General features: G+C 35.4%; 2 protein-coding genes and 1 long non-coding RNA gene across 8 annotated transcripts in view; 1 reads left to right on the forward strand and 2 right to left on the reverse strand.

Annotated features, from left to right (window-relative positions):
* The first annotated feature begins 7517 nt into the window (after positions 1-7517).
* On the forward strand, positions 7518-106575 carry LOC128223955 (centrosome-associated protein 350-like). 4 transcript variants are annotated; one of them, XM_052933475.1, is made up of 39 exons: positions 7518-7600; positions 11894-11937; positions 14971-15129; positions 28341-28443; positions 38833-39441; positions 56611-56670; positions 61757-61930; positions 62730-62861; positions 63438-63560; positions 63934-64038; positions 71275-71535; positions 72435-72673; positions 73597-73674; positions 73993-74102; positions 77522-77913; positions 83473-83619; positions 84002-84180; positions 84773-84959; positions 85510-85735; positions 85999-86085; positions 87187-87358; positions 87758-87976; positions 88342-88485; positions 89145-89334; positions 89857-89997; positions 90410-90531; positions 91104-91262; positions 91764-91946; positions 93143-93276; positions 93523-93650; positions 93999-94118; positions 94728-94968; positions 96173-96285; positions 96609-96737; positions 97586-97746; positions 98184-98379; positions 98667-100690; positions 101067-101163; positions 101995-106575. In XM_052933475.1, the coding sequence occupies exons 1-39, from the start codon at positions 7534-7536 to the stop codon at positions 102654-102656; spliced, it is 8817 nt and encodes a 2938-aa protein (XP_052789435.1). In that variant the 5' UTR covers positions 7518-7533; the 3' UTR covers positions 102657-106575. The 4 variants fall into 4 exon arrangements, with proteins under 4 accessions (XP_052789435.1, XP_052789437.1, XP_052789439.1 ...); XM_052933477.1 differs by having other exon boundaries at positions 91764-91937; XM_052933479.1 differs by lacking the exons at positions 7518-7600; positions 11894-11937; positions 14971-15129; positions 28341-28443; positions 38833-39441 and adding an exon at positions 51991-52033.
* Positions 106576-108896: 2321 nt separating this feature from the next.
* LOC128223126 (uncharacterized) lies at positions 108897-117973 on the reverse strand. Its single transcript, XR_008259299.1, has 3 exons — positions 117875-117973; positions 110622-110738; positions 108897-109025 (listed from the first exon to the last, which is right to left on the reverse strand). It is a non-coding gene; the product is annotated as an uncharacterized LOC128223126 (long non-coding RNA).
* Positions 117974-129727: 11754 nt separating this feature from the next.
* Positions 129728-144179, reverse strand: part of LOC128223758 (uncharacterized) — a 115201-nt gene continuing 100749 nt past the window's right edge. For all 3 annotated transcript variants that reach the window (XM_052933124.1, XM_052933126.1, XM_052933127.1), the window contains 7 exons: positions 141509-141532; positions 140744-140767; positions 139752-139778; positions 138775-138801; positions 136015-136227; positions 133607-133894; positions 129728-133124 (listed from right to left, as the gene is read on the reverse strand). In XM_052933124.1, coding sequence (XP_052789084.1) covers positions 132922-133124; positions 133607-133894; positions 136015-136227; positions 138775-138801; positions 139752-139778; positions 140744-140767; positions 141509-141532 — 806 coding nt within the window. In that variant the 3' untranslated portion in view covers positions 129728-132921. The remainder of the gene's footprint in view (positions 133125-133606; positions 133895-136014; positions 136228-138774; positions 138802-139751; positions 139779-140743; positions 140768-141508; positions 141533-144179) is intronic.

The raw sequence follows: 144179 nt of genomic DNA on the forward strand, positions 1-144179 counted from the left end.
AACTATTTTAGCTTAACCTCACACCTTATAAGTACTACATACTGTCATATTCATACTATATTGTAACTTTATGTTACTAAATTATGTAAAGTGACTGTGATACAACTAAGGCAATATTTATTTTAATGCATAAAGACTAACTTTTAATATATTTGTGCAATTTCGATTATGTACAGCTATATTATTACTTAAATATGCAATGCCTCCCTATGCCAAGCCACCAAAACAAAGGACCACAATGGAGTTTTCTCTTTTTTGTGTCATCCTTGGTTCGGTGTGCCTGTCATAGCTATTGAAAATATCATGTATGTATAATGTGATTTACTATACATGTTGTTTATTTTAAATGTCCATGTATGTGCATTCCTTACTGAAATAAATTTATCTATCTATATATAACCCACTCTAAGGGAGATAACTAAAAAATGGAATCAAATAATAATTATTGCAGTTCTTTCCCTTTGATTTTGGTCCCATCATGCATCGCACAGTTTCAAAATGGCGGAGACCATGGAATGTTTATGTGAGTATTTTGTTTTTAGTAAACATTGGCCGTATCATTTCATTTCGATTGGTAAAAGATAATCGATTAATGTAAATAGTATATGCTTTCACATGCTTTCTGGTAAAAATGCAACTAGTGTAGAGAATATTGCGTTTATGTCAAGATAATTATTTTGACAAGTGTTTGCATGTCATTTCCCGCCGATTAATTTCGCGATCGTCCCTGGTACTAAGGTGATATTTACGACGCTAAAACTATTGATCTCAAGGTTACGATAAAATGCACAAGTCTTAAAAGTTTATTTGTACTTTTGGAATTTAGTATGCAAGAAAACTTTCTTGTGAGCGTTTGTTTACATTTTAGTGCCAAACATGTACAATCCTGCATTTTCGGGTTATGGACTTCATTTTCAATAAATATACATCAGTAGCTTATTTGATGAAGAAAAGTTCCAAGATGTTAGGGGTATTTTGAACAGTTAACTTAAAAAGCTGTCATTTCAATTAACTTCCAAATTCTTTTGCAAATCAAGTCAGAGTTGGCCGTGGACATGTCTCGCCAAAGGGAGCGATCAAACTTCTTTTTACCATTGAACCTAATCTGTACCGCCTATTTTAAACGTTGCTTTTATATTTTCTGTTGCTTTCACAACCTTAACTAACATTCTTTCAGTTTGACTTGCAATTGTCTAGAACTCAAGTAGGGGTTTGACATTAATGGAAGATAGATAGGTAGATAGAGTGGAATAGCCAACAGGGCAAGCAAATCAGAACGGTGCTGAGCATATCCCACATAGAGTGTCATTCTTTCTGGAACAGGTTTACCATATCAAGTAATTGAAGCGTCCCCTCCCCAGACTTGGTATACTTCAAGTAGGGTTTGTCCAATATTTCTATTTAAGGTGGCGGATCTGTGGTCTAGAACATGCTTGACTGTTAATCCAAAGGTCACAAGTTCGATTCCCTGCCACACCACGAATAAATACTAATCATTTTCCCGAAGGGAACGTTAAATGGGGGTCTAGTGTGACAGTGCTTTACACTGGTGCACGTTAAAGAATCAGGGTACAGTACACTCAACGAGTTAGACCCACTTTCCGTTTCCCTCCGCGGATTTTTGCTATCGCGGCCAACACAATGATTTTATCGACTGTCCGCGTTCCTAGGAGTTTGAATTTAAGGCCCTCGGAGGGTGATCAGTCGACCGAAGAATAACAAACTCGGCGTTCCTCGGCGGGGTTAACTCCGCGAAACTCTGCGGACACTAGATAAGAATCTACACTCAAGTTATATTTATTTTATTAAACTTTTCAACCGATAACGACGGCTCCAGTAAATTGCTATTATTCTTTTTCCTCTGCCCATTTGCATGAAGTTAGCTTACCACATGAATGCAGTCGTATTTCACTAGTTGCACATGCATCTTATAAACGTGTTTTTGCTAATGACTGATAAACACATTTCTTCCGAGAAATTCTAGGTTACACATTTTCGGAAAATCAGGAGGTCAAGCACGCATTCAAAGTTCACAGCGCATGGTTTTGAAGGCCTTCTTGCCTCGTTTTCTGTGGAAATTTCCATGAAACGTCATAGCTATTTTTAACCACCAATAATAAATAGTATATTCTGCATTGTATTGATCACGCGCTTGACGTCAGAGGTCATGGTTCAGAATCGTGTAAATAGTCGGCTGCTTTATGATGCAATAACTTAGTGGATATACTTTAATGATTCAATGTTTATAATTCAAGACAATATTCAATTGGCGTTTACGGACATTTATACAAATTAAACGTTGGTACATGTAAGAATCTTTTACGCTTAACAATGTGCATAAGCATAAAAATAAATAACTTCTAAACAAGAATGATTTCTTGCTTATCTGATTAGACTCGGAGTTCCGCCGCCGGATCATAAAATCGGATGATTCTCAACGCTATCGTTCATATTAAACTCGGCGGTAAGCCAGCCACTCGGAGGAACTCAGGGGGTTCTTAGCGAGGGCAACAGTTTTACCCTTGGAGGAAACCCGCGATCATCGACTTTATCCCTCGGAGTGAGCGAGGAAAGTGGGTCTAACTCGTTGAGTGTACTGTAGCTCTAACCACAGTTACATTTTGTCTACATGTGCACTTTGCTCCAAAAACCTTATATAACTAACGATCTTATCGGAGCACTCGCTGAATGGGCCTTGAGAGCTGAGATTATAAATATTATTATAAAAAAAGCTTACACACCGTCATCTTTCCATTTAAGGTTATAGGTCCAGCTATAAGTAGCTTCTTATGATTCTTAAGACTGTGAAAGCTGTGGCCATGATAACCAGAGGATGGTAGAACAAAAAGCTCACTCACACTTTTCCGTTTCCTCCTTTCACTTAATCTCACAATTTCTAACTTTCCTACCATATATACTTTTCTTCTTGACCTGTTGCATAAGTGTGACTTGGTTTTTGGAGCTGACGTTTGCTGTAGATAGGATTAATAGTTTCTTTAACAGTCATGGTTACAAACTGAAGTCATCATTTCGGCCCATCATGAACAAGTCAGATTTTTACGCTAGTGACATATAAAAATTCAACAAGCCCTTCTATATCAAATATTGAATTTGAGCAAGGCCAAAGGGCATTTTACCAGTGCAAAGGTTGTGCTAATTAAAATTGGTACAGTGGAATTGGGACTTGGCTTCAAGTGTACATGTATGTATGAGGTGTTTACTATTAACACTACACATTTTATATTCAGTGTTATTAGATTGTCTGTTTTCTTAATCCTAGTGCAAAAACATTAATGCTTGGGTCATAATTGGAATAAAGAAACTTGGTCGACATCATACCATATATTTACACTCATATTGCATATTTTATACATAATAAGATCCATACCATCCCTCTTTGATCTGCAGCTGACAAATACCTGGTCAAAACAGTGTCAGCGCATGTGATTATTTGTTTAGGATTATATTGATGTATTTTCATTGTAGTAAGAGAGTAATTGTGGATCAATTAAATAACAAAAGTAATGAGGCACTTACCCATTTGGGTGTTCAATTGGTATTGACTCTGTACTGTAGGGATAATAATAACTTTTTATTTTTTTTAACAAATGTCCGAATTTTAAGGAAAATACTATCAATTGCACTGAATAATTAGAAAAAGTGCATTCATTTCTTTTTTGAGACAGACGAATCGAGTAATGAACGGAACTGCAAAAACCATCAAATGTTCATCAGGGGTATGACTGGATAGGGCCATCCCCAAATCTTTGCGTACTCTTGCAGATATAAAGGTCATTTTAGGGCCCACCTTTGTGCCCCTAGCAGCAGAGTTCAAAATATGCGAGCATGTTCTGCCATCACGCAATATTGCTGATGCAGGGCTTTTTCTGCCGATTTTGGGAAAAAGACCGTAGACATTTTGGGAAAGTTTGCGTCGTGAAAATGCCAAAATTAAGAAATTTTACAGTTAAAAGAAAAAGCTGTCTTGCCTCCTGCGAATTAGGAAATGATTTAATATTAGTTTATTTTCCCTTTAAAAGACCCACAATGGCTGAAATACCAATCCTTGGGGTGTAAATATCTATTGCAATAAATCATGACAGATAATATTTCATATTTCAGATCTCTGAATGTGATGAAAACCAATGATTTCTGAGTTCAATTACCAACAAAAATTCACATCACATAATTCTTTAGGATGTTGAAAATGAACAGAATTTCTAAAAAAAAAATGGATTGGTTTAGGATTTTTTTCTGAAGATTGGGAAAAAAATCTTATATTTTGCTTTGGGAATGGGTCCGATAGTCGGACCAGTTGGTACTATAGAAAAAGCCCTGTGATGTCATTTCATATATATTTTAAACACCTTATCATTGGTGTCACTTAGCTATCACTGACTAGTGTTGAGAACTGGGCATAAAAATAATTATCGATAATCAGTTTATGAAACTGATCAATGATCGATTATAAATCGATTTAATCATTATTTAATTATCTTTGGTCATCATATTTAAGGCATGCAGACACAGTACATGCACCAGTTTTAAGCACCAAGGTTCACTTACAATATTGTGTGTACATTTCTTTGTATAAATTACATTATTTATTCAGAACGCAAAGTTCTATCCTTTTGTGTTTACAAGTTACTATAACAGAACATGAGACCACAGACTCAAACTTTCGTCTTACATTTCATATTGTATACATGTGTAAAATAAAAGTAAAGAAAGATATCAATTTCTTTTTAATAATTGGTCAGTAAGCTGTAGAATATTCTATATGTTTTACAAGAATAATTTCTTTCAGAAGACTGACAAAACTAAATTCTTACATGGTAAGAAGTTAACCGTCACATGTTAAAGTTGAAAAACAATCCTTTAGCTGTTAAATTATAAAGAAAATCTGGTACTGTAGTGACTTACTGACTTGATAGGAATATGACTAGATAACTTAGCATGGTAACACCTAAACATTTCAACAAAACTAGCATTGACCAGAAAAAGAAAAATAAGTCGATAGCGGTTACGTCCCTTGGTTCTATAATCGATTGTTCAATATTTCACTATCGATTGTCGCCGACGTAGGCCTTTCCGATCAATCGCGGTTATAATCGATCATCTGCACAACACTATCACTGCCTAATGAATAACCTCGTACCAACATTGGTCTTATTCATATTCAATTTCTTTGTTTCTTTAATATTTGAGTCCCTGTTATCAGAAAGGTCAGGAACAAAATTAAAAAAAAAAACACGAAAAAAAGGTTTTATTTTTCTCTCCGTTTTATCAAAAATTAAAGTCTCCAGTTTTCTTAATATCCAAAAAATATAAAAGTAGTTGCCTAAACAAAATAATATGACACACAAAATATGTTACCTAAATCAATTAAAACTTATTGTTTACTGTGCAATAATAGGCAATTATAAGAGTGAATGTCCCCTACAACAGTGATATTTTCACAACTCCCTGTTGTGAAAAAGTACTGGAGGAGTTAGTTGATCCTCACTGGCACGTCTTCCGGCTGTTGTCGATCCTGATATGCTGATACGAGTACTGTAATATTTTGAGCACACCTTCATTACTGGCTGTCAGTTAACTGTTGCAACTTTTGTGTATTGTCAAAATAAATGATTGTTTTGATAAGGCTTGTAACTGCGCAGATGAAAGCATGTCGGCACAATTAACGCATGTCAGGAATAAGTCAGCGAAAAGCACACCAGGTCCGGCATGCCATAAAGGCCTGGGGGAAATCAGTGCATATTTTTAGCTCACCTGAGCACAAAGTGCTCAAGGTGAGCTATTGTGATCGCCCTGTGTCTGTCGTCCGTCGTCATTCGCGTCAACAATTAGACTGTTAACACACTAGAGGTCACAATTTGGGCACTATCTTAATGAAACTTGGTCAGAATGTTACCCTCAATAAAATCTTGGATGAGTTCGATATTGGGTCATCTGGGGTTAAAAACTAGGTCACCAGGGCAAATTAAATGAAAAGCTTGTTAACACTATAAAGGTCACATTTATGACTGTATCTTCATGAAAGTTGGTCAAAATGTTTATTTTAATAATCTTTAAGTCAAGTTTAAATCTGGGTCATGTGCGGTCAAAAACTAGGTCACCAGGTCAAATCATAGGAAAAGCTTGATAGCACTCTAGAGGTCACATTTATGACTGTATGTTTATGGAACTTAGTCAGATTGTTTATATTAATTAGCTCTAGGCCAAGTTCGAATATGGGTCGTTTGCGGTCAAAAACTAGGTCACCAGCTCAAATGAAAAGAAAAGCTTGTTAACACTCTAGAGGTCACATTTATAAAGGTTTCATCATGAAAGTTGGTCAGAATGTTAACATTAATTATCTCTAAGTCAAGTTTAAAACTGGGTCATGTGCGGTCAAAAACTAGGTCATAAGGTGAAAAAATGGGAAAAGCTTGTTTACACTCTAGAGGTCACATTAATGACTGTATCATCAGAAATCTTGATCAGAATGTTTATATTGATTACCTCTAGGCCAAGTTCGAATCTGGGTCATGTGCAGTCAAAAACTAGGTCACCATGTCAAATTTAAGAAAAAGCTTGTTAACACTCTAAAGGTCACATTTATAATGTATCTTAATGACAGTTGGTCAGAATGTTTATATGAGTAATCTCTAAGTGAAGTTGAAATCTAGGTCAATTGTGGTCAAAAACTAGGTCATTAGGTCAACTCATAGGAAAAGCTTGTTAGCACTCTAGAGGTGACATTTATGACTGTATGTTCATGAAACTTGGTCAGAGTGTTTATATTGATTAGCTCTAGGCCAAGTTCAAATCTGGATCAAATGCGGTCAAAAACTAGGTCACCAGGTCAAATTGAAGGAAAATCTTGTTAACACTGTAGAGGTCACATTTATAAAAAAATTTTATGAAAGTTGGTCAGAATGTTTATATTAATAATCTCTAAGTCAAGTTTAAATCTGGGTCATGTGCGGACAAAATCTAGGTCATTAGGTCAAATCATAGGAAAAGCTTGTTAGTACTCTAGAGGTGACATTTATGGCTGTATGTCAATGAAACTTAGTCAGAATGTTTATATTGATTAGCTCTAGGCCAAGTTTGAATCTGGGTCATGTGTGGTCAAAAACTAGGTCACCAGGTCAGATAATACGATAAGTATTTTAACACTCTAGAGGCCACATATATGACCATATGTTCATGGAACTTAATCAGAATGTTATTGTTGTTGATCTTTATTGGATCAGGTGAGCGATTCAGGGCCCTCTTGTTTTTCTTCAGCATTGCATGTAGTTGATTTTACCAAGATCAATCGGATAAATGACCAAGAAAAATGCATGAGCTTTCATTGAGTATCTACTTGGGCTGCTGTTGTTTCTAAATGATGATATCTGTTAATGTAGCTAGAGGCAAACTACCCATTTTATCACTACCTAAAAGTATTAAGCATATAATGATTGTCAATTTCATCGATAAATTAAGATTGTAATTTCTGGTTTTCGCTTTCAGATGTAGATCGTCCCACCACCTGTTTTTAGGATGTTCAAGGGCAGGAAAGTGACAGACCCCGTGGTGCAGGGCAGTGGACCATCCCAGTACAATACAGGTAAGAAATTGGGGGTTTAAATTAGAAAATCAATTCCTGATCTGGTCACTGGGATTTGTTTGGTTGATTGTCACCAAGCCGGAACAATGGGCTGGTTGATTGTCACCAAGCCGGAACAGTGGGCTGGTTGACTGTCACCAAGCTGGAACAGTGGGCTGGTTGACTGTCACCAAGGCGGAACAGTGGACTGGTTGACTGTCACCAAGCCGCAACAGTGGGCTGGTTAACTGTCACCAAGCCGTAACAGTGGGCTGGTTGATTGTCACCAAGCCAGAACAGTGGGCTGGTTGATTGTCACCAAGCCGGATCAGTGGCTGGCTGATTGTCACCAAGCCAGAACAGTGGGCTTGTTGATTGTCACCAAGCAGGAACAGTGGGCTGGTTGGTTGATTATCACCAAGCAGGAAAAGTGGGCTTGTTGATTGTCACCAAGCAGGAACAGTGGGCTGGTTGATTGTCACCAAGCAGGAACAGTGGGCTGGTTGATTGTCAACAAGCCGGAACAGTGGGCTGGTTGATGTCACCAAGCCGGAACAGTGGGCTGGTTGACTGTCACCAAGCTGGAACAGTGGACTGGTTGATGTCACCAAGCCAGAACAGTGGGCTGGTTGACTGTCACCAAGCCGGAACAGTGGGCTGGTTGACTGTCACCAAGCTGGAACAGTGGACTGGTTGATGTCACCAAGCCAGAACAGTGGGCTGGTTGACTGTCACCAAGCCGGAACAGTGGGCTGGTTGACTGTCACCAAGCCGGAACAGTGGGCTGGTTGATATCACCAAGCCGGAACAGTGGACTGGTTGACTGTCACCAAGCTGGAACAGTGGGCTGGTTGATATCACCAAGCCGGAACAGTGGGCTGGTTGACTGTCACCAAGCCGGAACAGTGGGCTGGTTGATATCACCAAGCCGGAACAGTGGACTGGTTGATGTCACCAAGCCAGAACAGTGGGCTGGTTGACTGTCACCAAGCTGGACTTTCTCCCATTTTCCCTACAAAACAAGACTACACTCTCATGCAACACTGTGCCTTGACGAAGGCCTTAAAAAAAAAAGGTAGGGTCAGTGCCTGCTTCAGAGGTTTTCCAACCAAATGTATTTTTTTAGGCCTAATATCATCTTCAGAAAGTTCTACAAAATGTTTACTCATTTAAATGTAACATTTGTTCTGTACATTTTACAGTTCTCATTTCTAAATTGATGAAATAAAATGAATATGTCACAGTTTATATTGAATCATTTTATTATTGAAGACTTATACTATTTTTGCCAACAATTTATTTTGACAGACAACTCATTTATGAGGTAATTAAATAAAACAACAACAGTAGTTTAAGGTTCCCTCCCTTTGTGGGTATAGTAGATTTAAAATGTTCCATTCAAAACTTGAGGTGATATGATAAATGGATGTCTTTAAAACCTAGGCGCTGAATTCTAAATGAGGCCCATTTGTTTGATTCAATTTATATCCAACTTATCAGCTATGAGTTTCAATGCAATCTTTTATGTGAGCCTGATTATTTGATGATCGTTTGATATCAAAGAGAAGCTTGGAAAATCTCCAACTTATACAATCAGAGGCATCCAGATTTGGCTTAAATCGAACTTTGTTGGCATTTGTGCAATTATTATAATGAGCACTATTTATGAAATTAATAGATGTTTTTTATCATCATTGACGTGGATTGCTTGTCACAACCGTTAAACAAATATGTTTGTTTATCGAAATTTCTACTCATTTATTTGTCCCTATTTGGAAAGTACACTTGTATTTTGTCCTGGTTAACTGTCACGCTGAATTGGTATGATTTAGGAATTGATAACAGGATTAACATTTAGCTCACTGAACTCATGAATTTGTTATTAATATAAGAATTTTGAGATAGCTGTTTTTTTTTTTTCAAAGTTCAATACCCAATACTCAGCTTATAATGTTCCCTTCAAATTAAGATTATGAATGAGGCCTAAAAATAATTAAGTTACCAAACCTACCCTTTTAAATAAGTCTAGACGCTAATTATTATTAATTAGGGAAAAATTGTTAATAAAATACATGTATACGTATGAATAATTTTCCAAATTTAAATGTTTTCCCTATGTAGCCTGTTTTATGTTTGCATGTAATCGAAATTTTGTGTGGCCCTGTATTGAAAAAAAATTCAATAGTGTTTTGTTTTTAAAAAATGTTTGGTTACAATTTCGTTAGAGCATAAGGAGTGCACTCGCTTCATCTAGGTGGCACGGGTTCGATTCCCACCCTGTGTGCATGTGATTTTGGTTTGTGGTAATGAAGCCAGTGGGTTTCCACCAAGTACTCCGGTTCCCCCACACAGCACAAGACCACACTCTTGCATGACATTGTGCCAATGAGAGTGATTAACATTAGGTTGAAATAACTTCAAAAATAAATATGTTTAAACTATATTAAATAAATCTTCGACAGTAAAGATAGATGTCAAAAGTGTCAACATGTATAATTAAATGCTGGCATTTAAGATCTATGTAAAGATGCATTTCAAAAAATGTCTTCTCAGACTTTCTCAAGTAAATTCATATAAGTATTTTTATAATAAACGTGATTTATGTTGTATAAATATATTCAATGCATCCTTTCGATGAATCAGCTTCTAATGCTCAATGAAAACCATATATTAATGCTTTATAAATGAATTGCCTTTTAAAACTGAAAATTAAAATTTGTACGGTATGTTAAAGTTTAAAAAGAAAGTATTTTTGGATTGCACCCCGTGAAAAGAAAGGTTTGTTTACCGTCCCCCGGCAAGGTTTTATATTTCTGTGTATAAAAAACCTTTTTAGGATATTGTTCACCTTTTATTTATGTTTTGTTGAACTTTATTTGCATATTAATGTTTGGCTGGCATCTATACAAATTATATAATGCCAACACAGATTTATATTACAGTCTATGGCAGATTCAATAGATTCCAAAAGAGTTAAAATAAAGCTTGAAGGCGAAGCGAAAGTGGTTCACTGAACTGGAAGTTTTCAAAATTTACCATTATGCATTGGTTTATACAACTATTTTATTTATTATCGATTGAAATTGATGGAAAGAAAATATAAACTTCTGATCTTATTCTTTATAAAGAAAATAAATGACTGCAGTTATTTCATTTTTAATGGATAAATAATATAAGTTTGATGATGATTTTATTTGTATCTCTTGTTTGTTAACCTGGAGCGTCTGAAAATTATTTATCAAAGTGGCTTCCAAAAGAGTCAAAAAATATTTTTAATGCATCTTCCCAAGCTTATCAAATTGATTTATAACTATTCTACTATAAAGCAGAAACAACATTTCACTTATTATATATACATGTTTTATATATGTTGTTGTTTTTTTTAAAATGACTTTTATCTCTACCCAATTGGCATCCAAATCACTCCAAGTAAAGAGTTTTGCCGAATGCACAAGGCTAAATACTGATATTTCAAGAAAATAAAAAAAAGGCTGGAAATTCCCTCAAAATAAAATGAGTGGGTAATATATACACAATTCATTGAAAAATCTTATCTGGAGCTTTTTCTTATGGACATAATTTTTTTTATTATGTACATATGTATTATGTATTTAAGTTTGTGCTTATTCATTTAGAGCTCAATTTAAAAAAAAGCGGTTATCAGCTAATATTAAACATCCTTGATGTACTGACTTTGCTGTGGAGTTATTGTGAACGACAAGTCTACAAAGACGCCCCCCTGTTTTGGATTCAGGACCCTCACCCTTTCTGGGTGAAAAGTGTCTGTCCCTTAATGAGTTGATTTAGGGCCCAGACATCTTAGACCCTGTAAAGCATATAAATACAAAGCCAAGTTAGACCACTTTCTGTGGTGTGTACACTTATTGTATATCAGTAGATCTATTTACTTGATTTCTACTTAAAGATCTATGCACTTTTACTCCCAAATAAGGAGTGCCACAATTTAAAGTGTTGTTTTAATTCACCGAAAAGGATGAATAAGTATCGAAAAACAGTGGTTCTTATGAAGGATACTGAGTTTAATTTGAAAGAAAGGTACATAAAAAAAGTATTTCTATCTTATGTGACGATCATAAACCTTTTAGGACCCACCAATCATTTAATATTTGTGTGTTTTCAGGTATTAAATACACGTTTACAATCTCGTTATCAGTAATTCATACTTTTCATGAATTCATTATTTAGTAAGTAGTTTAATAAAGGTTTATCACTCAAAATTTATTTCTTATATTGAAAAAAAACAGAGCATCACTATAAATGTTTTAACCAAGTCATACATTTGATGTTTTCCAGGGCTAAACAAGGCTTGGGATACAGTTGGCAAGGCAAAATCTGAGGTAAGAAAAACATGAATTTATATATATATGAAGAAATGAAAACTGATTTTGCCATAAACTTGAAGGGAACATGTTAATGATTGAAAAAGAGGAAGACACATTTTATTTCTTATAAATTTTATACGAATTTATTTTAACTGTTTTTCAAAGAGATGGTCAATGTATTAATTGTCAAAACTGGGGGTTTTCAGGTTCTTTGTGCTAATTTTTTCATTGAAAACCTGGTTATTAGAATGAGGTTGTCGTTGGGCGGGAGGGCGGGCGGACGGGCGGGCGTCAAACATTGGTTTCTGTTCAATAACTTTAGTTAGCATTGATAGATATTGATGAAACTTGGTGTGTAGGTAGCTTATGGGAAGAGCTAGCTTGGGATTGCTTTTGAGGGGGGTGGGGCTAAGGTCAAGGTCACTGTTACTAAAAATAGAAAAATGGTTTCTGCCCAATAACTTTAGTTAGCATTGATAGATATTGACGAAACTTGGTGTGTAAGTTGCTGATGTGAAGAGCTAGCTTGGGATTGCTTTTGAGTGGGGAGGGGCTAAGGTCAAGGTCACTATTACTTAAAATAGAAAAATGGTCAAGGTCACTGTTACTTAAAATAGAAAAATGATTTCTGCCCAATAACTTTAGTTAGCATTGACAGATATTGATGAAACTTGGTGTGTAGGTAGCTTATGTGAAGAGCTAGCTTGGGATTGCTTTTGAGGGAGGTGGGGCTAAGGTCAAGGTCGCCTGTTACTAAAAATAGAAAAATGTTTCTGCCCAATAACTTTAGACAGGATTGATAGATATTGACGAAAGTTGGTGTGTAGGTAGCTTATGTGAAGAGCTAGCTTGGGATTGCTTTTGAGGGGGGAGGGGCTAAGGTCAAGGTCACTGTTACTTAAAATAGAAAAATGGTTTCTGCCCAATAATTTTAGTTAGCATTGACCGAACAAATTAATTGGCTATAATTTCTGATTGCACATAACAAAAACCTGGTTTCGTCGCATTGCGGCGCTTCTAGTAAATCCTTTACCATGGTCAAATGTCAGAATGTATGAAACTTGGCACACATTTTATCAGCAGCTGTAGGCATATGTGCAACAAGATCCAGCACTGTGGCTTAAATCATTTTTGAGTTATGCCCCCTTAAAAACCGCACATCTGCTTGCCCTGCTTTTAATTGATTTTCCCTTCGCAGCATTTTTTTTAGAACTACTAAAATGGGGCTATTTAAAAAAATAAATGAATAAACACCAAACAGTGACTTTAAGAGATTGTAACCATTGAACAGAATTATGTAAGTCCAAGTGATGCAATTTTCAAAATAATAACATATGCTTTTTGGCAAAACTAGAGCATTTTCTGTAAAATGTTACAATACATATATGATTTTTTTTAAGCTTTCGTTTAATCCAGTAATCGCACAAAATTATTTTTTTCAATGTCTGGTGCTACAAAACATTAACAAGTCCCTTTTGGGAATTATTTTACTTGCATACACTTACTTAATAAGTTTTCTATAAGGATTTAATCACTTGTTTGATGAAAGGGAAAAAAGGCACTTGATATGGAATAACCTCCATATTAATGGCATTAAATGGCCTAAAAAATATATAGTTTGTTGTCTGAAAATTTCTAGGTATGGTAGGTAGTGATATTTTTCCCTGCAAAATTCTTTATGACAAGATCATTTTCTTGAAAACAGCACTTTTTTGTTAATGTCTCTTATATATTGCTGTGCTTATGGAGGTTTATTCTGTCAAATATTAATTTAATGACAGTTTGTTTAAAAAAGTTGTGTTTATGGAGGGAAGACTCTCTCAGTGGTCGAAATTAGCACAAGCCCGCAAGCCCTGCACTGGTAAAATGTCCAAAAGTCTAATTTCGATGACTGCTCTCTTTAAAAAAAAAAAAATATATATATATATATATATAAAAAGGGCTGGAGGCTTTTATTAGGTCGGGACAGTAAACCAGAAACAAACAATTGTTTTTTTTGGCCTTACAGCTATCATCATTAATATATATAGAAAGAAAACTTAGTGCGTGTAGGAATTTTAACAATACAAGACGCATCTGTTTATATAGATCATTAAACATAATATCTAGCAATACCTTTTGAAAAGATCAAGTAATGTTGGCAAAAATACACCTTTTTACAATGCAAATTCTTCAGGTGCCCAAAATAAAAGGTTTGTAAGGGCAGAAGGTCATGTGACTTTTCTAAAATTTGGATTCAACTTTGCTCACATTATCTTAAATTGAATGAAATACGATACAGATAAATGCAGATATCAAAGTTTAATAGATTTTGGCAGTTAACTTTGCATGCAGATCGATTGTTATGAAAATTATCAAGTACTGAAAATATTCTTCTGAATGAATTTATCCTTAAAAATAACCCCCCCACTTAATATTGTATTGCTTGCGTCTATTTCATATTAAAAATATGCATCCTGATCATCATGCTTTTAACATTATTTTTAAAAAACCTTCAATAAATAATTGGTGGTAAATTTTCTTGGTGCAATAACTGCCTTCTTATGGCTGTTTCCCCTTGCAAAAGTGACCATTCCCCCCCCCCCCCCCCCCATAGAAAAATAAATAATATTTTTCCAATTTGTAAGACACAGTTTCCATGAATAAATAAAAAAAACCTGATGTATATAATCCTTGAAAACAAGATCTTTACAAGAAAATAATCCTTGAAAACAAGATCTTTACAAGAACAGTTCTACATACACATATATAGTGCATGCATTAGAATGTAAAATTATGTATATTTGCTATTGTATTTTCTGAATGTCAGAAATATTTCCAAATTAGGAAGGCACAGGCAGTGGAAAAAATAAATAAAATACTGCTTGGAAACTGAGACTGATTAAATTAATAAGAAAAGTTATAGGACACATGTTGGCAGGGCTTACAAGCTAAATAAATATGTGAAATCCATATTTCAAACTAATTTTATTTTCTTACTTAAGCACAATTGCATGGTTCAGCATTTGTTTTAGTACCAGTGGTATTAACATATTTCATTTCCAACAGCTACGTAAAATAGAGGCACGTTTAGATGATGTGGATCGACAACCGATTCCGGGCGTTCTAAATCTGACCGAGGAGACGACTATAACCGATTACACATCGTTAGGGGCAGCACAGAATAATAACGAGACTTACAAAGTGGGGAATGAATACGCCTCAGGGGTAGGTATTATGTGTGACTTATTGGGTTAATTGTTCAGAACTTGGTAAAAGTTAACAACATGAATAACAACTTTGTTGTTAACTTTACAAACTTTGTTGTTAACTTTAAAAGTTGAAATGTTTTGAGATGTGCTGATATATTTAAATAAAACATGTAAGAGTTAAATCAGTTGTTTGGGAAACTACAGATCATAACTATTGAAGAAACAGTAAAGATATGAAAGTTAACAACGATGAGGTTAACAATTTCTGAACAATCGGCCCATTGTTTCTAGTTCACTATTGAAGGTACTATGATATTTTTATTGCATTTTATGTGACGGGGTTCTGATTTGCACAGGTCAGAACTATTTTGTATGCTGCCAGTCTATGGATTGAACCCGGAACCCCTGGCTAGCAAATCAGTTGCTCAACCAACTGAGCTAACCAGCCTAAGTTAACATCATCAGTCCTCAATGAATACGCTGGCCTGAGTTCTTTTACTACTTGTTGGCTTCAGACATTATAGTGTACATGCAAAGTTTGATATGTATATAGTTTAAAATTTGAGCAAAGCCAGTTAACATATCTTAGACTTAGTGCACCTAGCCGTCATTTAATTTCAACTTTTGGATAAATTTTTGCACTGTAATTTTGACATTGAAATTTTAACAAGCTGAGTTATATAAAATCCAGAATTTGAAGTCATGTGAGCTTGTACTAATTGCTACACTGGAATCATTGTAAAATAATTTGAGAAACTCAGCACATGCTTTACTAGTGCACTGACGAAGTGTTCTCATAAAAGCAATGATAATGTCTGCAGAAACTGGTAAATTCTTGACAGCTTGCATATTTATCTGCCATTTACAGAGTTACTGCCCCTAGCATAGTGAAAATTAAAAACCCTTTCAAATGAGGAACTCTTCATAGCAATAAATGGAGAACTTACTTAAGTAAGCAAAAGTACATCATTATGTGACATTTTGAATGCATTTGATTATTCATGGGTATTTAAATGTGACTTTATTGATTTACTGTAGTATTTGCCTTGCAAACCAAATTGATATTATAATGAATGAAACTGTAAATAAATCATTAAAGTTGCTTTCTAAAACGTTACATACATGTATCCTTTTATTAATGGCTTTAACTGTTTACTTTCCGAACTCGATCACTTAACTACTTTCAAAATATTAATAATACTACTGAAAATGTTTATCAAAAGTAAACTAGTCAGTTTTAATTAAGCTGCTTATATTTACCCACATTGTGGTCATTGTGAAGTGTGTGGGTTCAGAGTTTATTGTTAAGATATTTATATTTTTATGATCTGAATGAATGAAAATTTGGTGCCAGGAAAGTTTACTGACTCTGCACAGTGTACACAATTTTTTAGCGCTTTTTGTCTGACATCTATGTGGCTACCACATGACAAATCTTAGTCAGGCCAGAATTGTGTACAGAAGAAATCAGATGGTTATCGAAAAAAGACATTTCATAGCGCACTGTCATGCGGAAGCTTGATTCAGGGATGTGATTTATCAGGGGATTCGCTGATCTAATGGCCCCAGCTCCCCTCCCCCCCCCAAAAATAAAAAAAATAGCTTCAAATTTTTTTTGTTGCTTTTGGTTGTTAGAGTCGATATTCCTGTTTGCTTCAAGTTTGAAGTCAGGTTAGCGCTCTTAAGAGCTTCTAAAAGGCCATTTTTTCTTCTACGGCAGTGTGCTTTTGACCCCAAGAACGCCCCATGAACCCATGGCCGAAATGGTTTCAGCCCTCCAACAGCCAAATCTGAATCACATCCCTGTTGATTGTTGGTTATAACTTACAAATCATAGATATTAATATGAAACTTTATCACTTTTGTCTCGTTTATATTACTAAATTTACCCTAAGGGGAAATTGCCGCCAGAGGCAAATATATGCATGTAAATGAAAATACCCTCTTTTGAAAATTTGCCCCCATGTGTATTTCATGTTATATTGCTCCTGTGTACGATTGCATATTGTCGCTGGCAGAGTTATTTATGGCCAGGGTATATTTTTAAGTATAAACTTTAATTTCAAACCTGTTTCAACATGTAAATGAACCTTGGATTTAGCTGGATACAAATTTAAACATTCCCAAACAAACATTGAACATTCTTCTATGGAGGGTAGCAGGTATTGGCAGATTGATTTAACTTATTGATCTAGCGAAAATTGTGCCAAGTTTTGATCCAGAATGGTAAATTAGGCACAAAAATTAATTACACATTTATCAGCATGGAATGTTAATGTGATTATATAAATGTCTATTTAATGCCAATGTAAAATCAGCCAAAGCCCAACGAAAACTGTTTGAAAATTTATATAATTGAAAATATTTAATTTTGATTTTCCAATTACCAATTTGTCAGTGTTTTATGTTTTAATGTATATGTTCATAGTCACATTTTTACTTGTTTTAATATGTAATTATAATTTCTTAGTTTTTTGTATCACGCACTGCAATGCATAGTACAATTTCTAGTCTTTAAGATAATTTGGAAACATTTCAGTGAGATGGACAAAAGATCTATGAGTTTTATTTAAAGAGATTGTGGATTATGCTATATATGTCAATTTTGCAATTTTGAAAACTGCAATAATTTATATTAAAGCGTTTTGTAACATAAAACACTGGGTCCACTTTTCATTCCAATTGATAAATGAATATTTTTCAATGTCGAGATGTATGAGCCTTCGAGAAAAGCAAAAGAAAATAATTGTTCATACATTGGGCGGATTGTTTAGAGCTTTGTTGAAGGTAACAACGTTGTTAACATCATCATTGTTAACTTTCAAATCTGTATTTCTTTGAAATTAAAATGTGCACATTTGTGTACTGCAGCATTTCCAAAAAAGTTGTGAGTACCTGTTTTATCTTAATATACGATGAGCTGTGATGTTACAAAATCGTGCACCTTTTATAGTAAACAATGTTGTTTACAATTTTGTTAACTTTTACAAAGTTCTGTACAATCGACATCCCAAGGTCAAGTTTTATCAAATCAGTTTTAGCTGTTTTATATACATAAATCGGAATGTTAGAAAATTATATATAAGTCCACATTTTATAGTAAACAATGATGCTGTTAACAATGTTGTTAACATTATTAACAAAGTTGTGAACAATTGACCCAAACTCAAGTTTCATCAAATCAGTAAAAGATCGAAGGATATATTGAACTGTGGGTAATTATAGCATTACTTTTTTGTATCATTTACTATTTGTTTGCACTAGTTTCTTTCTTTCAGAAGAATAAAAAGATAAGCGAATGTGTCAATTTCAAACGTTAAAACTAAACATATATCGTGCCCCTAGCTCTTGTATTTCGGTTTCGGACAAAAGCCAAAATTGCAGACTTTTGTGTATTTATCTACATTCTTGTTACAGTGCAATACAAACCTATGTGCATTGAGTTGATCAAGGTTCTTAGCTCATTATTGCGTAAATTACTTTGTTTGTTTTAAACTACGAAAGATAATCATTCTCGAATAGAATTTCCAATACTAGAGATTATGAATACACTGTCTTTTTGATCTACGAGTCAGTTCCATTATTATTGTAATTGAATATGTATTGGGTAATAAAAGACACAAAAAGTCCCGTTATTTATCTGTTAATTTAAGAAGGAAGATTTTTTTTGATATTCCTGCAACAAAAATTTTAAAACTGGATGAAAAAAAGTGCTCAGAGTAGGTAGGTATTCATTTGTAGGCATTTCTTTTGATGGATATGAAATGTTTTTGTTCATATAAGTGCCATCTACACAGATAAAGGATTTATAAGCTATAAAGCTGTAAGTAGTTTTTTTTTCTTTTTTTCATTTGTAACAGAAAGTGCATGATAATCATATTTGGGAAACATGAATTGTGTAATATTTAGTGTTTATTTTGGTCTTTTAAAAGATTAAGCTGACAGAACAGGCTGTATGCTGTATGCAGCCCAGTGCTGACTAATTGTTTAGAGTACAGAAATTTGATGCTAAATTTCTTTAGTGTTCAGCGCAAAAAGCCTATTCAATGCATCTATACCAGCCAGAACTCATTGTGCTACTAAATAACTCCCATAATAAAAATTTGGTGGTTGTTTTTGTACTTAATGGGAATTTGGCTGATGTAACCTGCTAAATGTTAATTGGGTTTTCAGAGCTCTTCTAAATGAATAAATAAGACTCTGTCTGGTTCCCTGGTTGCGGGAGGCATAAGTCTGAATACTACTGTTTGATTGACAGTGTAAGCATCATGGTGTGCATTAATTAGTTTAAGAAATGCTTTGATTTTCCAAATGGGCTCATGCCAATAGACCTCGAACTTGGTAGGCAGGTTGGACGTGACCAGCTCATGAACCCTATTGATTTGGAGGTCAGTGGATTAAAGGTCAAGGGCGTGGAGACATTGGGCTGAAAATCTATTTCCGATTAATAACTGAAGAATGTTGGGACCAAGGGAGCTCAAACCTGACAATTTGTTCATGACAAAAAGATGAGTCCTATTGATTTTGAGGTCATGCAGTGAGTCAAAGGTCAGTTCAAGAGCAATAAATGATGAATGCTTATGCCCAATGAACCTCAAACTTGGTAGGCAGGTTGAGCTTGAACAGTAGATGAAGCCTAATGCTTTTGAGGTCAGTGGGTCAAAAGTTAATGTCAATGACACAATGAACACTATGGCCTAGGAACCACATACTTGTTAGGCAGTTTGAACACTACCAGCAAATGACCCCGCCGTTTGATAATGGCATATACCAGGATCCAATTCGGTAAACATGATAAAGCCTTTCGGGGGGTATTTATCACATTCCTGTACTTTTGGTGTTTTTTTATGTTTTTAAATATAAAAAGTAGCATGAAAAGCCCGGCTTTGAAGTTTATCAGTTGTTTTTAATGTACTAAATTATAAGCTTTTGAAATCTCTGACTCATCTGTTGCAATTTTTATTAAATAATCAAACTTGTTTCTGGTCTGTAGTGTAATTTTCAATATTAAGCATTGAATTTATAAATGTCTTGCCTTCTTTTCAATTTTAGGTTCTAACCATTTAATGATCAGTGCACTTCAATTAATTTATAACTTTGCCATTTAATATAAACTTTTGAGACATTCTTTCCTACTCTTTTTCGTATCTGAGGAAACTCAATGGTGTTAAACTCTTTCACATAAATATTTGCTTTGCATCTTATCCATTTTTCTTTCAGAGCAAAATAACCTTTTCGTAAAAGTTTAAATGACCTTTTGTAATGGTTATAAGTATATTGACCGGCAAATTTGGATTACATAATGACAGTGAACAAAAACACAACACAAATTGTTCTGATATAGATATATTCTGTATTGTAATGTAGCTTTTTTATTTGGTCTATATGAAGAATATATCTAGCACATTACTAGTGAACTTTTTGTGTTTTGTACACCAGAATGTCAAAGACTACTTGTCAGCTGCAAATTATAGAAATCAGCAGTGCGTTCAGTAAACATGTTTGCAGCGAATGTTTGCTGTTTGGTTTCCCGTTTGCAGTGTATGCGCTGCAGGGATACAAAACAAAATGTTACTGTTATTTGTAAATCTGCATGAAGATAGTATTATAAAGTCTATTATACACATCGCTGATTCATAATCATTCAAAATGAAGGTTTATTTTTTTTGACTGGTCAGTCGTAAATGTAAATGCACTAGCCATGCAAGTTTAAAGAAGAGATATTGAATTGTTCAATAACTTATTATAAGCTTAGTGAAAATTTTAAGATTTACCATGTGATAACATGTCAATGGAAGTATTCCTATGCTTTTTTAACTAGGTCAGTGAAGGTTTTACGTTCGTGAAGTATTCATACGTTCATGAACTGAAGTTTTTGAAGTATTCATATATTCGTGAATGAAAGTTCTTGAAATATTCATATGTTCATGAACTTTGATTCTTGAACTATTCATACATTCATGAACTTAAGTTCTTGAAGCATTCATAATAATATTATGTTCTTGAATTTAGGTTCTTGAAGTATTCAGATGTTCTATTTAAGGTTCATGAAATATTCATATGTTTATGACACTTGGACCCAGGAACTTCATACTTTGTATGCAGGGTGGTCATGACTAGAAAATGACCCCTGTTGATTTTTAAGTCGGTAAGTCAAGGGTCAAGGTAAAAGTAACCATGAGGTAAAAAAACAGTTTCTGCTCAAAAACTGAAGATCATTTGGGTCCAGGAACTCTATACTTGGTATGCAGTTGGTCAAAGGTAGTAGATGACCCCTATTGATTTTGAGGTCAAAGGTCAAGGCCACAGTGACCTTCAGGTGTAAAACCATACATTGGCAGTGACCTAAAGCTGAAAATGGTTTCTGCTCAATAACTAAAGAACTTTTGCACCCAGGAACTTCATACTTGTATGTCAGTTGCTCGTGATTAGTAGATGACCCCTAGTAGATTGATTTTGAGATCAGTAGGTTAAAGGTCAACTGGTGACATTGAAATGAAAAAAAGTTTTATGCTCAATAACTGAAAAACACTTGATTCCAGAACTTCATACTCAGTACCCAATTTTGTCATGATTAGTCCATGAATGTAGGTTACCTTTGGTTCGTCTCCAGTCCAAAAGTACAAAGTTTATAACCATCATTGATTATTCCTCGGCTAAGACCACACAATAGGGGAATCAAGTGCTTTTTTAAAAAAGCAATCTCTAGTTGAACCTAGTAATCATTTTTTCAACTATGGTTATAAGTATTCATAATTTTATGTTTTTGAATATTATAGGTATTATCTTGAACAATATATGAATTGAAAAAGGCACTTCTTTTTTTGAACACACCCATTTTGAATCATTTTATCAATAGACAGGTAATGCATTTTCTATTATTTGGAAAGCTGTTTTACCACACCTTGATTATACTTGTACAGATAAGTAATTCATTCCTGACCAAATAATGGTTGGCTTGTGTAATAATCTTATATTCGATACCCGGGATTATGCTGTACCTGCGATTATGCTCAATGGGTACCTGCATTGTGACCTGGCTTGAACTTAATGCCATTAAGCCTGCATTTTATCTATGAGATGCGGGCATCTATGTTATCTTAATTGGATAAAATATTTTAAAGAAATGGGCTATGAAATATGATCAGAATATGGCAAAAAGTTTTGATTGAATTTTAACTTTTTGAAATGCATAAGGCGCAGTGGTTTTAACAAAGTTCAAAATTGTTCGTAGATCATCAATAGTTATATATATATATACTTATGACGGCTTTTTCAGCAAAGATTGGGAAGAGGCCTGTCACCTTTTCATTTTGAGAAATTTTAATGTGTAAACACTTAAAATTTGGAAGATTAAACAGTGTTTAGTGTAAATTCTTCAAGCTCTCTTATTTAAAATGTATGAAAGATTTACATACAGTAAGAAACAATAACATCAGCACAACAACGATTCCATGATTTAAAAATTTAAAAATAAATAAAAAAATGTGTAACATTTAAGTGTCCATAAATTGGGGAAAATTAAGAACCTTTTTGACAATACAAGAACAGTCAATTTTTAAGCTTTGGAAATATGACTTGGGAAGGCATAGCACAAAATTAAGTTTCTACTACTGGTAAGAACAATTAGAATATATCAGATATCACAACACACACCTCAAATGACCGGCTATAATTACCAAAAGATAAAACAATAGCAATTTAATATGTTATTTATGTATAACCTGAATTAAGGGAATCCATTGGGGGCGAAATACCAAACCAAATTCCTTTCTGAACTTGCGACACAGTGACAGTTCTAGATGTGTCATTGATTATGACTTATCACGTGCAGCGATACAGGAAACGAGAGTAATTGGCAATTGGTTTCCGTTGGATTAATCAATCTATCGCCCTCCACAGTCAAATGATGATTTTTCTTTATCTTTATACGGTATTCGATGGTCAATGAATATTTTCCTTCTATCGTTCATTTGGCCAAATGTAAAATTTTGATGCATTGACACCTCATATAATTTCGACATCTCAAAAAAATACACTTTTAAATACCCTTTTACCAAAATGCACTAAAATACTGAAAAAAAAGTGCTTAAAATGCAGAGAAAATGTGCTGAAGTTCAACGCAGAAAATGTGTGCTCTTTTGCTGAAAAAGTATGCTTAAAAGCATTAATGCACATTTAACCCTGATAAAAGCTTTTTGTTGAAGCTTATATGTGCATTTAAAAAATTCTCTTTTAGTCCAAAATAGATATGCTTTTAATGCAGAATAAATGCTCTTCTGTCAAAAAACTGCACTTTTTTTTAGTTTTTTTATTCACTCTGTAAGAAAAATACTTTAAAATATGCTGCTAATTACAGCTGATTTAAATGCAGATTCTGGTCAAATTATGATAGGTTTGAAATAGAAGTTCTAGTAGGAGTTTAGGAGGTTTAATAAGCACCCAGTGATCCCCACAAAAAAGGACACGCCAAGGGGCCTAACAATCTCCAGGACCCCTGGCATATAGGTCAGGGCCCATTCAAATAAATTTCGTGAGGCTTATGATTGTTACTCTCTAGGTTTTAAACTCCATTTTTGGCGTTACCTGCGTTTCAATAAAAATATTGTAAGGACATTTATTGCATAGATTCAGCCCATAAATTTATGGTTAAAAACCAGCACTCTTATGAAGTTTCAGGTTTACAACTATAAAATATTATTGAAATGGGTCCAAGAAGTTTTTGCTGTCAGCCATTTGCAACCCTCATGGACTCAAAGCCATAACTTTTTATGGCCAAAAATAACAAAACCACATGTCATATTGGTCACAGTCATGGCATTTCCTGTTACACTGTAGCTTTTAACATGCAATGCAGTCTCATATTGATCTGCCATCAAGTGATAATAGCCGGGCTCATCCCCATATCTGCCAGCTCCATCATGTACACTCCTTGAGAAAGTCATTCATAGATTGCCAAGTACACAGGTTTCTTTAAGAAAAAGTCCATAAACTAGATGTCCACTGACAATATGCAGGATGCAAGCCATTCAGAGAAAGTCTGGTTCTGCAGTTGTGAAGAGCTGCGATGAAAATTGATGACTCTATCTTCTGACTGGATACATGTACCAAAACGTCTTTGACTGCTTTATGTATTTAATGATTCTGACTGGATGTACGAAATTGTTTTACGTCTTAATGTGATTTTTAACCAGGTTTTCACATAGTGAAATCTGGTTATTTTTTATTTCTTGGACTGCCAGTTTTGATAAAAAGTTGAGAACAAATTGTGTTTTGATGATGTTAAAGATACTGGGAGATATTCGATAGAACATAATGGATGTTTAAAAAAAGATATCACAGAGGTTGGAGGATCATGATTGGATGATTTATAGCTCTAAGAAAGACGTCATGCATGATATAAGAAATCATAATGTTTCTTTCAGTAATTCTGAAATCAATTGTCTTACAACCTTGGCCTTATGTTTTACTTATCTTGATCATCAGGACTTTTCATTGATATCGTTTTTAACTGGATTTTGCACGACGCTGATTTCTGGATAGTTGGAATTGCTATTTCATCGGTTTGAAACGGATGATGAACTGGCCAGGTGAAACTGCGCACTATCAAATGTCATCCCAAGCCATAATGTGAGAAGTGGCCACACTGGGTCTGTTGTAAGTTCATGGTTTGGGCCTTAATTTACACCATCTAAATATCTCATACATCCAATAACAGATAGCAATGAAACTTGGATAACATGTTTTCACCTGTTGATAATGCAGAACCCATGTTAGATCTAAATCAAGGTCAAGGTCATACACACTTCAAGACCAGGGTTTTGACTCTGCATTAAGAGGTCCAGGATTTAGACTGTGCACTAAGTTGTCCATGGTTTTGGCCCTAAGATGCTCAGGGTTTAGGCCTTGTACTTTGAAGTCCAGGGTTTTTGCCTTGCATTTGGGGGTCCAGGTTTTTGGCCTAGACTTCAGAGGTCAAGTGTTTGGCCCTGCATATTTAGGTCCAGGGTTTTGACCTTGCATTAAGAGGTCCAGGTTTTTGGCCTTGAAAGAGGTCAAGTGTTTTGGTCCTGCATTTAAAAAAGTCCATGGTTTTGGCCTTGCATTAAGAGGTTCAGGTTTTTGGCCTAGAATTATGAGGTCAAGTGTTTTGGCACTGCATTTAAAGGTCCATGGTTTTGGCCTTGCATTAAGTGGTTCCGGTCTTTGACCTAGAATTAAGAGGTCAAGTGTTTTGGCCCTGCAATTAAAGGTCAAGTGTTTTGGCCTTGCATTTAGAGGTCCAGGGTTTTAGCCTTGCATTAATAGGGGCAGGTGTTTGGCCTATAATTAAGAGGTCAAGTGTGTAGGCCTTGCATTTAAAGGTCCAGGGTTGTGGCCTTGCATTAAGAGGTCAAGTGTTTTGGCCCTGCATTTAAAGGTCCAGGGTTTTGGCCTTGCATTAAGAGGGGCAGGTGTTTGGCCTATAATTAAGAGGTCAAGTGTGTAGGCCTTGCATTTAAAGGTCCAGGGTTGTGGCCTTGCATTAAGAGGTCAAGTGTTTTGGCCCTGCATTTAAAGGTCCAGGGTTTTGGCCTTGCATTTAGATGGCCATGTTTTTGGCCTTGAAATAGGTCAAGTGTTTTGGCCCTGCATTTAAAGGTGGAGGGTTTTGGTCTTGCATTAATAGAGGCAGGTTTTTACCTATAATTAAGAGGTCAAGTGTTTTGGCCTTGCATTTAAAGGTCAAGGGTTTTGGCCTTGCATTAAGAGGGGCAGGTTTTTGGTCTAGAAAGAGGTCAAGCGTTTTGGCCCTGCATTCAAAGGTCAATGGTTTTTGCATCGCATTAAGAGGTCAAGTGTTTTGGCCCTGCATGTTTAGGTCAATGGGTTTGTCCTTGCATTAAGAGGTCAAGTGTTTTGGCCCTGCATTGACATGTTAAGGGTTTTGGCCTAGCATTAGGAGGTCAAGTGTTGGCCTTGCATTTAGAGGTCTAGGGTTTGGACTTTGAATTAAGAGGTCCAGGGTTTGGACCTTGCATTAAGAGGTCAAGTGTTTTGGCCCTGCATTTAAAGGTCCAGGGTTTTGGCCTTGCATTTAGAGGTCCAGGTTTTTGGCCTTGAAAGAGGTCAAGTGTTTTGGCCCTGCTTTTAAAGGTCAATGGTTTTGGCCTTGCATTAAGAGGTCAAGTGTTTTGGCCCTGCATTGACATGTTAAGGGTTTTGGCCTAGCATTATGAGGTCAAGTGTTTTCCTTGCATTTAGAGGTCCAGGGTTTGGACATTGAATTAAGAGGTCCAGGGTTTGGGATTCGCATTGAGAGGTCCTTCACAAAGTGTCTTGATCCTCCTTTTATATCTCCAAAGACACTCCTGTTATAAAGTAGCTATGAAACTTGCATCACAAATTGTTCTGTTCATCATCCAATGTTGGAAATGTATTTGGTTAACTGTCACTAGACAGCTGACCTGTATGTGACACAGCAATCGTGTTCACCAGTCCTACTGCCAGAATTACTTATCAAATCTATACTAGTGTTAAATGAATTTAACTATATTACCTGTAGATTTGTTTGAAAGATTTGGACAAAAATTGATGAATTAGAGTATGTTAGACTTTTGCTGTTGACTGAGGTAATATTTCTATGCCAAATATAATCTATTCCTTTTTATAGCTTGGAAAAGGGTTAATAATTCACAGCATCGCATAGATTTCTAGCGACTATAATAAACGATGAGCATTTAATTTCCAATCATACGGCAATTACGGTCTGATTTTTTATTTATGGTTTTTCCAATTTATCGTCCCATTCATCTAATCAGATTTTTATCGTCAATAATAAGTATCGCACAACTGATACCAAAAAAAGATTTTCAAATCATCAGACAGAATAATTATTAACAGCAAAAAAAAAAAAAAAGTTTTTTAAATGCTTGAAACATTCTTTGAAATGTCCTTCAATGTCTTATAGTTAAAATGTTGACTTTAGAAATATATTGATCTGTCAAGATCAAGCGAATAAAAGCTATGAAAAAATCTTCTTTCTGACTTTGTTTCTGACATCTTTCCTAGCATAACAAATCCACAAGTATGCATAAAATAATTCATTAATTTTAAACTTCAGGGGACTTATAAAGACATGTTTCTTTCAAAACTAGAACAGCTAAACAAATATCTTGATTAATTATATTCATATTTTTTTTTGCATATCAAAACTAGATCACAATTTTACATACCATATGCTGATTATGGTTGCTGATTTGTGAGTCCAAAATTGAAGATTTGCTGTTTTTTTGAAAGTGTCAAGTGGGCAGGCTTAACTGACAAAGGTGCTTTGGTGTCGAACTACTGACATATGACAGTTTTTGTTAGAAGTGCCAGAGAAATGTTGGTCGACATTGACTTACATTCCACGACGCAGTGACTTGACGAAATGTTATGTAATCTAGAAGGCCCTGTGACAGCTCGGTACAAAGCTTCTGCTCTGTGGCCTACCCTTGATTATGGCCTACCCTTGATTAAACACAACGGACAGACATTCTGTTGTAACTTCTTTTAAAAAACAGAAATTCAGGGGTGTTATTTGTCTGTGAACTCAACAAAAATTACCAAAAAAAATACCAAAAATATAAGAATTTTTAGTGCTCAAAAGGGCTTCTAAAAAAACCAGTTTTCCTTTTTTGCCGCAAGGTGCTTCACCCGCTTTAGGGGCCTAGAGCACCATGTAAACCCATCACCAATCATATTTCAGCCCAGCTGCCAGGTCAATCACAGCTGTGACTGCTGTCTTAGTAGCATTGAGCACTCCTGAAGCTTCCTAAGCAAGAAGCTTACAATGTTGACTTCGAAGTCTTACCAATCAGTATTTTATTTTTTGGAAGAAAAAATGTTGAGTTAGTGTCATATAAGTCTAAGCAGCTTTATTGTCTGCATTTTGGCTTCATCATTGAGCAAAATCTTTAACCTTGGCCATATATCAGACACTGTTCAAGACATTCAAATGAAACTTGGTATACATGTTGCCAGAGTGGATAAGCACAGTTGCAGAAAGGCCCATAACTCTGGCTAACGTATTATAATTGAGTCCCTTGTTTTTGATTGAAAAACAACAGACCAGTGTCCATAGTGTTTGTTTCTTGGCGACCTAGTTTTAGTTTTTCAGGTCAAGTTTATTGGCAACATCATAGGCTACTAATAAAGAATTTGTCTTTTGATACTTTTATAACACAATATATTTTATATTTTCAGGTGACAGTAGACAACTACGGAAGGTCCGCATACCTGAAATCACAGGCTCACACACAGTCAAGTCATAAAGAGGCACAGTCAAGTCGCAAAATCTCCAGGCTAGGTATAAAAATGAGTGTGTTTTTATTCATTCCTTTAGAATGTAAGGATATATGTATAGGGTTTATAATAGGGAAAGGACAATGCAGAGTCCTGTTTTGATAGAAAAGCTACAGAATGTCTGTGTACCCACGCCCACATACTCAGCCAAGTAAAAATGTCTCAAAACTGAGGCATGGTTTATTGACTTGTTCAGGAATGTGGTAAATCGAAGTCTTGTAATGTCTGTAATATATGTCTACAGAGAAGAATACTAGGGAATGTTGGCATACCTGTTGAAGACAGACACGGTCGAGTCAGAAAGTTCCTAGACAGTGGCACATACATTATTAAATCACTTGCTTAGGTTAGGCATAATATGAACAATGAGCATTATGTGTTTAATAGGGTCTTTATCAGCTAAACTGGAAACAATAACAATTTTTCAAATCTATGAGACAAATTTGAACATGCTGTACATTTTAACTTAGCTCATTTGACAAAGAGATAGCCATAATAAAATTTAGTTCAAGGTGTTGATAAATGTGATACAATATCTTTTTTGGTACGAAATATATTTTTTTTTGCCTCTCTTATAACGATGACATGTTGGATGTGGTCTGTCAAAAAAGGTGAGATAACAACTAGACCAAATGCTAGGGAATGTTGGCATACCTGATGAAGACAGTCAAGTTCCTAGACAGGTGCACATTGTTAAATCACTTGTTCAGGAACTTTTAAAGTCAGAAGTATTGTTCAGCCTAGGCCCTTGCTCTTTTGTATAAATTATATTCATGGGCAATACTAAACAATGTTTGTGTACCTGATAATAACACAGCTGGACACAAGCAAGTCCAGTCAGAAAGTCTATAAACTAGTTGTACAGTCAGGCTGTTAGTGCATTGTTCATGAGTTTGAGAATTGTCAAGAGAGATTCTCAGGAGAGGTCGGAGCCATCTATTAATGTTGTTTCTATTTAAGATCTTCTTTATACTTGAGGTTTAAAACAAGTGTTGCTTTAATTAAAAAAATGGCATTTCTTTATAGTAGCAAAGAAGTGCTCACAATTGAAAATTTAAGATTTATTTGTATATATTAATCACTAAGTTCAATGATTAGGGGTGAGCGTTGTCTATTGCATATGGTGTCTGCCTTTCCCCCCAAGAGGTCCTGGGTACAAACCCCACAAGGGGTACTTCTCATGGCCTGTAAAAAAAGACACTTAAACTGGTTTATACCGAGGTAGGGGAATTGAGAGTTTTTCAAATAAGCTCTCAGCTGTCCTCAGAATCAAACTAAAATGAACTATAAACTATGGGCTTAAAAAACCCTTAAGTACATGATCAAATAAACTGTATGGATCTACTATCATTGATGTTCACATAATAGACAAGCCAAACATGTGGATGTTATATCTAAATTACAACCATTCTGAATGAAGAAAAACATAAAATTTCAATCAAATTAACGGAACAATGGTTTGTAATTATTAAGATATCATCGGATGGTGGCCTGTCTTTCTATGCAGAAAAGACAAAAGGCGCTGTACAATAAACTACAATAAAACTCCGACACATACAGGGTGAAGTCAGCTGTGGTTAAAATCCAATGTTTGGAGTGATTGATTTCAGCGTAGGACAATATTGAACGATAACAAGGTATATATATACCTATGTGGCTGTTTACCTTACTGCTTGTCAAATCTAGTGACCTTAAAATATTAACTCGGGTAAGTGTTCGATAATTTCTCACATTTTATGGACATGTGCAGAAATTCCAATACTTCAGACCGTACAGTGAGGAAAGTTCTTTTCGTTTCACGTTGTGGGGATAAATTATAAGTTTTCAATGTCAGTGTGAAACAGTCAATAGGGATTATTTATTTATTTATTGTGTTAATAAATTGAGGAATAGTTGCAGGGACACCTATAAGGTAATTTTAGAGCGAGTATTAATTTTGGTAAGGTTTTGTTGGTATTAACAATACTCTTGAAATACAAGTATTAGTTATTGAGTTCAAACTTAATATCCTGATTATAGCTGAAGACTTTATATAAAAGATATGCAAATGCTTGCAGAAAGTTGTGTTAGATAAAGTTTATAAGATTTTCACAAGTTATGAAATAGATTGTTTAGGAAAGCATATTTTATAAGCTATTTTATAAACTATTGTTCACTTGTTCTGTGGAATATGAAACGCCAGATAATTTTAGTGATCAATTTTAAGGGTATGCATTCTTAATAACTGAAAACAGAACTTCATTTGAATTATTCAAGTGATATATTGATTGAAAATATTATATTGCGGTTATGCCAATGTGCAATTTAATTGTTATTTCATATTCATTTTAAGTATGATAAATGGTAATGGTTTTTAATTTGCAAAAGAATCATTAATTTTGCTTTAGACAATTTACGTTTAAAATGCTCGAAGGTGACCAAATTAATTTTTGAATATTGTGCATAAAATTTGTACTAAACATACAGGGTCATGCAGGGCTCTTACTAAGCTGAAATTAGGGAGAAATGACTTCTCCCTCCAGTCAAATTAGGGAGAAGTGGGGAGATTTTTAGGAGAAGTAATACTTATGGTAACACCTGATAAAGGTTTGTGCTTTACCACAAACCTCATTTTATGTTTACATTGTCACATTCACTTTGATTGCTTTTACTATATGGAATGGGGAATGCTCATAAAAAGAATGTATCCTTTTTGGCTCAGCACTATTGTGTACTTGCTAACCTGTTATAGTTTATCTCCAAATAGCATCTACAATGAATCAAAAACAAAGACAGCTAAGCATTTGAAACAATCCGAATGGCATTATAAATGACCAGTACTTCACCCAACCTTGCTAGAGCCCTGAGAGTTACTTAACTGCTTTAAAGTCAAAATGCAGCGTAACTCTACAGTTATTAACCCATTTCATTCTGAGACCCAGTTAGATATGATACCTTGAATATCTGGGCATTTTCCAATGACTGATAAGCCAGCTGCCCTTTTATGACCATTGTGTTGTATAAACACTAATAACTTCTTTATTATTGGTACAAGACCCAATAAAGATTACATATTTGGAAAGGAAATAAAAATCTGCACATGTTTATGTAAGTTTTATTAGCAAATGATTTTAAATAAATTATTATTTGCAAGTTAACCAGGTGATGATGAAAAAAAAAAACACCAAAAAATAAATATGCACCAATTGAAAGCAAAAAAATCACACATAATTTTTTTCTAATGTCACATAATCCAATGTATGAAAGTTTCTAAATTAATCTGTCTTTAAAATGCAGAAAGAATTATGCATATATTTTAAATCTATAAAGAGTTATAACAGTTTATATCATCCCATGTCCACTTCGGAGCAAATCGGGCGGGTGGATGTTCATCGCGATGTTGGTTGGCATAGCAGTTTGAATCCTCAACCAGTAAGGTCCAGAAGTCTTGCCCCCATAACAGTTTTATTGATAAATGACAGTAGTGCAATATCCTGGCTTTCTTGGGTCATATTGTTCTTTAGGACCACCATTCTTTGTATTCCCACTTGGAAACCTTGGGGTGATCCTCTTTGTCATTCAATCATTCTAGAACTCCTTAAGATCGTCATAAAAACTCCACCAAATAATGCAAATGTCATAGTTTGTGATTTCTATCGATGTTTTAATATGTCTTCTGTTTGTATCAAACAAATTCACATAAACTTCGTCATTATAACCATCCCAATATCACTATCGTCACTGTGGTCGAAAGTCCTATCCATTTCAACAAAAATTTGCATCAAAATCGCAATAAAAAGCTTAAATTTAACTCGATTTTTGAGTTTTAAAATTATTTCATTAAAATTTTCTGCGCATCTATCTGCGCATAACATCCGGTCATTCCGGAAAACGTATAAACCGGAAACAATACAGCCAAAACGAAAGTAAATAAAGTGAAAGTTCAGTACGTCAAAAACTACACCTTTTGGTGTATCCCGCATGTAAAGGGTAACTACACCAAAAGGTGTATCCCGAATGAAATGGGTTAAGTCAAAATACAGGGTTACTCTACTGCTATTAAGTCAAAACACAGGGTTACTCCACTGCTATTAAGTCAAAAGACAGGGTCACGCCACTGCTATAAGGTCAAAATATAGGGTTACTCCACTGCTATTAAGTAAAAATACAAGGGTTACTCCACTGCTATTAAGTCAAATTACAGGGTAATTCCACTGCTATTAAGTCAAAATACAGGGTTACTCTACTACTATTAAGTCAAAATACGAGGGTTACTCCAGTGCTATTAAGTCCAAATACAGTGTTACTCCACTGCTATTAAGTCAAAATACAGGGTTGCTCTGCTACTATTAAGTCAAAATACAGGGTAACTCTACTGCTATTCAGTCAAACCACAGGGTTACAGCACTGCTATTAAGTCAAAATACAGGGTTACTCCACTGCTATTAAGTCAAATTACAGGGTTACTCCACTGCTATTAAGTCAAAATACAGATTTACTCCACTGCTATTAAGTCAAAACACAAGGGTTACTCCACTGCTATTAAGTCAAAATACAGGGTCACTCCACTGCTATTAAGTCAAAATACAGGGTTACTTCACTGCTATTAAGTCAAAATACAGGGTCACTCCACTGCTAATAAGTCAAAATACAGGGTCACTCCACTGCTATTAAGTCAAAATACAAGGGTTACTCCACTGCTATTAAGTCAAAATACAAGGTTACTCCACTGCTTTTAAGTCAAAATACAGGGTTACTCCACTGCTATTAGGTTAAAATACAGGGTTACTCCACTGCTTTTAAGTCAAAATACAGGGTTTCTCCACTGTTATTAGGTTAAAATACAGGGTTACTCCACTGCTATTAAGTCAAAATACAGGGTAACTCTACTGCTATTAAGTCCAAATACAGTGTTACTCCACTGCTATTAAGTCAAAATACAGGGTTACTCCACTGCTATTAAGTCAAATTACAGGGTTACTCCACTGCTATTAAGTCAAAATACAGGGTAACTCTACTGCTATTCAGTCAAAATACAGGGTTACTCCACTGCTATTAAGTCAAAATACAGGGTTACTCCACTGCTATTAAGTCAAAATACAGGGTTACTCCACTGCTATTAAGTCAAATTACAGGGTTACTCCACTGCTATTAAGTCAAAATACAAGGGTTACTCCACTGCTATTAAATCAAAATACAGGGTCACTCCACTGCTATTAAGTCAAAATACAGGGTTACTCCACTGCTATTAAGTCAAAATACAAGGTTACTTCTCTGCTATTAAGTCAAAATACAGGGTTACTCCACTGCTATTAAGTCAAAATACAGGGTAACTCTACTGCTATTAAGTCCAAATACAGTGTTACTCCACTGCTATTAAGTCAAAATACAGGGTTACTCCACTGCTATTAAGTCAAATTACAGGGTTACTCCACTGCTATTAAGTCAAAATACAGGGTAACTCTACTGCTATTCAGTCAAAATACAGGGTTACTCCACTGCTATTAAGTCAAATTACAGGGTTACTCCACTGCTATTAAGTCAAAATACAGGGTTACTCCACTGCTATTAAGTCAAATTACAGGGTTACTCCACTGCTATTAAGTCAAAATACAAGGGTTACTCCACTGCTATTAAATCAAAATACAGGGTCACTCCACTGCTATTAAGTCAAAATACAGGGTTACTCCACTGCTATTAAGTCAAAATACAAGGTTACTTCTCTGCTATTAAGTCAAAATACAGGGTTTCTCCTCTGCTATTAAGTCAAAATACAGGGTTACTCCTCTGCTATTAAGTCAAAATACAGGGTAACTTCTCTGCTATTAAGTCAAAATACAGGGTTACTCCTCTGCTATTAAGTCAAAATACAGGGTAACTTCTCTGCTATTTAGTCAAAATACAGGGTTACTCCTCTGCTATTAAGTCAAAATACAGGGTAACTTCTCTGCTATTTAGTCAAAATACAGGGTTACTCCTCTGCTATTAAGTCAAAATACAAGGTTACTTCTCTGCTATTAAGTCAAAATACAGGGTTTCTCCTCTGCTATTAAGTCAAAATACAGGGTAACTTCTCTGCTTTTAAGTCAAAATACAGGGTTACTCCTCTGCTATTAAGTCAAAATACAGGGTAACTTCATTGCTATTAAGTCAAAATACAGGGTTACTCCTCTGCTATTAAGTCAAAATACAGGGTAACTTCTCTGCTATTAAGTCAAAATACAGGGTTACTCCTCTGCTATTAAGTCAAAATACAGGGTAACTTCTCTGCTATTAAGTCAAAATACAGGGTTACTCCTCTGCTATTAAGTCAAAATACAGGGTAACTTCTCTGCTATTAAGTCAAAATACAAGGGTTAAATCACTACTCTATATAACTGCTTTACGCCCCCTTACACTGTATGTGTAACACTGTCAACATCCCTCTCCTAGCAACCTACGATTAGGTAGGTAAATCTATGTTTATTTTGTTCATATAATGTGAACTTCACAATTAAATAAGATTTGTTAGTTTTGCATAATCAAATTCTGAAATGCAAAATCATTCATCTGCTTGCATAATATTTTCTTTACCGATGAAAGGTAAATTCTCATATTAATTGAAAAAAAATAACAAGATAATAATCTTATCACATAAGAACTTAAATGAACTGGTTGAAATTACCTGCAGATTGGTTTGATTAAAAAAAAAAAATTGATTATTTTTCATCTAGCAATAGTCTAAGAGAAATTATGGCATAAATTTGAATTTTGATGGGTTTGTGGAATTGAATACTTTTTAGACTGTCAAATATTTTTTTTGTTTTGATTAAATCTGATGATTAGAAATACATACAAACTGGACATATTTTGCAGTTAAAACCTAATATGACTTCAATTAAACACAATTGGTATTACATTTTTATTCACATTCATATAAAATATATAAAGTTCTTAGCCCTGGCATTAGTTACAATGCGTCCTTTTCACACTTATTTTAAAAGCACCCTGACCATCTACTGCAGCACCAAGCCATTTTTTAAAGCAGGCTTAAACCATAGTAAGAAGGACATTTTTGCTGTCCTCCCAAATAGGGTTCCAGCTCTGCACCTGGCTAGGGAACTTTTGCTGTCCTCCCAAATAGGGTTCCAGCTCTGCACCTGGCTAGGACACTTTTGTTGTCCTCCTAAATGGGGTTCCAGCTCTGCCCCTGGCTAGGACACTTTTGTTGTCCTCCTAAATGGGGTTCCAGCTCTGCACCTGGCTAGGGAACTTTTGCTGTCCTCCCAAATAGGGTTCCAGCTCTGCACCTGGCTAGGACACTTTTGTTGTCCTCCCAAATAGGGTTCCAGCTCTGCACCTGGCTAAGGAACTTTTGCTGTATACCTAAATAGGGTTCCAGCTCTGCACCTGGCAAGGACACTTTTGTTGTCCTCCCAAATAGGGTTCAAGCTCTACACCTGGCTAGGACACTTTTGTTGTCCTCCCAAATAGGGTTCCAGGGTTCCAGCTCTGCACCTGGCTAAGGAACTTTTGCTGTCCTCCCAAATAGGGTTCCAGGTTTCCAGCTCTGCACCTGGCTAGGACACTTTTGTTGTCCTCCCAAATAGGGTTCCAGGTTTCCAGCTCTGCACCTGGCTAGGACACTATTGCTGTCCTCCCAAATAGGGTTCCGGCTCTGCACCTGGCTAGGGCACTTTTGTTGTCCTCCCAAATAGGGTTCCAGCTCTGCACCTGGCAAGGACACTTTTGTTGTCCTCCCAAATAGGGTTCCAGCTCTGCACCTGGCTAGGACACTTTTGTTGTCCTCCCAAATAGGGTTCCAGGGTTCCAGCTCTGCACCTGGCTAAGGAACTTTTGCTGTCCACCTAAATAGGGTTCCAGGTCTGCACCTGGCTAAGGAACTTTTGCTGTCCTCCCAAATAGGGTTCCAGCTCTGCACCTGGCTAAGGAACTTTTGCTCTCCTCCCAAATAGGGTTCCAGCTCTGCACCTGGCTAGGACACTATTGCTGTCCTCCCAAATAGGGTTCCGGCTCTGCACCTGGCTAGGGCACTTTTGTTGTCCTCCCAAATAGGGTTCCAGCTCTGCACCTGGCAAGGACACTTTTGTTGTCCTCCCAAATAGGGTTCCAGCTCTGCACCTGGCTAGGACACTTTTGTTGTCCTCCCAAATAGGGTTCCAGCTCTGCACCTGGCTAGGACACTTTTGTTGTCCTCCCAAATAGGGTTCCAGGGTTCCAGCTCTGCACCTGGCTAAGGAACTTTTGCTGTCCACCTAAATAGGGTTCCAGCTCTGCACCTGGCTAGGACACTTTTGTTGTCCTCCCAAATAGGGTTCCAGCTCTGCACCTGGCTAGGACACTTTTGTTGTCCTCCCAAATAGGGTTCCAGGGTTCCAGGTCTGCACCTGGCTAAGGAACTTTTGCTGTCCTCCCAAATAGGGTTCCAGCTCTGCACCTGGCTAAGGAACTTTTGCTCTCCTCCCAAATAGGGTTCCAGCTCTGCACCTGGCTAGGACACTATTGCTGTCCTCCCAAATAGGGTTCCGGCTCTGCACCTGGCTAGGACACTTTTGTTGTCCTCCCAAATAGGGTTCCAGCTCTGCACCTGGCCAGGACACTTTTGCTGTCCACCCAAATAGGGTTCCAGGGTTCCAGCTCTGCACCTGGCTAGGACACTTTTGTTGTCCTCCCAAATAGGGTTCCGGCTCTGCACCTGGCTAGGACACTTTTGCTGTCCACCCAAAAGGGTTCTGGCTCTGCACCTGGCTACCGGAGATTAACAAGATGAGAGGGGCATAAGTATCCGCCAGTAAAGCAAAAGGTTGTGGGTTATATCCTCAACAGAGAGGAAAGTTCTCTTTGCCTAATGACACCAGTGCTGGTTTCTTTATCTGGGTAACAGGTTCTCGAAATTTATGGAGAAAAAGGGTGGCTTTTCAGTGCTGGGACTATTATACAGGTCTATATAAAATGAATTTCCCATGGCCTCAAAAACATCACCTGATTACTGGGCCCATAATATCTTGGGTCTGAGTTTTAGACTCGGGCTCGGAAAATTGAATTCTTCGATGTTTCAAAATACAGTCAAACCCCGTTGGCCGGAACTGCCAGGGACTGCGAAAATACCTCATGCCTCGAAAAAATTGAGCCAAGCAGGAATGCTTACCTTAAGTATGTAGAAATCTGTCCTTTATATCCAGTTCGAGCAAACGAGAAATTTAAGCCAAGCGAGTTCGAGCCAATGCCTGTTTGACTGTATATAGTATATAACTTATTTTGACAAAAGTTGTGTGCCAGATTGTAGATTATTTGTATCATTTTTACCATAGAACTTTGCTCCTGTAATAGCATTTTTACAACAAAACAAATTTTTACTTGTCTGAGTCTAAGACTCCGAGAGGTAAGTGAATACGGGTCCAGTTTTTTTTTTTTATAGGAAACTGGCACGGAAAAAACTAAAATAAATTAGTATAAACTAGCATGGCAGATGACATAGGGATATTATGTTGTCTGGTGTGTTGTCAGTCATGTTGTCATAATTTGCCATATTCTCCATTTTCATGTCCTAAGAAAAAATCCATTTTTCGTTGGACTGAATGGCATTATTTGAAACATTGAGAAAGTCATTGATTAATTATAATGTAACACTAGATGACAAAGTCCATTTATTAGGTAACAAAGCGTTTTCAGGAAGGCATTCAAAAGCGGTAGAGATGCCGTCAATCACTATAATCTGCTAACAAGATTATGATATTTTGCAAATTCAGTGATTTGAAATTGGCAATGTTTGTTATGTAAATGAAAATAAATCCAGTTTGTGTGCAAATGAATTGGTCATTGTTCACTTAAAATCTCGTTGACAGCTAGTGAAAATTGGTGCATGGTAGATTACCCCACCCACTTATTCATTAAGGATGATAATATCTTGAGTTTTTCAATGGGTTTGTCAAATATATAAAAAAATAAAAATATAAAAACATGCACAGAAGATAATTTTAGCATTAAGCTTATTTTATTTATGTAAACTGTAATGGTTAATGTGATACCGAAACATATTCTATTTCACTTTTTTTTTTTCTTAATTTAAATTTAATTAATAAAATTAATAAGGAAATTTAATCCATTTGAAGACAGACATTCCCCCCCCCCCCCAAATAGTTTGGTTAGGGTTACATCCCTTTCAAAAGGTTACTAAGGGTAGATAGGCTTTTTAAAAAAATCAAAAAAATCTTATTAGTCTGCATTTATGTATATATATATATAGGAACAATGGGCCTGACCCCCTTTCAAAAATTTTTGGGGAAAAAACATTTAACACCAAAATGTAGTCATAATTTCAGAGTGACACCCTGGCATGTAAGCATGCTTGTCTGTACATGCAAGCCTTCTTAGTAACATTATTCTGACAATTTGTTTTCTTGTTTTTTTTCAGGGGACAAGTATGTAGAAGAAAATGACGTAGCTGTGGATCGTAAGAAGAAACCATCGTCATCGAAAGAGGCAGGGAGCAATGGTCTTGCCTCGCTTAAGAAAAAGTCTGCACCACCAATCCAACTCCAAGAGAAAAAGTATGGTACCCATGATGGTCAATCCCATAAAACGCGCGGTGTAAACAGTCGGCATGTTGAATTTTCAGATCACGTAAGGGTGCGTGAAACTCGAGACAAAAATGGTCGACTTAACAATGGATATTCAGATCCAAGAATAGGAGGAAGTTTGCTTGAAGAACAATCAACACTGACAAATTCAAGGGATATTCGGGAAACTGAGATCAATTTCCTGAATAATAATTTAACACGTGATTTTGAGCCAACGAGACGAACAGGTGTTGAGAGTGGTTTAACTCATGTAAGTGTTACTGTACCAGGATCTTCTAGGCATAGCACGAAATCAGTAAACAGTGCTGGTTCGCGAAAATCTCGATTTCTTGACCTTGTTCCAGAATCGGCCGACATGGATGGAAGAATATCGGACACATCGCACTCGGATAGTGAGTCCGGGCGTGGGCGGAAATTTAAAGGGATAAAGAGTCTTGATCCAGGTGAGTTATAAATGTTTAATATAATATCAAGAACTTATCATCGTTGTTGTTGTCATTGTCATTATCATCATCATCACGTTCATCATGATCATCATGTTCATCATGATCATCACGACCATCCTGATAGCCTATAATTTAAATTATTGCATGTCATGCAGGCGTTTTGTTTGCTTTAAGCTCTGACATAATTAAGACTCTTGATCCAGGTGAGTTATAAATGTTTAATATAATATCAAAAACTTATCATCGTTGTAGTTGTCATTGTCATTATCATTATCATTATCATCATCATCACGTTCATCACGGCCATCATGTTCATCATGATCATCACGACCATCCTGATAGCCTATAATTTAAATTATTGCATGTCATGCAGGCGTTTTGTTTGCTTTAAGCTCTGACATATGGTGACACCCTGATTTTATTTGTTGAAAAGGAGATAATAGTTCTTGTTATTTTTTACACTGCTTGATAATATGTAAAGATAGCAATTATGATATGTTTTCAGATATATTCAATTTGGAGAAAGAGCATTTATATTCAACAAAACCCTTAGACTTATGAAGAGTCTTAAGTGGTTTAGAAATTTGCACTTTATGTGTCTCCAATGTGGTCTGAATTTTTAGGTAATGATAATGTTTTAGTTAAAGCTGTTTTGAAGGGTGCTTCACACTGTCCTTTTTTGGTTGTACTCCTCTGCCTTCATGGGGACCAGCATGGGCAGCCTTCTCCCATTTTAGAATTGAAATGTTCAAGATAATCAAATATATATTTCCTTTTTTTTTTTTTTAAAGCTTATTATTTATTTAAAGTTTAAATATTTAAAACATGAGCTTGCGCCTCAATTTCTTTATAAATACACAAAGCTTGCACCATTCTGAAACCTTAAAACTTCTTCAATAAACATTTCTGACATTTGGCACTTGTTGTCAATTTTATATATTTTTTTTTTTTTTTATAATTTCACAGTCGGATACAATGTGCCCTTTTACCCCCCCCCCCCCATTGTTGTTTGGTTAGGGTTACATCCTTTTAATAAACAGGTAGGGTAGGTTGTAAATGTATAGGATGGATCACCAGTAGCCGTTTAATATGGAATTATATATAATTCCATATCAAACGGCTACTCGTGATCTATCCGACTTAGACAACAGAAAGTGTATTGCTTGTTTCTCAGTCCGATACCATACATTTGTATGAGAAAAATGTAAGGAAAGCACAGGAAACAAACATTTCTGTAGTATTAAGAATGTCCTTGTAACATTTAAGTAGGTGCACGATTTGCACGAGATTTACCAGTTGAAATATCCGACAGAAAAACAGTTGTGTGTTAGATTTATCAAACACTTTTGCAGGCCTATGATTGGCTGGCTGGAGGTAGCTGTTAAATAAAATAAAAAAAAGGCTTTCTGTCAGAACATTATTGTTATCATAGAGGGAAATTATTATTATTATTTTATTTTTTTTGACGAACAGACATCTTTTTTGTAGGTAGGGTCGTGTTACCCGAACCAAAGTATTTTTTAAGGCCTTATATATATAGCACCTTGGCCTGTTCATTTTCTGCAGCAACCAACTTTTTTTAAAACCTGGCTGAACCCCTAGTATTTATGATAAAAGAAATTGGTAACGGCAGTTTGTTAATGAATCTTTATTATGCCCCCTTTTGAAAAAAGTGGGGTATATTGTTTTGCACATGTCGGTCGGTCGGTCGGTCGGTCGGTCGGTCTGTCTGTCTGTCGGTCGGTCGGTCGGTCGGTCGGAATACCAAATGGTTTCCGATCAATAACTTGAGAACGCTTTGACCGAGGGACCTCATACTTGGTATGTGTATTGGTCATCACCAGCAGATGAACCCTATTGATTTTGAGGTCAGTGGGTCAAAGGTCAAGGTCAGTGTGACCTTTACATGAAAAACGGTTTCCGATCAATAACTTGAGAACGCTTTGACCCAGGAACCTCATACTTGGTAGGTGTATTGGTCATGACCAGCAGATGAACCCTATTGATTTTGAGGTCAGTGGGTCAAAGGTCAAGGTCAGTGTGACCTTAACATGAAAAACGGTTTCCGATCAATAACTTGAGAACGCTTTGACCCAGGGACCTCATACTAGGTAGGCTTATTGGTCATGACCAGCAGATGAACCCTATTGATTTTGAGGTCAGTGGGTCAAAGGTCAAGGTCAGTGTGACCTTTACATGAAAAACGGTTTCCGATCAATAACTTGAGAACGCTTTGACCCAGGGACCTCATACTTGGTAGGTGTATTGGTCATGACCAGCAGATGAACCCTATTGATTTTGAGGTCAGTGGGTCAAAGGTCAAGGTCAGTGTGACCGTTACATGAAAAACGGTTTCCGATCAATAACTTGAGAACGCTTTGACCCAGGGACCTCATACTAGGTAGGCTTATTGGTCATGACCAGCAGATGAACCCTATTGATTTTGAGGTCAGTGGGTCAAAGGTCAAGGTCAGTGTGACTGTAAGCTGAAAAAAGGTTTTCTGATTGTCCATATTTTTTTAATGCATGCACAGATGATTGGGATTGATGTATAAATGTTTGTATAGAAATGATTTTCTTTTATGTTACTATTTTAGTTGGGCATTTATTTGCCTTCTTAAGTTATCATAAGTAGATGACCTGCCTCATATGCATCCAATGACAAATCAGCTGTCATTTCAGTCCATGCATATTTCATTCAATTGTCCAAATATTTCTGGCAACTTGGCGCTCAGGGGGCATAATGTTTGACAAACATCTCTTGTTTGTAAAGGACTTAAGGAGTTCTTACAAAAATAGTGGTATTTTTCATGTGTAAATTATATGCATTCAGGTGACGAACTTGTGAAAAAAGTAATAAAAAATGAAATAATTTATGGATGAATTTTGAATGAGACCTTATTTCATTATTATTTTCATTTACTTAATGAAGTAGGGTCGTATATTTTGTGAACAGGTGTTAAAGAGGAATTTATTTGCAGCCTTGCGATTTACAAGGAGCAGATTTAAAAAAGACAAAAGTGCATAAGTTTCTTTTGTAACATAAAAGATACCACATCATGTTTCAATTTTTAAAGTACAGGTCTTTCTTCTTTTGTAAAAAAAAAGAAAAGATTTATTTCGTTGAAGCTTTCTAAAATAACAAAAAAAGCACCAAAATAGCTAAACGGCAATTCTATTCAGAATATAGAACAATAAGAAAATCTAACATGACTATTGGATCATGCATGGAAATAATGTCAGATCACGTTTCAACCTTGTAAATTTGCCTGTTATTTTATTTAAACTTGAACTCATTGTACAAATTTAAAACATGAGTTTGTGCCTCAATTTCATGAGAACTTGGTTATAAACTAGTATTATAAAGATAATAACTTAATGGTTTTCAACAGTTTAGGCTACATGCATGAGTAGCTAGTTTACTGGACAAAAATTCTTTTGAGCAAAGAGTACTCCATACCACTTTTTATATTGCAAACACTTCTTTAGTAGATAAATCAAAAATAATTGAAGTAGACACCATGCCACAAGTTTAAACAAATGTGATACAAGTCATTTGTTTTTGGTTAATGACCATGATATTCTGTGTACTGAATTTCACAAGTTTTCTACTATAAAGTTACTCAAGGGACATTGGTTTATAATTACAAAACAATCATTCCGTAATTTGATACAGTCATATCTACTTTTCTATGTTACTCAAAAAAATAACAACTTTTTGATAAAAGTGCTATTGCCCCACCAGGTCTGGGTGAAAAACAGATGGGGTGGGAGGGAGGCACTAATCAGAGAGTGGAGTAGGCAAGGAAGAATGGGGCCTCAGTGAGCTGGATTGGCGAGGAATACTGTTAAAGGACTTTAGAGAGCCAGATTGGCTTGGAAAACAGAAGGGGTGTGAGGGTACTTTAGAGAGCTGGCCTGAATTGGAAGACAGATACTGGATTGGAAGACAGATACAGGGGGTGATTTTAGAGAGTCGGGTTGGCTTGGAAAACAGAAGGGGTGTGAGGGTTCTTTAGAGAGCTGGCCTGGATTGGAAGACAGATACTGGATTGGAAGACAGATACAGGGGGTGATTTTAGAGAGTCGGGTTGGCTTGGAAAACAGAAGGGGTATGAGGGTACTTTAGAGAGCTGGCCTGGATTGGAAGACAGATACAGGGGGTGATTTTAGAGTCGGGTTGGCTTGGAAAACAGAAGGGGTGTGAGGGTACTTTAGAGAGCTGGCCTGGATTGGAAGACAGATACTGGATTGGAAGACAGATACAGGGGGTGATATTAGAGAGTCGGGTTGGCTTGGAAAACAGAAGGGGTGTGGGGGACAGGGGGTGATTTTAGAGAGTCGGGTTGGCTTGGAAAACAGATGAGGGACTTCAGAGAGCAGAGTTGGCTTGACAAAAAGACTTGGTGACTTCAGAGAGCAGGGTTGGCTTGGAAGACAGATTGGATAACTTCAGAGAGAAAGGTTAGCAGGGTTGGCATGGAAGAAAGGTGGGGTGACTTCAGAGAGCAGGGTTGGCTTGGAAGACAGGTGGGGGATTTCAAAGAGCCTGGTCAGGGTGGAAGACAGATGGGAGGGACTTCAGTGAGCAGGGTTGGCGTGAAAAAAAAGCAGATGAGGGAACTTCAGAGAGCCTGGTTAGAGTGGAAGACAGATAGGGGAACTTCAGAAAGCCTGGTTAGTGTGGAAGACAGATGGGGGGATTTCAGAGGGCAGGGTCGGGGTGGAAGACAGAAGGAGGGACTTCAGAGAGCAGGGTTGGTGGGAGACGGATGGGGGGACTTCAGAGAGCAGGGTTGGCGGGAGACAGATTGGGGGACTTCAGAGAGCAGGGTTGGTGTGGAAGACAGATGGGGGACTTCAGAGAGCAGGGTTGGCGGGAGTCAGATGTGGGAACTTCAGAGAGCAGGGTTGGTGTGGAAGACAGATGGGGGACTTCAGAGAGCAGAGTTGATGTGGAAGACAGATGGGGGACTTCAGAGAGCAGGGTTGGCTTGGAAGACAGGGGTGGGGGACTTCAGAGAGCCTGGTTGGGGTGGAAGACAGATGGGATTACTTCAGAGAGCCGGGTTGGCTTGGAAGACAGGTGGGGGATTTCAAAGAGCCTGGTCAGGGTGGAAGACAGATGGGAGGGACTTCAGTGAGCAGGGTTGGCGTGAAAAAAAAACAGATGAGGGAACTTCAGAGAGCCTGGTTAGAGTGGAAGACAGATAGGGGAACTTCAGAAAGCCTGGTTAGTGTGGAAGACAGATGGGGGGGGGGAACTTCAGAAAGCCTGGTTAGTGTGGAAGACAGATGGGGGGATTTCAGAGGGCAGGGTCGGGGTGGAAGACAGATGGAGGGACTTCAGAGAGCAGGGTTGGTGGGAGACGGATGGGGGGACTTCAGAGAGCAGGGTTGGCGGGAGACAGATTGGGGGACTTCAGAGAGCAAGGTTGGCAGGAGACAGATTGGGGGACTTCAGAGAGCAGGGTTGGCTTGGATTAAGACAGATAGGGGACTTCAGAGAGCAGGGTTGGCAGGAGACAGATTGGGGGACTTCAAAGAGCAGGGTTGGTGTGGAAGACAGATGGGGGACTTCAGAGAGCAGGGTTGGCGGGAGTCAGATGTGGGAACTTCAGAGAGCAGGGTTGGTGTGGAAGACAGATGGGGGACTTCAGAGAGCAGAGTTGATGTGGAAGACAGATGGGGGACTTCAGAGAGCAGGGTTGGCTTGGAAGACAGGGGTGGGGGACTTCAGAGAGCCTGGTTGGGGTGGAAGACAGATGGGATTACTTCAGAGAGCCGGGTTGGCTTGGAAGACAGGTGGGGACTTCAGAGAGCCTGGTCAGGGTGGAAGACAGATAGGCGGGACTTCACAGAGCAGGGTTGGCATGGAAAAACAGATGGGGGAACTTCAGAGAGCCTGGTTAGTGTGGAAGACAGATGGGGGAACTTCAGAGAGCCTGGTTAGTGTGGAAGACAGATTGGGGGATTTCAGTGGGCAGGGTTGAGGTGGAACACAGATGGGGGGACATCAGAGAGCAGGGTTGGTGTGGAAGACAGATGGGAAGACTTCAGAGAGCAGGCTTGCGGTGGAAACAGATAGGGATACTTCAGAGAGCAGGGTCCGCATGGAAGACAGATGAGGAGACTTCAAAGAGCAGGGTTGGTGTGGAAGACATATTTGGGGGACTTCAGAGAGCAGGCTTGGGGTGGAAGACAGATTGGGGGACTTCAGAGAGCCTGGTTAGTGTTGAAGACAGATGCCGGGACTTTAGAGAGCAGGGTTGGCGTGGGAGACAGGTGGGGTGATTTTAGAGAGCAGGCTTGGGGTTGAAGACAGGTAGGGCTTCAGAGAGCAGGGTTGGCTTGGAAGACAGGTATGGCTTCAGAGAGCAGGGTTGTCTTGGAAGACAGATGTGGGGACTTCAGAGAACAGGGTTGGTGTGGAAGACAGATGTGGGGGACTTCAGAGAGCCTGGTCAGGGTGGAAGACAGATGTGGGGACTTCAGAGAGCAGGGTTGGTGTGGAAGACATATTTGTAGACTTCAGAGAGCAGGGTTGGGGTGGAAGACAGATGGGGGACTTCAGAGAACAGGGTTGGCGTGGAAGACAGATAGGGGGATCAGAGAGCTGGGTGAGATGAAAGGTAAAAGGTGCATAATTAGGCATACACTCACTTGGCGTACATATCAATTTAAGTTTCCCTTAATAAAACTAAAGGCTGCTGTGAAGTGTATACATGGAACATTTTACTGGTGTTTTTTTGTAATTTCACTAAACGTGAGCATTGAAAAGGTTCAATTATAGATGTATTCTGTGGAGAAAACAATCTGACACCTAGAAACTACTTGCAGACTTACTATGCAGCCATACAATTTTGAATGCTCCAGGTATGCCCTTAGGAGTAATCAATTTATACATTGAAAGTTAACTCAATGGTCTTATGACATCTCTTTTGGCACTTGTTCTCTGACATTGTCTGCCATTGTCATGGTAAATATTAAATATTAACAAAAAATGTATTTAAGGATAGTTTTTAAGGTGATGAGTTGGTTTATTTGTTACATATATATATTATGCTTGAATAGTGATATAAGTTAATGAAGTAGGCAAGATAATTGTTTTCGAGTTTCAATTTTTTGTTTTTTTTGAAAATGGAACAACTGTGAAATGTAGAACTTTGTTAAATTCCCACACCATATACTAAATATTGGTCCCTTTCTCACCAAAACGATTGTTTTTTCAAATAAAAAAGTTAAAAATGTGTTGGGTTTTTGACTTATAGCCATCGAGATGAAAATGTTAAAAAAATGTGTTGGCCTTTTATTAGGAAGCGTGAATATTTAAACCCAAGGGTTTAATAAAGTCATTTTTAAGTTTGTCTAAGGGCTCATTAAATTTTATATGTTTTATTTAGAATAAAAAGAGATGTCAAGGTTTTATTGTTTTAATTAGTGATCAAAAGGTTCGGTAACGCACTCAATGCTTACATGTTGAATTGAAATACTTGACTGGTGTTTGCTCATTAACAGTAAAGAACATAAAAAAAGACAAAATAATCTCACAGATCAAATGAACGTCTCATATACATATTTGAGAATTAAGAACCACCTTAAAGATTTAAACATCAAAGTGATCGCCAACAAAACAAAAAACACAACCAATTTACATTAAGTCGAATAGTGTGTGTCATTCTTAATCCCGCACTTGAAATTTTTTTGTCGCTCTGAGATGTATGCTGCAACTGCTAAGCACACGAACGCAAGGCTGAGCAGAAGATTCAAACAAACTCTTCAAAGAGAGTCAACGGAATGTGCTAGTTCATTAATTCGCGGCCGTTTTTTGTTATCAAGCACTTGAGTCTGAAAAAACTTCTAAAACATAGGACATGGTACGATCCATTCAGAGCTGAATACGATATTTAACATGGTATCATTTAGTAAATATTTTAAGATATATTGTGTTGATTTATCCCTTTCTCTAGATGGAAAGATATGGAGGTTTTTCCGTCTTGTTTAAATATAATTTGTAAGGATATTATGCTATTAATCAGCTACATATTATATATACTTGAAACTTTTTACGAAATTGACCACACATGGCTTGAAGTGACATTAACGATATAATGAGATATAATTGGTTTTATGACTTTGAAGAAAAAATAAAATGTGCATACACTTGGCCGTTTCTAAGTATCTTTTTTTCCCATTTTGATTAATTGATTAATCATTTATGCATGTTTAAGATTAAAAGCTGCATGTAGATTTATTTCGTTAAGTTTTATGCATAGATTGCTAAGCAATTCAACATAGCTGTCTAGGTATTTCAATTTATTTTTGAACAAGTCACCAAAATAAGACCAGTCACTGGTATTATTGTTTAATAACTTTTTATTATTTATTTCCTGCAGTGAAGCAAAATTTATTATGATATATTAAAAAACTGTACATCACAGCTTTTTCAAAATATGTATTGTTTATTTTCAGTCTGATAAACAATAAAGTAAAATTGGCATGCCAGCCGCAGCCTTGGAGTGCTGACTTCGTGTTTCCACAACCCTAAGATATTTTATGCGGATCTGTAATATACCTCCATGTTTCAATTGATATAAAAAGTTAACGGGTTCCCCTTAAGTTTTTATTTGTTCTGACACTCCAGTTTGCTTCAAAGGGGTTTCTTTAAAGCTTTGCCTCAAAGTTTTGCTTCTGTGGCAGGGTGATTCATGCCCTTTTGTTTAAACATTATATAGTTTACAATGATTGTGAACAAAGTTATGATAACTTACACTAAGTAACACTCGTTGGCACGATGTTGTGCTCGATAGTATGGTCTTGTCCAGTTGGGTAAACTGGAGTGGCCAGAGAAACCCCACTAAATTTGTACGGCTTGGTGACCACTAACCAAACTCACATGCGCCAAAATAATCGAACCTGGGTCGCTTTGGTGAGAAAAGTGTGCGCCAACCACTGCGCACTCGCTTCTCACCAAGGTGACCCGGGTTCTTGCCTTTTGACCCCCTTAAGCACCCTCAAAACCCATTGCCGAATCAGTTTCAGCCACAACATTAAAATTTGAATCAGGCGATCTCATTGGCTGCGAGAGACATGTATGAGTAAAAGAAAGTTGGTATAATGTGTAGTCTGTAGACAAGTCATAAGTACGTTTACTATTGTACGGTAATAATATTATAAGTGAAGGAGATTAATATTTGCTTAAACCATCTGTTTGGTAAAGGAAATAATAACTACCAATGCATTACAATGCCATTGTAAAATAATGATTAAAAGTCAATGACTGCCAGGTTTATACCTATAACATGTACAAAAGATCAAAGTCACGTAATAACACTCAGCAAATATTATATTGTACCCTTTACTATTATTATTTTATGAAAAATAAACAGTTTTTGTATTAGAAATATCATTTCATTTACTGTCTGTAAAATATTTAAATCAGATGAAAGTACAGTCAATAAATTCAAAATTTATGCTGAGGCCTAAAAAAAATGCTTCTGGTTTGGGTTAGCTTACGAAATAGACCCGGACCCTTCAATTTGTATAGTCTTTTGGTTATAAAAAAGCTTTTGGTATATATATATATATATTTATTTGATTCTGTGTTTAAATATGTATTTTTAAAAGCTTCATACTGCAGAATACGCAGAATATAAGCCTTTCCCCTTGTTTTTGGAAGATGTGACCCTATTACCACATATTTTTTTGTTTTTCGCTTGATATTATAAATAAGCAGAAATGTAAAATAAGGTCAAATAAATACACTTTCTGTTTCTTGCATGATAAATATTTTAGCCTTATAAAAGTACATTCAATTTGAATAATTAATTACGCAGAGTTCAATATTTTCTGCTAAAAGTAAAAACTCAGCCATCCTTAGTGACTATAGAATGAGCAAATAATTTCATTTTTATCCAGGGGGCTATTAATTAAAAAGCATCAATAACGTGTCGATATTCAGGAAAAATTCTCTCATGCTCAGATGTCTAAAATGTATATATATGTGCCCTTTGTTTATATTATGAAGAGTGTAAATTTTTCCTATCAGTTATGGAATTATTGAGGAATTTTAGGATTACATTCAGTTACGTTGCATCAAAGAAAACATGATATTGTTTAGGGTTTATCATGTTGTATGACGTTTAGTGTTCTTGTGATGTACTTTACAGGGATGATAAAATTCCGGATTAATCCGGAATTCCGGATTTAAGGCCTCACGGATCGATTTTGAGATTAATGTAAATCCGTTGAGTTTTTTTCTAGGGGGTAGGGGTACAGGGAGCGATTCGAGCTCAGTTCGAACAATATACATTTTCTGGCATAGAGAAAGAAATAGTGTTGAGACGTTTGGCCTCCTTAAAAATCACAAGGGCTGATTCTGAATCAATTTTCATAGAATTTGATAGCCTGTTTGAGAGACTTGAACTGCTGTGGGACAATCTAGTTTGTGTGCTACTGGACTCATGTAACACCATGAGGGGAAAAAATCTGGCATGGGGACCAGAATACGTCAAAGTCCACCATGTCCACAACGGCTACGCTGCCAAAGCATTTAAGTCCCGTTTGGATATTACTTGTAATAATATATATAATAATTAATAACATTATATTCTCATCAAATGTGCAGAAAATGGACACTTTTACAATAAACATTTGCAAGCATGATAATTGATATGTTGTTCATTATTATAAATCAAACATCCCACAGTGTAGACTGTTCATACACAGGCATTTGATCATAGCCAGTTGAGTTTTATGGGAAGTGGACAACTGAACCAAAATGTCAGGTACATGTCTTATGCCTGTGACATCAGGTAAAAAAAGAGTAAATTTAACTTTGTTTAAAGACAACTGTGTTAAACTTCACTGCTAAGATTTCTGATAATTGTTCTGATTGTGGATGTCTCGTGTTGAACATAATTTTACCTACCAAACCGAAAGATGTACTCCTTGAACACTATTCTAAGGCAAAAGAGGGTATTAAAATCCCTGAAATACGGAAAGCTTCGGGGGCTTCGCCCCCCTTGTCCCCCCACAAGGGCTTTGCCCTGGACCCATCGGGGACCTTGAGCGGCCCCCTGAACCCCACGCAGACATTTTCAGGATTGGCAACTTGGCTCTGTTATCATCCCTGAATTGACAATTTTAGAGTAAAACCCCATTTTTGAGTGGTATTGATCAGTAAAATAATAAATAAGAAACAATCCTATATTTACTTTAACCCCTTTTCAATACTTTATTTTTGTGGTGATAATGATTTTGATTGTAATAAGTTTTGCATGTTTGAAGGTGATTATTGAGGCTTTTTATTTTGTGTTTTTCATATGCATTTCCAAGGTCACGAAAGGTCAACCAATTCATGCAAAATGAACACAATTTTTATCATACAGAAAATCAAGTACCAATGTATATGTAACTGAAGAACGTTCTGGACAGTCACATGACACTTTGCGTACATGTTACTACATCATTGGTTACCGGTACCTAATTCTCTTATACTTCATAAATACTGTGGGACAATTGACTGACAAAATCTTGTTTTAATGAATATGCATGAGGCAGGGGAGAGAACTCTTCTTCCAATGAATTATCATGCAACGAATAAATATTCTTGAATAACTTGTAGTATCCGTAGCCTCCATGGCCGCGTGGTCTACTCAGTCTGCTGTCAAAATATCATTGTTCTAAATAGGCGGAGCGTTTTCAATTCCAGCTTTAACCAGAATATTTTTTACAGGAAATTATCTGGTACTTTGTGGAACCAATATAACCTATTGCCTCATTAATTACTCATGATTACGAGATTTTCTTAGCCATATTGTCCACAGCACACAAGGAAGCATCTATGGCAGTAGTGTATGGGGGGGGGGGGGGGATATCTGACGATGTCATTATGTTACTAGTGACAATTCTCACCATGACCAAAACTCTGGCTTAAATAAACTGATGGGAATTTGTGTTCTAAAGTTGGCTGCGACATTTCAGTTCGCCTTATAGCCCTGGATCTTGCTGAATCGCGCGGTGAGATGGTGTTTTGAATTTGTCGTGTAAATTTTGGGTCTTTATGACCGACATTTTCTAGATAGCAAGTTTTTTTCTTATCTGTTTTGCTAGAAGTAACTGTTAGACAGAAGCTTTCTATAGTTTTAAATCCGAAACTATATCCTGCAATTCTGTTGATGGAGACTGTGAACAGTAAACACCTAGATTTACTAATTAATACTTGTCAGGATCTGTGTTTTTCTCGGCAAAATGTATTCATGACTATCCCAAATGCACTCGATTTAATGTATTACTGAACTGTTGCAAATGAACTTGAGTAAGCATTTCATTAGGTTTCACTTCAACCAGCAAAATAAATCATAGCTTTGAATTATGAGTGCAAAAACAATGAATGAAACACTTGAAAGAAAACACTTGAAAGAGTATAAACTGACTGTTTGAAGCCACCGTTGAGACAGCACAAATTAAGTGTCTGTTTGGTGCTTAATTGCATTGTGATCATGCTTTGTTTAACTGGTTGACAATACCAGGGATGTGATTTGTCCATGGATTTTTGCAGATCAAATGGTTTCAGGGATAAAAAAAGGTTAATTTTTGTTTTTACTTTAATTGTTGTTAGGATTAACACTCCAGTTTGCCTCAAATTTGTAGTCAGAATAGGCCCCAAATGGGTTTTTTCAAAAGCCAGTTTTGCTTCTGCGGCACCCACTTCAGCCTCCATTTAGGGCCTTAAGTGCGCCCAAACCCATTGCCAAAATGGTTTCAGTTATTGATGGGTTGATAAATCAGACCGTCAGTAAATTGTTGATGATATCCGCATAGTTAGTTATTGACGAAAAATGGATTTTTTTTTGTCAAATGAATTGTGTAAGAATGACTTCCCCTTAATTTAAAATAACTTTTGTTAGGTGATATCTGATTGGACAACTGTAATCTTCACAAATCTTGTTTGGTCCACTGTAGAAAATGAGGAAGGTTAAATGTGTTAATTAACATGCTGTAAGAGGCCCTGAAAGAAGACACAACATATCTTTATACATTGAGGAAGGTTCAATGTGTTCATGCTATAAGAGGCCCTGATAGAGGACACAAGTTTTCATTATGTGCAAAAGGTTAAATGTGTCCTTGCAAAAAAGGCCCTTGTAGAGGATACAAGATTTGTTTATTCAGGAATGTTAAGTGTGTTTATGCTATAAGAGGCCCTGCTAGAGGACACAACATTACGTTATACGAGGAAGGTTCAAAGTCACCTTCAAAATAAACAAAATCATATTCACATTAAACAAGTACAGCTTAAACACTTGCTCCTATTTTGTAAGGAAAGAGGCCCTGATAGAGGACACAGTTATACTTTATGCGAGGTAGGTTCAATGTGTTTATGCTATAAGAGACCCTGATAGAGGACACACAATTACTTTATGGGAGGAAGATTTAATGTGTTTATGCTATATGAGGCCCTGATAGAGGACACACAATTACTTTATGGGAGGAAGATTTAATGTGTTTATGCTATAAGAGGCCCTGATAGAGGACACACAATTACTTTATGGGAGGAAGATTTAATGTGTTTATGCTATATGAGGCCCTGATAGAGGACACAATATTACTATATGCAAGGTAGATTCAATTTGTTTATGTTAAAAGAGGCCCTGAAAGAGGACACACCATTACTTTATGCGAGGAAGATTCAATGTGTTATGCTATCAGAGGCTGGAACATTTGTTTTGGAATAGAAAGTGAATTAATAAATGTGTTCTCAACTCAATTGGTTGCAAACATTGTGTCATGATTGAGCATTATATTTTATTGCATACGTCCCATTATAGGACTTCAAATCCATCTCCATCTGTTCCAAAATGTATAAATTACTCTTCAGTTATCTCATTGAGTTGCATATTGGAATGTTAAGGGCAAAAGGCTTAGGTTATTATTCACTTTATGTGCCCAATTTTGTAGGTCATAAAACTGATAGAAGACTACAAAATAACAGAAATTGTATGTAACCATCCTTAGCTAATATTCACGAGTCTCCTCTATTTGCATTTGTAAGCTTTTCTAATTTTGAAGCATTGAACGGTCACTTTTTAATAAAGAACAGATCTCAATTGTTTATATAGAAGACTGCCGTAAAACTCATTTATTTTAAAGCATAAGTAACTATAAAACGTCAATTTTCGAATTTTAATTTGAAAAACTCAAAGTGATCTGCTATTGTCTGAAGTCTTATTTATAATGTACTGGTTTAACGCGAAAATTGGTTCTTTCGGAAACAAAAAAAAAAAGTGGACAAATCTGTGAGAGTTACAACTTTAAACTAATTGATGAACATGTTTCACTTCATTAATACAAACAATTATGTAAAGTTTAAATTTGTTCTTTTTTATCTGAAAATATTATTCAGTAATGATTTATAGCTTGTATATATATCATTGACATATTTCAATTTTATAGACTTAATCATAATGCATTTTAAATATTCTTGCACAACTTAGTTAAAGGCAGAATCCAGTTTAAATATTTATTAATAAGATGTAAGTAAACATCGTGGAAATAGCGCTGCCAAGTTTATTTTGTTTGACTTCTCTATTGGATCAAGTGGTGACGATTAGTTATCAATAGATTAAACATTGACTAGCGGGATAATCATGTGTTGGATTATTGAAAAAATTTCGCTGAGTACAGATAAGCATTTTATAGAAATGGAAACCGTGCAGATTGGGCGAATTGGTTGTTGAAATTGGAGTTGAAAAGGAATCCGGATCTTTCGTAGTTTATAGATATATATATATATACGAGCATTTGGATTTTAAATGGCTTCTTTAAAGGCATGGTTAGTTGGATCATTTCAGGATTAGAAGTAATGGCAGTTAAATTATCAAAATGTTCGATTTCTACTCTGATCATAGCTAGACTAAGTGATATAGTGCTAATGAAAAAGTGATTTATTGAATATAGAATATCGTGTGTTCTGTAAATATTTGCTTTAAGCTAGTGCTTACGATATTTGTGGCTATGTTTGGATTTTGATAGCTGAGTTTGAATAAAAAAAAGAAGTTATTTTCGAAGTTTTTCGGAGTTTAAATAAAAATTATGTGATCTTTATGAACTATAAATGTAAGAGTTTTCGGAGAAATTCAAACATCAGAAAGGATAATTCAAACAAGAAAATGTCTGTTTCGTTTTCTGAAGGTATGTTTTTAAAAATTTATTTTTGTCCACTTTAAGTTAGGGAAGAAATACGTTAGAGCATTTTAACGTATTCTTGTAAATATTTGAAGCTATAAGACGCTTAATGTTATATTTATAACTAGATTACAATTAAAACATGTGAAATAAATGCAAAATTTGGAAATACAGTTTAAAATAATTAAAAAACGCTTTTCTAATGTTTTGAAAGTTTCTTAATCAAAAAAGCTGTTTTAAAATATTTTTTTGGAAGATGCATGATTATAATTGAAAATGAAATCGTGTCAAAACAAGACAACGTTTTATTGCGATATGGGTTTCAACTGCCCCTGAGACGGAATAATATAAGTGAACATATTTAAAATACAGTTAATGTGCGTGTGCTCAAAACATATAACAGTGTCAATATTTGCTTGATTTTTCACTAAACACGAATTTCCATTTCTACTGAAAGGAAATGTTCGAACTTTCTCCATAATGTAAAGAGGAGTCGTTAAGGTCATGCAAGATTCAGAAATATTTATCTAGCATTGATGAGGAATGAAAATTTTCTGAATACCCATAAGAATCTTTTAAAGAAAAGTTTTTATGCAGTGAGTACATAATAGCGGACTTTAATGCTGCCCGTAAGACCTTTTATTGAAAATCAAGTGTACAGTTTTTGTACCCAAATTCTTTGCCGAAATTCACCATATATTGTTCGTTGATTACATAAATTGTGCTTCCATTCACACTTGTTTAAATATTAAGAGTTTTTCAACTCAAATATAAGAGCGATGCTTTCATCTTAAAATGAATAGTATAGTACATTTCAATATTTGTGAAAAGATCGCTTGAAGATGACATTGTCTGCCCTTTATACCCCTGATGAATGTATTTCTAATCATAACTCTCCTTAGCATATTCATTTTATTTATACCAATTGAACTAATATTAAGTATTATGTCACTTGAGGGTATGAAAAAGGATTCTTCAATAATTTTCGAGTGTTTTCTAGACAAGTTCGTCTTCAATAATTTTTAAGTGGTTTTTAGGCAAAGTTCAGTACCTGTAATTTTCAAACCTTTAAATAGCACTCAATAAAACCACTGAATTGAACTTTCTGTTTCAAGGCCTTTTCAGAGAACTTTTAATGAAACAAAATTAAAAAAAGTAATGCCATTCTTTAGTAAGTACATTGCTAGTATAACGAATTATAATATTTGTTATAATATATGCACTACTGTAATTTTATAATATTATTACTTTTTCTTGTAATGCCAGTATAGTCATTATGAATCCTAAAAAATGCTTACACTAAGTTGTCTGTTTTTCAAAGGAAATTAAAAGTCAAATTAAATCTTGTCATTATTTTTTATAAACTAAATTGTCATTGGTATATATATTATAGCTATTGTCATGGTGCAAAAAATGTAATGATTTTTTTTTCATCACTGTTTACCATTTCAAGATATTAAAATGATGAAACTTGGTACACATGTTCACAATAGCTATTAATGTGCTTGTGTGTGTGTGTCCTGTCCCATGGTGCATCTCTGGCTAAAATACTTGTTACAAGAGTTATGTCCCTTGATCAACAGCATTAATACTGAACATTATGCTTGAGAAGCTAAGACTTGTTGTGAACTATGTAATAGTAAGATGACATGAAGTAACCTTTTTATGATTAAGAATTGACAGGTGAGCATAGCGTAGTGAAATGTTACTTCAGGTCATATCATTGTCTTAGAATACAACCTCATTGGTTGACTCACTGTCTGTGCAAAATCTGAAGCAGAGAGTGTGTATAGGATGAGTTGCAGTAGGTGGACGTTTAAAGGCCTACAAAAGATGAAATTATTAATGATTCAACCTAGTACTGCATTTTCACTGGCTGAAAATGTAGGTTGTATCTGAAAATTCTTCTTTATTTATTCAGAATATTCTTCAGTATATTTATTATTATAATTTGTATCATAATGTACTCCTTTATTTCAGATGGTCTTGCTAAAATCAAGGAAACCATTCGCAAGCAGCAAAGCAAGTCTTCAGCTAAAGGTAAATTTATATATAGGATTGATAGTTTAAACTGTACAAGAAGAATTAAAAAGAAGTGCCAGGTGAATGCTTTTAAAATAGCGGGAATGGGCCTTCCCTGGGGTGCGGGGGCATTTGGCAGGTATTTTATCAGCGGTAAGCTCCCGCAGGACGGGGATTTTACACCTGCTTGGGCCACCCTTAAAAATATATCTGTTTGCTATTGCCGACCTAGGGTTGCAAGGAGTGGGTCGGTAGGTAGGCTTTTTTTTTTTTTTTTTACTTTGACATATAAAGTTTGATACTTATAAAACAAAGAAATATCGTAAATTAATAACAACAACCTTTATTTTGACTAGAATTTTAAACTTTCAACATAAAATAATCATCTTTGACTAGACTTTATAACATAATCTTGTGACTAGTAATCTAAAACTTTCAACACAAAATAAACATCTTTGACTAGACTTTATAACATAATCTTGTGACTAGTAATCTAAAACTTTCAACACAAAATAAACATCTTTGACTAGACTTTATAACATAATCTTGTGACTAGTAATCTAAAACTTTCAACACAAAATAGACATCTTTGACTAGACTTTATAACATTATCTTGTGACTAGTAATCTAAAACTTTCAACACAAAATAAACATCTTTGACTAGACTTTATAACATAATCTTGTGACTAGTAATCTAAAACTTTCAACACAAAATAAACATCTGAGACTAGACTTTATAACATAATCTTGTGACTAGTAATCTAAAACTTTCAACATAAAATAAACATCTTTGACTAGACTTTATAACATAATCTTGTGACTAGTAATCTAAAACTTTCAACATAAAATAAACATCTGAGACTAGACTTAATAACATAATCTTGTGACTAGTAATCTAAAACTTTCAACACAAAATAAACATCTGAGACTAGACTTTATAACATAATCTTGTGACTAGTAATCTAAAACTTTCAACATAAAATAAACATCTGAGACTAGACTTTATAACATAATCTTGTGACTAGTAATCTAAAACTTTCAACACAAAATAAACATCTGAGACTAGACTTTTATAACATAATCTTGTGACTTAGTAGTAGGAACATATATTTGTAACTAGGAACATGTATTTGTAACTGTTTGTACTGAGTTGTTAGGATAGCTCCCTATCAATGTCACATGACAGTATCAAACTTTAATAGTACTCGCAAACATTTGTTAAATGTTTCAATTTGCACATTATTTTGTCACTATAAGCTCTCTATTTGATTGGCATCCTTTTTAACGGTTCTTTTCCATCATTTCTGCAGGCATTACAGATTGGAAGAACAACACGAAATTTGGTTAGTAAGTCTGCATCTCTTTCAGAATTATCGGCAGCACAATGACAGCATATGTCTTTCTTTGTTGTACTAGAAGAGGCATAGTATGCGAACTCTATTGGACTGACGCAGGATAGCTGCAGGCGTACAAACACTGTACCATGAAGTGCATCGCCTGAAAAACAACATTGTCAGACATATTAAACATTTTAAGCTTTTATAAATATGAAATATGCATATTTAAAAGCAAAACCTGCCTAAAAGTGCCTTTAACAAGTTAGCCTTATGTGTCTTTATTTAGTTCAATGATTTATTTAGATGTTTAATACATATTACAATTTTAATACATATATACATATATGAAATTGTTCTTTTCTTAAATATTGTATTCCACACTTATTAATATGAAAGAAATATTGTCGCATAAAACCAAGTATCACCTTTTTGGGAAGTCCTCGTCAGCACCAGTAAACCTATTTTGTAGTTTTCCAAGGGACCCATCCACATACCACAGGGCATTAACGACAACCATTACGTGTTTGGTAACATCTTGGTCTGACATGATGTTTGGAAAGAAGGCCTTCTTCACCCTCATCTCGGTCACCAAATCATTGTACCACGGTCCTTTGCTGAAAATATTTATTTCATAAAATCATTAAAAAACTGATTTAAAAAGTGAATTTATAGCTTAATCATAAACTTAATTGTCAGAGCTGAGAAAATAAATTTCTAATTTATACCTCCCTTTAACATGTAATGTAACATGAAATATAAATTTGGTAAATAAATATCTTTACAAATAATGATTTTTGGAACATACAATATTGATATATCTTCATTTGAGCATTATAATTATGATATTAAACCATAAAAAATTGAGTTTAATACAGATCTTTAACTATCATGTTTATATAGATTCAAATGAATTTACTATCAGGTTTAATTTTAGGCATTCCAATTTCACAAACCTGTAAATCTTGGGCCTTGTGCCCTCATTTTTGGAGATTTCTCAATTTTTCTAGGCACTTCCATCATTAAACTGAATGCATTTGTGGAACTGGAAGTCTTTGTATCTTCCGGTGAAATTTCTGGTGGATGTTCTTTGGTGATGCAGAAGTTAACATATTTTAAAGTTTTGTCAAACTTATGCAACACACTGATTTCTTCATCGCAATCTGGGTGAAAAAGCTCAGCCCCGGCTAATGATTTGGCAACTGACAATTCAATCATATAAGTTTTTTCAACATGTATAATAGTTTCGCTTAATAAATCTGCTAGCAGATCGTTCCAAGAATCAGAACAGTTAAATGAATAGATTCTATTCTTCAATATGTTTCTTTTCTCTGGTTGGTTTACATAATTTACACTTATATTGCAGCAGAATGTTATTTCTCCCGAAGACTCATGCTTCCATTTTCCGACAGCCCTGGATGCCGCCATGTTTGAGGTTGCTATGCATGTGGTGAAGTAGACGCTTGCATTCAGTCATTATATACATATGCAATCGTCTAGACGATACGGATCGATAAATAACGAAAAGACCGCTAATTTGTGAAAAGACTGTTTTAAGCAAAAATAAAAAATAAATCGATTTTTTTTTAGCAAAAAAAACTTTTGAGTCGGGGCATTTTCGGCGGGTCGGCCGGCAATAGCAAACAGATAATTTTTTAAGAGTGGCCTTGGCTGGACCGAAAGTCAAAGTCCCTGCTATTCCCCGGACCTGGGGGGTGGCGTGGTTACTATTGACTGGTGCATTACACTGTGTCATTCTCATTAGCACGGTGTTGCGCCTGAGAGTATGGTCATGTGTTGTGGAGGAAAACGGAGAACCCGGAGAAAAACCCACTTGTCCAATTTGGTGATCACTCACCAAACTCACAGGCGCCCAGGCCAGGAATCGAACCGGGCTCCCCTGTTAATAAATCTTCAAGAAATATTTTTTCTATTTAAAAACTAAAATAAACTTGCAAATTAAATAATAGGTTTTAGATCGAAATATTGATGGCGTATAATAGAACAAATATGTCGAACAGAACTAATTAGTTTTTTTGTCAAAATGAGTTGTATTATTTTGAAAACAAATCTGAGTGCTTTTTTATTTCAAAACAGGTCAGCTATTGTATATATAGCCTTGTAACTTAATTGTTTATAGAAAATATTTGAACTATTGTATATAAGTATTGACATTCTTCAATAAAATTCAATTTGTGCCATAATTAATAATGTCAAACAAAATTAAGGTTGAAGCAAATGTGATAAAGCAATATGTATTGTACTTTCAAATGAATTGTTAACTTTATATAACTTGATAGTATCTGGAATTTTTATTATGGTCTGTAGGATTTAAACAATCATTAAGCAAATAGAAATTAATCTAATGATCTTGAAGTCCAAAACGTTAAGCTGGTCCTTAATGGGTAACAATAAATGTATTTTAGTGTTCATGCTTAAAAAGTGCTTCCACTTGCAACGGGATCACCAGACAGATTCACTTTTAATCATTTAGAATAACTCTGATAACCAAAAAATCCCAGATGCAGATTACATTTTGCTCCAGATTTCCATTTGAATTGAAAACCAAAACAACTGGCAATTTTCTGTTTTGTCATAAATTTATTATGGTTATTAAAAGCTTGTACTTGCAGCTGCCTATAATAGAGACATTCGATACTCATTTCTTGCTGAACACTAAGAAAGTGGAATTGTTTATTTATCTTTAAAAAAAATTGCCTTTCAATTTAATCATTTTATTTACCAAATATAAACAATAATTATTGCATAATGAATGAACATTTTTCTTGTATTCCAACAAATCTTTATCCATTACAAAAGTTATGTTCATCATTTTATTACTTGTAAATTATTACTTTCGTGTTTACCAATATTTCTTTGTGTATTTGAATCAGTAAGAAAATAGTGCAAATTCCGACATAAATGGCTTTCGTTTTAACATTAGTCATTATTGTAATGATTTTTAGATTATAATACGTTGTCAGTATTGTGAACGTTTTTGGCGTGGTACCAAAGCCATTTGTATTTATGCTCATTTTGAAGCATGACATAGTAAAGAATTCAAACAATAATTATTCAGGTCAATTGCTTAACGCGAGTCCCTGATAAATCAAGGAAGAAATATCTCTTTTTTACGAATGGTAGTGCAGAAACACTAAATGCATTGAAAACTCTTATGTTTATTTAATTTGGCAAATATTAAATTTAAGTACGAATAAGTGCTCTAGCTAGCTTCTAGCTGCCTTCTTTATGAATATATGTAAAAACAAATCCACATGACCGCTTAAATTGACCCAAAGTCAATTTTTTCAGTAAAGCAAATTTTAGTTTTAATGGGGAGTTATTCTTTTGTTGGCCAATATTAAAGTTAGAAATGTATAGGTGCTCTTATTGTTTTCTTTATGTATATAATTATGTTAAACAAATCCACTTGACCGATGTCAATGTTTACCAATGTCTCTTAGACATGATGCTAATTTAGAAGGCATTTTGTTCATACTTAGAGGGTCTTCAATGGTTTAAATCTAGTGTTTATTTTTAGAAATATTTTTCATTTTTTTTACTTACCCACGTTAAAACATACCCTTATTTTTTCGTGTTTTTTTTAGGCACATTGACCTCTTTAACATTTATCAAATGTAGCAATTGAGTGCCATTCATGAATTTGTAGATAGGTTTGTTCAATAAGAGTTTTGGCAACAAGTTGACAATAGTTTGAATCACATTAGTATTTTCCTTTGTATTCTAATATAAATGTTATGATTTTTCAGACCACAACAATGAAGACATAGATGATTCCCCTGGGTCATTGGGCGCCAACCCAAGGCCCCTGCACGACCCCTGCGAACCCATTATGCCTCGTTCACAGGAATTAATCGAAGGAGCTGAGAAAACTGCCAAGGTGCGGAAAGTCGCAGCAGGTCCAGCTGCTCCCTCGTATAAAGGTACTATTTCGCGAATTGGTTTTGAATGCATGTGATCCTTGTTGAATCCATTTACTGTACATTTTGTACTAAATGTACTAAAGCAGTTATTGAAATGAGACTGTTGAATGAACTAGTCCAAAATTTCCAGAAATGTTGGCAAAACTTTTTTGTTTTGTCCTGCTATATAAAATGCAGAATTTGTGCAAGCCAGGAAAGAACTTAACAAGTATAGAGCTTGCAGGCTTGTGCTAACCTGTATAACTGCTAAAATGAAAATCTAATTTTCACTTTTTTTGTTTGCCTTACAAGGACATATGCGGTAACATATGAACTGCAACATGAACCTTCCTTTGTATATTTCATTGTTGAAATGATCATTTTTTTGCATCATGTGTAGCTGAAGTGCTGGCTTCAATTGTAATAGCCTTCTCATGCTAGCATGCTAGCTTCTATGGTGTTAGCTTTAATGCTTAACCTTTTATGATGTCAACTTTTTTCATGTTAGCTTCTTTGGTGTCAGCTTCTCTCATGCTAGCTTCTATGACACTGGCTTCTTTAATGATGTTAGCTTCTTTCATGTTATCCTCAATAGTGCTAGCTTTTCTAATGCTAGTTTCTTTCATGCTAGCGTTTGATGCTAGCTTTTTCATGCTAGCTAATATGATGCTAGCTCTTCTCAGGCTAGTTCATATGAGATAAGCTTTTCACATGCAAGCTTCTCTCATGCTAGCTTCTATGCAATGGTATATACAGCCCATGATAAATCGAACAAATCCAGACAATATCTATGACTAATGCTATGCCTATGATATTGCAGGCTTCAGTGAAACAGAGGTCAAATACCGTATTGTGGAGTCGAAGCCAGGCCGGGGTCCGGATAGTGGGAAGAAGGATAAGAAACGACAAGTCAGCCTCAAAGTCCAGGATAAACGCATAGACCCTATCGGCAGTAAGGGTTTTTGTTTAACGTGTATTTGATCATCTTAATTAAAAAAAGTAATAGCAAATAATGATATGATATTAAATCAGCCTCAAGGTCTGGGATAAATGCATTGAATCTTTAGACAGCAATGATGTTCATTGTAATTAATTTGAACAATTGCCATCAATTTCACATTCGTGACACTGACAAATGATGTCAACAAGTCGCTATAGCAGTGTAGGACAAATACATCAAGCCTCTATGAGGAACAGCTTAAGGTGTCCAATACACAAACACATGCATTTTGGATACCTGGTGACCGCTATAATTTTGGTATGATTTGAAAGGGTTTTATTTACATATAAAGAAAATGTAAAAATAAGACAAAAATATTAAGTCAAACAAACTTTTTTGGCCTTGAAAGATTGTGAAATTGCTCATTACACGTCCAATTTTGGAATAAAGAGCAAAAATACAAATTACAATACCTTATTGTTTAATGTTGTTTTGGTCGTTTATTTTTCATATTATCAATACAAAACGATCTAAATCCGATTATTTCTTCTGATACCCTTGTCAGTCATCTGAATCTCTTTATTCCAGCTTGGTTAACAGTTGAGGAAGGGGAAGGAAAAAGTAAGAAGGTGACGAGAGTTATTGCCCCTTCACGTAAGCCACAAAAACAGCACCAGCAGCAGCAGCAACAACAGCAGCCAAAGAACAAAGGTTTGGCCATGAAATAAAAATGAATATTTAATGATCTATATAAAATAATATAAAAATACATCAAATAAAAAATAAAAATACATCAAATAAAAAATAGTGATTTATTGAAAATTTGAATTTGAAATTCTGCAGCATTGTATATATATAGATGACTTGCAATGCTAAATAAATTAGCACCACATTTTCATTACTGCTCTCTACCCACATCACAGTATTATCTCCAGAGTTATGCCCTTGTATTTTCTAAAATTTACGTTCCCAAAAATGGGCGCTCCCAACAGGGAACATATTTCAATTGCAGAATTCTCGTTTTGACTGCGGTCTTGTCCCTGTAGTTTCCTCTGTTTATGTAATATGTATGCTCTACTTCCAGAAATCATCACAACGTCTTCATGGCGAGCAGGTCAGGAACTCGTGTTGCGGGAGCTCGGCCCGGCAAAGAAATCTTCCAGCGGGAAATCAAAACATAGGGACACAGGTGTGTTGGGAAATATATATAGATGGTGGGGGTGGATCGGCTTATATTGTCAATGTATCTTAGGTTAAAACCCTTAACCTTTTCTTATTTCTATGGGCAATTATCACAAATCCCATTGCTTTCCAAGTCACTGTATTTTAAATAAGTTGGTAAAGTAGATATAAGATCAAAACTTGATCACTTGAATCAGAGCTAGCAATTAGGGTCCAATTTGGCATAAATATGCATTAATTGCGCTGAGCTTTTAAATGCGTCATATTGGTACAAATTGTTAAAAATGTGTACCATTACTAAGACAATTATACCCAAAAAGGTTTGTAGCAACATTGTCTTACAAATAAATTAATAGAAATACAATCTGTAGCATTTGAATAAACTTGTTTGTAGTTTTAAATGGCAGGTTTATATGTTTTTAGTTTAAATGGCGTTTAATGATTTCTCATCAAATTTATATGAAATCTGATACAATTTTGCAAATTCCATACAATTCTTTATACGATGTGATATTTTCTCATATGACATAAGGTAAAATTCTTTCCAAACCACCACCCTTTTATTTAGTGGATTATTAAATCTTTTTTTTCAGATTTATTCCTATTTTTACGACACGTCTAAATTTCATTACAATGCAGCATACAGATTGTATTGAAGAACATTTTGCTCGTCAGAATAGGAATTGGACTTTTAAGATTTTATTTTCATGCAGCGTCATGGCTTGATACCAAAATCTTGTTTGTAATATTGATTTCGCCCCCTCATTAATTTAATGAAAATTATAAAGAGTTGGAAATATCAATAAGATTATATGATCATATGGTTAATAATTATGTAAATGAATAGATGATCAGAAATTATCTGATTTTATAATTATGTGAAAAGAAATCATGATCATAAATACATTAAATGAAAACAATTTTAAACTATTTTAAATGTGAACATGACTGTGAATTTCCATTGAAATCTTAAAAAAAAGTTAAGTACAGGAGAGAAAAAAAATGTCAAAAATATTTTTGACCTTCAATTTTGTTTTTTATTAATCATTGCTGTAGAGCAAAACACTTATGTTTAAGCCAATGTACTAGCTGTATTTACCTTCTAAATAATGATTGAAGATTAAAGATCCCATACATATTTAAGAGCAAAATATACAAAAGCAATATTTGAGATGATAAGCATTATTTGATGGTCTATTTTTCGGATCATTATGCTGCTTTAATATTAGAGAAAAACAAACATCTGATGGTGTTTGATTATGCAGTATTAATAACAGTCATGACTTCAAATACTCGACGAAATGGAAATATCCCCATATTACTGACAGAAACTAATTTTGACTTTTATTGGTTTTGAAATTTAATACCTCTTCAGGGGTAAATCTGATAACCAAATTTTCTTTGATATTTCGACAATTTCAACTTCATTTTAAATGGCAGTTTTTTGTACAGAATGGCCTTGAAGTGTGTTTACAAACAATTATATTTTTATTATGATGACCTTGACCTTTTAGAGTGAACCTAGTTTCAAGGTCAAACTCTTACTGATAAGTAGATTTGTTTTTTTCATCTATTTGCAATAGCTATCCTGGGGATATCAGATTTACCATTAAAAAGCATGAGTTTGTATAAAAAAACATGACAGGCCTTCTTACAATTGTGGTTTAATACCAGATTTCCTTGAGTCTACACAATTAATGGAATCGAATAGGTCTATGGAGGATATTCATATTTGAGCTGTTGATAGAAATCTAGTCACTGTTTCAGAAAAGTAATGTCAAGGCCTAATTCAATAATAATAGGGTCAGTCAAGCTGAGATTATTGAAATATTTTGATTGTAATAAAAAAAAAATGTCTGCACAAAGTTTTGAAATTAACACATCTTGTCACATTTTAAGTGGACTTGAATTAGATTTAATCCTACTGGCATCCCACATTATAGGAAGAAAATAAACGTATTGGTCTAGAAATGTTATCAATCGTCGAATTAATTTCATTCAAAAAATGAATGCCATTGTATTTAAAAAAAAAAAAAAAATGAGACTTAAAGATTGAAAAGTCAGAGGTGCAGAATTTATGCAATCATTTTCTGTCAAAGTTACTGCATAAGTTAAATATTGTTTATTTACATATTGGTAAACAAATATTTAAACTCCATTTAGGCCTTATTATAAGTGGGCGGTGGGGTGTATATTTATAGGAAATGTCATTAAATTTTATGAAATTTCGTATGCAGGATGAGTAAAAGTTTTATAACGGGATATCTTTACTTCAAAGCATCGTAAATGACACGCACAAGTCAAGTGGGGCGAAAATTCAGCCCTAATTTGTTTACGGAGGGCTTTCATGAATGCATAAGTAACGGGTTGTCACAGTGTGAAACATATGATTAAAGATGCAATTTTTTGTAATATCTTTTTTTTATACGCCTGTTTGGACCATTATTTACTCTAACATATCCTGTGACACCAAAAAATGTTCATAATAAAATAAATCAGCTATTTGACATTTTTTCACCTTCATTATTGTCATTACATCATGCAGTTTGTTTATGTGTAATATTACAGTGTGTTTGTCCCACTGATAACTTACGTCATAAATGCTATATTGGAAGGCAACATTTTGCTTTGAATGTCAAGACTTTAACCCAAGAAAACTTTACTCTTTCTTCACCATTTTAAATGAAACCTGCACCATTTTAAATAAAACCTAGCGCAGTCTACACCACTTACGGAGCCCCGCCTTCGGTCAGAGTCCCATTTAGAGCTTAGTTTTTGGAAACAGGTTTGTCATATTGAGGAAACTAATCACCTAATAAAATGGCAGGGCTCTTTTAGCGGCAATATGAGTCTGCCCTATGTTTCATTTAAAATGGTGGAGAAAGGTGTTTAAAGTCTTCAGTTGAAGCAAAATGTTGCCTTCCGATGTAGCATTTTTGACGTAATTTATCACTTGTTAATATACACACAATATATTTCAAATTCATGCTTTACTTAAAAATCCATCTTCAAGTGAAACCAGCATAATATAATAATCTTTTGCAAAATTAATATAAACCTAATGGGTGTTTGGCCTTTGGGGGTTGTTTTCTCGCTGAGACCTTGATGTTTAAGAACTAATTGGTCAAGAGAACCTTAAATGATTTAATTGTCAATATTTTGAGTGAAATACAATCATTTAATTTTTGCAGTTATACCTTAGTTGTGACTGTAAAATCTTCAAAGGCTCTTTTCAAAATATTTACCACAATAATTGATTGAAGAAACCAAATATTGAACTATTTTAAAATGTTCTTTGACATTTTCAAATAAAAAAAATAAATAAAGCTGATGATATTTAATATATATGCTAATCGTGAATGAACAAAACTGAATTTGAAAAACATAAAATTAACTAAAAAATTAATATCACATCTACAGATAATTGAAAATATGCTGATTTTGTGAATATTAATGTGTATTTGAAAATCACACTTAACAAATTATAAAAAGGATATATTTACAGGAAGTTGGTAATCTGGCAAATGAAAGATATACTGTCATTTTCCAATTGAATTATGGTAGAAGTAAAATAATTGGACATTATTGGTCTTTTTATACCTACAAGGAAAATCATTGATATTTTTTGTATCTTAAAAAATGAAGGATAAAAGTTTTTGTAGCTTCATTTCTGAGTCTGTTTAAAGTAGAAGTCTTGCAATTAACAGTATCATGTTAAATGTTGAATTTAATCTCATATCTTACATACACATTACATAAGGTTATCCTGGTTCTATATGGATGTTCGATTATAACTAAGGAAAATGTCTTTTTTAATGTAACTCCCTTTCATTGATTTGTTTGCCTAATTTGCACTTTCAAAAAAGTGCAGTCTGCGTACAACAAGGTATCTATTGATATAAGAGATCATTATTTAAATAATTAAATAATAAAGAGTGCAGTTATTTAATATTTTCGATGCAGGGGAAATTCCTTATTGAATTTATCCTTTAACAATTTGTGCAGTTTATATATTCACCATTTACTGTTTTTCATGTTTTAACGAAATTGACAGATATCTGTCTCCATATTTAATAAAAATATAATAATTTGATAGTCTTGTCTAATTACTTGTATTCATCTAGAGATTCCTCAATATATGGAATTAAAGCTGTGCTCGCACCGATTGACAGTTTTGAAGTTTTTGTTCAATTTTTGTCTCAGAATCAGCTAATTTTGGTATGAATGCTTTCAATTCAGTTGTAAAGATAACTCAGAATTAAACAGATCTCAATTGTTTGAAAAATACCGAAAAATTCATTTTTTTATTAAAGCGTAAGTAACGCTTTTTGCCATAAACATCAATATTCAAACTTACATATGAAAATCTGTGATCTGATCTTTTGTCAGCAGTCTTATATCACTGCATGGTTTCCAGATAGTTGCTCAATTCGCTCATTGAAAGACAATTTAAGAATATGAAAGTCCTCAAAACAATCAATCTGTGAGAGTACAGCTTTAATATATTACAATATATTTACACAATATATTTGTCAAATTTGAAGCATTTTTGCTGTCTGAAAATTATTAATATGAAATCCTTAAACAAGCCCAACAATGCATGCTGTTGACATATTGTGTCAGATTTAAAAATGATTAATTTATTAGTTTTTTAAACAGATTCCACAAGTGCAAATATTTCCCAGTGGGTATTAATTTAATATTTGTTATTCAAAAAGAAATATTTACAGAATTTGTACTATTTTGTAAATTTTCTCAATTTATTGTTTTGAAATGGAAAGTAAAAAATGCACCTGGTGTGGGGGTCGAACTTATGATCATCATTAGGCTTTATTATTTTGCTCATTTCAGATTTATGATAATTAACATTTTAGATTGATTGAATTTTTTAAAACGATCTTGAAAATACTTGTTCCATGAAATGCATTGTGAAGGTTGTTTTAATATATATATATATATATATATTTATATATATATATATATATATATATATAAGGGAAAAGCTTTTAATGTACCTCCTAGCAATACTTTCCAAAGATTTTTTTTAAAATGTTTACTATTTATAATCCTTAATTATTTTATACTTAAAAGGAATAATCATTTTACTGTAGTAATTGTCAACCAGCGAACTGTGGGCGTATGGATTGACTATACAGCTGGGAATACTAAATGATGTTATAATGTTGTATCCAGTGCTCTAATCCATCTTACTTTTGTAATTGTCTGCATTAAAAAATTGGATATGGCTTTTGTGAAAAAATAAATAATATGTAACCTATTTAATAGAATCTAGATGCTTTTATTTCCAGGTCACCAGTTCATTGTTATGTTTTCTTATGTTATGTATATTTGTTATTCATGTCGGAAAATAATCTCATTGAGCTAATGTTTTTTGTTATCATATATCCCGCTTTAAATAAAGATTCTTGTATCTTGTATCTTTAATGTAAATTTCAGTGTAAATAGAGAAATAGGAGATTCAAAATTTTAAAAATAAAAATGCATTGCCTTGATTAATTAACTCATGGTGGACTAGTGGGTTTGTTTTTGTAGCTTTCCTCTCAGCACTCTAAGACCACTTTCTTGCATTAGGGTTTTAACCAGGTTTTAAAAAGGACAGGGTGTTGCAGAAGGGGACAGGGTGTTGCAGAAGGGGACAGGGTGTTGCAGAAGGGGACAGGGTGTTGCAGAAGGGGACAGGGTGTTGCAGAAGGGGATAGGGTGCTGCAGAAGGGGACAGGGTGTTGCAGAAGGGGATAGGGTGTTGCAGAAGGGGACAGGGTGTTGCAGAAGGGGATAGGGTGTTGCAGAAGGGGATAGGGTGTTGCAGAAGGGGACAGGGTGTTGCAGAAGGGGACAGGGTGTTGCAGAAGGGGACAGGGTGTTGCAGAAGGGGATAGGGTGTTGCAGAAGGGGACAGGGTGTTGCAGAAGGGGACAGGGTGTTGCAGAAGGGGACATGGTGTTGCAGAAGGGGACAGGGTGCTGCAGAATGGGACAGGGTGTTGCAGAAGGGGACAGGGTGCTGCAGAAGGGGATAGGGTGCTGCAGAAGGGGATAGGGTGTTGCAGAAGGGGATAGGGTGTTGCAGAAGGGGACAGGGTGTTGCAGAAGGGGATAGGGTGTTGCAGAAGGGGACAGGGTGCTGCAGAATTGGACAGGGTGTAGCAGAAGGGGACAGGGTGCTGCAGAAGGGGACAGGGTGCTGCAGAAGGGGACAGGGTGTTGCAGAAGGGGATAGGGTGTTGCAGAAGGGGACAGGGTGTTGCAGAAGGGGACAGGGTGTTGCAGAAGGGGATAGGGTGCTGCAGAAGGGGACAGGTTGTTGCAGAAGGGGATAGGGTGCTGCAGAAGGGCACAGGGTGTTGCAGAAGGGGATAGGGTGTTGCAGAAGGGGACAGGTTGTTGCAGAAGGGGATAGGGTGCTGCAGAAGGGCACAGGGTGTTGCAGAAGGGGATTGGGTGTTGCAGAAGGGGACAGGGTGTTGCAGAAGGGGATAGGTTGTTGCAGAAGGGGATAGGGTGCTGCAGAAGGGCACAGGGTGTTGCAGAAGGGGATAGGGTGCTGCAGAAGGGCACAGGGTGTTGCAGAAGGGGATAGGGTGCTGCAGAATGGGACAGGGTGTTGCAGAAGGGGAAAGGGTGCTGCAGAAGGGGATAGGGTGTTGCAGAAGGGGATAGGGTGTTGCAGAAGGGGACAGGGTGTTTCAGAAGGGGACAGGGTGTTGCAGAAGGGGACAGGGTGTTGCAGAAGGGGACAGGATGTTGCAGAAGGGGACAGGGTGCTGCAGAAGGGGACAGGGTGTTGAGGGACAAAAGGGCACATTGTATCGGGCAGTGCATATTTAAAGCATTAAGAATTTTATTGAAAATATTAAAAATTGTGCTTGTTTAAAGTGGCATTAGGTTTCAACTACTAAATTTGAAAAGTGTGTTTGAGTTTATAATTACATTTTAAGTTTTAATCAAGACGTTATCTTAAACATTTAATTCATTAAAGGCAGGAGGGTTAACATGCTGGTCTCCATGTGGCAGAAGGGTGCTTCCTAAAAAGGGTTGGGTGCAACATCCTCCCATAACCCTCTCCAGCTGAAACCCTATGCATAACAAGATTAATTGGTATATAATGCCATAATACAATTCATTGTGTCCCTATCATTGCTTAATAGAAGATGTTCAATCATTCTCTTGATTATAATAGAACTAACTGAATCAAAGATCAAACAAATAAGTTATTATTTCAGAAGACATCCACTCTGACGATGATGTTCCATTTGAACGCCCTGAGACGCAGGGTGGTGATGATTTCATGACTGGAGCGACAGCAACAGAACTTCAGCAGCATCGAGTGCTCTCCGAGGAGGCAAAACGTGTCTACAGCGATCTACAGATGGAAGATGATCATCCACAGAGTTATGGGGGTGGGTCGTTGGGCGTGACGTCGATGGGCGAGAGAGAAAAGCGCTGGAAAGCTCCAGTGAAAAGAAAGGCCCCAAAGACTACAGGTTTGTTATAGCGTGGACAAACTGTGAGAAACTGAGATCTGATATTTTTTAATCATATATATATTACTCAATACTGGTTTCCAGACATGTACACAAAAATTTGCCCAAAAACAAGAACTAAATATGTTGTCAAAACGATAAATCTGTGAGAGCAGCTTTGAGTTCAAATGTATTTTATATAATGCCTTCAAACTAAGATGTATCAAGGGTTATAGCGCGGACTTGAATCATGGTTATGTACTCTACTTAATAAAAAGAAGACGGAATTAAGGATCCACTTGCCGTGTTGCTTTTTGAATTCAGACCTATTTTATATAATTCATTTGAACTTTGATTTTTTAAATAAATGGATAACAGGATCATTATTGATGCAAAATAAGTCCTGTTTAAATGTTTTTATCGTTTCAAAGGAATTAAATGTCAGCGTAAATTGCACTTCAGACTGTGTTAAATCGCATTTAGTATTGAAATAGATATGATAGATATAAAAAAGGAGTTAAAGGATGTATTATGGATGAGAGGCAATCTTTAAAAGGATTACACCTTTAGATGATAATTAAATTATGTCCTTTAATGGTTCTAAAAATGTCTGTAAGGCTTTAAGAGAAACTTATGGATGCAAGATTTTGCAATTATTTAAGCCATATCTCATTTACGATTTTGTAAAAGTTTTGATCCATGAATTGGAATTAGACCATCATTTTCAGAGATGATATTGTTACATTTGACATTTTGACATATATTGGGTGGGTGGGGGGTCGGAGTATCATGTCTACATTCAGTTTAAGGGAAATCGGTCCTTTCATCGAGCCAACAAGGATTTCAAGCCAGGCGAGTTTGATTGCAGTATATATATTTTTCCTGACAAGAACAATTGTAATGTATTTTGTCTTTTACAGAAACAGAAAAACAACAACAGTCTAGTGCAAAGCAGCGACACTATGACGCCGAACAGATACGAAAATACATGCAGCGTCAAAAAGCGGATCGGGTTCGCCAGCAGAAAGAGGAAGAACATCGCAGGAAGGAAGAGGAAGAAGCGAGGAGAAAACACCTTGAGGAGCTGTATAACAAGCAGAAACACGCGTCCTCACACTCTGCAGCGCAGGGAAAGAAGGAAAGAGCTCGGCAGAAACAGGTAAAATAAATCATGACTTAAACATGGGAGATGTTTGTACAAAATACTCAGGAATGAGGAGTGTTATATTAATTAAAGCCATCCATCATTAGGATGCAAAGAAATGTTTGTGCAATTTACATATAAACATAAAGAATATTTCTGTGTTTGATTTATTTTGATTAACTACTATATTGTTTTTGCATGGATGACATTTTGAATAACACCATAATGATGCATCTATTATTGTATGATTTATTTAAGGGATGTAATAAAACAGAAATATTCTATGATTATACAGCAATTTTGTTAATTTGTTTCTTAAATAAATTAATGTATATATACATGTAAAAAAAAAGAGCTTCCGTGAAAACTTTGAAAAAAAATAAAACTTAACATTTTGACACTTAACAAGTAGCAATTTTTTGTATTAATTGAGATGGTAGAGCTTTTGCTTCGGATGAGGAAGTTTTTGGGTTCAAATCCCGGCCGCTGTCACTTCTATCTCATATCAGTTATGGCATTTAAACACAATTTGTGATGGCGTCAAGGCGGGATGAAGCCATAATGCAGCCAATAGGTGCAGGTAGGTCTTAATAATCTCAAATAAACATTTACTAATGATGGATGGATTACCTTAAACAGTAACAAGCGTCAGCTACCTCTGTGGCACAGGAGAAGAAAGAATTGGTAATGTGTTTGATAGGGCACAGGAGAAGAAAGAATTGGTAATGTGTTTGATAGGGCACAGGAGAAGAAAGAATTGGTAATGTGTTTGATAGGGCACAGGAGAAGAAAGAATTGGTAATGTGTTTGATAGGGCACAGGAGAAGAAAGAATTGGTAATGTGTTTGATAGGGGCACCTATAAAGGGGTGGCATAAACAAGCACGGGAGAACATTAGATGGAGCACTTCACATCAAAACCCTTTCCTCCTGTTGCAGGTACTGGAAGCCATGCATGCTGCTGGACTAGTTGGAGAGGTACCCAGGAACAAGCTGTCTGAACATGCCCGTGCTCTGGTAGGTTTTAGATCATTAAAACAATACCCAGCCTATCTAACCTCAGTGATAGAAATTAACAAAAGCCCGCAATTCCTGCAATGGTAAAATGTCTTTTGGGCTTGCTTGAATTCTGAATTTAGCAGGGCTTGTTCAGTAAGTTGATGCCAGGGCTTATAAGTATAATTTCAATGAATGTTACCTAATTTTCAACTCTTCATGATTGTGTGATATTATAAATATATGATCAGGTACAATTATTACCTGAGAATGTTTCAGCTAACAACTGAAGTTAGAGTTTGGTTCTTGAATTAAATGCAATGAGTTATCTTTTTCTAGTTGAGTGTGGAAAACCACCTGGACAATGATGAAATGGACATCAGTGATAGCAGCTCCACATTGACCGGAGATGGGTCGGACAATGACACACCCAACGCCACCCCCAGGAGGTATGTGTATGTTTGGACCCTGAGATATGTCCAATTTGAGAAGCTTTTTTTGTTGTTGATTGTTTGAAAACCTGAGTTTAGCTTAATCTTATTTATTTTTACAACGAGTGTGAAACAAGTTATTGTAACTTATATTATTCACTGTTGTTGGCAAGATGGGTGGTCTTGTGTTGTGGGGGAAACAGCAGTACCCAGAGAAAACCCACTTGTCCAACTTGGTGACCACAAACCAAAGTCAATATGCCATGGCTGGGAATCAAACCCAGGTCACTTAGGTGAGAAGCCAGTGCACTAACTGCTGCACCAACCGGACATGTGTCTCACCCCGAAATAGGGGATGGATAATGACGCACATACTCTCAGGCAACGCCCAGATGGTAATATAATGATTTGACATATTTGTCGATATTCTATAATTTCACCACCCACAAAGAACCAAAGTCCTCATTGCCAACAAAGGGCATTGATCTGAGATGCTTTGTTGAGAAGGGAGTGCGCTTACCTGATTCAGGACTATACAGTATAACTTTATTTTAGTTGGAGAATTAATGAGTTAAATTGATATGCATATCTAGGCGAAAGAAGTTTCATCCAGGCAGTGTCAAATAAACAGACATCCCATAAGATATTATTGAACTTTTTGTAACTTCCTCGAGCATGAGGGTTTGATAGATCTAAAGTAAACAATCGTACATGTATATATCCATCATCTGTGTCATAAAACTGCGTAGGAGACATATGACACCTTACACACACACACTATGAAGTATCTGTTAGCCACTTGAACATACTTGAACCTGTTTAGTCTATGATCATCTTAATACATTGACCTTGTCAAAACTGTTGACTGCTGCCCTATGCAAAATTCAGGTTGTCAGCTCTTTGTAATCATTCCTCAGGTATTTGGTTCTATGGGAGGTTTTATTTTCAGATTGTTTGTTGTTGTTTTTGTTGTTGTCGCTGCTGCTGCTGCTGGTGCTGTTGTTGTGTGTTTTTTTGGACATAATCATTGTAATTCAAAAACTGTAAACCTTGAGTCTTTACTAAAAGAAATGCCCATGGTATTAGCATGAATACATGCTACCAGATTAACACAATGCATACATAATATAGTTTTGCATGAGTGAAATTTTGAATATAAATACTGAATTCAGTTTGTTTGAAAATAGTTCTTCATTGTAATGTATTGTAAAAATGGTATTTCAGTAATGAAAAAAACACTCTCTTTTTTCTTAAAAATAAATAGTTTAAACTTAAGTTAGTAAAGCTATGAATCTTATGTTGGAGGTATATGAACTTATGCTAGGTTACTCTCATTGCCTTGATGTTGCCCGAGAGTGTGGTCTTTCGTTGTGGGGAAACCCAGAGAAAACCCAGTTGTTCGGCTTAATGACCATCTAAGTAACTGTCATGTTATGCCCTTGAAAATCTGAGAGGCTCGGTACAATTCCATGCAACTCTCCGGTTTCCTTTACATGATAAAAGTATTATCAAACAACAGTTAAATTAAAATGACACTGGTATTAAGAAATAATTTATGATCAATATAACAAACTTAAATTTTGAGTGATGAACCTTTAAATACTTTCTTAATTATGCATTTATGGAAAATATCAACTGATAACAAGATTGTAACAGTGTATTTAATAGCTGAAAACGCACAAATATTTAATGGTAGGCGCGTCTTAAAAGATTTATGGAGATCAATGATCGACTCGTAAGGTTTTCTGCACCTTTCTTTTAAATTTAACAAGTATCCTTTATAGAACCATTTTCAATATTTATTCATCCTTTTCGTTAAATTAAAACAATTGTATTTACTGTGGTACATCTTATTTGGGAGTAAGAGTGCATCTTTAAGACAAAATGATAATAAATGAATGACTTGACCGACCACGGGTACTAGTACAATCCATATTATTGCTCTGACTCAACTGTATACTCGCTATAAAGTTTGGATTTTATGTCAGTTGAAGGGCTGACTTAAACCTGTCAAAGCTATAAACATTTGCACTTTTAAGAAGAAATATTTTGTATGTTTTATGACAGGTAAAGACAGATGTTTATGTTTTGTTAGAAAACATTTTGATTTCTTAAAAGATTTTCAATAAGAATCAAATTTTATAAATGTAAACCGATTATTTTCGTGTATTTTTTGCTGATAATTGAATTTGAATTGAACATCGATAATCAAAACTTTTTTTAATGAAGTTGGCCAAGTCTGTGCGATGTGGAAATTAGTTTTTAATTTCTTGCTGTTTGTTTGGTAAAACTATTATAACATTTTCAGCTTTATAAAAATGTAACGGAAATAATTCACACCATGTTGCAAATTTTTTGCTATTAAGCAATTACCTGTTGTGACTGGTACTTATTGTAACAGATATTTGATTAAACTGTGAATTATTGCGGTATTTTTTAAGCATAGTCTGCAAAACATTATTTCCAATTTAGATCAAGATATACTCTATCAACCTGAACATTATATATTTGCAAAATGCTTCCCCCCCCTATCTTCTGTAAAGTGGTTTGCAGAATGCTTCCCCCCATCTTCTGTAGAGTGGTCTAAATTTTATTGTGTAAACTACCTTCTAAATGGGCCAGCCACTATTTGTATCTATCGCTTCACTTGATTTAAATAAGTAATGGGTTACTGCTGATAACTTTCTCATTGGACAAAAGAAAATGTTGACCACTAATCATTGTTAGAACCATTTTGTTTACACACAATTTTTTTTTTAAAAATCTGAATAAGAAATCAGGAAGCAGTCCCTTTAAGTGGGAACATATTTCATAGGTATTTTGTTCATTAGATGTCTCTTTACCAATAGTACAAATATTTAAGTTTACTGAACCAAAACTTGTAGTATAATTTATCATATCGCTGTATTATCATGACTATCTGTTTGGTTTTAAAAGCTGAAAAACAGTCTTGTTAACATACAATAAGACTGAACAAGATTCAAGGTTGAGCCTGCAAGACACATAAGTGATTTATATCGACTATCCATTTAACTTTCTAGACATTTAACCAAGGCCGCTATCATATCTTATTTTATGAGACTCATCAAAATTTGCATGATTTATTATAAATGTTTTTGTAATATGGATTGGATTATGTTTATAGTAAACAACTGTATGTCCTTTGTGAAATTTTAGCCGATAGTTTTTATGGAATGTTTTATTTAAAGTTTTTCCTCTTGGAAATAGAAATAGATATATTAAAACATTAATTGCTTATTTTTTTAGACTTCCATGTCTCATTATAATAATAAGGTATTTATATTTTCTTTTCAAAAACTACAAGCCTTTTACCTATTATCAAAAGATAGGAGTATTTAACAGTGAAATAAAAGATTTGCCTAACTTTCTTTTTATATCAATGAATTGTATAATATGAATCCTAATTTGCATTACAGATCGAAGATGGATATTGACGGGTCAGGAAATACAAGATCTGCAGCGAATAACAGAGACATTTTAAAGCCGACTCGGCAAAAAAATGTGGAAAAACCCAACCAAATGAATGTTCGGACTATCGGTGATTTTTCGTTCGATGTTGGAAATGTGACTTCGAAATTTACTCAGGCTCTTCAGGAAAAGTTAAACCAAGAACCGAATTCCTTGGCTAGTGGATATAACGGTGTGAATGGTGATAATTATTTAAGTGATGCTAATCGATTAAACGATGGATTACCTCGGAGTCGGGCGGATCGAATTCAAGCAATAAAGGATACGGCAGCTACGCTTCAGAATCGGTTAAAGGAAGAGGCGAGAAAAATACAGGCTCAAACTAACAGTAATACTGAAAGTAAGTTCTGAAATATTTTGCTGTCAAAACCTGAGGTTTTTAAGAAATCACAGATATGATATGTTTGTGGATTTCTGCGGATCTAATGGCTCCAGGGAAACCCATCCCCACCAACCACGCCCACCCACCCATCCCCCAACCCCCCCTGCCAAATTTCAAAGCTTATCTTGCTACTTTTGGTTATAACTTTATTGGTTGTTAGAATGAACACTCCAGTTTATACAAAATTTAAAGTTAGGAAAGCCCTCTTAAGAGCTTCTTAAAGCCTTTTTGGCTTTAGTGTCAGGGTGCTTCAACCCCTTTGAGCCCCAAGAATTCATCGCCAAAATGGTATTGATCAGCCCTTCAGCAGCCAGGTCACACACATCCCTTAAAATGAATTATTTCCCATTGTTTACAAATTACAGAAAATGACTTAATGAATGAAACTTTGGCAGGTGTAGTAAATGACTTACATGGAACTTTGGCAGTTGTTTTTTTTCTACAGGTTTTTTTCAAATCAGAGTTCATCCAGCGAAGGCCGTATGTTGAGAAATTGGCATAATAACACTATAAAATGAGCAAGGGTGTCAAAGATAAAGACCTCCTTGTAGACTGAGTACGCACTATTAAGATTGCATAAATAAATAAAACCAATCAATGTTGAAAAATAAAAACAATCTTATCAATGTTGAAAAAAAAAGATATTTCACAATACTTGGCCGAGTTACGTTTTATGTTTACAATTGGATTAGAATGAAAAACCTCAAATTCACAACAATAAATTGGTTAGTAAGTTAAATAATTGTGTTAAAAGCATTTGAAATTCCTTAATCAGGCAATTAAATACATATAAAGAGAACTACCTTACTTTTAAGATAAGTAGAATAATTATAAAAAGGTGGCACATCAATTTCCACATGAGAATTACAAATGATCAAATTAGGCTACATTTTGAAATTCTCAAGTTGAAAGAGGTCAAGTTGAGTTACATTTATACAATTTTTGAGTGTTTCGGCAAACACGAAGTAATAAAATATTCAGATCATGTTTGCTTAATAAACGGTAACTCTTACTTAGGCATGAAGCTGTAAACATTTATAAAAGTTTGGAGGCGGACAGTAAAATCCGTGCTAGGGAATAACTTGGTGACGTTATTTGAATATAAACCATTATTTTTCGTGAAAGAAAATAATGGTTTCTGTTGAATATTTCGTTTTTTGAATTGATTATAATGTGAATATAAAATCGGTTAAGACTAAATTTTACTTGATAAAAAGAGGAAAAGGCCTTGAATTTAACATTGAAACAGAAATGTTTTCAAATTAAAGGGACTCGCTCATGAATGTTTTTGTAAGATGCACTTTTTTTATGACAAATTAAATTGCGGCAAATCATTAGGTTTGTTTAAACTAAGATACTAAAAGCTGGAACCCTTCAGCAAATGTTGATAATTGCTCAAATATTGTCTTTGAAGACCACAAGTTTCATTAACGTTGATCATAACCAATATAATTAGCATTATGTATGGCTTTGTTGATGCATGATTGGTTGATTGACATTATCCCATGATGTTACTAATGTATTGTTTAAATGTCAAAATAGCCATCACTTTTGTATAAGGCCTAGTGGTGAAGCGGTGGGTTTTCTAATTTTTTCTTGACTCAACTGGTGTAGGTTCACACCCAACTACAGCCATACTACTTTTTTTATACCATGATTGTATTTTTTCTGCAATTTCAATATCTACAGAGTTAAATAATGATGAAATCGGTGTTTTGTATGCATTACCAGGAAAATTAATTTTTGGTCCGAAACATGAGCTAGTACCCTCAAATCATATTTTTAAAAATCAAAACTTTGTATACAGGTATAAACTATTTGCCTAATAAATGGGGTTTTCAATAAATAACTAAGGGGTCACAAATTTCCCTGTAAAACACACCAATATTTCACTAGTATTCTTTTATCTGTATATATACAAACAGGGTGCTCAATAAGTTTTGGTTGAATTATCTCAGATAGTAAAGTAACCAACAAGCTACTACTCATTATACTTAAAATTAATGGCTGCCTTAATTGCCATTTGAAAAATCTATTTTAGCCGGCAGCTTGTTCTTTTAAGAGAACACTGCACAAATTATGTGGTTTTATGTTTTGATCATCAAATTCAAATGAGTTAAACACAATAATGCATTCAAATTAATGTTTCTTTTGTGCATCTTTACATCGTAAACCTATATATAGATATTACGCCCATTTAGACATTTGCATTTTTTATCGTAATATTTTATGGGAGCCATACACAATTTTCCCTTAATCTAAAAGATAAACTTAAGAATTTCCAAGTCTATCTGTCCCAGATGGGTTGTTTTTTTTGGCAAATGCATGGTCATTTGAATATTTTGAATGGTTCCTAAAGATCTATTGATGGTATAAATAACATGAGGTGGTCTTTTGCCTAATGTTTGAATGGATTAATTTCCTAATTTAAATACTGCCTGCAATTAATTTAGAATTAAAATTTAGGTCTGGTTTTATATGAGCCATCAGTTTCAATTTTCAATGCCGAAAATGTCCTTTCAGCTGTGATCTATAGACTCGAGGATATGTGCTCACTTGCAAATCTAATAAATATAAATCGCAAGCATTTTTTTAGCTGTGGGTGCAGTGACTCAAAATGCTTGAATTCGGGTTGCCTGGTAATTATATGGTGTTCCAGTATTAAATGGTTTCCACTTAATGAAAGGTTATTGTGGGGGTCCCCGGGATGAAAAGTAAGGTCAAAATATGAGTCCCTGGCTTGAAAATTTAGTCACAGGCACTCCAATTTCTTTCTCAAAGAAATCCCTGGAGTTTGTATCCAAACATGATACTAGTACACCATACAACAGTTAAGAATTAACTAGGTTTTAGTTAACATTAAAGATGCACTCTTCCTCCCAAATAAGATTTAACACAATTAATAATATTGTTTTAATATTCGAAAAAGGATGAATAAATGTCAAAAACAATAGTTCTTATGAAGGATATCAAGTTTAATTTGAAAGAAATGAGCATAAAACATGGTATATCTACCTTATGAGACTATAGTAGACCACAGTAAATCTTTATAAGCATTCACCAATCATTTAATTTTTTTGCGCTTTCTGCTATTAAATTCAAGGTTACAATCTTGTTATCAGTAGTTACTATTTTCCATAAATTCATTATTTATTAAGTAGTTAAAGGTTTATCAGTCAAAATTTATGTTTGTTATATACATGTGTATGTATTGATTTTGAATAAGAGTGTCACTTTAATTAAGACAGGGTGCTGCAGAAAAGGGACAGGGTGATAAGGGTGAACAAATCTCATTTTTTAAGGCTGTGGTGAACCTGAACATAATGAATTTGTCCTAAAATGATATGGATTGTGTTTTATTGAAGTTATGTTAGGTGTTAAGTGCCAAGAATAAAAGTTTGGTGGTACCAAAAGACAAATTTGACGGAAGAGTGTCCATGCTGGTTGCAATGAGGGCAGAAGGGTGCTTCCAAAAAGTACAGGGTGCATGAGCCTTCTTCAATACTTTTGTGAAAAACTAAGTATGAAACTCTTTTAAGCTAACCCTACAATTGCAGTGCAGAGTAGAATAAGTGTTTTTACATATTAAAATTAATGTGCTGCAATTGACACGTGTCTGTAAGGACGATATACAATAAATGTACTTATCAAGAGAATAGGCATTGAAATCGCAGAAATTTATGGACCTGGTTAATTGGCATTTTAAAAATCAGTGTATTTTATCAATAGAAAGTGAAGGTTTATACGTTTATACTGATGACATGTTCTGATATTATCCTTAACTCCAAAACGTCCTTCCATGGTTTGAAAAGATAATTATAAAAAATCTATTACATAAATCAAATAACCCAACCTAATTGCAAAGCTATTCTTAACTTATGCTTTCATGAGCTTAAAATTTGGTTTCCAAAAAATGTTTGTTATCTGAAAGAGATCTGCACTAAAAGAAATAGATTTTTGCAAGGCGTATTTGTCTGAAATGTTTGTCTTGCAATCACGCAAGATTTAATTTGGAAGTGGAAATGTTCACACAAATGTATTACGTAAAGTGTTAGACTTGCACATTTACTCTTTTATAAGCCACAAAATTACCCTCTGGTATGTAGGCCAACAGTTTGTGAATTTTGTTTTGAAGTATTTTACAAGAGCTCCATGTTTGCACTAGATGGCAGGATTTATCCATTTTAATCTTTTGATTTTGACATAAAAATACTTCTGTTAAACAAAACAAATAGAACATCATTCCAATGCAAATTCTCCAAATCAAATCTTTTTTTTTTTTCGAAAACATGATCATGAAGGTGTTTTTTTATTGAAATTGATCAACATATCAATTATCTTACAGACTTTGTGCCATTTTAAGCGTGTATATTTTTTTGAAGTTCTTAAGTAAATTGAGGTATTGTCTATTTGTCAAAGGGTCTAAACAAAAAATAAATTTGGTTCGGGTTACCCGACCCTACCTACGGAATTAAGGAGCCGACCCTACTGATTTTATAGTCAGTTTGAAAAAAAAAAAAATGAAAAACTAAAAAAAAATAATCTTTATTATTTAAAGACTTAGTGTCGTTAAAGGCAAGGTCCCTGTTACTAAAAATAGAAAAACGGTTAAAACTGAATAACTTTAGTTAGGGTCCACATATCTCAACCAAACTTGGTCTATAGGAAGATTTTATGGATACCTTTCATGGGATTGCGTTTGGGGTCCCTAGGGTCAAGGTCAAGGTCACTGTTACTAAAAATAGAAAAACAGTTGAATCTGAATAACTTTAGTCAGGGTCCACATATTTTGACTAAACTTGGTACAAAGGAAGAGTTTATGGGGACATTTTATGGGATTGTGTTTGGGGTCCCGAGGGTCAAGGTCACTGTTGTTAAAAATATAAAAACAGACACTGGCTGAAGTTTTTCTGTCAATCATTGAAAACCTGGTTTCGTCGCATTGCAGCGTTTCTTGTATTCCTAATAGCAGATAATTTTGAATTGACAAGAATTATTCTATAATAAAAAAAATAAAACTGGTCATACATAATCAGAAAATAAGCAAGCCAATTATCCTTCAGTCCGACATTGTTTTCCTTAAATAAACATTTTACCATTGTAGGGACACTTTTAGCCTGGTAAAAAGGGCAGGGTGCTATAGGGGAAAAGGGCACATTGTATCAGGTTATGGAGAACTTGAATATTACGAATTTGACAGACAATGTTAGGAATTATGACTAAGTTCTAAAAGTAATATTAAGTTCAACTGCCGAATATTTCAAATTTGTTTGTATAAAATTACAGTCATAGTAAAAGTTTTAGTAAAAAAACAAACAATTTGATTATTTTAAACATTCTAAGAAGGCAGGAGGCTAGACATGCTGCACCTTTCATAACTGTCTAGCTAAAACCCTTCATTGCAATGCTTCTTTTGAGCACAAAATAAAGATTACCAATGAGGTCTTAATGTATTGTGAGGCAAATAAATAATAAAAATCCACAATTTTGTTGTAATTTTTTTTTGTATATTTTCAGCTGGTGCTACTTCAAAACCCTCAGTACGATGGAACGATTCGGAACCATCGAACAAACCAGCCCCCCGGGAACAGGAGTTTATGTCTCGATATGAGCAACTAACCGGGGCAAACGGCAACTACTCCGTGTTTAATTCAAATCTTCCAGGTATAATGTCTAACGAGCTTTAATGTATTATAAATAAATGTTGAAGAGATTTTATTTATTTGGAACTGATATTGTGCAAGATTTATTACATGAATTTCAATAAGTTTGTTCCTTCTATTGATGCAATAACATCAAAATTCAGATTTTTTTTACAAGCCCTTGCTTGCGTCAGGTTTGTGGGCTTGTGCTTATATCAACCACTTTCAGTTGCAGCCCCATGACAGGCAAAAATGTGCTCTAATGTTAATATCCAACAAGTTTCTGTTTTGTATATCGCATACTTTCGTTTAAATCTGTAAAAATAATTTACAAAAAAAATACCCCTGCACAGAACAGAAACCTTTTTTAACGCCAATGCAATATTTTTCTTTTTATTTTGTAGGAAATCAGGTACCACTTCACACAGCTGAACCCACGGTTCCAGTTGTGGCCCCTCGACAAACGAAAACAGGATCTAATATGAACACCGATTTTGAAGATACAACAATCACGGAAACTTCCACATTCAGTGAGATTACTCTCACTGATGAGTCTGATAATGAGGATTTAATGGGAGGGAAGGTAAGAAATAAGTTGTCAGCTTGTCTGATTCTTTTTAATTAAAAAGTTGAGTTATTGTCATAGCCTTGGTGTCATCGTTGGTTGTTATCCCAAATTTTAAACCTTGGTCATAACCTAAAAATGTTTAAGATATTCAAAGAATATGCACTTGTGTAGATGGGCCCATAACTCTGGTTTTAATAATTTGTTGAAATTATATTTTGAGTTATAAATAGATAAATATTGTACATAAATATAGACACATCTTTGAACTTCTTCCCTTCCTGTGCTAGTTTTTTGCGGTCTATTTCTAAAAGAATCCTAGCCTTTGTGTTGTACCTTATTAGTCATCTGCCGTGTTATAATCACCTTCATGCTTAAACTTTAATGTTGCCCCTAACTTGAACACTGTTAAAGATATTTCCTTGAAACAAATGTTCAACGTATTCACTTTGACAAAACACCCCTGTGCAGGCAGGTCTGATAATTTTGGCTAAATAATTGTAAAATTATGCCCCTGTGATGCCTGAAACAAACTGATGGGCATTATCATCCAATTGTGGGGCTCCTGTTTCCACTGAATTACAAACTGCAGGTTCATTTTCTGTTTCAGATTGGTACAGGGCTACGTAAGACGGACTACCACTCCTCATCCCGGCCTGACCCCTCAAGCAGCCAGCCCCCCTCCATCCCCCGCCCCTCCCAGCACCCAGCTCCCAGGGTAGCTAACTCCTGGGATGAAACCACACCCGACGACTACAATGTGTTCAGTATATATTCTCGCCGACATCAGGAAAGAAGTAAGTGTGGCTTTTATAGTTTGTTAAAGCTGCTTGAAGTAAAGAATGTGAAATGTTTGATATATCTAAAATATGGCATTCAAAGCTTAAGATTGAACTATGAATGTAATTTTTTTAATCTATAACAACTGTTATTTCCGAATTTAGATGTACATATTTAAGCTTCATTTTAAGAAACTTTCCAGAGGTAGACCCTCTATAAAATAGTATGGATTTTGTATGAATACTACATATCTGATAAAGTGATGCCAATTTTCCTCTTTTAAGCTGATTTCCTCTTTTTTGGCCACAGAACTTTAAAATTAAAATTGTTGCCTTTTATCTGATCTATACAAAAATTTATCTTTAGTAAATAGTGTGACCTGGATACTCTTAATTTCATACTGGTTCCTCTTTTTTAACAAATTTGTGTTGGCATCCCTGCTGATAGTATATAGTTGAAATTATCATGTGAAAAAATACCTTTATTCTATACTTTAATGGCAAATTGATGAAATGGTAACAAATAATAGGGAAAACCAAATAACAAAATATTTCCTTCTTCCGTCAGTGGTGAGGCCAGGGAGAGAGCCCATGTCAACTACAAGACGGAAATCCCCCATCCCCAACTCAGAGCCTGAAACCAAGCCCGCAACCCAAGCCCCGACCAGTAGCAAGCCTATACCATCAGTCCGGGCTTCCAGGGGTCCTGCGATCAGAAGTAGGTCGCCTGCTGATGGAATGGGGCAAACAGTGTCAGAGTCCCTACGCAGTCAAAGTCCTGGGCTGAAATCAAAGTAGGTTCATGCAGAAAAATGCTCAAAGACAATATGAATATTTCATTTTAATAGACTTTAACTAATGTATTCTTCACAGCTTTGATTTCTGATACAGATTAGGTGCATAATATCTGAGTATTGTCTTAATGATTTTGAGAAACACAAGATTTAAAGTAAAAATCAAAGATTCTTTGAAATATTCATCACTCATCCAATACTTGTATAATCCAAAAATTAAGGTCCTAGATTTAAAATTTCAGATTTCTGATTAAATGTTTCAGGTCCCGAGGTACAGCGAGGTATGAGGACAGGTCAGAGGACGATGAAGACACCCTTGGGGAGGAGTCATATACACAAACTTTCGAAAGGTAACATTTTATGTCCCTTTTATCCTGGAGAAAGTCTTCCCTGTAATGTTTTTAAAGTTCTGCAATGAGAACATTTCATTTTGGACTGCATCAAAAAGCAGTAGGAAAAACCTTGAAATGAATATAAATCACTTTGGAAAAAAAATCAAAAAGGGTCTAAGCCCCTTAGCCTTGTTTCCACCATGAATCCCTCATACTCAAACAGACCTCCAGCTATTTACCTGGCCTTAGTTTCTCAAAACCTCTTAAGTCCCTTATAACAGGATTAAGCTAATTAATCTCACTATTTTACTTTGTCTTTAATTCGTAAAATATCAACTTCAGTAAGAGTGACTTGACTTTAAATATGAATTACTGTTTAGGTTATCACAATAAACCATATTTTATTTACCAAAATCACACTTAAGTTTGTGTTATGTCTAATTGAAAAAAAAGCTACTTAAGCCTATGAAGCTTTAGAAGTTTCGAGAAATTGGGGCCAGCTGTTAGAACCTCTGAGACTTGTCAAAGACTTAAATATTCCTTTTGCCGATTTTTTTGTATGAAACAGAAAAATGCAAACTTTTGAGAAATAAAACAAAGACCTGTACAACGTTTACTCTAATTTAAACATTTGTTCTTTGCATGTCTGAAACATTACAAGGAATAATTTACATGAAAACTCCATTGTTATATTAATGTTAATGCATATTTAAAATTTTAATACTTAATGAAATATTGGCCCGTTTGTTCTGAACTTTGTTAACTTTCAAGTCTGTATTGCTCAGGAACTTTCAAGTCTGTATTGCTCAGGAACTTTCAAGTCTGTATTGCTCAGGAACTTTCAAGTCTGTATTGCTCAGGAACTTTCAAGTCTGTATTGCTCAGGAACTTTCAAGTCTGTATTGCTCAGGAACTTTCAAGTCTGTATTGCTCAGGAAGTTTCAAGGAAACATGTATGATCAACAGTATTCCTAACAAGATTTCAGACAACACTTACTGCTTTTAGCAAGACTTATATTATTTAGACATATAAGCACATCATACAATATTTCATTAATGTTAACTTTAATTATCAAGTGACATTGATCTTTAATTGGAGGTAATTTGGTGAATTTACAGTGAAGACATAGCAGCATCCAGAGCCAGAAGTGTGGAAACATCGGCCCCCGTTGCAAGTCAGAAAAGTGCGGTCACCAGTCAGAGATCCGCACCACAGAAATCTTCCATGTCTCGTAAACCAGACAGAATGTCACCGGAAATGGATTCTAGCATGGGGGAAGATATTTCTCAGGTAATAAAAGTACTTGTTGTACTGTTGTTGAGGAAGAATTAGCATGTGTTATCAACTGATTAAATTTCATTGTCATAACTCATAACTAAAAATAAAAGTGCTTTGCCCAAAAGATAAAATATATTTTATTTAAAAGTTCTTCTGACTATCTAGAAAAATTAAAAAGAAGTTAAATTATTGTAGATTTTGTAGCATTGTCACTGCCTGAGGTACAGAAGTTTTAAACTTGGCCATCTCACAGAAACTCAAAAATGCATACACATCCAAATCAAATAACCCTCTCTAAAACCGCTGAGTTACACCCCTTGCTGAAATGGGAATACCCACACAAACATTGTCATAGGTGTGCGTATGCCGCTTCTGATTCCATGTGTCTAATAAAATACTATAAAATTTAAGGAGGAAGTCACACCCCGTGCAGAGCGCCCCAACCCCTTGGACTCTGAACCTGCCCAAGCACCCCGCCTCTCACCAAACTCCCTAGAGCAGAAGTTCTACAATGCCCTTAATGACCTTGAGAGCATGGAGATGTCGATAAAACAGCTATCGTCGGTGGATCGGACAAGGGCAGTGGCAATGGCCCAGCAGGAGACTGTTTCACTAGCTCAAATGCTCAAGGTAATTGATTACAGATTGTGTAAAATTGAGTTGGTAGGTATTTGTATGTAGACCATTTGTATCTCAAATAAAACTGTTGACTTGGGTGGATAGAATGTAGGCATCTGCTCTGCTATGGTGCGACACTGCTGAAATGCTGAAGGTGAATTGATCTATTTCAACTCTTTTTTTGGTGATTTCAGATATGGTTTTTGAAATTATTTTGTGATTATGCCTTTCAATATTGACTAACCATATTATCACTTGCTGAAAATTTGTTGAAGAATTATATCCATCCTTTGGTAGGGTATTCCAGATGGAAAATCAGATATTTGCGTACTGAAAAATTATCTAAAATCTCTATGATCATCCTTACATTTATGCAGGCGAAGCAGCAAGCTCATGATCAACAGATGAAAGAAATCCAGCTAAAAGCCAAGGCAGAGGCCAATGAATCCACAAAACAGCTGGAGGACTATCGCAAAAGAGCATCTGAAACAGTGTTTAAGACAGCTGATGAAATTGCCAAGGTATGTGTATAGAGTACCTTGTCTTTTGTTGTTAATTGCTTGATTTGTGTTATTGTTTTAATGCATTCTTAAAATCTCAGAAAATAACACTTAATTTTGAAGTTCAGAAGTTTATTGCATAATGCTTTGTATTGCATTTATACCTTAAACAAAGTAAATACAAGTTAAAAAAAATATGAGTCAAAGTTACTTCACCCACTTCCTACGCCAATGAAACAATACACAACCAATGCAATGTATGAGTTACATGTAATGAAGAGTTCATATATTGAAATATCCCTTTAATTCATCCACTTTTTGAATAGTAGCTTGCTCAGATTACAGATCACCTTTCTGACATGAGAATTTATGCATAACTGAAAACAGAAAGAATACTGCAATATCATTGATTTACTGGTTACTTAAGAATCGTTTTGCTTATTTTTGCTTATTGCATAAATTCCCCATATATATGACTGAATCAGGGCTATTCCAGTTAAATGCATAACCCTCAGGGAGAAGGCAATTAATTTCTAAGTATATGGGTGGGTGTCTTTTTTTACTAATTTGGACCCCAAAAGGGTAAATTTGCTTTTGTAGGCCGGAGGTGTCATTCAAAAGTGTCTTTCCCCCAGAGATTACCACCCTCAGTAACATTCACATTGGCGTTTTATTTTCAGGTCCGTGAGGAAGGTGCTACATCCATTCCTGAGGTGACAAGAAAACTGATTGAGAGTCAGACAGCCGCTGTGAAAGCCCTCACAAAGGCTGTGAAAGCTGTCCCTGGGGTGGGAGAGGGGGCCCGGCCCAAAACCTCTGCCAAACGGCGCTCAGATGAAGGGAATGAGAATGATGATACAGAGAGTCTAGGTCAGCAGAACTTGGTTTTGGGAGATTTTTACTTATCAGAATCTATTTTTTATCTATTCTGTCGATACAAATAAATTAATTATATATATTAAAAATTAGCTTAAAATGTCTTCAAATTTCTTTCATTGGAATCTTACATGATTTGCCTCTCTTAATGTTGTCACATGAAATATTGTTAGATTTGTCAAAGTATATTCTTACATTAATTGACTAAAGGACAGGTTAAGGACATTATCACTGTATCAGCACATCCTTTGAGGGGATTCTTCAAACATACCATTACAATGCTAGAATTTGGTACCATACTGTAAATGTACCTGTCTCATTTAATCAGATATCAATAAAACTTCACAGGAATGTACAATTACAAAAAAGTACTACAATTACTTGCATTGGTGGCATGCAATTACCTATGGTGGCATAAGAATATTCAAAATGTTATCAATGTTTACTGTATTTTAACATGTATTTTGTATAAACATGAAAGTACAGTTCTGTATGGAAATTCTTGTGTATTTTCAGATGACTACAGTATAGATGAGACTATGACGGAGGATGAGAGAGAGGAGAAGTCCTTCAGCATCATACTGCCTTCCAAGTCGCACAGAAACAGGGTGAAAACACACCATCAACATTCAGATAACGAGTCCGTTACTTCGGAAGGTGAGTTTGTGTTAAAGACTAAGAATGAAATATGTAAGTGATAAATTTACAAATGCAGTGTTTTTCCCGACCAATATCAGGAAGTACGTCCCCTTTCCCATTGCTGAATTATTTACTTTTCCCCAAATGTAAATATGAAATTCCCAATTTTTGTTTTGATTAAAGATAAATATTTTAATTATTTCATAACTCTTTATCCAAACCAAAATAAATAATGGAAATTGTGTGTTCTCATTTATTTCTGAGCAAAATTATAATTCCCAATTTAAGTGAAATGTCACATTATTCCTAATCAGACAGGCCCAGCCCCATCCCCATAATGCTGCCGAATAATGCTGCCGAATGATTGTACTAAACTATACACTTGCTCTTTGCCGGGGAAGAATTTCCTCAAGTCTGTTGCTTCTTTCAGCCTCTTCGACACATCTGAAGGACCTACATTCGCTGTTTGCTGGGGAGGAGGGTTTCGACAAGTTCACAGAGGAGATGGTTAAACAGTTTATGAAAGAGGAGGAGGTCCGAGCTCAACACCAGGTATGTGGCAAGATATAAATTTAAATCTTTTGTTTGCTAGTTTTCCTTGGTAGAAACCTTGGTACTACCAGGTAGTTGTGGTTTTTTTTTTGGAGGCTATGAAAAAGGAACCTTGGCAGGATCAAACTCACACTGTCTTTGGGTGAGAGGAGGTACCTCTTCAGTGGGGGACACCTATACCATTAGACAATACCACTAAACCTCTCTCACCTTGGTTGGGATTGAACCCACAACCTCTTTAGTGAGAGTTGGACACCTATACCACTAGACCACTCTCATCCAGGTTGGGTTTGAACCCACAACCTCTTTAGTGAGAGTTGGACACCTATACCACTAAACCACTCTCATCCAGGTTGGGTTTGAACCCACAACCTCTTAAGTGAGAGTTGGACACCTATACCACTAGACCACTCTCATCCTGGTTGGGATCAAACCTGCAAACTCTTTAGTGAGAGTTGGACACTTACAACTCTAGGTTTTTTTAATGGAAAGGAATCTAATTATTACAGTTTACGTGTTTTTTCGATGGAAATAATCAAAGTATAAATGTTGACTTGCATGTATTTTTGTAGGCTTCTCTTCTTAAACTGCGAGAGAGTGCCCTGGTAGAAAAAACGAAGGCAGAGTTACAGTGGCTAGAGCAGCAGAAGCAACAAAGACGAAACAAAGGGGCGGACGACTCTTTCCCTCAGATTAAGAAAAGACAACGGGGACTTAAGTTGAAGCTTCAGGTATGAACAATTTATATGTATTTATGTCTACATGTATGTTTTATTTCATGTAAATATTTACAAAAAGGGGCTGTAAGTGTAGGGAAATAAGTAAGGAAAAGTATGATATATAGTCTGGCAGCTAATGTGTCATCCCTTGCATCACGGTGTATGGAAAACAGTTTGCACATTAAATGTCTGGGACATACAGTATGTTAATATTGAATTTCTGTTTAGCATTAACAGTTAACAGTTAAAGACTAACATTCTGGTTTTCAAAAGTTGATGATTGCTAACTGTAAAAAGATGTAAGATATATATTTTAATACCAGTGAAATAGATGACATACTGTATGAACTTTTCCGTATCTTCTACATGCATAAGTTTCAATTTTGAAATCCATGATTGATTGAAATCACCTCTCTTATTATTGCCAATATTGATTATAGTTTCTGTCCAGTTTTCACTAGATGCTTTTACATGATGTAAGCAACAAATACTTAAATATATTTTACGATCCAGGAACAACAAGAAGAAATCAAGCGACTAAGAGAAGAAAGCAAGGCAGCAGCTAAGGAGAGACAGCGTAAACTCTACGAGGAGATTAGCAAACGTCAGGCATCACGTAATGCCCGGGGACCCCTTATCGGCAAAGGGCGACTGGGGCGGCCTAGCGAGGTGCACACCGAGGCTGAAGTAAGCTCTGTGAGTGTTGCTTGATTTGTGCTTGACTCTAAACTTAGCTTAATATCTCTAACTTAAACACTATCTTGCTTATCGGCAAAGGGCGACTGGGGCGGCCTAGCGAGGTGCACACCGAGGCTGAAGTAAGCTCTGTGAGTGTTGCTTGAATTGTGCTTGACTCTTAACTTAGCTTAATATCACTAACTTAAACACTATCTTGCTTATCTGCAAAGGGAGACTGGGGTGGCCTAGCATGGTTCACATTGAGGCTGAAGTAAGCTCTGTGAGTGTTGCTTAAATTGTGCTTGAATCTTAACCTATCTTAAAATAAAACTTGAAGTCTTGCTGTCTGTGGACAATATTGGCCTGCTTGATAAATTTCCTCTTCTCTAAGCTACATATAGCTTGTGTTTAATTGTGAGGGCTCTGTTTCATTAATTGATTACCAGAAACGTTTGCTCTAAACTATATAATATATCAAGTCAGAATGTTGATGCAGACAGTGTGATTTTTTTAGCATAAACTGATCATTGATCATATATGATGGTCAATTTGTATGTTTTGAATATTTTTTTATCTCAACTTACTATTTCATGTGTGGTCAAAAGTTTGCTTTTGTAATGTGAGAATTGGCTAACCATGTATCCTCTGTCTTGCCTTCCTACTATGTGTGTTCTCTCTGACTCTATTGTCTGCGTTGCTGAAGGAAAATTTAGTGTGTTAATTGACCCTGTACAGAATTTTGGATTAACAAGTCCGCATTATTTCTCGAGTGTTTGCCTTTAAAATAAATTCATCAAGCTCTGCTATATTAAACCAAGTATGAGCAAGTGCTAATTTCAACTACTGATGTAGTATGCCTGTTTTATTTGTATTTTGAAAAAAGATGACCGTTGGATCATCTATTCAATGAGCACACAAAAGTATGTAGTATATACATATATATATATCTAATCAAGAATTCCACTTAAACACAAAATGAGTGGCACAAACTAAATTATTTTTGTTTACATTATTGAAATATCAAATTAGCATTGCCGTAAATTGACCAGTTTCTTGTACAGAAAATCTAGCCCTTAGAAGTTTTAAAAAGATGATGTCTTCAACTTTTTAGCTTGACGCTGGTTCAGGTTTTGAGAAAGCTACAAGAGCCTTATTCAACATTTTAAGAAATGAATAAATAGTCAAAGTATCATGTAAATTTTTTCATATTTCAGCTGGACGGGGGTTCTGATGTTGAGAAGAAGAAGGACTACAAGTCGGACTCGGAGATTTACACGGATCCAAAGTCTTCGGCCCGTAAAAACAAGCACGAGATAAAAGATATGAAAAAATACCAGCTTGATGAGAAGTGAGTGGTTTGATTTTATAGGGTGGTGTTCTATTGAAAATATTTGATATGATTTTAAGGTTGGTTTTTAAGGGTTTTATAAAACAAGCAAAACTGTTTGGCTGTTCTGTGTATCCTGTTTTTATACTAAAATGTAATCAAAAAAAGAACATTTTGGCAAATTGACGCTTTTTTTTTTTGGCAAAAAAAATATTTTTATAAAAAATATATATTGGCGTGGCCTAATAAAGAAATTCAATTTTCCAGGAACCTTACCGCCAGACAACAGAGACTTATGGAGCGGAGGAAGAATGCGGAGGACCTGTTGAAATGGAAGAAGATGCTGGACAACGAGGAGAACAGGGTGTTCAAGCTCGAGAAAAGGGCTCTAAAAGGTGCAAACTGAATCCCTGGCTGCGTCTAACTTTCAGTCTTTTATCGTCCAATCTTTTGGAATCATGGAATATTCTTTGTTGGTCCTTAATAAAAATACTGTATAACTGAGTTCTGGAAAAATGAATATTGCTTATAGGATGTTTTTATTGTTGACAGTAAGGTCGTCAGTGAATTGTCTCAATTTGACTGTGGCAGCTGTGTTTGGATATATGCTTTGCTTTCAAACAATACACATACAGAATGAATGTATTCACAAGGAATAATTAGATAAGGAATGCTGAAATAAGTTCTTAAGATGCCCATGGTAATTATAAAAATTAATTTCATATTTTATATTTTCTTTCCAGTCTGGGATAGCAAAGAGAAGAAATATGTGAGCAAGAAAGAGACTTCCCAAAGTGTGGCTGCAGTCTCGAGAGATGATACAGAAAAACCTTCCACCAAGCGGGACAATGGCACAACAAAAGGTGGGTTTTGTTTTGTGGTACTGATTATTTATTCCCCTTGTAATATTTTACTGTGATAATATATTTGCAAGAGACAACAAAGTGTCAGGCAGCAGTTTCAAAAGATTATACAGAAAAACCTTCAACCAAACGGTACAATGGTTCAGCCAAAGGGTTTATTTCATTTATTGATAAAGATTGGTTTTCCATATAATGGTTGTATGTGAAAAGATATTTGTAAGAGACCACACAGCGTCAGACAGCAGTGTCACAACTGAAAGTTGGATTTCAGTTTGATGTTACTATAAAAATTTTGATCTTTGGGACAAGTAAGCATTGACTTATCAAATTTCTGTCTCTGCTGGTTTTAAGATTGTGCTTTCAAGAAAGTTAGTAAAAATATATACATACCTGCATCTGGATGAAAAACTACAGTTTGTGTATACCACGTGATAAATTATGTCATAAATGCTACGTCGGAAGGCAGCATTTTGCTTCGTATTAAGACTTAAAACCAAGATAACTTTTTTTTTTCTTCATCATTTAAAGTGAAACAAATGGCATGCTTAATGTGACCATGTCATTTTTTCTTCTCAAAATCATGATTTGACCATAATGCCTAATTTTCAGATTCCACCATAAAGACTGCTTCTGTCTCCCACACTGTTGATCGGGACAGCACCGTGGTCTCAGAAAACATCACAACGGCACGTGATGAATCCCTCTACACGACCATTAAGGAAGACCTTCCGTCCGCTAGCATGGAGGATAAACACTCGCGTATGATGAACGATGCTTCAAACCTGAAACAGCATAACAGGAGTGGAAGTGAAAGTTCCGATATTCATTCTGTCAGCAGTGATTATAAAAGGTGTGTAAAACTATCGTAATATTTTGCTTTAACAGCTGAAAAGAGGTGGCTCATTTAATTAAAAATCCATTGTATGCAGGGATCTGAAGAAGAAAAATGGTTTGGAAGAATCGGGTTTTAAGTAAAATCTTGTTTATTATTATTTTTTTTAGAATTATTGATATATTTCTGAAAAGATGTTAACAGGGCTTCCATTAAAGGAAGTTTGGAAGTATATTACTCCCTAAAAATGGGTTAAAACTTCCAAATTAATTCCTTGGAAGTAAAAAAACTTTTTGAAGAAAACTTCCAAAGACGAAAGCTCGGAAGTTCAAAATGTGTCAATATTTCTTTTACGGTTACAATTTCAATCAGTAAAATGAATTATTATAATATAAGCCTTTGAATTTGGCAAGTTAAAGTTGCAAATTACTTGATTTTTAACATACTAGTTGAAAAATAGTGGAAAAAGATATTGTATTAGGGAGACTTAAACTTCCACATTTCAGTGAAAAACTTACAAAATTGATGGACAGGAAGTTCATACTTCCAGTTTCAAATTCATAATGGAAGCCCAATGTTAAGGGAGGGTTCTTTTTTTTCTTTTTGAGGCCTCGAGGACCCCTTTTATTTGCCCCTTAATAGGGACCATGGGGTTGTTGCTTATAGCCGATCTTAACCATAATTACATGTATAATAAATAAATGCAGAAAATCTAATTGTTTTGAAGATACGAAATTCTGTGCTGTAGGTAGTCAGCATTCACTTCTACATAAGTGAATGCTCAGCTATTCATTCTGTAGGCAGTGATCACAAGAAGTGTGTAGAGGAGCTTTGAAATAAACAGAAGAAATATTTACAAAAAAAATGCAACTGCTACAGGGTCATTTAACAAAATACGTTAAAGATTTTACTGTTGTTTTATGGGACTGGGATGGAATTAGCAAATATTATTGAATTGTTAGGTAAAAAAGAATCATTTCAAGTCCATAATATGAAAAACAAACAAAATTGTTTCAAGAAAAAAGTGTTACTTAATTCTTAGAATATCTCAATACTGATAACATATCTGTAAAACTTCATGTATGCACCTGTATAAGCGACTAGTATCAGTTTTAATACTGAGTATTCACTTGTTTTCAATTAAATTTGTTTGTGCTTACTTGCTATATGCATAATTTTTCTTGTGAGATATTGGTAAACATGTTATACTTTTGTTTTACAGGACAAATGAGTCCAGTGATGACACGATGACCAACAGCTACGGTAACGAGACTTTCGAGGACACCGTCACAACCACCCACACCAAGACAACGAGCAGGAACAATAACAAGAAAGGTATGAACATAGTTTCTGTAAATATAGTATCAACTTGGCTATAACCCTGAAATATCTTAACTGTAATATCCCTTGTTGACCAGACAAGACCTATGTCACAACTTGGGGTTTCACAAAATAGCTGAATTTCAGCTATAAACGTTTTTGTCACACCTTTATTTTAATTTTATTTCAACTAATTTTTTTTTATAACTAGGAATTATGCAGTTCTTTGACCTTCTATTTGAAAGTTGTAAATAACGCAAATTCTCCAAAAACAAATTTCTTGCCCTACAAATGGGACTCTTACACTGATACTAACTAACAGAACACTCTCATTATAGGAAATCGTTCCCCGCTAGACAGTCTGAAGAAGATGAGTCTGTCCTCTCCCCGGTCTCCAAGAACTAAACTACGAACACATGCCAGCAGAAATTCTGAAAGCGAATCTGAGGACTCTTTCTCTGACACAAGTGAGTGTAGTGATATTTTTTAAATATGAAACTTTCGGACAGGGCTTTTTATGTGCTTGTCATTTTGTCCTCCCTGACTTAAATATAGAATTATTTTATTCACAAAAAGGAGAATGCCTGACACCAGATAATTTTGGTATTATTCAATAAGAGTTTTATGCGCAGAAAAACAAAATGTAAAAAATAGACAAAAAAAATTATGTTGAGCTTACAAACTTTTTTTGTCTTGATTTTTTTGCAAAATAGGTGATTTCATGTGCAATTTCAGTTAAAATAAAAGGCAAAAATACCACCAGAATTATATGGTGTCACCAGGAATCCAAATGTGACTTAACAGGAATGAGATTTGTCCGGGTTTTATGGCTCTAATGACCGAAAAGATAAATAAAAGAACTGATTGAAGAAGTAGACTGCTAGCTTTTGGTTGTAACTTTATTTGTTGTCAGTAAGGAATCTCAAGTTTGTTTCAAATTTGAAGCCAGGAGAGCCCTCAAAAGGGCTTCTAAAACCTAGTTTTGCTTCTGCAGCAGGGTGCCTCACCCCCCTTGAACCCATTCGGGGCCTAATGTGCCCCCAGAATCCATAACTGAAATGGTTTCAGCCCTTCAACTTCCAGACAATCACATCCCTGAATTATGGCCATTTGAGCTGTTATAGAACTATCATTTTAGGATCAGATGCTTTAATATGCCACCAAGCCAGAAAACCTGATATGAAATCTGTGGACTCTAGAAACTAGTAAATTAGGTGGTGACATACACTTTTCTAGCAGATAGAAGATTAGACAATAGGCCACAAAGTTACATACTAATATTCACTCCTATAATAACCTTATCCTGTTATTTCAGAGTCCACATCAGAGTTGAGTGATTTCGAGGGGCGTATCCGAGCATTAAATGAGGAGCTAAAGAAGCGTAAATCGGAGGCAGAGAGGCTGAAAATAGAGAGAAAGAAACGCAAGAAGGAGGACCTGAAAACAAAGGAGGAAACATTGAAGAAACAGCTGGAGGTACTCAACTAGCTAGTGATTGGTTAAAGTGGAACAATATAGGTTGATGCAAAAAAATAGAGGATAATTGTTTTTTCAGTGTAAGATCATAGTGTATTGAACTGAGTGAGTACCAAAAGCTTTTTTTAATGAGAGGTGTAGCATTTTCATGTTTTACTCACTTGCCTGTAATGATTAAAACTAAATAAAGCATATGATTGTAATATTGGTGTCACACCTTAAATGATGTCACTGATTTTTCCAAAAACCGTGTTGTACATTTATGTTTGTTTCACAAAAAGAAGCTAAAAGAAAAAAAAGTACCAGTGAAAATATATTTTGATGAACTAACTTTTCAAACTGTGCCTTTATCAGGAATTATTCCACTTTTCTTTTAATACATCGCAAAAAAGCTTTGAATGAATTTTCATAACTTCATTAAACCTTTCCTTTTTCAGTCGTATGACAAGCAGATAAAATCCCTTAAAGTTGAACTGAAGCGAGAGATTGCCCAAGACCAGCCATCGCCCACCGCCGTACGCCCACAGATCAAGAAGCCCCAAGTGAGCCCGAAAACCACACCCAGAAAACAGCGACCTGACCTGGATAGCAGTGGGCCAGATTCCACACATGTGTCGCCCGCTAGTGTTGATGGTAGGTGTATATGTTTGATAATGAAATTTCAAGGACCATGAAAATTTGTCTGACTCTTTAATCTTCGATTCTTAATTCTTAAAAACCATTATTCATCACTTTTATAACAAATAACCAGTTAGAAATGTGTGTAAATGTGATGTGTATTTCTTTGTTTGGTGTAACGGCCTGTTGGAATGAGTTTCAGTTTTGAAAATAGCTTAATGCTGTCGCTCGGCAAATTCTATTAAATTCTTGCAGTCATCAGTTTCTATACAGTGTACAAATACATCAAAATACTTTTTCAGAGTCCAAGCAGACCCCGCCTAAAGCTTCTCCCACTTTGCAAACTACCCCAGTCAAGTCTCAAAAATCCTTGGATCGAATTTCCGAGGGCAGTGAATCAATAACCACCAGGTCGGAACAATCTGAATCAAGCTATAAGGAGAAAGTCCAGAGCATTAAAGATTTGGTCAGTGATATCGATAAAACTGAAGACATTGAAGAAGAAGTAGATGAAGAACTAATATCTGCTGCTTCTGAGGCTTCTGAAGATAAGTCTGAAATTATGATTGATCTTAAGTCTGCTGTTAAAGAGGACATCTATGATGTGTCTGAGAAACATGAAAGGGAACCAACTGTTGATGACTCTGTGGGTTATGATTACACTGAAGACTTTACTGCAACAGATCATTTGAATACGGCAACAAAAGAGGATAAATTGAAGCTGAGTTTTAATAAGAGTGAGCTTAGTGAAATTGCTGATGATATTGAATCGAAGCCATTGACTGGAAGATCAGGTACTGAAATTTCAGAGGCGATCACTGAACACTTGCCATCCATGTCTGCATCAGAACCATTTGTGAAACAACTAGATCTGAAGATTGGAGGTAAAGAAAAGCTGGACTCAGAAAGCAAGCATGATTTGTACAGCGAACAGTTTGAAATTGAGAGCGATGGAGATATGGAGAAATCTTCCATTGTAGGGTCATCAAGACCATCAAGTGGTAGAAGCGAAAGGTCTTCTACATACACTGAACATGAAACATCTGAATCTGATAAATCTCCATCAGTTATCGCTGACCAACCTGGCTTTGTAGAAGCTGAAGATGTTAGTGAACCTAAGGTCACCACGAAACCGGCTAAGGTGTTTACTGATAAGAATATTTTAGACATTGATGATTTGCTTGGAACTCCTGAAGAATTGACTCCAATTCCTTCACCACGGGAAGACACCCCTGGAGGTCAAAGTGAGAGCTCTAGATTGAGTAATTTCTTCGATCCGCTTGGAGACTTTGAGATTGGAGATAGGGTTTCAGTAACTGCACCAACTGGGGAAAGATCATTTGGTACTTTATTGTTTAAAGGAAATGTTCAATTTGCTCCCGGAATATGGGCGGGCGTGGAATTAGAGGAACCAGTAGGACGGCATGATGGAATTGAAGATGGAGTGCGATATTTTAATTGTAAGAAGAAACATGGTTTGATAGTTCCTGGGCATGATATTCAGCACTTTATTGATGATGAGATTGTGGAAGATGATAATATTAATGTCAGGGCCAGTATTGAAAGTACCTCTAGTGTGAATACAGAAGATGGTGAACTCCTTAAAGCTATGAATGAGGCTGCCAGTAATGTTGAACTGTTTGAGGAATCTCCCCAACCATCACCTAGACCAGCTAAAGTCCAAGTGGATAAAGAAACTGCTAAAGCTGATAAAGAAAAACTGGCCGATAAAATTACTGATCAGTTGATGGATAAATTGTTGAGAAATGAAATGCAGACATTAGGAAATAGGAATACAAAAAGGGGTCCCCCAGTTGCACCAAAACCAAAGTCAAAAACGCCACCAACTTCAATGGCTGAAGAACATCCTGAAACTAATGGTGATATTGATGGCTTAGAAGACTTCCTCCGTTTAGAAACATCTGATCAGCTCCCAGATGCTGATGTAAGACCTACATCACAACAAGTGAATGATAACACTGTAGATCACAGTACAGACAATACACTTAATTACATGGTCAATGAGGCTTTTGATAAAATGCTAGACATTCGAAATAACAAAAAAAGAGGTCAAGTCCAAGAATTAACAAAAGAAGAAGAAAATGAATTTGATAAAGATATCCTAGACCTTATTGGTGAAGAGCCGTTAGATCACGACAGTAGAGCAAGAGACCAGGACCAGGAAGATGCAAGAGAGAGTGGAATATTTGAAGATGAAATGGGACCAGGTGAATTGGAAAGAGTCCTTAATGAGCCAGATAGGTCAGACCAGCATGAGGGACCACCCAGACCTGGGTCACCAGTACCGGGGCTGCATTCTCCTAAGGTTAGAAACTAGTTTTATTGAGTTTTTCATTAAAAAAATTCTAAGGGCTAATAATTTTTTTTGGGTTACTTCAGAATAACAACTGGAATGTATCTGACCAGGAAGTTGAAATTATAATAAATAATGTCATTGAAGTAAAAAAATTATTTCTAAAAATTAAACATAATATTTTATCGATTTAAGTCAATTTTGTAAAAAGTTTAGTTAATTTCATTTGTGACTGTAACTTTGGTAAATCTAAGCAGGAAAATTAAGGTTTTACTTTATGCATTCGAAACTCTTATATTTCAATCCCAGTTATCTTTGTAATTCATCAAGAGTCCAAATCAAGTCCTCAAAAATAGTTAACTAACTGCCATTTCTTGTGTATTTGCAGGATAGCCTTAAGCCCCTCGAAGAGAGTGGAACATTTGAGGATGACGACTTCTGGCCTGAGAGAAAGGACCCCCCACCCTACCCTGGACAGGATGCAGGTAAGAGATAGTAGGCTCTGATTGGCTTACACTGGGAGTTTTAAAATAAGGCTTTGAAATGGTAGTATTTAAATTTGTGGGGGATGTCAGGATGATGACTTACGGTAATACAAAGAAAAGGGATACAGAACCATATCCCAGAAACTAGGGCATTCTATCCTAGACAGTGGAAGTTGTCTGAGATCCTATCCCACATCTTGTAAGGAGTCTATCCCAGACAGTGTGTAAGGTGTCTATCCAGTGTCTATCCCAGACAGTGTGTAAGGTGTCTATCCGGTGTCTTTCCCAGACAGTGTGTAAGGTGTCTATCCCAGACAGTGTGTAAGGTGTCCATCTGGTGTCTATCCTAGACAGTGTGTAAGGTGTCTATTCCAGACAGTGTGTAAGGTGTCTATCCCAGACAGTCTGTAAGGTGTCCATCTGATGTCTATCCCAGACAGTGTGTAAGTTGTCTATTCCAGACAGTGTGTAAGGTGTCTATTCCAGACAGTGTGTAAGGTGTCTATTTCAGACAGTGTGTAAGGTGTCTATTCCAGACAGTGTGTAAGGTGTCTGGCTATTCCAGACAGTGTGTAAGGTGTCTATTCCAGACAGTGTGTAAGGTGTCTATAACAGACAGTGTGTAAGGTGTCCATCTGGTGTCTATCCCAGACAGTGTGTAAGGTGTCAGTATGGTGAACATTTTGTTTGACAATGATCGGTTAAGCCTATAACCTGGTGACACATCCTCTTTCGTGGAATTTTTAATTCAGGTCTCAATTAAATCATATTGAGAAATATTGAAAATCATGAGGTCAACAATTTTTCTAAAAAATTAAAATCTTATTTCAGGTCTTCCAAGGGAGTACAAGAAGTTAGCTGAGGAGGTATTTTACGCCGTTCCACACGAGGAAAAGGAAGTGGCAGGAATCGTTGGTGACGCAGTTGATGAGTTTTGGCAACAACGAAGATACGGAGAATCGCTCACCGATCTTCAACCTTCGCAGGGATTTTACACGCAGGAAGAAACAGGAAGTGACTTGATCAGTAACAGTCGTCGTGTGTTCAAAAAACTTTTGTTTGACTTAACGGGAGAAGTGATGCGAAATATTTACCGGGAAGAGGAGTATGATTCCCCTGTAGCCTGGCATAAACCAAAACGGAAAGCGAACAAGTTTTATCGAGGATTAACTCCACCAAGTACGGTTGAAATTCTGAAACCTGTGGTGCAAAAAGCGGTTGTAGACATTCTTGGTCTTAATGGGGCTAAAAAGGGGATGGAGAAGAACAAATGGGGAATAAGGAAGAAAAAGGATTTAGTTGACTCGATTCTGGTTCAGGAATTACGGGAGGAGGAGCCAGAATGGATTAATTATGATGAAGATGAGCTCGCAGTGAAAATGCAGCTCACGGAAACATTGTTTGATAGTCTTCTGAATGATACGGTACAAACAATGAATAAGATTTTTCGCAAGAAGCAGATTTTGCAAGAGCAACGAAAGTCTGAAGTCTGATGGAATTGTGGTAATGAATAAATGTGCCAAGAGAACTATGTTGATAGAGATGGGGGGAAAGTATGTGCTTGTCTTTTGTTGCTTAGCATATGACATATACGTGGGTCAATACCCAGAACAAATAAACTTTAGTTCAGCCCGAACAAATAAAAGTTAATTTATGCTCGGAACAAGCAGAAATAAGTTCATGCCCGAAAACAAAAAGAAATTAGTTCATGCCTTGAACTAATAGAAGTTAGTTCATGCCGGGGACAAATAAAAGTAAATTTAAGCCCGGACCAAATAAAGGTGAGTTCATGCACGGAACAAAGCATTAAATGGAGTTCATGTCGGGGACAATACATAAACCTGAAAACTAGAGTTGTGGCATTTATGGACCTAGATCATCTGAAGTACACAGATTGTGTATTGATAATACAGCAGGGATATAATTTATAGTAATGCTCACTGGATTTAAAAGATGTTATTGTTACTCTATGGATACATACATGAAGAGAGGAAGACGAAGTGATATGGTGTATCTGTTATTTATTTAAGTGCAAACTTTGCGGAAAAGGGGACCAAATTAGCTAGATTGGACCAGAATTTATATGGTCCTATCAAATTTAGCATAGAAATTTGGTGTGCTTATTTAGAGGCATAAACTTCTAGATTACATAGAACTGTGATATTTTTTGTTGTTGTTTCTTTTTCCTGAATTTTCTTTGATTTTTTGTCATGTTGGTGAACCATTGGCAGTTCAGCTTTTTAATCCTGAAATTATAGATTACCTATCTGGTATATAATATTTTTTTTCAATAACAACAGAAGTTATTTGTAAAATAGATTTTTCATTGCAAGTAGATTTAGGTACAATGTTTTCTGCACTTGACAGACTCATTTTTGGTAAGATGAAATATATAATAGATTATTAATTTACAAGTGAATATTTGCCAGTGTATAATATACTAGTAATTCTGTTTTTGTAATATAGATTTTTGTCAAATATGTGCATGGTAAGTAGATTAAGTGTGGATTTAAAATAATGCTAATAATGACCCATTTTTGCCAACTTGTAAATACAGAGTTTTATTTATTTTTCAGACTTAACTTAGTGTGTGTATTGTGGCTTAATGCCACTGTTTTGAAAATCTGTGAGGCTGAATCCTGTACCTTTCTTTCTCTCGGAAAGTCTTGTCAGTCTGTCGAAATGGAATGATAATCCTCATGGATGTCTGTATTGTAAATTTTTGCTTTTAGAAAAATCATGAAATTCTATTGCGTAGCTTATTTCAGTCATCTTTCTTTTTTGCATTATCTAATTCATACCCCAAGAATGAAAGGTGCCCTTTTTGTTTTTTCATTTAAATTTTCAGTTTTGTTTTGTATCAAGACCTTTTGTTATCAAAAATGATCGTTTTTACTGACAAGTTCAATATTCTAACAAAGATCATGTAAGTTTAACTGCATCCTGCATCATATCGAAATCTCAGAAGAGTTAACTGTGTTTTGCTTTGGAGAAAATGAGTTGAACATTTGGTAAAAATAATATTACAGAATACAAGCATTGGAACCCTGGTACCTCAAAAAATATTCTTTGAAACAATAAGAATACAACAAATATGGATAAATTGTTTTAGACCCTTTAAAGAGTATGAATCTTTTAATAAAAAACATACAAAGATGCGCTTAAGGTTTTAGATCCTTGGTACCTTAAAATGTCGTATGTTCTTTGAAACAAAAAGCATAAAATAGATTTGCTTAAGGTATTCGACCCTTAATACCTTTGAACATTGTATAATTTGGAACAAAAAGCTTAGAACAGACAAGCTTATGATATTCAACCCCTAAGTAACTTGAAATGTTTTGTTTCAAAAGTGCCTAAGATTTAGGGAAATGTTATTGAAAGTTTAAGGCTTTCTGGGATTTGACTGCAGCATTTTTAGAACTTCTTTATTTATTTGCTTGATTACTTAGATCTGAGTATATCTTTTTTAAACTTCTTTTATTCAATGTTCATATACATATTTGTCTTATGATTTGAAATCTCTGATCAATTCTATTCCTTTGAACTTAATATTTAGTCTTTTGTTAGATTTACATTTGATTATATACCAATATTTTTCATTATTCAGGTAATTTAACAAACATTCCGTCCAACAGTTTGTGTATTATGTATGATTATTTCTCATATCAATTGTTCTTGGAATTTTTGTCATTTTTTGCTAATGCTATGTTGCCTTTGAAAGGTAAAATATCTCTGATACTTGTTACTGGATTGTTATTGTCATTGGCGATTCGATATTTGGTAACCATTTACTTGATAGAGTGATGGCGTGAATAGTCTTCGGCATTTAATTATTGCGAAATATTGCATATGTCTGAATGATATGAGCATATGCATGTCTTAATACATATTATTTGTTTCTTTCTTTCTGAAGTTTAGGAACATGCACAGTATGCTACAGGGGTTCTTCATTCAGGCAATACAAAATTGAATTTATGTTTCATGTATGCCCTTAGTTTGAAAACTTATCTAGCTATCCTTAAAAGACAAATAACCTGTCTCCCTACATTTTTTTTTTAATAAATGAGTGATATGCTTTGTAGAATATAGACACCAGGGCCTCTGAAGTCCATGATTTCAAATGAAACTTGTATTTAAGTGTGTTGATCATTAGAAGCACACAGAATGCGTCATATTCTGATAGCAAATGCAAAGAACACAAAGTAGAAAGCATGTTGTTTTTACCTGTGTTCTGTAGTAAAGTAATTACAGTAAAGGGAAATTAAAAATATTCAGCAAGATTATTGATCATATAAAAATGTGTTGTTTTTTTTATCCCGAAGCCCAATACCTAAGGCTGTGCACTGATTACGCTGAAAATAGAAAAGATTTAGTGTGGCCTTATTCTGAAACCAGGATTGAAAGTTTTTAACTTCCAACTGTTGTGCAGTCCTAAAAATTGTTTTATGCATGAACATTTACATCACAAAGAATAGGAAGTACCTTGAAATTAATATAAATGACAATTTCAAGACCAACCTTAGCTTCTTTAACAAAATCTTTATGCTGCTTTTGGCATGATTTCCTCTTTTTAGCTATTTTCCCGTATTGACTGCCCACTATGAGAACCCCTGATGCTGTGGTTGTGTTTGTTTTAGTGAACCATTTTATCAAAGATGATGCTAAAATATCATAATTAGTTATTATATTTTGCCTTGTTTGCTAATTTTGCATTACGATATCCATAGCATTAAAATTTAATAAGCATACATAGTTATGATATTTGGACTTTGACTTAGTGTTACATAAATACTTAAAGGCTTGACTGTATGTATATATATTTATCTATATATATATATATAATGAATAATATTATTTTTTATTTATTTGTACTGTTTTTGTATAACTTGTATAAAATATTCTGTAAGCACAGACAGGCATATAGGTAGTTTTTATGTGCCATTTTTTTATATTTTTGATCTGTTAGTGGACAGAAATGGAAGGTAACAAGAGAAATAGTTTTCTACTATGCAAGCCTTAAATAGATATTGGAGGCTGTGTTATATACATCCAGCCAGTATTACAGTGCAATGCATTTCTTAAACTTGCATAATCCTCCAAGATCAATAATGTTTGTGTGTGAACACTATCCAGTAAGTTGCTTCTTTCTTGAGTTTTAGAAAGAAATTATGCGATTTTGCAAGCACCATGATTTTATTCTGCTAGTATATTACATCATTCAATGTTTTTGATTAGCTGTATAAGAAAAACAATACAATTATTCAAGTTCTTTACATTTTGGCCCATCATAGATATTGACATCTTCTTGTCCAATCAAGGTATATGCACAATGCATTTCAATGTTTGTTTAAGATTGATAAGCACTGTTATACTGGCTTAATATTGATGCTAAGTAATAAAAACTAACAATGATGAGGTCTTGTTATTTTGTTGCCCTCTAAGAACGATATTCAGTAATTGTACAGTCTATCCGAGCGAACATCGCTGTGTTTAGGGGTTGTGTCCATTAGAGATAGGACACTACCTACACGTTTTAGTGGCTTTTTAAAAGAAGTAAAAAATCACATGAACCAGAAGTGTTACTGCCTCCGGCCGTGTCCATCTCCAGGGTTTCTGATCAGTAACTGAAGAACACTGGCCCTTAGACCTCGAACATGATTAGCAGGTTGGTAATAACCAGCAGGTAAACCCTGTTGATTTTGAGGCCAAAGGTCAAGGCCGTTGTGACACCAAGCTGAAATTTGTATTCTGATCAATTATTAATGAATTACTAAGGTCCAGGGATTTCAATCTTAGTAGGCAGGTTGATAATGACCAGCGGAGCAACCCTATTCAGTGCTCCAGCCATGATTTGAAAAGGGCAGGGTGGAGTTTTGAAAAGGGCAAGCTACATGAGTCGTGTAGGGGCAATTGGGGGAGGGGTCCACCCCTGTCAAGTTGTTTTTTTTTGTGTTTTTTTTTTTTGGGGGGGGGGGGGGTCTCCCCCTAGAATTTGTTTTGTTTTCATACCATACTCAATTTAAATCATTTTCCATGATTTCCAGACTTGAACAAAATGGTGTTTATTTCTCAAAATTTAGAAGGGTGTATTTGAATATCAAAATTAAAATTTGTCTTTTTGTCTGTGGTAGTATGATTGTACTTGTCTGGAATCTTCTTTAGTGCAATGTCACATATTTCTCAAAAAAAACCCATGTAAAATGAAGAAAAAAACAAAGACAGTTAAAATTTGAAGCAATCAAATATTTTTTTTTATAAATACACAAAAAAACGAATCTTAGTTTGGTACGATCTGGATTGGGTACGAATGTTACATTCAGCCTGGCTGTTATTTAATTGTCTTTGGTAAAATAATGTTTAATATGCTAATGTTTTAGAATAAAATGACAATAAAAATCACTGCCCTTGCTTAAAAATCACTTATAAAACATAGAACATTGATAAATTAACTCCGAAATTCGTTCTGACAAAATGGCGGTTTCGGCGATTTTTGACATGATCGTATCCATGATAGGTAATAGCTACATAACGCATCAACATATATTTGTAGGAAACAAAGAAATTTTCATCATGAATATTTTACAAATAAGCTTTCAAAACATTTACTGAAAAAGTGACGTATTTGATTGTGTTAGCGCCACCTTTGTTATGTTTAATTCGGCAGTGACCGTCTGCTTCAAATCAACAATGTTTAAATGTCTCGTCTGTACAATATAATTAACAATTATTTTATAAGATTTAATTGTGCTTGACAACATTTTTCACCATCCCTTCGCATTTTCTATCGCATTTTACGAACTTTCATCATTGAATGGACGAATTCTCAATGTATATTCTGATTGGCTGACATTCAATAGCTCCGCCTCCTGCAGATGTTTCCCTATTTGGCTCTTCTTAATTATTGGATTAAAAGATGACCGATTATGAATACACAGGTCGTCTGCTCACTACACATATACACAATTAGCTGTCATATGACTTGGACAAGGCACATGAGAAGCTGAAAGCGCAGTGCGGCATAATTTAAGCAGTCAATGTGGGCATGGTGACACCTAGCGGGAACACTGAATTGTCATAAGTATTACGTAATTTGTCTCAATTATGACAGCGGATTAAGGGCTGCCAATCTTTTACAATGATTTCAATAGTAAAAAGGGCACTTACGGGATAATTGATGCTATTAAAGCATTTGTGAAAAGGGCACTACTCAAAAAAGGGGCAGGGCGGTCAGAAAAGGGGCACGGGCGCTGCGCCATTGAAAAACGGGCTAGCTGGAGCACTGCTATTGATTTGGGGTCAGTTGGCCTATGCTCAAGGTCATGGGGACATTGAGCTGAAAATATGTCTTCCCATCAACAACTGATGCTTAGGCTGAGAAATTTTAAACTTTGTATGAAGGTTGGTAATGACTATCAGATTACACTGTTAAGGTCAGGGGGTCAAAGGTCAAGATTGTGATTACCTTAAGCTGAAAATCTGTCTCGAATAAATAACTAATAAACGCTTAGGCCTAGAGACGATTTGATCCACTAGATCATGCAGTGACTGATCATTTCTATGTAAATACTTCGCTCTTTTAAAATGATTTAGATCAATATTCCCAAACTTCATGGGAAGGTATGGTATGCCATCATGAATATATGTAACCTTGGACCAACAGATAGGCATACAACCTTGAGTAAGTTACATCTGAGAGTAGGATTACAATTTATTGTTGTTTGCAAAAACTAAGAAACAGTATGATACTTTATTTTAATGTATCGATACACCAATTGGTTAATCACAAATACATCCACCGTTTATGCATTCCCAGCCGTGTTTGCATTCGCCAAACGAACTGCAGTCCCCTGCCTGTGCGCATGCTGTAATAAAAGACACGTTCACGTCAATACATCAGATGAGGAATCACGTAACTTAAAGGGGTTCTCACAAGAGTATCCACGGATCTCAACCGATGTAAACACACAAAAAGTGACGTTAATATATAAATAACTTTTTTTGACAGAAACTATATTAAAATATTCCTTTGCCTATACTGCTATTTCTTGTTTCTACACGTGTGAATACTTTAGATTTGCTTTTATTTTAATGATGCAATCCCTGACCAGAATGTCAACTAAACGAACTTGAAATAGAATGATTAATTTTGGCCAAGGATATCATCATTAAAATCTGTGTAGTACACAACCTCTGTTAATATTGATCTTAAAGGCCTAGTTTAAGGAATGTTTGGCATGATAATCCCCTGCTGTGCATCTCCTGCTAATCGCACTGGTGTCACAGTAGGGGCCAATTCCCTGTGTTTGGTTTATTGGCTCTGGGCCATTAAGGGTCCATTATTATAATATATCGAAAACTGCAGATACTGAAGATCTGATAAGACAATGAGGCAATAAGATTAAGATCAATTAACAGAGGTTGTGTACAAATACACGTTGTTTTTTTTTTGTTTTTTTTGTTGTTGTTTTTTTTTTTTTTTTTTTTTTTTTTTGGGGGGGGGGGGTCACTTATAGAAGGCTTAAACTAGGCCTTTAAAATCGGTCACTCTAGGCTCCTACTGCCATGTTTGGGGTCGCCTGTTTGGCAACACAGTCAAATCTTCTTTTCGGAATCACAATAAATAAATTATGTGAATCGTTAAATATATATTTCCTATGTCTCTTGCTCATTTTTGCATCGATGGTTTACGACGCCATGTTGATTTTAATTTGAATCTCCGCTCGAAGATACCGATTTTAGCCGGACTTTGCACCGAAATTTGAAAACTACATGTACGCAGTTTAATATTCGAAAGCAATCAGTATCCACGAACTCACATTGAAGACTATATTTCAATTATGGGCGAGTGAACAAACGCTATTGGTTTACATATCGCCGTATTAATTAAAAAAAATATACTTCGAAATAGAAAAATGCTTAAATGTCAGAATCAAAATCACGTTCCAGGGAAACAACCGCGGATATAGATAATCTAGTTCTATACCTGGTAAGGTGTTGTTTTATGTCTTTCACGGAGCGCCAGAAATTTCACATGATATTTTATTTTTTTAGAATAACTTACACGTTACCTGTGAACGACATCTTATATTACAAACAGTGTTAACTTTAATATTTTAACCAATTGAAAACAAAAATAGTTTAAGAACACAGAAAAGCATGAAATTAGATTCCACAATTTAACTCGATGTTAACCGAATTCCGGACTGAAGTATTCGGACAATAAAAAACGACAAGTGTTGAAAACAGATCAAACGAGTATGTATTATCAAAATGGATTCCTGATATTATTCTTGAATGAACTTAATGGAACTTTATGCCTATTGGTTTCATATTGAATCGCATATAAAAAGACTCCTTTATATACATAATTAATTTATAAATATTACATAATTGGCGACCATCCCCAAGTGTTTTTACTCTCCTTACATTCATTATACTGTTTCAAAGTTATCACTTACTCGAAACACACTGGCACTGGCTATGCACACATCCGGTTATCTGCCCATTAGGACAGCTCAGAGAACACGTGGATACGTCGTCATGGTGACACTCGGCGTCACAGCTTAGCACGAGAGCTGTTTGATAGTGTAGAATAAACACTAGATTAACATGATGTGTGTGCAATTGTAACGTTTCTTCCCTAGCTAGCTCGGACACGCTACCTTAAACTACAAACCTATTCTCGGACTGCATTGTCCCAAAAATTAAGTATGAACTTAGTAATATATACACGTGATTAACAATGATTGCTTACAAAACCAAATGATTGGAAATAATTATTATGGTTCCGGAATCAATGTTCAATTATCCCAAAACCAAGAACGCACAAACAGAAACACTACAACACCTATGCTATAACTTCAAACAAGACCAGCATACAAAACCATTAAGAATATAACTTCTTTCGTATCAATTTATGATTTACTAGCTAAATTTAGACATTTAATACTAAAACCATAACATCAGTATTAAATACACGAAATCAACCTAAAAAAGTAATAGCGATAAAGCGAAAATAAAATACTTTATAAATTTCACTAAAACAGAAATGTTTATTTTCCGGGCTCCGGACTACATGATTCCGGGAACATTACACAATTACGAGCAATTATACTGAGCACGGTGCTAGGTGAGTTTCAGGTGACTCTGATTATTTGACCCTCGGAGAGTTTTGAAACACCAACGCTTTTGCTAAAGTTTCATGTGACTCGGATTGTTTGAATTTAAAAGGTATACACACAGGAATCAGTGTGTGTATACCACGTGATAAATTGCGTCATAAATGTTACGCCGGAAGGCAATGTTTTGCTTCGAATGAAGACTTTAAACAATGATAACTTTTCTATTTCTTCAGCATTTTAAATGAAACATAGCGTAGTCTATGCCCCTTACGGAGCCCTGCCTTCGGCCTTTTACCAAAGTTTGATTGAGAGTGTAGATTCTTTAAACACTTCGACAAACCTTTTAACAATACGGTCGTCTGACGAAGCACTGTCAAAACAATATTTTGGAAACAGGTTTGTCGAAATATTTGATGAAACTAATCACCTTATAAAACTCCGGTAATAAGATGAAGGCGTGGTGGCTCTTTAAGCGGCATAGACTGCCCTTTGTTTTATTTAAAATGGTGGGGTAAATGAAAAGTTATCTTTGATATAAGTCTTCATACAATAATGACGTAATTTATCACGTGGTATACACACAGTGGGAATGTTCATTTAATAATAAGTTTATTATCATATTACCTTTTCAATGACGGTAAACAAATTGTGAACATGACAGAAAGTGAAATGAGTATTTTAGTAGAAGAGATAAGGCCATGCCAATTTGTTTTATGTTTAGCGTCGACTCTTACTACGAAAACCTATCTAGTCCATTCTGGACCATTTTCAATTGTTAGATAGATTTTTACTGCAAAATGAGTTCAAACAAAACTTAACTTAAGTGTGTTGATCATGGGAATCACACAGAATGCAGCATTTTCCGATATCAAATGCCAACAATGTAGTAAAAGGAAATTAAATTTCGGCAAGATCGTTGAACATTTAAATGTGTGTTGTTTTTTTTAAATCTGGAAGCCCTAAACCTACCCGTCCGCGGACGCTTAACGTAGAAACTATTTGGTATGGCCTAAAGCAGTATCATTTATGGTGTTTGCATTGCTTTAGTATATTATACAAGCGGAATATTGAAACTGTGCATTTCAAAATATACAAGTTCTGGAAAAAACACAATAGAAATAGCAATTTCTAAAGATGGCTGAATTCTGAAAAATATTTATAAGAATTGAGTATCTCTCTATATAACAGTTATATATATTTATTTGTCTCAAATAGTAAGGTGAACATCATGGAACGGCTTTACGTTATTTGCGACAAATTTCGTTTAAGACAAAGTTTCCTTTTTTTCGGCTAAATTATATATTAAGGTTAAAGATAGTACCATCTTAGTTATACACTACATATAGTATAAATAGTATATGTAGTTATATATCTTACTAATAGGCTAAAAAATATAAATATCGTCCATGAACGGGAGTGCACATGTTAGATTCATCTCAACCCGAGCGTAGATGTTTGTTTTTTTTGCGAAAATGAGGTTTACCGTAAAATACACTGCGCGAGGGTTGGGATGAACATTTATTCCACCTCAGATAAGTAGATCCAAAAATTTAGCCATGCTGGAAATTTATATTTTTCCCATGGACTGAGATAAAACAATTCTATCAATCCAATCATCAATTATTCTTATCAACGCTGTGTGACAAGAATGATTTTCTCGAAACCCAGATTGAAATTCATGTATGATATTCGTATTTTTTAAAAATGTTTTGATTTGATCTGCCATATGCCGTTCAAACACCTTTGACAGTGTTGGAAGGATAGAAATTGGTCTATAATTATTTGGATCATTGCGACCAGAAGATTTATGTATAGGCAAAACCTTAGCCTCTTTAAATGAGTCTTGGAATATTCCTAGCCGTATGCTATTATTTATAATGGACGTTAGAGGTATAACAATACAATCACCACATTGTTTTAGTATATTAGGCCCTATTCCATCTAATCCTGTAGCTTTCGCCGTATTAAGCTTATCAATATACATTTTTACCTCTAATGGGGTGATGTAAGATATATCAAAGTACTGACCCTTTAGCAAACTATTTAATTTAGTACCAAGTTTTGAAAACTGTGTTTCATCGAACACTGATTTACTGATACAATCGGATACGTCAGTAAAATGCTTATTGAACACGTCTAATATTTATGCATCGCCAACAACATTATTCCGTCAGATATCAATATAGTCAGAACAGCTGTCTCGTACCATGCAGATATAGTCAGAACAACTGTCTCGTACCACGCAGATATAGTCAGAACATGGTACGAGACAGGTGTTCTGTCTATATCTGCATGGTACGAGACAGCTGTTCTGACTATATCTGCATGGTACGAGACAGGTGTTCTGACTATATCTGCATGGTACGAGACAGGTGTTCTGACTATATCTGCATGGTACGAGACAGGTGTTCTGACTATATCTGCGTGGTACGAGACTGGTGTTCTGACTATATCTGCGTGGTACGAGACAGGTGTTCTGACTATATCTGCGTGGTACGAGACAGGTGTTCTGACTATATCTGCGTGGTACGAGACAGGTGTTCTGACTATATCTGCGTGGTACGAGACAGGTGTTCTGACTATATCTGCGTGGTACGAGACAGGTGTTCTGACTATATCTGCGTGGTACGAGACAGGTGTTCTGACTATATCTGCGTGGTACGAGACAGGTGTTCTGACTATATCTGCATGGTACGAGACAGGTGTTCTGACTATATCTGCGTGGTACGAGACAGGTGTTCTGACTATATCTGCATGGTACTGGCAGATCTCGTACCATGCAGATATAGTCAGAACACTTGATACACACAAATAACATAACAATCATAAAACAAGATCAAATAAAATATACCTGAGCATATTCCACAAAACTTCCTACAATGTATGGCTGACCAGGCGACATATTCCCCTACACAGATATAGTCTGAACCATAGGTGGCACAGTCGGAGTCCAGATCCTCACACACCTCTTGAGCTACTGTTGTAGAACCTATAATATCCACATGTTTCAAATCAAACACTTTTAATTGTATGAATACATCTTGTAAAGAAATATTTCGGGAGCACAGAAAAAACTTATGCAATGAAAAAAGCAGATTGATTAAGTGTGTTCATTGACTGTATTGATAGGTAAAACTCTTTACACTCCCCGTTTTACCGGTGTCTTGCTTATGCGGTGTGGTTTGAAAATCACTTTCAAAGTTCGTAGATGACTGAGTATTTGATGCCTAGTACATACAACTCCAATCGTCATTATGTAAATTTTATGTTGTAGATTCGACAGTGTTTAAGTTTAACTTAGTTACGAATCTGTCTCCAGTAAGTTACCTTTACATACACTTGTTTTTTTTCCAGAGATGCGAATAAGCACCAGAGCATGTATTTATTCTATGCTTTTTGTTAATATATCTTGTCATTTTCATTTGACATTTTCCACCATCTTACATTTTTTGGTTCCCGTATTCCTTAATATAGGTAGCGTATCTTTTTCTCTTCCGGTTCAAAACTATCTGAAATGACGTCATATTATGCTTATCACGAGACTCTTACGTAAACACCATTTTTTCTTAAAAGAAACAGAAAAGATGTTGAATTTTGGCGTTATAATTTGTATTTCTAAGTTTACTTCAATCATGATCATGGAATTTGTTTCTTGGCGAGTGAAATTGGTAAAAATACAGTCGAACCCCGTTGGCGGCTCGACCTCGCATAGCTCGAATTCCTCGTTGGCTCGAACTGGGTGTGAAGGACCGCTTTCTTTATACTAAAGCTAAGCATTTCCGAGGCTGGTGATATGTTCGCCGGTTCCTTGGAGTTCGAGCCAACGGGATTTGACTGTATTGCTTTTTGTTTTGTTTTCACTCGGTGAAATAGATTTCGGTCGCAATATATTAAAAATATATGTCAAAGATCAATTAAATTTGCTTTATAATGTCCATAGCTGATATTTTGTTACATATTTGGTGTAAATGTATCCTTTGAATTTTGTAACTGTGCGATTCGTACATTGAATAGTCAGACGAGAGTTGTTGATTTATTTTATATTAAAGCTGCACTATCACAGATTGACAGTTTTGATTTTTTCTTCTTTCTTCTATTTTTTGTCTCAGAATCAGCACATTTTAGCATCAGTGCTTTCAATTCAATCATAAACGATAACTCACAATAGAACAGATCTCAATTGTTTCGCAAAACTTTCATTTTTCTTAGTAACGCTTTTAGCCACAAAACGTCAATTTTCAAACCTAAATATGAAAACTGCGATCTGCTTCTTTGTCAGCAATCTAATATGACTGGTTTCCAGACATCAATGCAAAAATTGGTTTCATTCCAAAACAAAAGAAAAAAAGTAAATCTGTGAGAGTGCAGCTTTAAGAGGTACGTAATGTTGTACATTCTTAAGTTTACTTGGTTTTTTATTTAGTTCATTACAAGAGTATAGGCGTACGCAAATACTTCAACAATAGTAATACAATAACAAATAGTAACAAATAGCGAACACGTTTTATGTTTTAAAAATGCTAATCATTAAAACCTTATTTCAGGTCATCTAGAACTGACTTAGACTCCAAACTTATTGGCTGACACATTGTAAACGCAAAATCTGAAACAGGGACTGTGTATCGGATGATTGGCAGTAGGCGGATCTTTAAACACCCGCGAAAGATGAATTTCTTAATGATTAAGTGTAATTCTTACTGAATGCCTATCTGCAATACCATTGGCTGGGAATGTATGTTGTATTCTAAATTATATAGGGTCAACTTTCTTAAAGTTATCAACGTCATCAACGACATTATCGTTATTTTCTAAACATGAACTATTTGAATCAGTCCAGAACAGCTGAAACAGATTTCTAATAGTTTGTTAAAATACCGCAGGTCATAGGTGTATCCATTAAACTTCTAGAGAATTAATGATTTTGAAAGTTAACAACAAAAGGTTTGAACTTTGACAATGTCCTGAACAATCTACCCATTGTGTTGTTGTTTCATTTTAAGTTGTAGATTCATATCACTATATACGTTATAAGGCATAGGCGATATATATGTTGTGTATGTTAATAAAAATTGGGAAAACGTTATAAGTTATGGGGTTAGTAGGTGACCCGATATGGGATATACGGGGCAAAGGAAACTGTAATTGTTATCATACTTATTAATATGGTTCCCTGCGCCCCGTATATCCCATATCGGGTCACCTACTAACCCCTTAACGTATATTTGACTTCGACAACCTGATAACATGTTTAAATGTTTCATTTATTCATCGGAATATTCATCGGAATCGGAAAATAGACGCCATATTGGTAGTATGAAAATTGTTGACCCAATATGGAAAAATATGGGGTCACCGCGTGACCAGTCCTGGACCAATGGCGTTGCGTCATTTATGTTGGAGGCGTGATATATGTAAATGCAGTAAAAATCCGCAATGTTAATGTCGAAGTCGTTGGGACCTCTGGAAGTTCTTCGAGATAACGAACATTCGATATAACCAAAATACAAAAAGAAATGAATAACTAAACCGAAAATAATCTAAAACAAGTTCGACATTACCAGGACATCGAGATAACAGAGTTCGAATGTAGTATGTTGTATTTACTTTTCACGGTAGGTTTAATCTTAAGTAGAATGTAACTAGGAATGTACTTACATAAGATTAATATCCAAGGTAAAATAGGTATCAGCGACATATAGCTAGTCATTTTAATGCATAATAATTCAATCTCCAGCTTAACAGAATTCCATTTTCTTTTGGGAGCATTTCATCTTATCACTAATAGATATAGTTCACAATAGTTCCGCAATATATGACCGTCCTTAGGTGACGTCTGCGAACAAGACGATTACAAAGTTGTTCCTTATATAGCCTGAGTCTATCTCTTTATGCTAGTATATAATGCAACAAAACTCAAGTTTTCAAGCTGCATTCAAGAAATAATGCTGCACTCTCATTAGAACTATTTAAAGAACGATTTGACTATTTACATAATCTGAATCACTGCGCGCATATCCATGATAACCATGAATTATCACATATCTATAAGCAAATTATTTTCACTACGCACAAAAGAGTTTCAGCGAAAATACTCTTTAACTTTATTTTGTTTAACTGAGGTGGGAGAACAAGCATATATCTGCCATAGCCGCTCGTGTAAGATAGGTTCTTCCAATCCTTGCGCATGACGTTCTGTGGAAACTCGGTAAATCTCGTTTCCGCAAAACACCCTGCGCTCTGGTTGGGATGAACCTATCTTAAACTCTCGGCCATGGAAGATACTTATAATCTTACAAGCTTACACGCGCGGTCATAGTAAATGCTTTTTCTATTACCTCAGTTAAACAAAATATAGAAAATATATATTTTCTCGCCGGAACTCTTTTGTGCGTAGTGAAAAAAGTACTTCCATACGGATATTTTTTAATCTTTGCCTGTTAGCAAGATACATGTAACGATTTCCAGCATGGCCAAATATTTGGATCTAGTTATCTGGGGTCGGAGAAAGTAATATCTTACTAATACACTTATTATAGTGGTATCTTACTAATACACTAAAGATAGCAATATCTTACTAATACATTGTACACCTAATACTGTCAGCGCGAAAACAATTACGAATCTCATATCTCCGTAAGTTGGCAATAGACAAAGGTGTTGGTCGGCGCAATGCTCATGGCATTTTATGTAGCCTAGTTCGGCGGCATACGGCTAGCTTATCATAGATGTAAACCATTTTTACAGACGCATGCGTGACTGACCTATATAGCCGTGCTGGAAGGCATACGACAAGCGCATCATAGATGTAGCCCATTTCGTGACTGACCAACTAATTTACAAGAGTATATTAAGTGCACCTTATAAAAACTGCTACTAATTGCAAATCGAAAAGGTATTTTGAGATGTTGAAGCATTTGATAATAGCGCTGTCTCCTCCGCCCCAAATCCACGATTGCTCTCTGAACGTTTTCAGTTTCGGGATCATCAAAAGAATAATTAATGTAAAAGAAGAATGCTCAAAACCGTAACACTCCACTGAAACTGAAGGACATTAAATGTGCCACTGCTATGATTCACAAGTCATCAATAACAGCCGAGTGCAAACGCGTTAGAGTGACTTCACACGCAAATGCCAACAAGTGACGGTGACTTTAAACGCAAATGACAACGCGTCACGGTGACTTTACACGCAATTGACAACGCGTCACTGTGACGTCACAAGCAAATGCCAACGCGTCACGGTGAATTCACACGCAAATGCCAACGCATCACGGTGGCTTCACACGCAAATGCCAACGCGTCACGGTGACTTCACGCGCAAATGCCAACGCGTCACGGTGACTTCACGCGCAAATGACAACGCGTCACGGTGACTACACATGCAAATGCCAACGAGTCACGGTGACTTCACGCGCAAATGACAACGCATCACGGTGACTTCACACGCAAATGCCAACGCATCACGGTGACTTCACACGCAAATGCCAACGCGTCACGGTGTCCTCTCACGCGCTGGCATTTGCGTGTGAAGTCACCGTGATGCGTTGGCATTTGCGTGTGAAGTCACCGTGACGCGTTGGCATTGGCGTAAGAGGTCACTGTGACACTCTGGCACTTGCGTGTGAAGTCACCTTGACTTGTTGGCATTTGCGTAAGAGGTCACTGTGACACGCTGGCATTTGCGTGTGACGTCGCCGTGACTTGTTTGCATTGGCGTAATAGGATACTGTGACACGCTGGCACTTGCGTTTGAAGTCGCCGTGACGCACGTTGGCATATGCGCATGAAATCACCGTGACGCGTTGTCATTTGCGTTTAAAAACCCCGTGACGCGTTGGCATTTGCGTGTAATGTCACCGTGACGCGTTGGCATTTGCGTGTGAAGTCACCGTGACGCTTTGGCATTTGCGTTTAAAGTCACCGTGACGCATTGGCATTTGCGTGTCACGGTGACTTCACACGCAAATGCCAACGTGCGTCACAGTGACTTCACGCGCAAATGCCAATGCATCACGGTGACTTCACACGGAAATGCCAACGTGCGTCACGGTGACTTCACACGCAAATGCCAACGGATCACAGTGATTTCACACGCAAATGCCAACGTGCGTCACGGTGACTTCACACGCAAATACCAATGCGTCACGGTGACTTCACACGCAAATGCCAACGCGTCACGGTGACTTCACATGCAAATGCCAACGCGTCACGGTGACTTCACACGCAAATGCCAGTGCGTCACGGTTACTTTTAACGCAAATGCCAACGCGTCACGGTGACTTTACACGCAAATGCCAACGTGTCACAGTGACCTCTTATGCCAATGCAAACAAGTCACTGCGACTTCATACGCAAGTGCCAGCGTGTCACAGTGACCTCTTACGCCAAGGCCAACATGCGTCACGGCGACTTCAAACGCAAGTGCCAGCGTGTCACAGTGACCTCTTACGCAAATGCCAACAAGTCACGGCGACGTCACTCGCATGAGCCAGCGTGTCACAGTGACCTCTTACGCCAATGCCAAAAAGTCTCGGCGACTTCACACGCAAGTGCCAGCGTGTCACAGTGACCTCTTACGCCAATGCCAACAAGTCACGGCGACTTCACGCAAGTGCCAGCGTGTCACAGTGACCTCTTACGCCAATGCCAACAAGTCACGGCGACGTCACACGCAAGTGCCAGCGTGTCATAGTGACCTCTTCCGCCAATGCCAACAAGTCCTGGTGACTTCACACGCAAGTGCCGGCGTGTCACAGTGACCTCTTATGCCAATGCCAACAAGTCTCGGCGACTTCACGCAAGTGCCAGCGTGTCAGAGTGACCTCTTACGCAAATGCCAACAAGTCACGGCGACTTCACACGCAAATGCCAACGTGTCACAGTGACCTCTTACGCAAATGCCAACAAGTCACGGCGACTTCACACGCAAGTGACAGTGTGTCACAATGACCTCTTACGCAAATGCCAACAAGTCACGGCGACTTCAAGCAAGTGCCAGCGTGTCACAATGACCTTTACGCAAATGCCAACAAGTCACGGCGACGTCACACGCAAGTGCCAGCGTGTCACAGTGACCTCTTACGCCAATGCCAACAAGTCAAGGTGACTTCACACGCAAGTGCCAGCGTGTCACAGTGACCTCTTACGCCAATGCCAACAAGTCACGGCGACTTCAACAAGCCGTTTGGAATGCTGGAAGTTAGTGTGTCGTTTAGCGTATAGCGGCATGTGCTTTGTTTAACTGGTTGAAAATCACATTACAGTATAAAGGCCAGTTGCTCACAATGGCGATCGAGTATTGATCGATCGTCAGGACAAAACATTGACATTATCTGGGCGGATGTAATGCCACAATTTTTCGATGCTTCAAATGAAACATGTTTAAGAACAAAAACAAGTGTTTTGTTACTCAAAATCCCACTTTTGCATTGAATGGCTGGCCTTAGGCCAATAAATCCCAGGCCAAACAATTGATAAGCGAGTTATATTTCCTAGTGTTTGCCCTACATTGTCAGCCAATTAGGAGCGCTGGATTTTTAGAAAGTTTAGTTGTTGTTGTGTTTTTTTGTGAAGCATCGTTACATATTGCTGAGTAACTTGATAGAAATGTGCATACGGATATAGCCATGCCTACTGTTGGCGCATTTTCAGTGTCAACACTGATTTAAATGACGTCACAATATATTGCAGCGATTGACAGGTCTCTTTGACAGGCGCACGGCTTATTTTTAAAGCTGATGCAATTTTTGCGGGGCTAACACTAAGTCAGTCAAAATTTGTTCAGTAATTTCTTCGTGAATAAGAAAGCACGGAAGCTGTTACTTATTCACAAAGGAAATTACTTAATAAACTCTAACCTTTATGCACCAATCAATTGTAACCACGCCCCCCCAGGTCCGGGGGTATATCGGCGATAGCGGGAGAAATGGGCTTTGTTTTTTCCTTTTAGGTGGTTCCGCAGTGCCGAGTGAATGCAATGGTTTTGTTTTGCTCCGAAAATAGCGGGGAATGGGCCTTACCTGGGTATTCTGGGGTGCTTGGGACTTGGTAGGGATTTTACTAGCAGTTTGTCAAAACAGGGCGGGGATTTTACCTGGGATTGGCTGGACCGGAAGTCAAAGTCCCCGCTATTCCCCGGACCTGGGGGCAGTGGTTACAAATGACCGGTGCATTACTTGACGCTAAAATGTTTTACATGATATTTCGCTATTTGATGGCGTTACCAGCCAAGACTCATGAATGTTTACCAATTGAGGATTGACGCATAGAAGTATGTCTATTATTTCCATTATCTGTGTCCTACTGATACGTAGCTGTGGCCATGAACAATACATATAGAGCAACACCTGGCCTCCGTAGAGACAGGTCACCAAATAATACATGAACTGTGTCTGATTACTGTCTGACCTACAAGTTTACAGTTGGACACACCTTAAATGCGTAAGTGTGCGTCTGATTTACCGCACTGATTCAAAATGTGTTCTAATATATTTTCAATAAATCAACAAACACATATGAAATATCTATATATCAAAGCTTAGCGATATGATTTAAATACCCATATAAAGTGCTATTCATGAAGTGTGTAAAATCACTACATAAATTTGATGGCTTCTTACGGAAAAGTGTAAGTGGTAATTAGTTACAGTATGTTTCTTCCCCTTTCAAACCAACCAATGACAGTTTATTGTTAATTCATAAAATCAACTAGCGTCTTAAATATCGTTCATATATCAAGACGAAGTCATAAATAGCTTTGTACAGTTTATCTGAGAGTTTACTTTAATTGCGCCGTGGCAAATAGTGACATGTATACTCAGGGGCGTAGCTACCTCTTTCTTCATGTGGATTCATAATTATGCTAGGGGGTCAGGGGGCATGCCCCTTCGGAAGATTTTGAATAAACCAGGTGCATTCTTGGCGTTTTGAGGTGTTTAATTTAGTACTGGAAAATGGATAGTTTTAGGATCCTGTAGTCAAGTACGCTTACTGCAACTTTGGCTGATGTTTTTGTCAGAATCATGTGGATGCAGTCGCGTACTCGCGTATAGGCAGCTACGCGCCTGATACTTAGTCACGAAAGGCGCCTTGGTAAAAAATTGAGTCACGAAAGGCGCCGTGGTCAACAATGGCGTCTGTATTTATTCACGTAGGGTGTATTGTAAACCGTCCATATACATCCGGGGTTGTTTTCGATGGAAAATGACCGAAGTGTTCCGAATGAGGCCACCCAGGCGTTGTCTTCTTGTATCAATCAAGACTAAAATTATTGACTGACAGTCGGTAAACCATTGTTACTAGCCCATAGTTCGTACAACCATGGTCAAATATAAACATTTATAATAGTACATTTATGACCACGTTATGGGATATTTTCTAACGACTGCTAACCAAGACGAACATACACATCCTTAAATTTAACATCTTCCTATAATTTAAGCTTAATGATATGATAAATGGTTTAAAAAATAGTTACAATACATTTTCACGATCTCTACTTAGCTGCTGTTATTGTTTTCACATCTACTGCACTTATTTACAGATAGATGCACTCTCTTACGCAATGGTCTCCCCTTACAAGCAGAATAGATTACTGTACTCTTAAGAGGGTAACACTGCGTGGCGTTAAAGATAGATGATGCAGCAAGACGGATTTAAAGTTTTGATACCTGACTTCCTAAAAGAATAATGACATTTTTTTAATCATATAGTAATCTTCATGTAACAATATATCAACAAAATTGACAAACAACATTGTTTTTACTTAGTGATATTTGCCAACACCAGAAGTAGCTATGACGAAATGCCGATGAGAATCCGTTATAAACGTACGTTTTGAATTCTTAAAAGCAAAGCACGGTGCCCAATCATTCTTAACAATGTGCAACGGTTGTTGTCAACTCATCAAAGTTTGATTGCCGTGTACATTATATTTGACGTTTGTAGAGGGCTCATTTTTGACGTTTTATGTCTTACCCGAATGTATTTAAGACGAACAGATCATTATGTTATTGGCAATAAAACATTTTGAATTTGGTAGCATACTAACACGCATAAAATATCAATTCAATTGATGTAAAAATATAAATACGGACTTATTATACACATAATTGTTCAGTTATGAACCATATTACAATAACTTTGCCGAGTAAACAACTTTGTGCGCCGGTGTGTGTGTGTGGGGGGGGGGGGGGACAAACAATATTTCGTCAACAACTTTATTGCGTAATCATAAAGTCTTATAATTAAAACAATCAATTGCAGATACATCCGCCATCAACACAGACCCAACCGTGGTTGCATTCACCAAGTCTTCTACAGTCAGACGTCTGTGTGCAGGCTGAAATGAAACAAATGTGAAATCATTTCCCGAAAATATAGTGCTGTGAAGGTGAAAGTGATATCTTCACTCTGAAGAACGGCTTTTCATGATCTATTCAAATTATTATCCGCTAAACTGTTACGGTAATTTCTTATGGCTTATAAACGTTTTTATTTTGCAGGATCGATACTTCTGAAAAAGTCATATGTTTGGACACAGCGAGTTCATAAGTAGCTATGCTATTCGGTAAAGAAATTAACTTAAATATAACAACATCATTACATTTTATTTTACAAAACGTAACGTTAACAAGAACACACATACAAACAACGCTGCTTCGAATATAACAAAAGTAGTAACAATACGAATCTGTAGAGAGAACATACCAAAACTATTTCTGTACATCAATGTTTTAATGTTGTCATGATTCATTTGTGAACAATGATTAGGTTCGCTTGAAAATGTGTCATAAGTAAGAATATATTGCTAGCATTAGAACAAATATTGAGTATATAATACTTACTATATACGTATCTAATTTTTTATAATATTGAATATATTCATAAATCCATCAAACATCCATTCTCCTGAAAGCATTCCACTTTAAAAGAAATAGTATATATAACCAATAATATAATATAACCAAATTCAGCAATAAGGTACTCACTCTCTACACATTGGCATTGCTCATTCACGCAGCCAATCACAAGAGGGCTAGAACACGTGATCGAACAGGAATTTGTGTCCTCATGGTGACACTTGGCATTACAGCCAATCACAATAGCTGAAAGTTAGATTGTAGTAGATATAGATGTAAAATGACAATTGTATAGTAATGTTAGTTTTCGGAGAATTACAAAAAACAACAAGAACTGTCCTGTATTTAAATAACAATGGCAAATTTAGCAGAGTGACCCTGGTGCAAACAACACAAACGAAGGAAATGCACTGCTCTGAAAATACTTGTGATCCCCCACCTGTGTCTTTAGTGTTGGAAACCTGAATACCCGGAGAAAACCCACTTGTCCGACCTGGTGCCTACAATCAAACTCACATGCACCTGGGCAGGGGACCCCTGGTGAGAAGCGAGTGCGACAGCACTGCGCTTATCGGACAGCCTGGACTCCTTAATGAAAAGCGAGTGTGCTTACCAATACCATTACCAAGGCGCAGACTGGACAACCCGGGACGCCATGGTGTAAAACGAGTGTGCTTACCCATGCTCTAAATGGACATCCCGTGACGCATTAGTGAGAAGCGAGAGTGCAGTCCACTGCGCTTATCGGACAACATGGGTCTCATTAGTAAGAAGTGAGTGTGCTAAACAATGAGCTAACCACTGCGCTTACTGGACATCTGGGACACTGTGGTGGAAATCGAGAGCGCTTACCACTACGCTAACCGGGCAACCTGGGATGTCTTTGTTAGAAGCAAATATGCTATTCACTGCGCTAACCGGGATGCATTGGTGAGAAACGAGTGCGCTAACAACTGCGCCTACAGGACAACCTGGGAATCCTTGGTGAGAAGTGAGAGCGCATACCACTGCGCTAACTTGACAACCAGGGGTCCTTGGTGAGAAGCGAGAGTACGAACAACTGCGTTTACCGGACAACCAGGGACAACTTGGTAATAAGTGAAAGCGCATGCCACTGCGGTAACTTGGCAACCAGGGGTCCTTGGTGAGAAGCGAGTGCACGAACCACTGCGCTTACCGGACAACCAGGGACGCCTATATGAAAAACGATTGCGCTTTCTTCTGCAAAAATCGGACAACCCGGTGCGAGTGCGCTGTCCATTGCGCTAACCGGACAACCAGGGACAACTTGGTTACAGGCGTTAGCACTTTCTGCTGCGCTCACCGAAGTACCGGGGACGCCCTTTATGAGAAACCATTGCGTTTTCTTCTGCAAAAATCGGACAACCCGGTGGGAGTGCGCTGTCCACTGCGCTAACTGGACAATCCGGTGCAACAGCGCTGTCCACTGTGCTAACTGGACAACCTAGTGTCGCGTTGGTAAGAAGCAAATTCACAATCCATTGCCCTTAACGGACAAACAGTAAAACTCATAATATTCGATGTACAACAACGAAATGTCGCTATTTATGATGGGTTATATAGTACGTGGTGTTCGAAATGTTTATAGATCCATCAGTTGATGGTGTATCCAAACGGCAACAAAGACCGCGTGCGCTACTTATCAAATCCCAGGATGAAACGATCCATGAGAATAAATTGTCAACTATTTTCTTAGATCTTCAATCAGATGAAAACTAATTGCAACCATGAACAAAAATGTAGTCTTTTTGAATTGTTAACAAACAATTCTTACCTGAGATGCATAAAGCTACTACCAAAAACACCTTCATCATTAAGACTGATATAGGATTGTGCAGACGAACCTCTGCGGATCGGCTTATATTCTGTGCAGAAGGCGATAAGACTTTCGGCGGCCATGTTTGGGTCAATGAGATGCACTTATGAATCTGGTTTGGTAGTAGGCCTACACGATGTCGATTATCACTCAAGATTGTAACGGTGTCATTTAAGAGGCCGATAACATTTACAATGAAACCATAAAACTGGTCGACATCTGCAAAAATATGATATTGTTATTAAAAAATAAAGCGCATTAAATCAATAGAACATACGTTTAAGGGTGTCATTACGCTTGAGTTGGAGTAGGTAGAATCAAGTTTTATAATTTAAACTATATATATTTATCAATATTTAGCTAGAAGGACGGGAGACGCTTTTCACTATATACTATTTATTCTTCCGTGTTTAACTGTTAACTTCAATGCGGAGCTTAGATAGATTTGAACGGAGCAATTAGATCTAAGCAAAGATACTTTTTAACCACAGTTTAACATGCCGGTTACGGTGAAATTTCATTTCGACACTGCCGTATCTTCTCACACACAGACAGAATGTAGCACAGGGTTGACAGTCAATCATGATTAAGCCAGACTTTGTGAGCCGCATGCGACCCGTATATGATAGGGTGCGAAAAAGGTTTGCAAAATATAATTTACACTATTTATTTTGTTTAATTACGAACAAAGATTCATAGGAAATAGTCTAGAGTTCGTTTCCTTCTTAAAACAAACACAGTGCTGGTGTCCTTTTGTACTTGCCAAGAAAAATCAGCTCTGCTGGGATGATTCGACCCCACACACTCTTCTTAGTTTAAACATATTTTATTCAACATAAATAGCATACATTTCATCATTGCATATCCTTATAAACATGATTTAATCGGATTTAAACAAAAGTAGAGCTTTTTTTTCCCTCCGGAGTTTTTCTTACACCAAGGGACCTTAATCACCATAGAAGAAAATATATCAAGCGTTATTATTTAATTTGTCAACAATACTTATTTATGACATTATTATAATATAAGGAATCACATATTGACTGGGAGATTGGTTGAGTAATGTGTTGAATATAGAAGGGTGTCAAGGGAGACAGTCAAGCGGTAAAGGTGGGAGGGATGAAAGCAACAAAGGGAAAAGCAGTTTAGTAGCAGATTTCAAAAGCGTTTCGAGTCCTTGATGAAATTCTGAATAGTAGTTAAGGATTCTGCGGTTGTTCTCGTGGCCGCGGGCTGTATTTATATTAAGAAAGAAGTCAACGCTTACTTCTATAATTCCTGACATGTCATGAATGAGTGTTTCTCTGATGTTTGACTATAGGGGACATTGCATCATGAACAATTCGTGTTACTTTTAACTTCATCACAAGTGCATATGGCCGAACATATGCATATGCAGAAAATGTGTTAGTTTAGGGCACTGCATTTAGTACGTATTCAAACATGGATGCCGTCGCTTTCCATGGTAAATGTGGGAAGGGCTAATTGGAAAAACCGTTTAAAATTGAAAATTGAAATTGAAGGACTCCTCCGCACGTGTTTTGGAAGGTTATTCAACACTTGTGCATTAGAAGGCAAGAATGAAGGACAAATAATAAGAGCTAGAACGAGAGAATACCGTTCTGACATTAGATACATTACGGAGTGCGTAATTTCTAGAACTGACAGGTGAAGGTGTCAAAGTGTTTATGGCAGGAACAGTCACTAGAAAGGATTAAGCCGAATGGTTTTTTTTTTTATCTCACTATGCATATCATTTTAACAGCTTTATTACGGATACACTCAAAGTGTTCACGGCAGAAACAGTCACTAGAAAGGATTAAGCCGGAGTGTTTATGATATTTAGTTTCTGAAATTGTATGGCCATACATAGACAACTCATGATAGATACGAGGTTGTCGTCTCCACGAGAACAGACTGGACTGAGTTTCACTGGATTAAAGGCAGATCGCCATTTTTCAGCCCAAGTACTTTTCCTATCGATGTATCTTCGAATTATTTCAGTAGCCTTTAAGGAATCTCCAACAAGGATATGCAGTCTGGTATCATCTGCAAATAGTCTGATATTACTTCCAATGATAACAACAATGTCGTTTATAAAAATCAGAAAAACTAAAGGACCTAAAATAGATCTTTACAATACTCCAGCTCGAATTAGAGAGAACAACACGTTGCCTGCGATTGGTGAGATAATCACGTAAAACCATGAAAGCAAGTTGCCGCGAACATCAGTTTCTTCTACTTTGACAATCAGACCATTGTGCCAGACTTGTCAAAGGCTTTGTTGATAACAAATATCACCGCTCCGACTTCAAGACCGTCATAGTATCACATGATATGTTACAAAGGAAAGTAAGGCGATCGAAAGTGGAATTGGCTGGAAGTAAACCGGTCTGGAAGGGTGTAAAAATGTTTTCATAACGAAGATGATTGAATGAATATATACTTATATATAACCCGTTCAATCACCTTTTTTCATTGTTTTCAGAAATAAATAGGCCACATCGGATCATCTTTTTTCAACAGCGAAATCAACAACGCAGACATTTGCATCTTTTCACTAATCAGAAAAATACACTCTTCTCGATTTAAAGGTGGACACCTATACCGATATACCAATCCCGTCCGTATCATTTCTTAGAAGAAGTTGCATTTACACGATCGATTCACACATTTTACTCCCTTATTTACTCTCACAAACATGAAACAAAATATGACATGTCGAGTAGAAACGCTTCCTAGCAATTTGTCCGAATGCTTAAATAGCATACTGGGGAACAGAGAACGGGTGTGGCTATCATGCAATGTAAAACAGCAACGGAATGTCCAAAATCACTTTGGACAATGTAAAACAGTAACGGGGTACCAAAACTAAAATTGGGCAATGCAAAACACCTACGGATAAGCCCAAACCTGTATGGGGCAATATTTAACACTACACTTATGTTTATTGACATATGTTGAATATCAATGTATATTCGCATTTATTGATCCGACGGTTAAACTATAATGGTTTCATACAGATAAAGGAATGGTGCGTGATGTTGATCACAGCAAGATATACCCTTTTACTGAGAGTGATGCAACGATTCCCAGCCTTCCGCATACGATCGTCCGAAAATATACTTTTGAAGACCGGTTCATCGATTCAGTGGTTAAATCAAAGACATCAGTGTTTTTATACCTTGCATATTCAATAAAAAGACAAATTAGTTGATGCCTGAGGAGTCACTCTTCCGCAAAGTGTTTTGATGGTCGCTGCATTTACATTAAACAGCTTTTAGTTAATCGAGTGCATTTGTATATATGGTTTGTATGCCGAGAGCATGTGTTTTACTGCGGTTACTACGGTTCTTCCACAACACAAGACCACACTCTCGGGTAACATCGTGCTAACGATGAACAATGACTTTAGCATTTTCAGGAATACTGTATATATAAAGGTTTTGGTTGAAAATAAGTTCATATAATTGAAAATGACGTCAATGTTTAAATGGATTGCAAATATTACCTTTTCTTCTTCCTTAATTTTGTCAAAAAGCACGAACATATCCACTCCCGAGAGACTCATGTCTTATTTTAACGGAAGTACCGTTTTCGCTAGAAGTATTCTAGAAGCCGATATTATTACACACTGTGTTCTTCGTATTGCTTAAAGCGGCTGCTAGGTTCTGTTGCAATGTAGCATTTAGATCGGCCTTTTTGACTGGAAATTGGCGTTTTACTTCGCTATTTAAAAATCATGATAACAAAATATCTGGAGTATTTATTAAAGCAAACTCATATTACACACATTCAAAGACATAAAGTGTTTATTTGGACTTGAAGATAAAATGTCTTCAATACACAATATACAATGTTCTTAAAAATCAAATTCTATTCAGCATATCAAAACGCGTTGGCTATTAAGTACTGATAACAAGGATATAATGTTCTTAATGTTAATAAAGAATTACCAAGTAAATACTACAATCAATTTTAGACAGGAGTTGAAATCGTTAAACAATGTATATCGTGTATTATTACATGTATACATGCTACAAAAAATACATACATTCAGTAAAAATCTCTCAAATATTTTCATTAGTAGTTATCCTCGGATACCGGTAACCGTACTTTGCTTATTCTCGGTTAAGGCCACGTGATTTATTTATTTCCGGCTATCAAACAACCACGTCTGTTTATTAAAACAAAATCTCAACGAATTTAGATGATGAAATATGTGACAAATGTCATATTCAAAGTACTTTTGTGTGTATTCCGAAGATATCTAGTGTAAACTTTGTCTAAACACTTAAGTACACAAATTGAACATTTTCTGAACATTCACGGCACAAAAGTAGATACAAGACTTGCACACCAGATAAAGTAATCTTGCTTTTATTGTTTAAGATATTAAGATAATAAATATGTGTTAATGTCAACTGCAAAGTACTAATGCGTCTCTTAAGATGAAATCCAGCGTACATAATGATTTAACACTTAAACGGAAAATATGGTACAACATATTATTTAAAATGTGCTCAAATAACACAGGAAAAAAGCTAACTATTAAAATAAATGAGAGGTAAAAATGTTTAACTTATTACATACCCGAATTTAACGTCATATGTTCATTTTAAACAAAAGTATACAATTTATCATTTGTGATATTATTTTTTGAATTATGCAGAACAGGTTTATGATCCAAATTTATGCAGATGATAATATGTTTCTAATTTTTGAATAAAAAAGGTAAAGTTATAAAATTAATAAACCATTTTGTTTTAAATTTTAAATAATTTTTCTAGTGATCGTTTTCAATATAGGCTTAGGTTTCTTAACATGTTTATATTTTGAAACTTTATTGTCTGTATTCATTTTAAAGACTTCGTACAGTTAAATATTATATCCATATACCACAAATTTAAACCATATGTATAATAATTATAGGAAATCATTCTCACATTTTTCTAAGAAATACACATGCTTATATTCATATTGTGAGCATCTCTACAAAGAACGTTGGACAACCTGTTGTGCTAGGTGAGTTTAAGATATTCAATAAAAATCATTTGCAACGTTAGATTAAACCTTGTGTAACCATTCCGGTTTCAAAATTTCGAGTGTTAGATCAAAGAAAATAGTTAAGCACATTGAAAAAAAGACAAATTTCATTAAATATATCAAAACGCGTTGGTTATTAGATGAAAGTAGTAAATACATTATTTCATAAAAAGGGCAAAATAATTCAGAGATTACGAGTATGTCGTGTTTAGCATATTAATAAAGAAGGTCAAAAGTAAATACTACAATCAATTTAAGACACTTCAGTTGAACTCGTTATACAAAGTATATAGTGTACTATAACATGCATACATGCTACCTAAGATATATACATCAGTAAAATACCGCTAACATTATGCATTAGTAGGTATTCTCGGATACCGGTAACCGGAATTTGCTTATTTTTGGTTAAGGCCACGTAATTTTATCAGGTTGCGGCTGTTAAAAATCCACGTGTGTTTATAAAAAGCCAAATCTAACATATTTAAATAATAAATCTGTAACATTTGTCATATTCAAAAGGCTAATGCATGTGTGTGTTCCCAGGATATCTAGTGTAAACTAAGTTTAAAAACCCAAGTTCACTAGTTTAACATTCATGGCACAAAAGTAAATGCACGAGCTGAACATCAGATAAAGTAATCTTGCTTTTCTTGTTCAAGATATTTAGTTAATAAACATGTGTTAATGTCATTTCCAAATACTAATGCGCGTCTTCAGATGATATCCAGCGTACAAAATGTCTTAATACTAAACGAAAAATATGGTACAACATATAATTTAAAATCTGATTAAATAACAAACAAAAAAGCTAACCTTTATGATGAAAGATAAAACATGTTTTACTTATTACATACCCAAATATAACGCCATATGTTAAATTTAGATGAAGAATATACCATTTATTATATCTTTTTGAATGCGATATTATCTGGAAAATTATACATTTCAATTATACTGAACAGTTGTATGATCCAAAGATATGCGGTAGATAATATGTTTCTATTTTATAAAGAAACGTATTAGTTAGTAGCATTTGTACATAAGTTCTTAATATTTGGTGATAATGCTATAAAATTATTAAACGATATTGTTTAAAATATTTGTTTTTTCTAAATCTCTTTTACAAATTGGATTCAGTTAATTAATATGGCTGTATTTTAAAACTTTACAAACATTTCAAAGATTATGTGTATAGCTAAAAAGCATATGCATATATTACAAATTTAAACCTGATATAAGACTTATAGGACATCAAACTCACATATTTTACTAAGGAATACTCATACAAATGTTCATATTTCGACCATTTTTACAAAGAACGTAGGACAGCTTGTTGTTAGTTCTTGAAAAATGAGCGCTAAGCGAATTTGAGAAATTCAATGATTTTTTTCATTTGCAAATTAAGATTAAACCGGGTGTTACCATTACGATTCCAAAATATCGCATGTAACATCATTAAAGAAACAAGGAAGACACATTGAATCGTAGGAAGATACGCTCGTTGTGAAGATGTCACCAGTTAGTAAATACAGATGGAATCCAATTATTGTATTTATACTATTTACAAACTAGTGTAACTACTCCGGTTCCCAAACATCTCCTTCAACATGCAAAAATATAGCGTTAGATAAATTGATCATAGGATCATACGCCCTATGATAATATGACCTAATTATGTCAATACACACTATATCCAATATAGTACCAATATTAGTTACAATGCTGTCAGTGTAAAACAGTCTAAACCATTTATCACCATCATCTCAAACCTCAAACAACCTTGATGGCCACTAGATGGAATGAAAAATACAACTATAATCATGTACATTACGTCTTAATCCGTGGTCATACTCCTCATCTCTCACTAACGATGTTAAAGTTGTCATAACGTTCACTGTTGTTTGACCTTTTTCACGTCAGTTGATGTCTCTCCTTCCTCAGCGTTTCTCTTTTGTGCTCCGGGTTCAAGGGTGGCAATTCTTTTCAGCTCCTGGTTTTCTGCTATTAATGCAGCAATTTTGACATCGACCATCCGTGCCGAAATATGGTTTGCGACATCTCTTGGCTTCAGTTGTTGTTCCTGAACATTGTTTGCTGAAATAAAACTATCTTCGTTAAGATGTAGACACACACAAACACGTACAAAGAAAGACAAGAACACATGCTAAGCCTTTGGATTTAACACCGATAGGTTTATAATCACAGAACAATAACAATATACATAACCGTAACATAAACGATGACTTAATAAATTGGATGTTATTTGTAGTGAAAGATGCACTTTTGGAGCCAGTCTGTCAATAGTTTTATTTAATGCATCTGATATCATTAGCATAGATAATGCTATTTCAGTTTTATTTTTACAATTTATTTTATCTGCATGCGGACGAAAACTTTTTTATTTTGAAAGCTTTCAATGCAAGATAAATTACATGTTCAATTTTGTTTGGTACATTTTCACATTTTCTTTTGAATAACCTGAATCATATTGGGTCACTAGGAATCGAGACCTCACAAATTTTGGTTCGGTGACTTCTCGATAATACGTCTGATATGCAATAGATCGTCATATTTACCAAATAGAAGAGCAATATCATTCCAGTCTACTGTCATCATGAATTCAGTCGAAGCAGCGTCTAATATCATCAAAATATCCTTCAAACTGGCTTCCAATGGCGGCATCGTACTTTTCAGCAGCATATGATATATTTGATTTTGCATGCCTTTGTGGTCATGTTCAATATGGTCAAGTTGTGCTTGCTTCAAGAACAGTCTTGTCCCCAAATGTCTCCATCCATTACCAATGCAACTCGACAGATCACACAAATCGTGGTATGAAGGCTTACGGCTTCCATCTACGTCCGCTTAAAAATATGAATACGAAAAATATGCATTTACTTACATACATTTTTGTCTGCATTATTTATTCATGTCGTATTGATTGTTAAGAGGTCACTGTACACGAGCAAGTTTAAACTCTGTAATTTGATTTTTTTTTCTATTTAAATGTTGAAACATTGATTGAAATATGATTGTCATGAACTTTGAGATTGTAGAAAAACTCATTTAAAATATAAGGACCGTTGAAAGTTATATGAACGCAATAACTTTTAAATCCGTTCAAACTAAATCTACATACACAGAGGTACTTTGTTTTTATTTCATGCTGCCTTAAAATGTTCCTTTTGTCTGTTCATATTTGTAGAACCTTTGTTCTTTGTAGCCAGTCTGCCTATATTGTATAGGTTTTAAATATATTCTTTACAATTACTTTCTCTTCTTGGTATTGTTCTTCGGGAATAAATGAAATCAAAAGATTACTAAAATTCAAGTTTGATTACAACAAAAATGTAAATTACCTGACTTTATCAAATCAAGAGTTAGACGATGGAGCCCTTTATATCGTTTAAAGAGCAATGTAAAATTACAGGTTTATATGGCAACTGCAGTCAAGGGGACTTTGTTTAAGAAGTGGTTAAACAGTACGAGAAAAAGTAATAGCCTACTGTGGGAAGGTATGATACTATTTCTGTTAAGTTAATTGTATTGCATAATTTGTTTTAATATTTCAAAAACAATATAAAATATAACGTGTATTGATTCCAACTTTCGTTTAAGAGTCTGTTAGGCCCTAACATTGTCTTTATTGTGAGAGTTGGGAGTTGATTGATCTCAGTCAGGATGTATTGCCAATACAAATTGTCTGTTTAACAGATTCTTAAGTCTGGATAACAAATGCTTTAAATCGAGAGATGAAATGGAAGTATGACGCAGACGACAATGACTACGGACAATATCATCCCTATTTAGCGGTTTAGAATACCTTCTTCAAAATTACTTTATTGGCTTTTGTTTTCGTTCATTTTTCAACTTCAGGTTGGAAGCAAACAATAATAGGTTGAATTGGGCGTCTTCTCATAATCCAACTAGCTGTAAAAGCACACTGAAGACAGAAATATTACCTTTCTTTTAGAGTGTATATAAACAAACACCCCCATTTAAATCTAAGGTTTTCCTGTAAAACGAGTGTCAGTCAGGGTACGATATAACACAAGTTTGGATTTTAAAAAACTACGCATGATCACTGACGACCCGTGAGATGTAATGTTAAGAAGCTACATTGTCAAAGTCTATTAAATGTCCCAGTGCCACTTAGCATCAAATAAAAAGTGAACAAAGTCAATATATAACTATTATAGAGTCTCATATAACGTCTGATAAATTCCCGTGGTCAACACGATTCTTAATTAAAAAGAAATGTATGGGAAATACTAACGAAATTACAAACTGGTCCACTGATTAACTTTATGATAATAATATTAACGTATTGTCAAGATGTTGAAATATCGACAAGATGTATCCAAGTCCTCATGGTGTATTAGATCAGGTGGCGTTACGTTTTGTCTTGATTTTAGCGGTGTTGGTTTAAATTCCGTAAACAAATAAACAAAACCTCTTCGTTACAAAACGCATTTTATTAGTTTATAAAGCAAAATACAATTTTAGGTATTCGGAAATTCACGTGACATGCAAAATTCGTATGTAACGTTATGCACGCTAAAGTAAGACTACAATTAGAGTACAATTTAGGTTTTGTTGCATTTTGTTATTGCAATTCTGTGTCAATCTGGGCGTTATACACATCAAACGGGTAAAGAGAAACCATTTGGATATGCATCCAAAAAATAAGTTTACATTAGTTGTGTCGACCGTTTGCGTTATAACCTTAATGGAAAGTAAGAAGTGTTTGAGATGCACTATTCAATATTTTTGCTGAAATTTTGTTTACCTCTAAATGAAACTTTTCGTACTCGCTAACACCGAGAGTGACCCTTAAATATTGAGCAAGTAATAATCTTTGTCTTAAACAATGTGATTTTGGACATAAAATGACAAGCAATCAAGAGATATAAGTGAAAAAAACGGAGATAGATACCTAAACCCGCGCATCATGTGCACAGTGTAAGTAATTTAGGATACTTACCAATCCATGTCCTTGGGCCGGGATTCGACTCAACTCCCGATCGGAGAAGCAGTATATGCACAATACATTTATCTTCTTGGCTTCTCCTTGTTTGCTTTGATGTTGAAGTTTCAAGTATCAGACTAAGATACAAACACAGCTCCAAAAGCACTTTCAACCTTTTCTTAAAATTAATCAATTCAATGGCATCTGCACGTGCTTCTGCGGCGATCACTAGGAATATATAAACGAGTAATTATAAGTGCTTTATGATTTAGTTATATTACACAAAACAAATGTATATTAATGCATTCATAACGCCTAAAACGGGTTGCTGACTGACGTTAACTTTAATTTCGAAAAATAATTATCATAACGTACAGAATAACGTCACAAATTGTTACACACGCGGGTTTATTTGCCAAAATATAATCAACGTTTTGACGGAGAATATCATCTTCATAATTGATCGCGTGAATAGTAAAATAATAAGCAGTGAAAAGAATCAGGCATGTATTAAATGAATGTTATAATTATTCATTTATATTCTGTTTATATTTAGTAATTAAAATGTCGTTTGTTTGGTCGTCAGTCGGTCTGTATGTCTCTTGAGCAAAACAAACATCTGCTTTTCAGGACTGTTTATAAAGTTTTGGATTACGAAGCGTCGTATTGACTATTAAATATCGCTTGTAATAAAATGTGTCTCTTAATGGAAATAGCACATATTACAATTCAAGTAGTAGAATTATTGAAGTCCTACATCAGAAGTATCGCAATAAAAGTGACTTTTGTAGTTGTTATAATTTAAACAAAATATCATCAGCTAAAAGCGCAATGGTCGAATGCTGCTTATGATGTTTTACACAGACCATATCTGGCAGTATTGGACAGGGATATGAATATTATTTAATTGAAATATTCTAGCTTAAGCAAGACGTAATTTAATGACGTTAAATGTTGACGGAATTTAATAAATATATTTTATTTATGTTTAAATAAGTTTTCTTTACAAAGTCATGCTGTTTTTGTTTTTACCCCGTGTGCATAATAACCTTATTTTTATGCAAAACTACAGAAACAAGCTCAATAGCCAAACGTTTAAACATAAACCCCGTTTAATAGCACAGGGTAAACGCGAAAGACATACGAGTGTCGTCATACGATATGACGTTTTCCCGGGGAAATTGACGCAAATATCTTCTCAGAACACTTTATTCAGAACTAATGAATTTTCTAACGTTTGTTTATCAGACTGTGCCGGTTAGGTATGCTTGTACATTAAAAACAATGTACAAACACTTAACTAAACAAAAACATTTCAGTTTTTCTTGATTTTTTTATTTGTTATATATTGAATAAATAATATGCAAAGTATTTTTCATATGTGGCGTCGTATAATTTAAAAAAAAAACAAAGTCTACGATTTAGTGGGACAGCCCTCGTAGGATACAAAAAAAAATCACACAACTGCTAGTTTCGTTTGCCTTTGTCAAAAAGCAAGATTTGATATCTTTAAGACCTAAAACACGAATATAATTGGTGAGGTTGCAGCTAAATAAAATTTAAAAAAACAACAACAAACAAACAAATAAACAGAAATCATTGCAGAAATGAGTTTTTATTAAATGTACTAACAATCATTTTCCGTAAACAGTTTGACGTCATCCATTTTCTTCATTTACTTTGATTATGAAAGCCTCATTTTCCGAATGTTTGGTTCAGATTTGTTTATATTTTTACATCCTGTCACATGGTTTGTGAGCGTTATGAACAACTCAATATCAATACCTTGTGTTCTGTCGCTGCAATTTATTGTTAAACATCAGCAAAACACCAATGAGTCATTGTATTCAGTCTTTTTTTTAAGTTTCTTTTATTCTAAAATTTAAAAAGGGCCAGCCTTTTATTAAAATTCTACATATATGTGAGGAAAATACTAAAACTTACGGAACGTCGAAACTTTTCATAAAAATCCAGATGTTCACGCTATCAAAATTAAGCACTAGCAAGATATGCAATATCTAGACGATCATATTTTAATTTTTGCTCAACACCTTAACATTCACAGCACATTGTCAACCTGTGTTGAAATGCATACAATTGCATATAATTTAAAAATAACCAACACGGAATAAGAAGTGTTTTTATTATAGATTTATTATGAAGCTCTGAAAGTTCTAAACCATTTAAGCAGACCAAGTTGATATATAGATTTCTAATATTTGACTTTTTGTTATAAAACAATTTCGTACCACCTTTAAAGCCTACTTTCTGAACCTGATACGATAAGGATTCTGGCTATCCATTCAGCATTTTTGCGTCTTCATGGCTTAGTTATAATTGTTTCTGTTTTCTATTTGTTTACAATTCTTTCCAATAATTAAAGTTCCTTTTTTCAAATTTCACCAGTAAGCCATAAGTTTGTATAGTTTGGACTATTTGGGTTCACAGGGTCGAAGTCTGTTCAAAAACGTCTGATCACCACTGCCCTTTTTTCTGGATAATCACTCTTTTATTTATGTTTTAAATAATCGTGTACTCATTTTGTCCGTTTCGGTCTATAACGTCTAGCGTGGAGATGTTTAGTTAAATGTTATTTTAGATGAAAACGATACACAATTACATACTATTAAATATATTTATCTCTTCAATCCACATATTGACTAGTTATTGTTTATACCCTCTACTAATATAGGTTTGCGTTCAATTCAGATGAAAAATTATATTAGTGTTTCAAAGTATATTGTCATGTGACTTATATCTCATTATTTTACTTACTTTCTTCTTCGGAAGTCAACTGAAGGACTGAAACATAGAAAACAATAGTGTATCAATAAACTAATTACAAAACAGTGTAGTTAAAAGAGACACAACTCGATGAAACATTATTTTTAATAACCTACAAATACCTAATATACTTCATATACTATATAAAAACTAGGTGTGTTTATCAAGGATTGTTAGGGTACCGCCTTGTAACGGTCAGTAAAATGTAAATTTACTGTGGGTTTAAACCAGTTTGCGTGCACAACCTCACTCTTATCCCAACAATCCTGAATAAAGTAAAAACGTAAAAGATAAATCCTATCAAAGTATGCATTTACTGGAGGAAACGTAATAATAAAACAAATAATAATATACTAATAGGTATACCCCAAGTACTTCAATGATTAGGGATCCCAACTCTTTTTGAAGACGACGGAATACAATTCAGAGTACTTCATACATTTTTTTTTCAAAGATACGGTGCAGTTATTGTTTGAAACTATGAGCATCACACACAGTCTGCCTTAGCAAATACAATGTTTAAAACTGTGTGATCATATAGTTTCATAATAAAACACAGTATTGTACTAAAACTTGGAACAAACAAAGAACGCATTTAAAAATAAACAGAATAAAAACCTTGAAAATAAGGCCTTTCAGATATTGATAAGAGTTATGGAACTCAGTTTATAATGTCTATCATTATTGCCCTTGTTTCTAAATTTCACACTTTGACATAAGTTTTAGATATTTGTTTATTCAGCATGTCCTCTTCATTCTATAATGTCTAGCGCGGAGATGTTTAATTTTATGATGATGAGATAAGGATTAGTGACAAATACTAAATGACAAAAAAATAAAAGAAATACATCAAAACACCCCATATTGAATGTTTATAAAGATATATTCTTTTAAAATTTGAATTTAATTGGTATATATGAAGTTTACTTAAGGAAAGAGACCTATATCATCTTCACTGTGTAACTTACGTTCTGCCCAACGAAACACATCGTGAACTGAAACATAGAAATAAAGTTGTATCGATAAAATAATTCAAATATCGCACTGTACAAAAAGCCACTACTTTACGATAAAACACAATTGTACCTAATTGTATTTTCGGATAACCTAAAACAAACGTGTATAATTCGCATATCGATATGCAAATTCAAATAAGATCCCCCGTATAAAACTCGTATATCAATATGAAAGTTAACACTTTCCCATAGCTCTGCTTTAAATACTTGAAAAAAAGCTTCATTTTACCTGACGAATTCGTTTGGCGTTTCGCTTCACGGGGCTCTAGTAATGATAGTTGCAATTCTTGATTTATTTGTATCACTATTGACACTAACACTGGATAGTAAGGTTATCAACATTGTTTTAAAACAACAATTTTATAAACGATGACTATCACCTGATGGCTAAGTTTGAACTAACCAAGAAAACAACAGGCATATATCTTTGCAATTTATTATGACCTACACAGTTGGTCATTTAAGAGGCTCTTTCACAAGTATGGATTACATATACCTGTTTTCCATAGTTAAATAGCTTAGTAACGGCATAGAGAAATAAAGGCATATTATTAAGTGATTGCATAAAGGTGACGACATGTACATCACATGTGCTTGTAAAAGCAGATTTTGAGGATAACATCCGTGTCCTTTTTACATTTCTCAAGAATATATGTATTTCTTTATTTCCTACCGAGAACATCATCGATAGTGGTTCAAGCTAATTAAACAAAATTTGTATCAAGTTTGGGGGGTTCATTTAATCATATAGAAAATAATATTATTTATTTCCCTTTCAAACGAAGACATCAACTGTGTCCTCCTATCATATGTTCGTCAATGGATTGGTATTATTATGCTTTATTTTACTACTTGTTTGCATTTATTTGATATTTTAATTAAATCAGAACTATAAAGTTAACTTGAAGAATGTGACTTAAATCCCATGTTAATGTTTTACTTACTGTCTTTTTGAAACAGCGCCCGAACTGAAAGAAAGAAATATCAGTGAATCGATGTTCGAATGAATTCCAATAAGTGTATGGTAAAAATATACACAACTCTATGAAACTTTATTTTTTAATAACTAACAACCATTGGATATACTTCTCATACTCATAACAAAATGCAACGTTTCAACAAAAAACAAACGTTTAAAGATACCTTCAGCATTATGAAAGTTTTGACTAGCCTTCAGCACAGGCTTTACTTGTTGTTGAGACATGTATTTAATGAGTACAATTCTTCATTCATCTGTATTTTCGTTATTTATACTCACGTTAGACAGACTTGCCATTAACATTGTTTGAAAACAAAATACTTAAACGATGCTTAAGGATTTGTTGTTCGATTGAATAATAGGCATCAATGGTTGCCACCCCGTGAGTTGTATTTAGACCTATTCTACTTATTTCAGTAATTTCTGACCATTTTGCCCGTCTTTCCTAAATATTCAACGTTTGGGTAATGTTGTTGTTTTTAAATTGTGTGAACTCAGCGTGTCCACTTCATTCTATAATGGTAAGTTTGCATATGTGAAATTTAATGAAAATGATATGAACGTAAGTAACGGGGACGGAATTACGGAATAATAAGTACACAAACCATTCCAATCAATATTTAATGGTTACCAATATACAAACTATTATCATTCGTTTGCCTTTATTACATCAGTATTAAAAAGTATATGTAAGAAATGTGAGTAACATCACTTGTTTTGTTTTACTTACATATTTTACCAAACGGGCTCATAGCTGAAACATAGAACATATAGTGCATTGAAAAGGAATTCCAAAACAGTTTTGTAAAAAGACACGCAACTCAATAAAGCTTTATTTTTTTTGATAACCTACACTACTCATAACGTTATGCAAAATCAAAACAAAACAATCTCATCCGCATAATATGTATGCGAAACGCTACAGAAACAAGCTCAGTAGCAAAGAGTTTAAACATAAACCAGGTTTAATGGCAATGACTAGACGCCAAAGACATAGAACATAACATCCCAAACAAGAAACATGGTAGAACAGCACAAAACTCCACAAACAGCACAGTGCATGCATACTTTATATATAAACAACTAGGTATGTTTATCAAGAGTTGTTAGGTACCGCCTTGGAACGGTCAGTAAAATGTAAAGTCACTGGAGGTTCAAAGTTTTCACTTTCCAATCACGCAGTCTTAATTGCTGAGGGCGCACAAATTATCACTATTATTTCTGGAGGAAGGCATTAAATATGTCTAATAATATCTAATTGTCTGTGCCTCCTCGTTCCTGAACAATCACACTTTGATCTTATGATTTGAACACGTATATACTTAACGTGTGCACTTTAGTCTATAATGTCGAGAGTAGGGGTGTTCAATTAAATGTAAATGAGTTAAACAGTAGTTACTAATGCAAAATTATGTCTTACAAATACTTACATCATACTAATCCATATTGAGTGGTTATAAATATAGTATCCATTACTGTTTGTTAGCATTTCAATAATATTTATGATATCAGTATTATAAAAAATACTTTTTAATGTGACTGATATCAACTGATTATTGCTACTATAGATATCATCAATTATAACATATAAGTAAAAATGTATGAATAAAGGAAATCCAATAATAAATAAAGAGACAAATAAGAACGGAACTGAATCAAAGCGCTAAACGTGTTTAAAGCGGCCGGCGAGATAATAGAAACAATCATTAAGACCTTTTAATGAAAATTGATCGATTTGTTCATGTTTTCTGTGAAAAATAAAGTTTTATAAGATGAAATAACAACAGTGAAAATGAAAATATCAATTTGATATTTTAACTGCAAACTATGAAATGAATATCAACTACAACTTTTTAAATCCATTGAAGTTATTTCCCTTTGACCAATCTTAAAACATCGAACATTTACTCGATGTTACATCATATGTCAAATGTCTTTTAAAACTTTGAAATACAACCTTTCAAGAAAATACACAAAACATACACTAGAATAATTCATTATGTCATATACCCAAAAGCCTAAATATTTGTCAACAACATAACATGGTCTTTGATGAATGATTGATACTCCTGGTTCACGAAACAACCTCGAAAAGTTTGAAAATGCTAATCTGCTATTGCTTTGTCATCACGTTCGACCTTATAAGTTCAAATTTAGTAATTTACGATGAGTGAAGCAATTTTGTCATGTATTCGTTCCCTGCTCAATTTAAAAGTGCTTTCATGCAGTAACTAAAATTATTTAGAATATAGATGCAATAATGAAATTTGTCCATGAATGTTCATCAATTGTTTGTCCTGAAATACAAGTAAATGATAAAGTACAAAAAAACACTTGGATAACCATTTTTCCACGAACCGGAAATAGAAAATGACAGCGCAAAACTTTATGTGAGGGGCGTCCTACAAGCAGAGGCGTAAATAACACTCTTTTCAAAAGGGGCGATTTTTTTTACATTAAAATACCAATTAAACTCCTAAAACAGGCATAACAGAAACAGAAAAAATCATTTCAGTGTAAGATTGTAATTTATTTCACTCGTGATTATAAAGAAATCTAAGACACTCGTAAAATAAAATGCGCACTTACTTTGATAAGATTTACCCTTTTACGTTTTATCTTTATTTAGGATTGTTGGGATAACAGTTTGGTTTGTGCACTTAAACTGGTTTAACCCCCCAGTAATTCACATTTTACTGACCGTTCCAAGGCGTACCTAACAATCCTTTTATATATAGTATGTATGCACTGTGCTGTTTGTGTTGTTCTTCCATGTTTCTTGTTTGTGATTTATGTTCTATGTCTTTGGCGTTTACCCAGTGCCATTTAACCTGGTTAATGTTTAAACTTTTTGCTACTGAGTTTTATTTTGTAGCTTTAAGAATAAATATTTACACTGAAAAATCAACAAAGATCTCATTTTTTATTCATTGATGAAATCGCTTAAAATCGGTGAAATAGGATAAGAACAGTTTAAATAAGCGAAACGATATTGTCACTACTAACTCAAGTATATAAGGCCTTATTAATAATCTATCAGATTCCTAACTTTAACCTCTTTAGTCATCGTTTTTGTTAAAATAACGATTATATAAGATGCTTCATTGTGTATCTTTTGTCTTTTAAAATCGTTTTAGTAATCGTTAACACTATTTTATTATGTTTGTGCACTTGGATGGCCTAGTGCATAAAACGAAGTACATGCATCCGTACACCTGTTTATATGTATATTTACAACTCAACTTCCATTCCATTCATTTACTGAAGTGCCTTTCGGCAATTGCGGTTATCATCCGATGACCTTAACATCTTCGGATATGTTCGAATCGCAGGTCATCGCATAAAAATATACATGGAAATTGTTGATCTTGTTAAAGTTTGTATTGTGTCGGCAAGTCCCG

The sequence above is a fragment of the Mya arenaria genome, chromosome 17 (assembly GCF_026914265.1).
Source record: "Mya arenaria isolate MELC-2E11 chromosome 17, ASM2691426v1".
Lineage (NCBI taxonomy): Eukaryota > Metazoa > Mollusca > Bivalvia > Myida > Myidae > Mya > Mya arenaria.

What these genes read in the sequence shown, in the direction of transcription:
- LOC128223955 (XM_052933475.1), top strand. Translation starts at nt 7,534, where the DNA reads ATGTTCAAGGGCAGGAAAGTGACAGACCCCGTGGTGCAGGGCAGTGGA. An exon ending in AAAGAGCTCGGCAGAAACAG is followed by an intron (nt 72,674 to 73,596) that starts GTAAAATAAATC and finishes CTCCTGTTGCAG; the next exon opens with GTACTGGAAGCCATGCATGC. An exon ending in CAGCTGATGAAATTGCCAAG is followed by an intron (nt 88,486 to 89,144) that starts GTATGTGTATAG and finishes TTTTATTTTCAG; the next exon opens with GTCCGTGAGGAAGGTGCTAC.